At 44.4% G+C, this 131,684-nt stretch overlaps 1 protein-coding gene across 2 annotated transcripts; it reads left to right on the top strand.

Moving 5' to 3' along the window:
- Window positions 1–10,313: 10,313 nt before the first annotated feature.
- Window positions 10,314–111,108, top strand: Cpvl (carboxypeptidase vitellogenic like). Of its 2 annotated transcripts, XM_075955332.1 has the most exons (12): window positions 10,314–10,488; window positions 17,579–17,697; window positions 30,332–30,446; window positions 31,337–31,395; window positions 32,377–32,456; window positions 37,601–37,667; window positions 50,948–51,070; window positions 51,442–51,573; window positions 54,141–54,239; window positions 55,776–55,949; window positions 87,777–87,959; window positions 111,001–111,108. In XM_075955332.1, exons 1-12 carry the CDS (start codon window positions 10,314–10,316, stop codon window positions 111,106–111,108), a joined length of 1,434 nt encoding a protein of 477 aa, XP_075811447.1. The 2 variants fall into 2 exon arrangements, with proteins under 2 accessions (XP_075811447.1, XP_075811448.1); XM_075955333.1 differs by lacking the exon at window positions 51,442–51,573.
- The last annotated feature ends 20,576 nt before the right edge of the window (window positions 111,109–131,684 follow it).

Here is a 131,684-nt window from a genome sequence, read left to right as displayed (position 1 = left end):
CAGAATCAACTAACCTGGGCTCATAGGATCTCACAGAGACTGAACCGACAACCAGGGAGCCTGCATGAGTCTGACCAAGGCTCTTGGCATAGATGTGACAGTTGTGTAGCTTCGTCTCCTTGTGGGATTCCTAACAGTGGAAGCAGGAGCTGTCTCTGATTCTTTTGCTGACTTTTGGGACCCTACGCTCCATACTGGGTTGCCTTGCCCAGCCTTAGAACAAAGCGAGGTACTTAGTCTTACTGCAACTTGATATGCCATGTCTTGTTGATATCCGTAGAAGGTCTGCCATTTCTGAATAGAAACAGAAGAAGAGTGGATAAGGGGTGGAGGAGAGATAGGGAGAGGGACTGGGCAAAGAGGAGGGAGGGAAAACTGTAATCGGGATATAAAATAAATGTATAAATATTTTTTAAAAAGTATTTACTATCTTACTCTAGAGAGGTTCCCGTGGGAGCAGAAATTAGATGGACCCAGTTTACTGTGGTTTATAGGGCCGGCTTCCATCTTGCCAGGTGGAGTTTAACACGGAGGGAATTTAGCAGGGAGTTGGAGAGGTGAGCCAGAAGTGTTGGAGAAGCATGTCAGCAGAATGTGCTAGTTAAAATGATGACTACCCAGGAGAGTGTGGGGGTGGGTGAGATAATCATTCGGCCAAGGGTGGGCTCCTGGGAACCCCAGAGGTGGAGGGAGCTGTGATGGAGCAATCCCTAAAAGCTCAGACTCAAGAAGACAAGGCATGGTAAAGCCATGGAAGGGCATTAGAAATGCTAGAAACATCGGCTATGAAGACTGACATTTTTAAATTTAGAAATGAGTTCATTGGTGATTTTAGCAAGATGGTGTGGACAGAAGTCAGAATGCAGACAGCAAGAGGGAGAACAGTGTCTGCCTTCAGAGACAGAACAATACCAAAGGTGACTCAGGGCCTCAGAACCAGACAAGCCAGTCCGTTGACTTTCTCCCCCGTCTTCACCCTGAATGCCACCCAGACTCTGCAGACCTAAAGCAGTTAGTGAGGTCAACTTCGGCAAGACCTTTTAGTTGGCTTGAATCTAGAGCCGGCTTCCCATGCTCATCATACCTTACATAAGAAATCCCTTTAGCTCCGCCTTCCATATCTTGCTGACCGCTTTGAGTTTTCCTGTATGTACAGGAAACTTATGTAAGGAAACTTTAAAAAAATTGGGGGTTTTGCACTTAATTTTACTTGCCGTGCTTCCAGGAGGGTTTCCCTGCTTGTGCATCAGCTTCCTAAGGCTGGGGTGAGATCACACACTCACACTGGAGAGAGAGGAACTTGCTAGCCAACAGTTCTGGAGTCGGCAGAACCGCCATAGCTCTGGAGACCTCAACTGAAATCTCTGGGAAAGAGTTCTTCCTTGCTTCTTCCAACATTGGCTGCTTTCCAAGCCCCTGGGTGCACTGCTTTGGTGCCCACTCTTATGCGTCTGTATTCTATCTTTCTCATCTTTTCAGGGAGCTCTCCTTCCTGTATTTCCTCCTCATCCTCCTTCTGAAGACATGGATTATGTGTGACAAGCTTTACCCTAATCCTCATCATAACTTAACCGATTATATGGCCTTTTTTTTTCCAAATAAGGTCCTTTGTCAGGTGGTGGGAATTAGGGCTCAGTGTGTGTGTGTGTGTGTGTGTGTGTGGTGTGTGGTGTGTGTGTGTGTGTGTGGTGTGTGGTGTGTGTGTGTGTGTGTGTATGCACATGCATGTGCTACAACCCAGTCTTTTAAAATTGATGCAGTCACTTGGGCTAATGTCCTGCGGCTTGACTGTGTCTTTAGAAGTTCATATGTTGGACACACAATTCTGAAATTCATGTGAATGGTTTTTGGAAGTATGACCTCTGAGAGGAAATTGGCATTAGATGGGGTCATGATAGCAGTAGTGGCTTCACGAGGAGAAGAGAGCCCCTGGCTCGTCGGCTTGCTCTGTCTCACAGTGGGTGGCTTCCACCATGTTCTGATGCAGCCCGCCTGCCTGATGCTGAGCAGACATTACAGCAGAGCCATCAAAACGATGTCTAGTGTTGACAAGCTCCCAAGTCCTGGGTGTTCTGCTGCAGTAACTGAAAATAAACAAAGACAGTTGTTCTCCGTGTTTTTTTTTTTTCTTTTCCCCTAAGTCAACACGCCCTATTAACAGACACAGGTAGCTATGCCTTTAAAACACAGCTGGCCATCCCTGACTACCTCTGCTGTAACTCCCTGACGTGGCCTCTTTCATCACTATGAAACCATTGTATCCTCCTCTAATTAGTATCCTGATTCCGTTCTTATTCTGCTAAAGTCCACCTGATGGGAACAGCTGGAGTGACCATTTCACAATTTGCTTCTCACTATTGCTCCCTGGCTTAAAGCTCCACAGCAGTTTCCCACTGTTAACCAATAGGAGGCCAGAAGACTACAGGTTTAGGCCCCTCCCCTCCCTGCTTCTGTCTGTGCCACTGAGTCTGTTTCCTCTGTCCCCAACAGTTGACAAGTTTGTTTGCACCTCAGAAGAACTTTGTACTTTCCTCAGAGATGGTGACTTCTCATTGTTTGGCCATTTCCACAGAGATCTGCTTCTTGCCTGCAGTTAGTCAAAAGATTTCCTCAGGGTTTGAAGGGCAAGGCCCAGGGAGAATACAGATATTCCTCAGAAAGGTTTGCTGAAGGAATAGAATCACAAGGTAGCCAGGCGGTGGTACCTTTAATCCCAGCACTTGGGAGGGAGAGGGAGAGGCAGGCAGATCTCTGTGAGTTCAAGACCAGCCTGGTCCACAAGAGCTAGTTCCAGGATAGGCTCCAAAGCTACAGAGAAACTCTGTCTTGAAAAGTCAACAAGAAAGAAAAGAGAAGAAAAATCACAAGGTGTGTTCCATAGAGTTATTCATGCTGATTGTACAAGATAAAGAGACTTCCTTGTTCAAATATTAACTATGGAATATTTCTAAGGCTAAAGTTCCATATTTAAGCAGATTTTTTCAGACTGGTCGTTTGATTCTGAGGAATGAATCGTAGTGTTTCTGTACTTATCTGAATGAGGAAGGGACATGCAGGGAAGTGATGGTACAGGGGCTGTGGGGTGGCTTTGTCATCTAATGACTGGCTTTTGAAGGAAAGGAAAATGTCATTCCCTTACCAATCACAAGCTTGACAGCTGGGACTCTGGCAACAAAGAAAAAAAGAACTAACAAAAAAAAAAGCACAACGTGTTTATTTAATGTAAGTTAGAAGTGATCCAGAAGCCTTCAGAAAGCAAAGACACAGGGAAAACTGCATGTTTGGACAGACAAATGGGAGGACTGGACCACGGGGAGTGGGTCTATGGCAGCAAATGGGCCAGCAGGCCCAGGGTCTCACTAGCATACCCCTTCCTTCTGGGAAAGACCAGAGCCCCTCTGGAGAGAGGGTCTTACTGTCACCTTCAGAGAGGGAAAGACAGGCTATGCATTCCCAGCCAGGTCTTTAGAGGGGGAGAGTGAACGAGTTAGCTTGCATTGCATGCCCAGGTGTCATATTTGGGGGGTGTCATGTTCTCAACTCTAATTCCTGAATCCTTTGTACTTTTAAGTATGCTTTGTGTGAATCCAGGAAAGAAATCACTGAGAATCAGTTTGATTACTACGAAACAGGACCATCGATGATACCACCCACCTGATAAAGGTCAGAAAGAAAGACAAGAAAGCAATTAGCGCAGGGCTTTGTATGTAAGGTGTGGTTAGTGTTTGCCAGTCAGCTGCCAGCACCAGTGTCAAGGCATGATGATGTCTTTGATCATGAACACCATCTCTTTCAATACACTTACCAACGCCGGAGGCATGCTTACTTTATTTCCCAGCCTTCCCTGACCTCCCTCCTTTCCCCAAGGGCCATGAGGGCCCAGGATGAACCTCCGTGGTCCAACCTGTGATTGTATTTTCTCCTCTCCTGACCCTGCTCATTCTTTTCCTGCCACACAATTCTAGTTTGTGTCCCACTCTTGCAAGTACAAGGTTTTGGTGGCAGAGATAGTGACAGCTAAATTCATCAGGGAGATGAGAGTCTGGGTCTGATGCCAGAAGTGAAGCCTGGAGGAATGAGATAGGCATGCCAGGGTACTTCAGCCAAAGCCTTCCTTCATCTTAGGGGTGTGTCCTGATTCAAATATCAATTTTAGAAATTGAAATGATATCTTAAAGACATGAACAATGGAGATCTGAAAATAATTTTTGTTTAAACCATTTGCTTGCATGGAAATCCTTTAGCAAAATGGCTACGTTTAGGATTTGGGCTGCTATTTAATTCAAGGTTATACAATAACCCTTTATTATCAAATTCTCATGTTTCGTTTATGCTCACAGAACCCTGCAAGGTACCCGACTCTTTTCTACACAGTAGAACCACTTGCTCTGTCCTTGTACTCCTTTAAATTACAATTTGCATGGAGGTGTCTGTTAATGACTTTTTGTTTTTATTTTTCAAAATATTATCACTTTGGGAATCTAAAATGCAGTTAAATATGTTAAGGAATCCAAAGCCTATTTTTTTTAATCATGGCAATAATGTTTATCACATGAGACATTATTCCTTTGGCTGGAGCAGTCATGGTGTACAATGGAGAAGCAAGAAGGTGTAAAGGCGAGGCAGAGGCGGGCCTGAATGACGTGTGTGTGTGTGTGTGTGTGTGTGTGTGTGTGTGTGTGTGTGTATGTGTGTACGCGCATGCCCACACGCCCGCGCTCATACCTGCCTTTATTCTCATTCTAAGATTTTTGCAACTCTTTCTCACTAGTAAACACTTTCAGGTGGCCTTTTTGGGCTCCTTTTCCTGAAGCTTCTAGACTGAACACACCACTCTGACTCTCAGGCACAGGGGGCAACTGAGCGGGACTTTCCTCGTGTCCCTTCTGCTGGCCTCTTTGGTGGGGATTGGAGTGGGAGCTGATGAGTGGTATCATCCAGCTCACTTCTCGGATAAGGATGTGCAAAAAACTCTAGAGCAACGGAACCTGGAGGAAGAGCGCCCTGGTTTGTGACACTGTCGATTTCTGCAGATGTGGTTGACATCAAAACTCCCCACAGCAATGGAACACAGTCGGCAAAAGATGCGTGGAAGGAGACTGTCCCATAGACTGCCCACCAGACACACATTTAACAGAAAGAAAAAGAAAAAAGAAAAACCATGACTCAAAACTGTAGTACTAAAATAGCCACGAAGTGATAAGTTTGGGGGGTTAATTTTTAACTGGCTTTAAGATATAACTCATTCCATGATAAGCTTTTGTAGTTTGAGTATTAAAAACAGTATCTGTGTTAAAGAACTGTCTCTCGGGGCTCCTGCAGATGTAATTGACAAGTGTCCTGGTTGTAGTCTGCCACCCCGAGGGGGACACAGGGAAGGTGCTGTCTTATCAAAGTCATGAGTTATGGTGGCCGACCTTGCCCAGAACACTGACCCCTTGTCCCATGTATCTTTTGTTTGTTTGTGTCTTGTCAACAATCTATGAGTGGGACAGCAAAAGACTGTTGTCTATTCAGACTAGAGTCAGAATATGCATGGTCCAAGATGGGGCCAGTAGAAAGCAGTCGATTTGAAATCATAAATGAATCCTGGCTTTGAGTCTTGGCCCCGCTACTCAATCATTATGGGATCCTCCTAATGAAGTCCGTTTTTTATGTCAGGTTTGGGTGTTCTGCCTTGTTAGATCATGTGAACATCTAATGTCTTCTGAAGATAGGATATCTTGGGGCCTTTTAGATCCATCAGTCTCACGCACGTTTTTCTAGTGGCTCATGCATACATATTTGTTAAAGACTCTAAGCAGAATCAGACACAACTATAATAATAGTAAATGACATTAGCATCTCACTTTTGCCCAGTTCCTTCTAAGTTACCAAGGCAAACCTCACTTTGAGCCTCTGAAGTTCTGTCACTTTAGATCAGGATGCATCTTATAGAATGTTGGAGAAAAAAGAACAAACAGAACCTTATTCCTAGGAAACGCAAGAGGTCATAACCAGGTAGTAATGAGGAATAAGGAACAAGCCCCCTGTTTTTTGTTCTGTCTATCCATTGCTTAATTTTGTCTGAAGGAAAATCAGACTATCAGAAAAACTTCCCTTTCGTATTTATAATATTGATTATTGTAGAAAACTTAGACATTTATTGGAAGTGTAAAACAAGGAGAAATACCTCTATCTAGTCTAGCGGTCTACTTTTCTTTACCTAATACTTTGTCGCATTTCCTAAGTTTTCTCTGTAGTTATTTCAGTTTTTATTGTATCAACTTTTTGGACTGGTAACTTACTTATCTGGTGTGGAATTGGAGATGTAGTGTGTTGCTTTCTTATCCTAAAGAAATTTGGGGTCAATAGCTTTGTTTATATAAGCAATGAATGACATGTGGACTCTAACAATAACACTTGCTGGCTTTAGCAAACACATTTGCAACTGCCTTGATTTGACTCTACTACCATGGCTGGAATTCACCCAGAGTTTGTTTTTAACCACTAAGAGGCCTGCCTTCCCTGAACCTTTCCCTAAGATGCGTTGAGACTGGAGCTTGCTCTCTCCTTCATATTCATTCAAGTAGGCTTGATGAAACGTGGGTGGCTAGCAGTCTCTTCTTTTTCTTTTCTTAGGTTCTGTGAGCCACAGCTTCTGTCTAGTATAGGTTTATTCATTCAGAGAGTGCTCAGTGGTTAGTAAATGAGAGATTTAGTTCGACACAGGATCAGCAATCGCATCGGAGAAGGTTGGTTTTTTTTTTTTTTGTTCCTCCATTCATGTTAATGCTTTTCATTTCCCTTAGGAGTGATGGCAGCTGAGCAGTTGTGGCATTCTGACTGTTAAGTGAGAACTGTGAAATGAAGGATGTTGTTGCCTTAATTCACGGACGTGGAGAACCACGACTCCAGCAGTCGTTTGATTAAATGTTAATGAGCTCTACTAAATTGACCTAACCCTTACTTTTGTGTACTAAATTTATGTCAATTAAAACAAGCCCCCTTGCACCTTTTTTTTTTTTTACATCGTTGAGTGAAGTTCTGCTTTCTGGGGCGATGCTGTGACTTCAGCGGTTGTTTAAATATTAATGGTGCCATTAAGCGGGCTGGAGGCTTGGTGCTGGAAGACAGGGAAACTAGACAACAGGGTGCTTTTTATTTTTTATTTTTTTGTCTGCCCCAGAAGACCATCTTCCTGGAAGAGCTTTTTCTGTTATTACTATTTTTTTTTCACACACTATGCTTCTGTTTTCCGAATCAATAGAACTGTTGTTCTCAGGCATTCTTTGAAAATAGCTATGTGATTAAAGCCTTGGTGTAGCAAATTTACATAATTAAAAACAATATCTTAACAGCGCCATAGTGGCCATTACCCTTGGGTCTCTTGAGAACTTAATTTCAATTTCTGAATTCATGTGGTTCTTTATTATAGTCAATAATAGGCAAAATCATTTTGAGCTATGTACTGTACTTAGATGGGCTTATTTACATTAGGCATAGAGAATTCTATTAAGTTAACCCTGAGAGATATGACAAGGGTCATATATTCAATCAAATTATGATTATAAACCCTTACCTCAGTGGGGAAATGATGCTGAAAAGCTTGTGAAATTTGTCACAACCCAGTATTTTGTATTATGCTAAATTGGGTTGTGTTAAACATGTGGTAAATAGGTTTGTACACACTTCGTATTTTTAAAGTGTTCTAATGGTTTGACATTTTGAAGCCCTGAAAATCTAAAGCAGATGTGGTATTTGCATAATTGTATATTTCCTTTTATAATCAGACACCTGAGAGAATGGGGGATTTATTCACTGCACAACATTTTGTTTAGAAGTTTGCTGCTGGGGTTAGGATTCAGGGATAGAGTTCTTTTCTAGCATGTGCTAGCATGTGCATGCGTTCCATTAATGAATTTAATTTATGCCCTGCCAAGGCTGAAGCATGCACGGACAACCTGTATTTAGCGGTTCCGTTGAACTTGTCCATATTGGATATCATGGTCTAAGCTGATGAGGATCACTGACCAGGTCTCTTCCTCAAGATCTCATTACAGTTGGTTATGAGCCACCATGTGGTTGCTGGGAATTGAACTCAGGACCTTTGAAAGAGCCGGCAGAGTTCTTAACTACTGAGCCATCTCTCCCTCCCTCTGGGTTCCAGACCCAGCTCTAAAACAAAACCACCCAGATCAGAATTTAGAGCTAAGGCTGTTCATCATGCTTAAGTATCAGTGGGGTGGAGCCAGGTGCCGGCAGGTACGGTGCTGTAATGCACTAGGCAGGGCTGGGGTGAAGGCGTGGCAAAGAGAGGCATCTGCCTCAGGTGGACCATCCAAGGCAGCGACAAAAACTCAGTAATCAAGACAACAGCGTTTTAGTGCAATAAATTGAAAACTCTACATAATGACCAAAAAATATGATAGAAAAAAATCAAGTTTTTTCATTTGTTTGCTTTTTCTAGAAAGGGTTTCTCTGTGTAGCTCTGTTGTCCTGGAACTCACGCTATAGACCAGACTGGTCTCGAGCTCACAGAGATCCGCTGGCCTCTGCCTCCCTGAGTGCTGGGTCTAAAAGCCCGAGCTGCCACTGCCCAGCTAAATCAAGATTTTAAATAAAACCAGCCTCTGACCACACACTGCATGGGAATTTCATGAATTCCCCACATAGCCACGGGGCCCTGAAGTCAGGCCGGCTTCTCTACGTTTCTGTCTTTAACCCGAGTCAACATATCAGGTTCAGTTTTGTTGCCTAACCTTGAGGTGAATCATCCCTACCTTTCTGGTGGAGTTATTAGGAGATTCAGATCAGCTGAAAAACACATTAAAAATATCCAGGAAGACCCACTGGAGACACATTGTAAGTGTTTGTGTAAAGTCTGGATGGGCAGGCAACATGATTTCCAGCCATTGCGATGATGTGCCAGGAGAATCCTGTCTGCAGAAATCACATTCAAAGATTGCTGCGGCTATCCCCCTTCTCACTCTTAAAAAAAATGATTTATTCTTATTTTTAACTTATTTTAACACTGTGTGTACAGTGTCTGAATGTGGGTATGTGCACCTGTATGCAATTGTCAACTGAAGCCAGAAGAGGGCGTCAGTCTCATGGATCTGGAGCTACAAGAGGTTGTGAGTCCCCGATGTGGGGAACCAATCTCTGGTCGTCTATGAGAGTAGCGGGAGCCCTTGACATCTAAAGCATCTCTCGGCCTCCTTTCACCCTCATACTTAGTTTGTTTATTGTGTGAGGCAGACTCTCTCCTGTACCCCGTGTTGGCTGACAATTGCTATATGGTCAGAGATGACCGTGAGCGTCTGGTCCTTTTGACTCCAGCTTCTAAGCGCTAGGATTGTAGGCAGGCATGTGTCCTGTGGGGCCTAGTTTCTTAAGTTTACTTATCAGATGACGATGAGCAGAGGAACCTGGAAATAGTTATAGGATCCTCCATTTCTTCTTTCTGTGTTGTTGTTGGATATAAAACTGTGGTTTGTAAGAGACAGGGAGATGCTAGAAAAACCTACAGCTCATTTCAGATTCCCCCGTGATGCACTGGTAACCCTTGGTCTCCCCTTTGCTTAAGTCATCTCCTGTATGTTCAGTGCTGTGTGTGTGTGTGTGTGTGTGTGTGTGTGTGTGCTTTTCCTGTTGGTACTCAATGCCTGAGTTTGACCCCTTTCATTTCCAGTCACCTGGAAATTTCCAGCCACCTAGGTCATCTCCACCTGAAATGTTCACCAATAACCCTGCTATTCTGCAGTGATGGAGTGGTCTCTATCATGAGAGGTCTTTTCTAGAGCTCTGGTTGCTTACGCGTTTTACTTAATTCTCTACTGGAGATTTATTTATTTATTGTGTATACAGTGTTCAACCTCCTTGTATGCCTGCAGGCCAGAAGAGGGCACCAGATCTCATTACAGATGGTTGTGAGCCACCGTGTGATTGCTGGGAATTGAACTCAGGACCTCCTGAAGATCAGCCAGTGCTCTTAACCTCTGAGCCATCTCTCCAGACCTTCTACCCGATTTCTTATCCAGGCCATGGTTTTAAATGTAGCAGTTGCTTTCCAGATACACTGTAAATCCCTTGTAGAATCTCTCTCTAGGTAGCTGAGGTGGGGATCAACCGGGGTTGGGTGGGCCTTGCTTATCTCCTGGTGAAGTAAGTCCAAGGGGATCAGCAAACTGTTTTGATACAGGAAAGGGTTTTTTGTTTGTTTTGCTTTTCTTTTAGTAAACAAATAGATTTCTTGCATGTAAAGCGGATAGGCAAATACTGGCTTTTGACTGATGTGTGGAATGTTACTGCTTCTCACCCCAGGCCAAGAAATGGTTGATGCCCTGTGGAAGGTGGTTGTTTCATTGATCCTGTTTACGGTCAGCCCTGGGGATGGACTGTTTCGCTCTATATACCGAAGTGCCGATGTTTCCAAGCCATTCCAGGGAAATGCAGGACAGCCTCTATTTCTTAGCCCTTATATCAAAGCTGGGAAGATCAAGGAGGGTAAGTCAGAAAAATGATCGATGGTATTTTAAAAGTAACTATCCCCCAAGATGCAAAACACGTGTCAGTGTTCTTATTAAGTGGCTTTATTTCAAATACTAAAGACTGGATGCCGTGTATCATCTGAGTTTTGAGCTAGAATGAGGGGGTGGGGAAGGAATACGGATGCAGTTGAGCTGCAGCGTTTCTCTTTACAAAACCAGTGGGTGGCTCCCAGGGGCGCGGCACAGACAAAGCCAGTGCAAGCCTTGCAACTTGGATGCGTGAGTGTTGGCATTTGCGCTGGTCAACAAAGCAAGGTGTGTCCACTTAGGAAGATTGAAGGAGGAGCTCCATGGCCCTGCCAGAATTCCCACCGATGCCAGCTGGTCGGTGTGGGCTCCACACTCACAGGGCTTCCCTCCAGCCACTTTGCTGTGCCTCTCAACTGGGCAGGTTACACAGCCCAGGCCTCAGTTTCCTCGTCTGGAAGATGCAGATTTAACTAGCATCTTGCATAACTTTGAAGGATGCCAGGGAAATCTAGTGTGAAAGAAAAAAACTTAGAAAATTGCCTGTACGTATCCTGTAAATTTCTTTCCAAATCTTAACATCTGCAGGGGCGTCATTAAGAGACTATTAGGAGGCTGATCTCTGCCACTGAATAGGAAGAAGTCATATTTGCTGTCGCTAAACTGAAGTGTATGATTGCGTGGGCTCTTATGGCATCTTGGTGCTTAGGTAGAAGTCACCATGGCCACAAAGAACCTCATCTGGGGGAACTCAGTTGACCCTGAAGCTACAAATCGTGTCCAGGCTCTGGCTTTGAGGAATCGTTTGTACAAAGAAGCAGAGGACTGGGCTGGTGGCCAGGAGGAGTTGAGGAAGGGTCACAAGCAAAGAGGAGACCGACAATGAGTGTTTGCTGAAGGAAGGAATGGGTGAGGTGTGATTTGAGGAGCTGCCGGAGGGGACCGGGTGGGAGAGAAAGGAAAAAGGGACTTGCTGGAGGGTTCGATGGGACTGAGGGTGGACGAGAGCAAAAGTTTCAGGTCTCAGCAGGCCAAAAGTAAGTCTAAACACTCTACAAAAAAGTCTAAAATAAAGCAGTTTCCCCATTGGAAGTGTCCTCACAACCAATGGGTTGCTACCATTTTTGTTTCCGTTCTTATCAAGGGGGTTGAATCCCACCTTCATGGCTTCTCCATGAAATCTGAGTTGGCTCTAGGTTTTTCTCTTTGCTACAGGAAGGTGAAAGGGCCTTCACTGTGTAATCAGAACACATGAAAAAGGATTCGGTTTCACTTTCTACAGTCAAATTCACAGAAAGACGGCTGCCTGGCCACATGGGCTGATTCCAAAAGTTGTATCCGAGTAGGAAGCAGGTCAACAGCCCAACGCCACAGTGCAGCACAGCACGAAGCTCAGCTTCCTTAGAACTTCAGACGGATGCGCAGATTTATCTCACTGGCAAGAAGTCAGGGAAAACCATTTGATGCTGAGCTGAAAAGGGGATGAGGTCATTATAACCAACTTCTACCCAGCAGCATGCAAGGAAGGAGATGTGGGCATTTGGATTTGTCAAGGGTAAGCTGGGAAGATGGGGGAGCAGAGAAGCCTGTGGGGCTCAGATCTTCTGGCTTCTGCTCTGTGCTTTGCCTGCAGAAGTTTATTCCCCTTTGTTTGAGAAGCCTGTGGTCCTCTGAAATCAATGCATGGGAACCAGTTAAGGAATGCAGTGAAGTGTTACATCCAAGCCAAGTATGCTCAAAAGTGAGAGAAGGGACGTCATTGATATGATCAAGATAGAAAATAGTAGTAGTAGTAGTAAAAATAATAACAAATTATAAAGTATATATTGTGAAATTAAATGAATAAAAATAAATAATTATTAATAATATCATTATTCCCTAATACCTAGCACAAGACTTTTATGCAGTAGGCACTTAATAAATACTTATGCAATTTACATTTGAGTCTTAACTAGGCCAGAAACCACATTTTCCATATATTAGCTCATAAAGAACAACCCTCATAAAAAAACATAATTATTGTCTCCATTACATAGATGAGAAAACTGATGATCTAGGAAGATAAGTATCTTGCCCAGAGCTATAAAACCAGTAGGTAGCCGATCTGGGATCATAACCTTTGCCTACCAACCACACTACGAACCGCTGTGCCATGAGACCATCTCCTGACTCAAGGCTGTGGGTAAGATATGGGTAACCCAAGAAGGGTCTTTGTGCACAGGAATCAGGAGACAGCTAAGCAAATACACTAGGTGAAGAAGCCATCGCGTGTCTGTATCCTATGTGGCAAAGAACACTGCGGAATTCACCCGAGTAATGGGTTGTCCCCATCCCTGACTTGCAGCATCCCATGGTTATTGGCATACACAGTAAGGGAGAAAGCCTGGTCTTTAGTCCTTTGGTAGCAGGCCCAGCAGATCTCCATCCTATGAATCTGAGACACTTCCGTTATTAGAGTTGTGTTTCACACTCGGAATCGCTGAGTGGAGTTTGAATGGTGGATCCAAAAGCTGGCACATCTGGGGACTCAGATGCTGCCCCACAACATAATTAAGGATAATTTTATTCATCCGCTTTGCTGAAAGTTCAGGGAGCTGTGGACAGATGGTCAGCTCCCTCTTCAAATCCCCGTTGTCAATGGAGTCTGTCAAAGCTGCAGGAATGGGAGTCTTAACATCGCAACAGAACGTTTTTCAGATAAATAGTAGTTCACAAAAAGACAAGGGGAATTTTTGTTTTTTTAATACCTAATTAGCTAGCTTAATTTTATGTAATTGTAATTGCATGTTTGCTTTCTCCGAGGCTAAAATAATTCCTTACATTCTGGAATAAAATGCAGAAGACAAATTTTAACATCTTTACAAACACTATATTTTCACAAATTCAAAAGGATATTTGTTGTTGGGGGTTCTAATTTGTTGTCTGTGGACTGAAAGTGTTTGTATACGCTGGGGATGGCTGGAGTGTTTGTGGATCTAAATTGTACCCCAGTTGGCTGGCTCAACCCTTCTCTGGCCAAACTCCAATAATTCTCAGAGTATTAATGTCACAAACGCTGGGAAGAGCAGCAAACAGCAAAGACGGGAGTGAGATGACTTCAAAGAGAACCTTTTCTTGCTTTAACTGTTTTTTAAACATTTGTATTTGTGCGTCACAGAGTCAGAAAGATAAAAAACTGCAGGTGGGAGCCTGTTTTCCAGACTGCATTAATAGCTGACTCTGAGCTAGGGATGAAACGCACGTCTGAACATATTTAAAAATCACGTTAGTTGAGGGAACTTTTGATTATCTTACTGTGATTTGGCGAATAGAAATTTAAAATATGAAACAAAAACACTCTTTCATAAATAGAAAGGGGTCTTTAAAGAGGAAAGGGGTCTTCAAAATTTGTTAAGATATTGACAAGGTCTGTTTGCCAAAAGGGTTTGGAGAAATATGCTAATCCCAGCACAGTGTCAGTTCTGCCCATTCATTCATTCATTCATTCATTCATTCATTCATTCATCTGCCCTTCATTATCATTCATTCATTCACTAAAAAGTATTTATGGGGTGTCTTAAGTATGTGGACTATCACGCTAAGTCCCAGGGGTTGAGATTAAGTGAGACAGATTTGCTGCCTCCCTACAGCTGCTGTAGGAGGAGAAAGGGGACAGGACAAGCCTAAGTCCATGTCAGTGGAGACGCAGCCTGGGCATTCTCTGGACGGAGGGGCAAGTGAGCAGCCAGATTCATCCAGAGCTAGCCTGCAGACCCTGGGCGCACTGCTCTCGGAGACAGATTGGTGCAATCATCTCTCGCCCATATCCCGTTCCCTTAAGCTCCGTTCTATTATTTATTTTCTCTTTTTCTCATTGTACTTTGACCTCTCTCATTTTTCTCTGTCTACCCTCTGAAATCCCATCCTCCCCATTTCCTCTGTTTGGATTGTCTTCAGCCTTCAGCTTTTACTTCTTGGTCATTCTTTTTGGGGAATGGATGTGCGTCTGTTTGATGGTGAGAAAAATTAATATATTTGCTCAAGGTAAGTGCTTTCCGACCCTGGAGTGTGATTCTCTTTTGGCTGAGAGGAGAAAAAGAGGAAGAAAATGACAATGGGAGGGAAGAGTGGGAGCTGAGGCAAGCCCAGTGTCTTAGTAACCGTTCTATTGTGAAGAGACCTCAGGACCAAGGCAACGCCTACAAGAGGAAACATTTAACAGGAGACTTGTTTACAGTTTAGTTTAGTCCGTTCTCATAGTGGGAAGTATGTCAGAATCTTCCAGACCTGATGATGGAGAAGTAGTTGAGGGTTATAACTTGATCTGTGGGCAGAGAGAGAAGGTGACAAGAGAGATTGGATCTGGCACAGGCTTTTCAATACCTCAAAGCCCACCCCCAGTGACACAATTCCTCCAACAAGGTCACACTTCCCAATCTTTCTCAAATAGTCACTCCCTGGTGACTAAGCTTTCAAATACACGAGCCTATGAGGGCCATTCTTACTCAAACCATCACACACGGTCTCCAGACACTTCTCTTGTCTTTCTTTATCTTGAAAGCCTTTCCCTGCTTCTTTTGGGTCATTTTTGGGGTGCAGCTGTTAGTCCAGTTTATCAACAATGACGGTTTACTTAGTTTGGCATTCTGAAGGCTGCAGAGCCCAAGAGAGCTGGACCTGGTGAGGTCACTTTGGGCAAGGGCACCTCATAGAGCCCCGAAACAGCACAGGCCATCGTGAGAGACTACAGACGCTGGCTTACAATTCTTCTCTTCTTACACAGCCACAGCCTTATCGCATCAGGGCCCCACCCTGGAGGTTGCCTTTCAATTTATCACCCACAAAATCCAGCTCTCAGATACTGAATGTTTGCTCTTCTGGTATTTCAAAGGCACATTCTTAAGCACTTTCTGCTGTTCTTCATGGCAAGTCTGTAGTAGGGCAATCTGTGCCCACATTTGGCACAGAAGGAAAGAGTCTTGGAGACGAATTACTTAATGAAGGATTGAATTGGGGTTATAAACCAGGTCTGTCTGACCAAAAAGCTCAGCTTTCTACCTTGCTAGCCCAGCTGAGCCCTCAGTCCACTCCCTACTGAGACCTGTCCTTTGCTCCACCTCTGTCTCTTCCCCCATCTGTTGCTGGACTCAGTCACCACTGCCACTTTCCAGACAACAGTAGCTATGTGTCGTGCAAGCCAGCTTTTTTCCTATCCCCCTTTTCCTGTGTGTATGTATATATATATATATATATATATATATATATATATATATGTACTCATGCGTGCATATGTGCCTCAGCGTGGAGGTCAGGGGACAGTGTTGGGCGTCATCCTTAATAATGTTATCTACATCCTTTGGGACAGTCCCTCATTAGCCTGGAACACACTAATTTGGCTAGAGCAGCAGGCCAGTGACCCAAGGCTCTTCCTGTCTCAGCTTCCTCAGCACTAAGATTGCAAGTTGACTTTTTTAGTAGGTCCTCAAGTCAAGGTTCAATCCAGACCCTCATGCTCCCAAGGCAAACCATTGGCTGACGGAGTTCACAGGAACCCAGAGTCATGGTATCCAAGCCTATCAAAAGAAGGCAGCTAGGGGGCTTGGGAGGTCACTCCGTCAGCCAATGGTTGAGAATCTACGCACAAGGGAGGCTGGCTGCCGCCACCCAGAGGCACAATGCTGGTTAGGCGGTTGTGTTAGGGAGTATAATAAATGAAGAGGAAAGGGAAGTGTGTTCCAGAAGTGTACCCCTTAGAAAGGCATGCCCACTTCTAAGAAAGGAGCTCATAGTCTCAAAGCTAAGACTTACAAGGCTATGACAAGGGAGAAGCATAGGAGGGGAGGTAGCGTGCCCAATGCCTCCCAGCATTAAAGAGGAACTGAGACACACACACCTCAGTAGCTGCAGCCAGGCAGCAAGACTTCCTGCCTGCTATAGGTAGCTGCACTGAGTCAGGGGTTTGTGGGATAAAGACCCTGGGCTTTACATCACTTCCTTCGGGATTGAATACTCTTTCTTACAATGGTAGGTTTTTTGTTTTGTTTTGTTTTTGTCAGTGATATGATTGCGTGCTGGACTGGGGAGAGATGCCCACCACGGTGGGTATCATCCGTTGATGACACGTTGACTACCTAAGCGTTCTCCAATTTAATATATCTCAGACTGAAATGCCGTCCTGGACTGAGTCTGTACTGAAGGACGTTTCTCTTCCTTTTGCTCCTGTGTACCCCAACACCCACTTTCTGTTCTCTTTCCGCCCTGTTCCTTGTAGCTCCTTCTCTCCCACTTCCTGTCTCCTATGCCCGGGGCTCAGTGCAATCACCTTTAGGAGGCAGGAAGGAGCATTGCAGCCTAGCTGTGGTTTCCAGGGTATATGTGCCTCAGTTTCTCTTTGATGCTGGGAGGCCTTGGGCAAGTTACCTGCCTTTTCTATGCCTCTCTTTTGTCATAGCCTTGCAAGTCTTGGCTTCTATCAGCATCATCTCCTTCTAAGACCCCCAAGGCTGGCTGAGGATGTCCTCTTTCTCCTTCTCTGTCGCTGTGGGCAGCAGAAATCCAGGGTCTCCGCCTTGCACAATTGTCCCTGTCCTCCTTGGCCCCCTGTGTAGCCATGAGGTCACCCCAGGTTCAGCTCCTTTCTGCAGCCACTCTGAGCCCCTCAGGTCTGATCCTTAAGAGACCAGCAGACTTTGTGCCCCTAACAACAGGTAAGTGGGGCCAGAGGTTTAATTTGCTTCCCTGTATCCTTTCTTTTGCCCATTCAATGGGTATAGTGGAAACACCTGAGGGGCTCAAGCAATAGAGATGATGGGTGAGTTCCTTCTCTTAGGAAAAACAAAACAAAGAACAGCTAAAAAGACTTGGCTCCTGGCCCCCTTTAGATCCTGGCCCCCTCTGCAGCTTCTCTTGACCTCACCGTGAATGGGGACTCTAGGGGACCAGTTGGAGGAGGCTGGAATTTGCCATTGAGAGGACTCCTCATGAGGCCTCCTCTCAGCTTTGTATCCTGGTCTGTTGGTCGGCATAGGTCTCCCCCAGTCTGAGCAGGCTCATGGAGTGTGGTCTCTAATCTTTGGGTGTGTTTTCTTTCTCTTCACCAGGGCAAAAGAAGAGCATGGTCAGTCCTTTTTTTGGAATGAGCCTGAAGAGTTACTCCGGCTACATCACGGTGAATAAGACTTACAACAGCAACCTCTTCTTCTGGTTCTTTCCGGCTCAGGTAGGTGGCCAAGCCCTGTAGTGGAGAGCTGAGGGGAGCTCACTCCAGAACAAATGGAAATAGTAGCTTCCAGGGTAGACCCATGGGTTTTCCTGTGTGTGTGTGTGTGTGTACATGTATGTACGTGTGGCGTGTATATACATGGAGGCAGGAGATCAATGTGTCTTCCTGATTTGTTCTTCAGCCTATTGTTTGAGCCAGAGTCTCCCACAGAACCTGAAGCCGGAACACTGATCTGGCTAAACCGGCTGGCCACGAACCCCAGAGATCTGTTTGCCTCTGTCCCTGAAATGCTGCCATTATAAACCTATGCTACCAAACCCATTTTTATATGTGGGTACCAAGGATCGAGACTCAGGTCCTCGTGTCTTCATTGCAAACACTTTGATGACTGGTCCATCTCCCAGCCCAATTCAGCCTTTCTTTAAAATTAGCACACAGTAGGTTGGACAGTAGTTTTAACATAGGAACAGACTATGGAATTTCTGCACCTCATTTGTTGTTGCTGATTCTCTTTCTCCCTTCTCCCCCATTTGCCTCCCCTCCTACTCCTGTTTTATACCCCCTTCTCCTAGTGACCCCTTTACTACTTTTAGACCATGTGACCCATTATCCTTCCCCACTTCCCTTAGACTTTCTAGTTCCTTCAAGGCTGGAGAATCTTTCAAAAATGCTTTAATATGTTTCTAAAAATAAATAAATGTTTGTGGAGGAGATATGGAGAGTCCTCCCACACACACTTTATAGTACCACAGTAACCCTCTTCCTGTCTCAGCCTTCTTTGTATCTTTTAATTGTTCAATTTATTTAATTGTTTAATTTATTCAAGTAATACTTGGAACTCTTTCCGTGAGAGAGATCAAGGAAAGGAAGGAGTGGGAGGCCCAGGGAGGAAGGTGTCGGGAGAAGCTGCTGAGAGGAAGGAGTGGGGGCCCCTGGGAGGTTGGAGTGGGGGCCCCTGAGAGGTTGGAGTGGGGAGTCCCTGAAACCAACAGGTCTCTCAGCTCAGTCACCTGGCTCACCTGTGGTCTTTAGGGGCTGCTCACCTCCCCAGCTCCTTGGAGACACAGGAGGAAATAATTTTGAGCTCACCTGAAAGTTTTGGCTCATTCCCACTCCACACAGTTCTTTGTGAACAAGACCCTTTAAGGTTGAAGGTCCCTTTGGGGCTCTGAGGGGGAGGCACTGAAGTCCATAAACACATTAAAAGCCTACCACTGAGCCCTTTTCTATTTTTCACTTGCCAAATTGGATTTGCTTTAGAAGCTGGAGAAAGCAGAGCCTATCTCCATGGAGGCTGGTGTTCATATTTGCATGTGATTTGCATACAACAGTGTTGCATATATAATAACCTAATAAATTGTTTTAACCAGTGTCAACTGTGAAGTTGAATAGGCTTTTTTCCCATTTCTTTCTTTCTTTTATTCCTGGTACTGTCCTGCTGTGATTTCATGACTTATTTCTCTCTCCTAACCACGTGACTTCTGATGTGCTTCACCTCACAGTAAGCTGTCCTTCAGAGAATGGACTTGGCAGTGGACAGTGGGGAGTTTCAGGTGTGTAAGGTTGGATCTTTGGTGTGTGTGTGTACGTGTATTGCATGGAATCAGGAGATCAATGTGTCTTCTTCATTTGTTCCTGGTAGACTTTCTGGACTCTGGAGGGATTCTTATTTCTTCCTCTGTGTGGCTGTTGGAAGAGTAACTGATGAGCGCAGAGCACAGAATTAGGGGAGAGATGGGAAGATACGGGGAGGTGGCTATGCCCAAGGTCCCTTCTGCGCATGAGCACAGTCTTCTCCCTAGCGCTGGGCACTGGTAGATTCCAGCTGGCAGAGAAACTGAGGTGTGCTCTCTCCAGCCTCCCAGCAGAGCCCAGCAGGGTGAAAGATGCTAACTGACCCTCAGCTGCAAACAGCCTAGAGATTTCAAGGTCACTTGACCTAACTGAGGCCTAAAGGTATTACCTCACTTTACTACATAGAGGCGCTCCTTGTGTTTCTGTATTGCATCTGTTTCAGAGCTTAGCTTGACACGCACACTCTAAGCTGGTCCGAGGTTCTCTGTGAGCTCCTAGTAGGACTTTGTCGTGTTTCTTGCCATCTCGATCCATGCGTGTTTCTCCTCTCCACACCTTGTCCCCTCATGTTTTTTTTTTACTTGTTTCTCAAACCCCCAAGTTCCTCTGAGGTTTCATGCCTGACTTAGGAAATGCATATATACGTATTTAAGCTTTGTTTTCCTTGAGGTAGGGTCTTACTATGTAGTTTAGGTGATCCTTGAACTAATGGTGATCCTCCTGCTTCAGCCTTCCCAGTGCTTGGTTGACCGGAATGTAACAACACACCTGGCTATGTGCAAATTTTAATCTACACATAAAAGTTAAGCATCTTTGTGGACTACCACGTGCTGTTTTGATACATCTATGCACTAAGTGATGTTTAAATGTCAGCATGATTTCAAATGCAGATGTACGTGTTATGTCTTATAAACAATGCTTTCCTTGTGGTGAAACCATTCAAAGAACTTCCTTGCATCTCTTCTGGACTGCACTGTTTATCTACTGATCTGATACTGCTCACACACCGGGAACTCCTACCTCATTGTAAGTTAGTACCTACGGGGCTAAATTTGGGGAGTAAACCATGCCCCATTCTTTGCTTCCCCCTCCTCTTTCCAGGCTACTGCTCTGTTCCACAGTGGTCCCCATCTTCACCAGAAAGAGGTGCTCATAGTAGTCAAACCGTGGTGGGAGGGGGTCGGGGTCGCATGCATCCCTTTGGGGTGCGGTCAGCTTTCCAAATTGTTCTTGGCATTTTCACTAAGATCTTCTGGGGCTCAGCCTCTTGTCATCCCACCCTTCCTTTCCCTTTGATCCCCACCCCTACTCCAGCTGGTGAAGTCTGTTTCTTTCCTTTCTCTTATACATTGTCCAACCTGGTTCTGGATCAAGAAGTTCTTCATTGGCGTCTGTGTGATGAGTTTTTAGTAATTATTCAGATTTGGGAAGACAGCAGTTAGTAATGTGAAGAGATGAGAGAAGAACTAAACAACAGAATGGTTTCCTTTCCTTCTGTTTCTACCTGATGGGCCTGGTCTAGCATGGCTTTGCATGTTGAACTGGAGAGGGGTGCAGTTCCCTAATGTTCCAGGGTTCAAGGTTACCCAGTTGGCTTGTTAGTTTCCCTCTCTTAATTAGCTGAGAACATAGCTATTCACCCATTGACTGGGCTGTGGTCTTTTGGATCCAGTTCTATAGCCATAAAAACATCCTAAGGTGGTCCCAAAAGTCCTGGCATGTGCTGTCTCAGCACAAACGTCTTAGGCTTGGGGTTCTGCAGGAAGTGAGAGGCAAGCTTCCAGAAACAAGCAGAGTTTTGTTTTGAAAAGGCCATAGTGTGGATAGGTAGGGAAAGATGGTGCCACACCTCACTCGGATGCTCACAGGCACAAGCAAGTATCCAAGTTCCAACTAGGAACTAAGGAACAGGGTGGAGCAGGTATAGAACCCAAGGAGAAGCAGCTGTCAGCGACAATGAGGGAAGTCCTTTTCATTTGGCAGAAATATGAGTTCCTTGCCTGTCCCAGGGAAGCAGCTGACATTGTCGTCAGGAGAAAAATGACATCTTTTTAAAAAACGAGGGTAGCAAAAATAGAGATCCAGGAAGGATGCTGCACTCAGAGCATCCTCTGAGTCACTTTCTGGATGCTGCTTCTCGGATTATTTAGCTTTCCTGTTATTTCTGTGAGATTCCCATTATTGTCTACCAGTCAGTGCATAATGAATTCCAGAAGACAACATCAGTGCACAATGGGAATACTGGAGGGGAAATAGCAGGCTTTCTGCCTGGGATGGACAGTGCACCGTAAGCAATAGAAGACAACACCTCTGGTGGCTGCTGTTAGCAGAACTCAAGCCCTGTGCTCACCCCGCTTTGGCTGACCCACAATTTAAAGCTCTTTAACCTAGACTTCCTGTGTTTGACCCTCATGTGTCATTTCCTTAGAAAAGTCACCCCAGAAGGTACTGGGGTACAGAGGTTGAAAGTATGGCCTCTTGCACTAATCAGGCTTGGAGAGCCAGAGCTCATTTCCTAGGGGCAGGGAGCATCTGCTGTCTCAGTTCACAGTGAGAATGCGGAACAGCTGGCTGCCTGACCTGGGTCTCAAGGCAAAAGAAGTAATGGTGCTAACTGATTAGAGAAATGCCTGACTCACAGTAAATCTCGCGTTTATTGTTAGGTCCTATTATTGTTATCACTTTGGTGATACTAGTTGCCACCAATACTGAGCCAAATAAATAACAGTCCATGAGCTGTAAAGGAAATATAGAGGGAAATTGCAAGTCAGAAGGCCCCAATCACCAGGCAAGAATGTAGATTAATTGCTGTTGGATAAGGAAATTACCATGTGAAACTGGACTTTGTCACACTTCAGAAGATAAAGAGACCTTTGAGGCTGTCTTCTTTGGAAAGAGATAGCCAGGTTTTGACCTTATCTTCTAGGAACACAAGTAATTTGAAGTGTTCAGAGTTAGCCCAGCCCCTTTCCTGAGGTCCACCCCTAGCTCTTCCGGCAGAAGACAGGCGTGATTCTGGGTTTATGTGGTGCTTTTAGAGTTGAGATACCGAGAGACCCCTGGGGGCAGCCTATGAAGAAGTTCTCACTCACGAACCTGCAGGTTGGACCCTCCACAGCCAGACACCAGGAAATCAACATGACCCAGAGTTAGGCTATCAATCCCTACACCCAGCCATCACCGAATAGCAAGGGGCTGCTCTGACAATCTCTATCAGTGGAGGCAGATGTTCTGAAGTGTCCCGAGAACCTACTGGACAGCTTGTCTTGGCAGTGAAGGTGGAATCAGGGGCCCCCAAATCTGTCTCCTGTAGCCAGATATACTTCCTCCCCTTGGTGTCAGGACTTCCTCAGTAGCAGAGTGCTTGTGAGAGAGGCGAAGAAGTCCAGACTCCCTCTCAGGTCCCCTACACTTCCAGGATCCCTAGAGTCCATATCAGCACTCCACATCTTTGCTAGTACAACTTGTCAGGGGTCTTGAACTTGGGAAAGATGAATGGGTCAGGGTGTAAGGATTCTGTTCCAGGTCTGCAATTCCTGGTTGTTTAACTCAGTATACGGCATTTTTTTTTTCTCCCTGGGGTTCCGTCTAATCTCATTCAAATAGGGAAGGTCAACAAATTGATACATAGGACTAGGGCTGTGTCTTAGTTCTATAAGCTACCCTGCCAGACATCACCCTGTCCCTGACCCGTGGACAGTATGAGATCATAGAGTCTTAAAAGCTATTAAGGTTTGGAAACAGAGCCCTAGATAGCTAACACCTTTTTTTCCTTTAGGTTGAGCTACAGTATCTTGTGACCGTTGGTACCTACTCACTAAACGGTGAGGCAGTGGGTGGCTACTGCATAGGTTGGGTGCGACAGTGTGCATGCTTGCTTGTTTTGCATCTCAGCTCTAATTTACTAATGACCCAAGATAGCAGCTTTAATCATCTTTGCTATTGGGTGAGTATGTCACTAGAGGGCGCTGGCACCGCAGCACAGAGTTCCCTTCCTTTTCTGTTCCCTGTCTAGCTACATTTCCATATTCTATGTTTTGCATTTTGGTCTTGCTGCTCAGTTGGGTGACACTCTGCCTTAGTGGTTCACTCAGACCATGAGACCCTCTGCCTGGGTGACCATCCAGCTGCGGCCAGCTCATGGCCAGGCAATCCAGGGAATTTAGCTCCAAGGGGTTGTTTCCAGGCCCTCTTCAAGGAGGTCTGGAGCGCCTTGGGGCGTTCCCACGCCCTTCCAATAATATCGATCTGCCCATAAGCTCTCTGCTGTCTAGCCCAGCGTTCTCTTTACATACCTATGGAGAATTTCCCTCTGTGTCTGTGCCTTTTATACTGTCTTTCCTGTTCCTGGGATGACACAGGCAGCTTGTGGTCAGGCTGGTCTTAGCTCAGCAATCTGGACTTCTGCCTGATTCTATCTGCACCCCTTGTGGCTGCAGCACACAGGCATCTTGGAGAGGGATTACAGGCTAATGTTTCTGGCTAAATAGAGCAACTGGTCATTCACACAGGGAAATGACTATGCGGTTCCTGTCTTATGACGGGACTCTGAGTGGTCGGGCCACTCATTCTTTCTCCTGAGGAACCGGGGATGTTGTGAAAAGACCTCAGGGGCTGGATCAGCCAATTTGTCACTCACTCTCACTCCTGGCACATCAGGGGCTGGATCAGCCAGCATGTCACTCACCCTCCTTCTTGACTCATCAATATGCTTTTCATCTTCAGATACTTGGGCAGGTTGGTTACACTGCAGCTTTCAGGCTTACCTTGACTTTGGTTATGGGACCCACAGGGATTCGCTAGTGTGTGTCTAAAGGTACAGTATGATTGGCCAAAGTTCACAGCAGGTGATCTTCTCTTGATCCAATCAGCCAAGGGTCATATGATAGGAACATGGTCAATGGACCTTTTTTTATAAGTGTAGCGGTTGTTCCTATGAAAGGCATTTGGGTCAACAGAGTTCTCAAACTGTGTCTACTGCGGGTGACCCCCGAACCATTGCCAATACAGCAGGTGTTAGAAGTCAAAGACCACTGCCTTCATATTTTTTTTCTGATATTCTTGAGGCATCAAGGATCTGAGATAACAAAGCTATATAAAACAAAATAAAGTAGCTAAAAAGATAGGTTATAGATCCTAAGTATATTTGAACTGTGTAGAAAACTTTTTGTGTCCAGTTGTCTTTTGGGGGAAATGAAAGTTCTATGCAGAGGTGGAAGTTATTAACCTTTCCAGTCATTTTCATCTTAACTTGAAGAAGAAGAAAGACCAGACTCCCACATCCACATCCTCTCATTCCTTCTAAGCTAGCCTTCTTGCCGAGGTCCTAAGAAGTCTTCACAACCTCCTGGGGTGGTTAGGGAAGAGCCAGCCGAGGACCAGTGGGCTTAAAGCTGAGACAAGTCAAAGCTCGGTAAGAACCTGATGGAACTTGGAAACGGTAGAAGGAGACCAGAAACAAATGAGAAAGTTAATTTTCCCTATGAGCGATCATAGCAAAGGAAAGTCTAATGTGTGCCGACATGAAGCAAGATGATCAGCATTCCCTAGCAACACACAGATAGCCTAAGCAAGCTGTTCACATGTGTTGGGACTATGTGCGTAGAATCAAAATGATACTTCATAGCTGTTTAATGATTCTGGTTGCAAAACTAATTGCTTTAAATAAAACCCCTTTCCTTGATTAACACAGCGTGGCAGCTGAAGCATCAGAAGAGCAGATATCTGTGGGGAAGAGCGGGAGTCCATTCAAATCCACTTTGGGAAATTTAAAGACATTTACTTTAGATACTAATGACCGGTTAAGAGCAAACATGTTACAAACCATCAGTCTTTGCACATAGAAGCACAGGGAAGGACTCAGAGAATTACAAAACACACTTCCCATTTTAAGCCTGGTTTAAAGTCTGGCAGTGGTTTAGCTATTGCGTCCTCTTACCCAGTGTGGTGTTTCTTTGTGGCATGGAAGAAAGGGTTGGCCAGAAGCAGGCATGCAGATTGGGTACTACCGAAAATATTGCCCTCTCCTGTGGTAAGCTGCCTAAATTCCCTAGAGCAAGCACAATAGAACCTTCTGTGTAATATATAACTACTGGAATGGTTAGATTTTTGTCAACTTGATACAAAACAGTCACCTTGGAATAGGGAATATCCATTGAAGAATTGCATCCATCAGATTGGACTGTGGAGTATTTTCTTAATGAATGATTGATATGGGCAGGTCCAGCCCGCTTTGGTGGTCCCGTGAAGACGGATGCTAAAAAGAAATTCCATACTAGCTCGGAATTGAATACAATAAAGGCTTATTTATTTAGGGGTAGACTCACAGATCACAGTCTTCTGCTCGAACGGGAAAACAGCAACCGAATCCAGCAGCCGGAAGAGAGGGCGGGCGCGTGCTTTACTTCGGCATTTATACTATAAGAGGCCATGCCCAAGTGGGCAGGTAACTTAAAGGCTACTGACTGAAGGACTTCCTACAGCAGTCCCACCCTGGCCTGTGATCTTGTGAGGCACAAGAAAGCAGGCCGAACAAGCCAGTAAGTGACATTTCTCTTGTGGTCATCGATTCAGTTCAGTTCCTTCCTTGAGTTCTTGTCCTGATTTCCCTTAATGATGGACTGTAAACTGTAAGATGAAATAAACGCTTTCCTACCCAAATTGCTTCAGGTCATGGTGTTTATAACAGCAACAGTTTATAGAGGACCACACTGATTGAAATTGGTACCGTTAGCCCCTGCTCCCAATGTATTGATTCTCCATTTCAGCAATATGTATAAGAGACAATAGAAAGTTATATATACTCTGTCTTATTGTCTGTTCATGGCCGTAAAGCTTGGGGTCTGGTCTGGTTGGAGACATGGTTGGAAGCCTAGGAACATAGCTGATGTGTCTCTTACTAGGACAGTGATGGGCCAGGTAGGACCTGTTTAGAGTGCATGCATTTTGCTTCTTTCAAGCGACAACCCATGAAGGCACAGGATCATTGTCTTTGGCAGTCATTGATAGTAAGCAGTGGAATGTGCTATTGTAGAAAGTCTACTGGACAGAATAGAAATGGTGCTTCCTCTGGGCTGGCTGTTCATTATGCAAGAAATCTTGAGGAAGGAATAGCCAAGATTGGGACTGGCCACCAGGGGTCGCCAGAGGAATTGAAAGGGCAACTGATAAAATGGGCCTTGTTCTTTCCTTTCCTGGCTCTTTTTCTCCCTCTGCATTTTCTTTCCCTTTCCCTCTCCCTTTCTTCCTTCTCTCTCTCTTTCCTCTTTCCCTCCCCCCTCCCATTTTGACAGGGTCTCTCTGCGTGGTCCAGACCAACATTAACTCTTAATCCTCTTGTCTCCAGTTCTCTAGCAGTGGGAAGGCAGGCACGTCTAAACACCGGGCTGCCACAGTTCTTCCCTGTTCACCAGTGAAGGCCTCACCCTCTTGGGCCCCATCTTGCCCCCATGTCGGCCATTGTTCTTGGCTATCTATGTGTCCAGCAGACCCAGGACTCCTCTGGCCTTTCGCATTTCATTGCTCCTCCTCTTCACAGCAGCTCTCGCGATAGTTAGCACTCAGACCCGTGATTCACTCATAGACATTTTCTTTCTTGGTCATCAAATAGATAGCTCTCTGCCAGTGGGACTACTCACCTATGAGGTCCAAGACGTTTGAATGACCTCCCCAAAGTCCTGCCTTTGAGTCCTCAATCTCGTGTTCCCCTGCCCATGTGTTTATATATGTAGCTACACTTAGCTGTCTTCCCACCCATCAGAAACACCAATCAGAACCGACGCTTTACAAAGAGACACCAGCCACCGCCTGACGTGCTCTGTCTGTACCTGCTGCTCACATATGCTTAACCACCCACGATTCCAGGCAGAGGGCACTCAGATGCGGAGATATGATGGAATCTTGCCTGGGACACACAGCTCTAAAGTAGCATAGTTGGAAGTCCAGTCCTGGCAGTGTGGCTCTGGTATCTATACTCTTTACCAGTGTGCATTTCCCCCAGGGGGCCATGAGTCGGAGCTAACTCACAGTTCAAGAGAGCGGCCTGCGAATAGATAGTGTGTGCTAGCAGATGAACTGTGCCGGATGCGGGCAGCATGATTACAGTGAATCCCACAACCTGTGGTCCAGCAACCACAGAAACTGCAAAATCTTAGGGCTTTCCTGTGTCTATGGCGCATGGAGTGTCGTTCAGACGACCATGTGCATGGCATGTGTATAGAGAGAAGTCCGCCGACAACTTTAGGAAATAAGGCTGGGAAAGGCAGAGGGATTTTTGAAAATGACCTTTAAAAGTCCTTAGTTAAGAATATATGCTCTAGTGCTGAGAAGGTTCAGCGTGTAAACACATCCACCATCTCACCTGAGAGTGTGAGTTTGGTCCCCCAGTACCCGCAAGGCAGGAGAGGACCGGCTACCAAGATTTGTCCCTGGACCTCCACAAGTGTGCTGTGCAAATAAATAAATCAGTCAATGTAATAGATTTTCAAAAGCAATACTCTGCATGAAATATAAAAGGCATTGAGGAAAATTAAGGTTTTCAGGGGAGGAATTAAATGTCTTAAATCATAACTTTAACGAGATTAATGTTTTTAAAGTTCTGAATTCCATCCCGCCTGTGACGCATTAGCAGAAGTTTCTTTTCTCCTTGGCCCCCAAGTTTGCAGTGTGGTTTTGTTCAGGATGCCATTGTCCACTTCTCCTCTTTCCTAGGGAAAGGGCTTCACCTCACAGGTGATAGATAAGTCACAGATGATTATCTGTAAGAACTTCATGCCACTAGTGTGGCCATAGTTCAGTGTGGCCATAGTGAGTAATGTCTGTCACGGTCACGGTTCACCATACAGCAGCATGCCGTACGGTGAACGACCATAGCATTAAATAACACCTTCACATCCCAGCATACAATTTAGGCATGGCGCAAACGCACAGGCTGCTCGACTCGTTGAGGTTGAAAGACACATGGTAGGGCTTTCTTTAAGAACAGGTTGCTGCCAGGACTGCTGGGCTCCGAGAGGGGTCAGCTAAGGCTGAAGTCCTGCTGGCTCCTGGTAGTCCAGCATTCCAAGAATGCAGGCTGCCTTGCTTCACAGCCCCAGAAGAACCCTGTTGGGTACATTGCTGTTTGCCTTGTCCTGTAGTGTGGCCTCTCAGGACCAGGCTATTTTTCTGAGAGTCTAGAGATAACCTTAACCCTGCCAGGTCACAGGAAGGTAGGGGAGAAAAAAAAGAGGAGTGGAGACTAGTTGCCAGGAGACTAAGAAAGCAGGATCCCTGTCACCTTGCAGGTCACCAGTAATATAAGAAACTTCTGGAAAAAGCTGAGGGTGCCACCCTGCTCAGCAAAAGAGAGCATGGCAATCGCTGTGGGTTGAGCCAAGGCAGAAATCATTTTTTTTCAAAAGAGATTTCCACATTATTTTAATATAAAAGCAAGCTTGAAGACCACCTGGTATACATGAGCCTAGTGAGGCCCTGAGGGTTGAGTATCCTAAAGTCCATGTACCCTAGCACCTCATACTCCCAGAAAGCTGGGAAGATTGGGGATGACTTCCTTCCTGTTTCCCGGTTTTCCATTGCTGTGTGGAGTTTGCTCCCGCTACTGGGTGAATCAAAGTATAGGAGGGTGGAGGTCCTGGTGAGTGGCAGAGGCTCTGAGAGGAGGTAACTCACATGTCTAACGATGCACATGGTGGATCCAGGAAGCGTGGATCAGGGTGAGTAGCATATAGCAGAGCACCCGGAAAGGCCTGTATTACCACCATGGTGCAGGTGAGGGAGCTGGGGCTGAAAGAAGCAGAGGGCCAGGTCACCACAGCTTCTCTGTTATCAAGTAGAGTCAGGGCCTCCTGGTTCAAGGACTCCCTGACACCAGCTCGGACACACTGTTGCTTTCAGTGTTGGGCTTTCCTATGTGACTCAACAGAGAAGTTCTCCCTGCCCCCACCCCCACTTTTGACGTGATTTTTTTGTGGCATGTCAACATTTGAGGCAGGGAGATAAAGGAGTGAGAAATAGACCTGGGATGCTGGGGGCCAAAGGATCAAGAAAAGCCACCAAGATGAGCACGCTCCTAGTCTTCCATTTGGAGATGCCTTGAGCGTGACTTACCTCTAAATCCTTAGCGTTCATCCTCGGCAGCAGGAATGAGCATTTGCTGGACACAGAGCACAGCCCCTTGCCAGGTTTATGGAAAGTGATTCATCTCCCCAGTCAAGAACACAATGTGGATAACGGCACCAAAGCTCATTTTACAGGTGTGGAAAGTGAAGCCCACACCGCTTAGGCCTCTTCCCTCAGTCGCCCAGCTGGTGACTGAACTCCTGTGTGTGGAGAGTTTAGTGCAGGTATTTGTCGCTTACCCCCAGATTGTGACCTACAGAAGCCCAGCCCGACTGTGGCCTTCAGCACACTCTCCCCTCAGCTATAACAGCCAATCACATCTACTGTGTCTGGATGCTCCAAGGGCATTAGTTACCTCACTTTACGTCTTGACCGTCTTGACCATTGAGAGTGGGTCTGGAGGTAGCCCTGCATGTCAAGGCTATTCTATAGACAATGGCTGTTCCCTAGAGCACTCTCAGAGAAGGCTCAGAACACTCAAGGGAACCTATGTCAGACCTTAGATGACAGGAAGGTTGTGTCCCCATGTATCTTCCTCCAGATTCTTGACTGCAGCTCCTGGTGACACCCTCACAAGTTAGTCTGGCCTCCCACCACAGCCTCCTCACAGTGTCCTGAGGAGGAGTCCAGCCACCCACTCTTTGGCAATGTCTGTACTTGTGTGAGGGACTGAGCCAACTGGGAAGGGGCAGGAGTTATTTGGTTCTATGCTTGGGGAACAGATAGACCTTGAAGACAGCAAGATGCTGTCAACCGCATAGAAAGACACCAGCATTTGGGGACACACGTAAATCCCGAATAGAAAAAAGTGACCAACCTTTATTTATAGTACAGTGGGGCCAGAGGCATTCCATAATATTGTCAGGGATGTGGAAGACTTAGGCTTCATGCACTTGGGTGGTGCGTTTCCGCTCACTGGCTTCTCTGTTCGCTCCAGGTAGATCACAAGAGTGCCCCAGTAGTCCTCTGGCTTCAGGGTGGTCCTGGAGGGTCATCCATGTTCGGACTCTTTGAAGAACACGGACCTTATGTTATCACACGTAACATGACTGGTAAGTGATGCTTCGACTGCTTTTCCCACGGGCCTTCTTCCAGCCAGTATCTACTCTAAAATGAACTCAGAAGAAACACAAGAACCCCTAGGAGTTGCTTAACAGTTCCAGATTGTAGAAACACTACTTTATGGCACTGTCTGTCCTGAAGGGGGAGCCCCCCAGGGTGAGTGTCCTGCCTGGCTTACTTTCTCCTGCAAATGTTGACTGAAAGGGTCTAAGCTGCTTTCTGCAAGCCAGCTGCTGACTCCAGCATTCTTGGCTTGCAAAACCAGTTGGTATTTATTACTATTTGGGTGAGCCCTCTTGCGTGGGCCTAGTGGTGGAATTATATCCCTCATTAGCTGAGGGAATAGGATGCTTTACGAGTCCATCACTTAAGTGAGCCGACGCCTTGAAAGCAAGATGCTGTGGGTGAGGCTGAGGTGGAGAAAGACCCTCTGGCTGCGTCTCAGGGCCGACTCCATCTCTGTCTCTCTGGAGAGAGAGTTTGCTTTCCCTGGGTTGGTGTTCAGAGTGTGAATTGGTTTGTGAGTCACTGTGGAATCTTTGGTGCGAGCTTTGGTGGGGTTGTTCTCTTCAGCACTGGGGAGGAGGAAGAGGATCCAAGAGCCCGGGTGTAGGAGTCCTCAGCAGGGTGGAACAGATGGGCACAGGTCTCATGTCAATTCTCACGAGATTTTGTTGCCACAGCTGCATTCTTAGCTGTAGATACTGCCATGTTGGGCAAAAGTGCAGAAGAGAACGGGTAAAGATGGTGGGCACTGGCGTGTGGCACAGTGGCGGAGGGGAGGCCCGTGATGGTGGGAGGACGGCAGGGTCTGCTGGGATCCTGAGCACCTTGCCTGGTATGTTTGTTACAATCCCAGCCCTTTCTTCTATTTTGACAGTTCTTGCCAGAGACTTCCCTTGGACCACTACTTTTTCCATGCTTTACATTGACAATCCGGTAAGTACCATGGGGCACCAGGGAGCATCAGGCCTGGCATTTTGGTTTTTTGAGACAGGGTTTCTCTGTGGTTCCTGTCCTGGAACTAGCTCTTGTAGACCAGGCTGGTCTCGAACTCACAGAGATCCGCCTGCCTCTGCCTCCCGAGTGCTGGGATTAAAGGCGTGCGCCACCACCGGGCTCCCCTTTCTGTTTATAACACAGTCATGACTACATGGTGGCATTTTGGTCAACAGTAGGCCACATCCACAAAGATGTGTCTGTAAGGCTATCAAGGAGCTGAGATGCTCCCGTCAGTTACATTTTCCTCTTTTCCTCCACCTTTTCAACCATCACCCATGTTTAGATATAGATACCTGGCACGGTGCTGAAGTTTCTTGCTGTGCCCAGCAGAATAACATGTGACTGTATACATGCCTCCCTGGGTTTGTCTGAATCTTCACTATGGTGGACTAACAAGAACAAATGCTTAAGCAATATATTACTGTATATTTTCTAAAATATAGATACACTTTCCCCTTTTAGATTAGAATTTAATTTATAAAATGAGTGACCAGGCATGGTGGAGCATACCTCTAATCCCAGCTATTGGAGGCTGGGGTTGTAGGATAATGAGTTCAAGACCAACCTGAACTACATCATAAGCTCTGGACTAGCCTAGCCTACACTGTGTTACCCTTCCCATCTCAAACAACATTGAATGTCACCAATGGGATAAGGGGCAAGTAGCCTTTCACTGATGGAGCGGGTTCCCTGTCTCACAGGTTGTTGCTTAATAATGGCGTCTCCATCTTTCATGTAGGCATCTAGATACAAAAGCCAGTCCTGTATCCTTCCAGGGGAAGCAGGATGCCTCCAGAGATCTGAAGTCAGAGGTGTGGTTTTCAGGATCAGTAAGGCCGCCTCCCAGCGTGAGGTCTAGTCGAAAGTTCCCAGGGAACACGCACCTTCACGCTTATCCTTCCTCTCTTTCCCCCTCAGGTGGGCACAGGCTTTAGCTTCACCGACAGCCTCCATGGATACGCCGCCAATGAGGAAGATGTCGCCAAGGACTTGTACCGGTATGACACACATCTATGGCGATAAGAAAAGTCTCCCTGTGGTAGTCACTACCAATTGGTCCTTATAGCCCAACTTCTAAAGAGTTGCGGAACACTTCCACACAAGTGTGTGTGCACACACGGTGCCTTCTGCCCGTTCTTTCCTTGCCATTGGCAATTGTTTATCTGATCAGCAAAGTCAGCAGAGCTCAATTACGAATGTAAGTTCGAGAATAATATCCTACAAGACTTAGGAGAGGTCCAGTATACATTTCCAACCAAAGATCCCTTCTCAAGCCATCTACCCAGATGACTTAGGAGTTCCCAGCTGTCTCTGAAATTCGATTTAACTTTGTGCTTGCCTGGAGATAATGTCTTTTCCGGGCATTTGTCTTCTTTCCCACAACTGTGCCTTCTGTGGGTCTCGATGTATAGTTCACTCTGTAGGTTGGTCGTTACTTTTCCAAACTGAAAGTGGTCTTTCCCTTCTCCTTCATCTTACAAAATTTGTCTTTTACTTAAAAAAAAAAGTGGGAGAAGCCATATAAAGTTGTGTTCTTGTTAAAGTATATATACACATAAATTTTCCTTTCATTTTCTTGCATTCCTTACGTCTATTTTTAGTACATTTTAAGAACTAACTTGACCTTTCTAATTTGGTCCAATTTTCCCAGGCTATAAATTGTTAGTAAAGAACAAGTCTGAATTCTTTCAGAGCTCCCGGGCACCCTTCTGTGCTGCATGAGAATCTGCTAGAAGACTCCCATTACCCAGTCTCACCTGCCCACTCTCTCTGCTCGGGGGCAGGGGACACCACACAGGGTGTCTCTTCTTTTCAGGAGCAGATGAAGCCGGAAACTGAGGGACTGGCTTCCTAGTCTTTATTTGCTGCCAAGGACATCTCTTTCTTTCCCTCTGCTCACCCAGAAAAGAATACGGCTGCTCTCCAATTTCCCACATAAAATCCCTCAAGATTTTAACACTTGGGTTCAGTTTTCAGTAGGGATACCTAGGTCCTTACACCATTGAGCCTGCACACAGTGGTTCCTTGGGACATGCTAGCTGATCCTCCCAGAGGGACCTCTTTCTCCCGGTGTAGGCATAACTGCAGTGCCTGTCCTCAGAAGCCCACTCAAGCGCTTCTCAGCATCACTTACTTACACTGTGTGTTCTCCTTCAGGTCAGACCCCCACCCCCACCCCTTACCACGAGGATCTTCAGCTCCATTGTTTAACTAGCAAACGCCCTGGGGGAGGAGGCTCTCTATGAAAGAAACGTGTTCACCCCTTGCTAGCCAGAGCTTCACAGAGCCCCTCACCCCCTGAGCCGGAAGCAAGGATGCTTCCAGCTAGCCCTTGACCCTCCGTGTGGATGTTTACTGCGGACATGTGGTCCGACTCCTCTCGCATGACATGGGAAGAGGCCGTATTTCAAAGCAGCCGTTGTTTATAGCTGTTTCAGTTCCCTTCGCTTCGGGCTCTTAGAACTGGAAAATAGCTAATCAAGAGTAGTGCAGAAAACTGATTTCAGCTGTTTCCTTTACAGTTTACACTATTCGTTTCCTTTGGCGACTGCATTCTTCTCCCCCAGCTTGCCAGATGGGTGTTCGCTTTGGAACTAGTAAATGGACTACACTGTGTGTGTGTGTGTGTGTGTGTGTGTGTGTGTGTGTGAAGAGCAGATCTTTCTTCTCCCTTCCAAAGCTCCCCCGCATCACTCCCCACCCCTGAAGATGGAGTTCTATTTTTCTGTGAACGGTGCCTGGCCTGGAAGGCCTGGTCCTTCTTAGGAGCCACTTAGCATTTGTGTTTCTACTGGCTTTCTTTGTGGTCAGAGAAGAACTTCTTCACTCAAGGTCAGACACACACTACAAAGGATGCTGCTGAGCCGCCATGGCTTGGAAAACTGTGGATGAAGGCAGGAGGCAGTTTCCTGACTTTGATGTAGATTTCTGGCCCGGTGCTGCTGTCTTTTGGTCTCCCTTGATCACTGGATGTATTCCTGGAGTTGGTGACAGAAGAAACTGGCAGCACACAGCCCCTGTCCTCCTGGAGCCCAAGGCCTGGTAGAACTCCTGAAGTTACCTTCTTAGAGGTGAAAAAACGGAGGGGGCCCAAAGCTGTTTGATTGGATGAGGCTTCACTCCAGCCTCTGGCATCCATATATCCAAAGAGTCTGGAATGTTCGGGTCGAGGCCCCAAGGCCCACCCCACCCCCACCCCCAGAGTTGCCTCAGTTCAGACTCCGCCCCCGAGAAAGCCCTCCAAACAATGACCCCTCCTCAGAGATGCTCAAGACCACTCCCACAGGGTATTTAAACTGCACCCCCGCCCCCCCCAGAACAAACGCGTGGCTTTTCGGTCTTCCTTTCCCATCTCCTCTCTGGGGGGCTGGAAAGCCATCCGATAGCGTTTGTATCCACTAAACCTCGGTTTGATTTGGTCTGGTTTGGATTATTGTGTTGGCGGAGAGGCTTATGGGGTGCAGAAACTTTTCTCTCTTCTCCCATCCCCACGGCCTGGAGGTCAGAAATGAGAAAAAAAGAGGACAGAATAAATTATCCCCTGTCAACAAGACGTGTTGGTGACATACATTTTCCCGGAAGTCCCCAACTCCTGAGGTTTCTGTCTCTCAATAGCTGCAAATGTACATGTGGATCCGATTATTCCTAGCCGGAGCCCTTGTGAGGCAGTTACCTCCCCCAAAGTCACACCTGTGCCTCGGGGCTAAGCCCTCAACACTGGAGCCCTGGCCTTCAGATTCAAACCATTTCAATGTGGAGTTCCTGCTCGAGTCTGGAGCCCTGTGAATGTCTCTTGAGTTCATACTGCTTCCGCTCAACCAGAACTGACCAGATTCTTTTCCAGCCACTGGCTGCCGCTCATTGTCATTCCACCACCTTCTCTGCCCTACATACACCGAAGGACCTTTCCAACACATCCTCTGAGGAGCAGTGTTCTTCCAGCATTCCTTCTTTCAAAAATGCAGCATTCTGCAACCAAAGAGCTTTCCATTAAAATTCTGTTTATCAGGGAAGTCCTTGGCACAGTTCCATCAGGGATCTCCAACGGAGTCCCTACCTGATGATAACGAGATTCCTGTGCCAGGTACATTCACACTTAAACAAATCACACACACACACACACACACACACACACACACACACACACACACATTTGTGCTGTATGCACACCAGCATCATGCTGAGCTTTGAAAGGCATGCAGATGTGAGTCCTGATTTTAGTTTAAGCAGAACCTCCTCATGTCATCGGATCAGTGCTTGGCTCAAGTGCAGTTAAATTAGCAAAGAGTGTGTGTGGCTCTGGGTACTGAATTTGCCATTTTCCTAATTTACTGCTGAGGAAGAACCACTTAGCAAAGACTCTGGAAAGACAGGCAGTTCGTGGAAAGACCCGAACTGTGAGAATAAAATGGTAATAGCTTCTTTGAGGAAACTCTGGCTTTCAAAGCCTCAGCTACTATGCTAGTACTTTCCAGATAGAAGTAACGTGGAAGATTATCTCTGTCAATGTAGCTTGCCAGATACAGCACAAAAGACACAGTTGAATTGGAAAGTCGGATAAACAATGAATATTTCTTTATATATAAGTATCTTTCAAAGATGGAGAGTATTAAAAAAGACAGCCAGCACAGACCTCTGTCTCTCTGTCTCTCTCTGTCTCTCTCTGTCTCTCTGTCTCTGTCTCTCTGTCTCTCTGTCTCTCTCTCTCTCTCTCTCTCTCTCTCACACACACACACACACACACACACACACACGAGGTACATCATAGATAAAATTTGGACATCCTTATTCTAAAGCATTATTTATTATTTATCTTAACTTCAATTTTGATTGGACTCCTTGATTTTTTTTTTATTTGCTGAACCTATCAGCCCAAACAATGCCCCATCAAATACCAAGGAAGTAAGCTGTGAGTTAAAGCAGGACACTTGAAATTTACCGCAGTCAATGAGCTGGTGCCTTTCCAACTAGCAGGAAGAGAGGAAGGGAAGTGGTTTTTAGGCTGAAGGTTCCTGAGGGGAGGGTGGAGAAGGAGCTCCTATTTTTACCCTTGTTCTAAAGCCAGTTCACTGCCAGCCCTAACGTGGAAGCTAGCAAGATGCAGCCTCCCAAATTTAGTTCCTTAAAGTCACTATAAATAATCTATAAATAACAAGTAGAGAATGCACCGAAACGCCGCACAGTGGGTTTTTATGGGGCCTTTGAAAGTTCAGTCTAACAGGGATCATGGTGGTCATAATGACTGAGTTTTTCTTTCTGTCACCCTTGAACTCTCTCCCACTCCTGGCTTTTCAGAGACTTCTTGCCTTTCATCTTCTCTGGAAGGTTCATGGCTTTTAGTCCCTCAGCAGGAAGCTGGGACCCGAAACCCTGCCTGGCCTCTTAGGCCTTGCCGCCAGGTCAAGGCATTCCTAGAGTGCCTGAGTTTTGTGGATTTTTTTTTTCTTCTTTTGTCTCTTTTTGGGGAAGACTTTGGTAAAGATGTTTAGAAGTCAGAAGCCAGCTAGTCTTCTCTTCCTTTTGGGGAAACACCCCCATCAGCCTATTTTATTTCAGCATGGCTCACTCAAGTGGCCATGGGATTCTGGTTGTTTTCTTTTCCTCCATTCCTCCTTCTCTCCCTTCTATTTTCCAAGCTTTGGTGTTCTTAGAACACTGGAGTTCTGGGAACTCCTGTAGAAATCGTCTGCATCCCCTGCAACAGTTGGTTGATAAGAAGCAGAACTTTCTATTGCCTTCCCACAAACCTGGCCTAACAGAGTATTGAGGTTTAAATGAAACTTGCCAAACAATATGTAAGAAGCTGGTGTCATGGACATAAGGACCCCCCAGCAGCTAAATGACTCAAAGTGGCAATCACAAGTTTAGAACTTTCTAATGTTGATGTCCAGCGTTCATACTTCTGAGCATAGCAACATCAGCCCACCTATTTGCTTTGCCTAGCCATCCATGGGGAAGGCAATATTACCACCCACTCGGGACTAAAAACCCCCGGAGACCAACGCTAGCGCCTTCCAAACAGGGCTCGTGCACCCAGCGGGCGCATAATGGCAAACAGCACATGCGCCCAGCCTTTGAGGCATGGCAGCCAGTCTGCCCTGACTCATTTCCCCAGTCAACCTGAATGTCCTTTCTTTCACAGTGCACTGGTTCAGTTTTTCCAGTTGTTCCCCGAGTATGCGAAGAATAGCTTTTATGTCACTGGGGAGGTAAGTTGCTGTCTTATTTTCTTGGGTACCTCCAATATTACAAAGACTGGACGATATGATGACAGTTACAGCAAACATATTCATGTGTGTGTGTGTGTGTGTGTGTCAGTCCACTCTTCCAATTTCCCAGTTATGCTCCAAATATACTCTATAACAATGTGTTTCCACCCGGGGGTTCATTGAAGGGTCACCTATTGGGATGGGTGCAGCAGGTTCCTATGTTCCCATCTTCTGCCCATCTTTATTGTCATTCATAACAATGATTTGGAGTGGGGACCAGGTGCCTATAGTACGTCCAATACTGGGAACTTGTCTTACTCTCCCCTCGGTGTTCATATCCAGTGAGGATTCCATTTGACTGAGCCTGTGTGCTTTCCTAGGCGTTCCACCAGGAACAACACCATGGCACTTGGTCCCTATGGTGGGATCGAACCTGATCACTCGGTTAAGGGGGCATCGGCTAGACTTCACCACTTGAACACACCTGCTTCTGTTTGTAATTCACAAGTAACCCGCGAGCCCACGAACCGCTTGTCCCTCAAGCCTGTCTCTCTGCAGTTTTAGATCCATCGATGAACCGTGTCTCTTCTGGCCTGCAGGTTGTGAAATGACAATTTTCTCATCTGCTTTTGTATGGGCATCATCCCACGTTCTTCTACAGAGTTGATCCCTGCTGTCTCCTCTCTAGGTTCTTGTATATCCCCGTGGACCCCAACTTTGGTATTTCTGGTTCATCTACCAAAACCGATTACTTTTGTTTTTATGCTTGTTCTGATTCTGCTCTTGGGAAGGCCCTTCAAGCTGGCTGTTGGGTCATTTTTGAGTATTTCCTGCTCTGTCACAGGTATTTGCCTCTGAAGTGCCCTGTACATCGCCTGCGCTGGTCCTGGATCAGTCATTTTTCTAGGGACTCTGGCTCATTTCAATGGAAACTGGCCCTGAAAAGCTGAGGCTGGAGCCCTGGAGTTCTCCTTGTTGCTAGGACTCTGTGACTCTTCTCCAATCTTCCCTCCACGGATGTCTGTGTGCACCTTCTCCCACACCGAGGAGCAAGGTTCCTAGCAGCATTGTGTTGTCCTATGTGCAATCCCACTTTATGTCACTAAAGGCTTTAAAATGACGCTGTCGTTAGAAAGAAGCTTCCCCATGCTTCTTTCATCAGGACGTAGTTGCTTACTCTTTGCTGCTCTGTCCCTGGAGCTTTGTTCTTATCTCAGCTCATTTTCAAGCAAGTGCTTTCCATACTAAACAGCCCATGTGTCCCACCCTGGTGCATGTCTAATGTCCTGGGCAAGTCTATCCATGCTCCTGAATCTGAGGGTTGCTTTAGGTCCTACCCTATTTGGGAACCAATAACTTGGGCTGGAGGGATGGACTGAAGAGCAGTGACCAAGGTTTATCTTGATGCTCCTGGGGAGGAAGGATCGTGCTGGGAGAGTCAGCCTCTGAGCCCTAAGGCTTAACTCTGGAATGAGTGATGTTCACAGAAAGGTCCAGGGGATGGTGCCAAAGGAAGGGCTGGGAGGATGACAGGCAAGTGGTCCACAGATGTGCATATGAAGGGAGTGAAAGAGAAACACAGGCTAAATTCCTAGGGAACGGCGAGCATGGAACCAGGAATTTGAGCCTGTCTTCTCTTTCTAAGCTGCCAGAGAGAAAGGTTTAGTCATCTCTACTGAGTTTGGTTTTGTTTTTCATACTCGTTCAGTATTCAAGCACATTCTGTTTTCTGCTGCTCCTCACCTTCTGAGCAATTTTAGAGGCAAGTTGGGAAAGGAGCAGAAAGTGACACCCTAGTCATTTCCTAGTTCCCCTGGAAGCCACACATTTCCCCGTTCTAGCAGGAGACTGGTCTGCTCAGGGTGGCATCCCTTGTCCGACAAATAATGTGGTGATGTCGTGCACCACGATGCTCGGCAAAGCTGCCAATCGCTGGCGGACATTTCTGACTTGTCTATTTGATTTGTGCCTTGTGGTTTCACGCATGCCATTTCCAAATGTGTGTGGGAAAAGAAAAAAAATTGTATTCATTGCTGCCAGGATGAATACTCTTAGAGAAACCCGCGCCTTCCATGTGATAAAGGAAGATGAGCAGGAGGGCGAGAAGCAGGGCAGAGAGGCAGCCACCATGTGGCCTCAGCTTCAGAAGAGCACCGTGGATCTGTCCACGTGTGTCCAACCTTCTGACATTGTGATGATGCTATGTCAGCCTCAGAGTTCACAGTTGAGAGCGAAGCAAAACAAAACAAAACAACAAAACAAAAAGACAAACATGAGACCTCATGTGTTAAGTATGTTGATGATTCTGTGTTTGGCTCCACGCAGCCCTACAACTACAAGATGGACATGCCTATTCTAGAAGTTACATGCCTTTGAAGAAAGAAGAGTGCCAAGCAGCAATGCCCCACTTCTCCGGTCTCACATGCTCTGTTTTGTTTGTCTTCTAAGGCCACGAGGGAGAGTAGAATTCTGGGCTGATAATAATAGTTCTGGGCTGGAATAAAGTAGAGGAATTCTGGGTAGCTAATTGGAGAGCTGGGTTTTGGTGGATGTTTCCAGGCAAGGTGTTAACCTCTCTGAGTCTTTGGTTTTTTACCTTGCAATCCCAGGGGTTGCTTAGTTTTGAAATCAATCCCCATGGTTGTTTTGTTTTATTTATTAAAAATTCAGTGGCAGCTGGCGCGGGTAGCGCATACCTTTAATCCCAGCACACGGGGGGTAGGGGTGGGAGGGCAGAAGCAGGTAGATCTCTGTGAGTTCAAGGCCAGTCTGGTCTACAGATAGTTCCAGGACATCTAGGTAGGTTACACAGAGAAACCCTGTTTTAAAAAACAAACAAACAAACAAAAACAAAACAACAGCAGCAAGAACAATAAAACCCAAAAGTTCAGGGGCAGACACCCAGATTCAATCTTCCAGCATCTCTGTGTGCCTTCAGATTGAACATACCACCAACCCTCCCTGCCTCTTTCCAACCCTTCACCAAACTGCTCAGGAAAGCCCTTCCTTTTCCGAATGTTCATTTGTTCTTCTCAGGGAGTTGCAACAAACAACAGCAGCAAATTTGTAGATTCAGTCCTGAAAAATAATGGATAAACTCAGTTTTTCTGCTTTCCATTGTATGTTATGTGGGGTAGAGCACCCTTTACATTTATGGGCCAGGAATGAAAGCAGCCTGCACACAGGGGCCACAGCAGCCATCCAGAGGTCTGGGGCCGCAGCAGCCGTCCAGAGGTCTGGGGCCGCAGCAGCCGTCCAGGGGTTTTAGGCTGCATTGGTCTGAGAGAGTCTGAAAATGATAATAGCACTTACTACATAGTAATGTCTGAATGTTTAATTATATAATCCTCCTTAGATATTTCAAATAGTGGCTGGCTGTAATGAGCACCCAGCACATGATGCCTCCATTAGGGTTCAAAGCACATGGCCCAAGGCAGATAGACCAGGCCAGAAGGTACTCATAGAAGCTCTGCTTGCTCAGTGTATGTCTATAGCATTGCCTGTTCTATTATGTAGAGTTTCTCTCTCTCTCTCTCTCTCTCTCCCTCTCTTTCTCTCTCCCTCTCTTTCTCTCTCTCTCTCTCACACACACTCTGTGTGTGTGTGTGTGTAAATCTAACCCGTGACTTTAAGCATGATAAGCCAGCCCTCTACCGCTGTGCTTCATTCCCAGCCAAATGCATTTTTAAAAAGCATTTGTTTCACCTAAAAGATAAAGGAGCCTTGAAGCTCATATTAGCAGTCCGGCTGATTTGCTTTATATGCATCAGCATGTGTGAGGACCCACCCACATCCCACTGGCAGGGCATAGCAGGGAGAGCAATGTGGGTCCGCTGTGGGTGTGAACGACGAGGGAGAAGTCTCTTCCCCCTTTCTTCTCTTCATCTCCGCCCAGAACGCCAACTGGAGTTAATTTTCTCTAAAGAGAGACAAATGTGTCTGTAAATCACCCTCCTTGAGGCAGGAAAAAAAAACTACTTCAAAAAGAAACAAGCTGTGTTTAATTCCCGTGATTAGCTTTCTTTCAAAGTGTTAGCCTTCCCAAGGCAGTAACTATTAGTGAGAAAGCGCTTGTTCTCGGGGCCCCGATGCACTGGAGTACCCTCTCCAGCTTCCACAGGATGGGCTTGGCACTAAAGGAGACAGCCCTAACTGGAACGCAGGCAGGTGGCAGGAGGAAGAGACACTTTCCAGGGTCAGAGCATGTGGTTGGATGTACCAGTTCAGGCAAAGACCCAAAGCTGTGGTCTGGGTGGTTTTATAAATGGCGATGCTTCCCAAATGGCAGGATGCGTGCTTAAAACTGGGCACCTCTTCCTCATAGCGGAAGAGGTTTGTGGCCATAGCCAAATTGAGGACAAAATACAGGCAGAACTTTGGATCTACTTTTGTGTTAGTTAATAAGTCCAATGGAGGTAGTTGATGTTCACCGGCACGGGAAAAATCCTATCAGGATCATGTTTTGCCTGACAGCCTCATTGAAGTTATTACAGTCCGATGGGCCGAGGGGACAGCCCAGCACATGACAGCCATGTTTGTTTCATATTTTCTTATGCAGTGTTAAGCTCTTGCTAAATGTATGATACAGGGTGGCTTCATGAGAGGCTGCTATTAGACACAAAATTCACCAATAGTATTTCTCCTCAGCTACTTTCTGTCTCCTGGTCATCCCTTCCTCCTGCCCAAATCTCTGGCGACTCTCCCATCTGCCATCCCCTCTCTGCTCATCCCCCCACTTACACCCAGACTTCTCTCCTCGGCAAGCTCAGACTCAGGATGCTTCCTCCCTCTTCTTCCCCCTCCAACCACATTGCTCTTTCTCTTCGTTCCGGCTCCCGGCTCACGGCTCAGTAGAAACAATGGGATCAATTGCACCCAGCGTCTTTCCCTCTTAGCATAGTTATGTTTGAACTAAGAAAAGGGCTGACCCTTGGAAAGATATTAATAAAAGGCAACTCACAAGCGCTGACAGGAAGTGATGGGGTGACAGGTGAGGTGAAGTGGGGGCACCATGCTAGCGGCAGGCCAAGGGTCATCTCTGCCAGCCTTCTGGACCTTATTACTCCAGTCTTGGGGTCACCAAACTGGAGGGCTAGAAGAATGTTTGCTCACAGTGGAACGCACAGCAGCCATGAGTACTTTTAAATGAATTGCTTCACTCAGTCCCAGCAGCCTCCTTATAATTATTCCAGTCTTACAGATGGAGCGACTGAGACTTAGCCTAAGCATGTCTTACCACGGTCACCTAGCTTAGAGAGTGAAAAAGCCAAAATTGGAACCTAGTGATGAGACTCCAGGGCAAAGGATTGGAATGCTGACGTCGACTGTAGGTTATGTAGCCTTGCACGAGGAGGTGCTCTCTGGAAACCAAATTGTCTCCAGGAACTGTCTCCTCCCTCAGCACTGACCCTCTTCTGGAAGGGAGTCCGACACCCCTGTTAGTATTTCCTGCATCTCTCTAGGGTTCTAACTCTACAAGTGGGAAGAGGCTTTCCAGCTCTACGGATGTCTGTCTTTCTGGCCAAGACCTAGTTTTAATCACAAAGACTTGGCTTTGATCATAAAGTTTTATAGAGCAAATGAAAGTTTCAAGTGATAGAAGGACTGGAAGTCCTTGGAATGCAATTATTTCTCGGCCCTGGAACTTGCTGGATTTTATTAGATAGCGTTCAAGCTGGTTTAACTCTTCAGCCCATGACAAACGTCTATTTTCAATTACAGCCATCTGCAGTTGCCAATATTTTCTTTTAGAATTGAGAACGGATTTGTGACTGTTTAATGAGTTTAATATTATAAAAATCAAGGTTTAAGCTGCAAACCCGAAGAACTGAACAAGGGCATATGGAAATGTTTACAAGTTGGGCCTCCGGCTTTCAGAGAATATATCCAAATCAAATCAGTACGTATTTACTGATTCTCAAGTTGCATGGAGAAGAATGTGAGTTACATAGACAGAGTCATAAGCTTTGTCTAAACTGAGCTGTCCTGCTGGATCGCGTAGTCCAGTCTAGGTACAGCACTGGCTCCTGGTTAGAGATGCCCAAGGTGGGGACCGGCAATTCCAAGGTAAATCACTTCAGCAGCTTCAACCTTTTAAATTTTATCTACAGAGCACAAAGGCCTTGGTCTGTGCCCGTGGCCCGGTTTGCTCATACTCACTATTTACAAGTCAAATTAACTGGAGTCTCCCTTTTAAACAAAGGAGTTTATTCATCTGCTTGAGTCAGCTGGCAGCAAGCTGGGCTTTCCCAGTAAGCTTTGAGGTCAGAATAAGAAAGGGAGAGGATGCATCCTGTGTCCCTATACCTGTCGCTGGTGGGTGATTTTAAAGACACACCCTTAGTATTAAAACTAAATTACCTCTCATTTGGAAGTCAACATGTACCTTTGTGTGGGTCGGTGTGACGAGAAGTTGGCGACAGATCAAAATGTTCTTGCTCCCTACAGTTCTATGCCCGTAGATGTTGCAGCTTCCTCTTTAAGTGCATAGTCAAGAGAAAGAGATGGCTGATAACATCATCCTCTTGTTAAAAGCTCCCCTTTTAATTGCAGCAGTGTGCTCTCAAAGTTAGATGACGCATGGTCTAGAAATGTCTAGGAAGCTGTGGAGATTACCACCACGCTGAAGGGCTGGCATCACTTGCTTATTTTACAAACTGTCCGTTTGAAGTTACAACTTCTCTCTGCGGAGAAAATAATGGTGCTGAGTGTCTTAGTTATGGTTTCTATTGTTGTGAAGAGGCACCATTTACCTGTGGTGGCTCACTTACAGTTCAGAGGTTTAGTCCATTATCATCATGGGGGAAGCAAGGCATCCTACGGACAGACCTGGAGGGGGAGAAGGAGCTGAGAGTTCTTTCATCTTGACCAGCAGGAAGAAGGAGTGGTCTGAGACACTGTATGTGGCTTGAGCATATATAAGACCTCAAAGCCCGCTTCCACAGTGACACACTTCTTTCTGAAAGACCACACCCACTCCAACAAAACTCCACCTAATAATGCTACTCCCTTTGGGGGCCTTTTTTTTTTTTCAAACCACCACATTGCGCTGAAGTGAGATCCTACCTACCCCAAGGCTAGACGAAATCAGGTTTGCATTGGCCTCATCTTGATTGGGCTATTCCATTAGACTTAGGTATTGACTATTTATTTACTTGCCCCTTTGGGGGCTCTCTTTGTGTTTTCGGAATGTGTGTAGAATTCTGTTCACGGCATTGAAGCTTTCCTGTTCTTTCCGTCTAAGCCCTTAAGTGAATGTGGCTGCTCCAGAGCCCGTGCACAGGAAGAACTTTGTCCCAGGGCATTGTACAACTCTTTCTAGACAGGCAGATAACATGCCCTCTTCTGGAGACACAGAGTTCCCTCAGCGCGGTCATGAATTCTTCTCAGAGGTGTCTTGGCCAGCTGAGTGACTGGAGAAATGGGAGCAGAGCAGGACAGGGTGCTCAGGGGGACCTCGGGGTGTTCAGTTCACTTCCACTGAGGTTGCAAACCCTATGGTCTTTTCTACCAGGTAGAAATGAGAACTATGCCCAACTCTGAATGAAGGAACTATGTCCAGGGCAGCTGTCTCTCTTTGAAAAGCCATTGCTTATCACGGCTGGTAAGGCATTGGCTTTATCCCAATGTTGATGCCTAGAAGCAAGGCCGTGAGTAAATATAACTGCACTGGTCTTTTAAAAAGCTAAACTTTGACAGATGTGGGTGAAGGCGGCTTAAGCACCAGAATCCTTGGATCCATTTATGTAAAGGGGTGTCGTTTCCAGTGTAACGTTATTGTCTACCCCACCCCCACTTGGAAGGAGCTAATCAAAGCTTGGATTTAGCTATGAAATAGTTCCCCTTCTCTTAAAAGTACCTGGGCGGCAGAGATACGGTAAGCCAGCTGTGGATGCTGCTGAAACCTGCAAGAAGGGAGAGGTTCAGAAGGAATACACAACTAAGTTGAATCTCATTGTCTGTTTACACATCTGGAGAATTAAGAGAGCACGACATCCTCTGCGGACTGTTTTTACAAGTACAGTGAGCTCTTCGCGTGATTTCCACGAAGCTGTTCCCAACACTGTACAAGTATTCCCAGGGATGGCAGACCAAGGGTCAGAACTCCATTCAGCTGTGATGTTAAGACCCTCCTCTCATTGGCAAAATAAAAGTCTGAGAGCCGAACTTGGCCACGCTTCTGATATAGGAGCAGCATTAGAGCTTTATTGCTTCTTTGAGCTCCAGCAAATAAAGCAAATACCAACAAACACAGCCTGCTGTCCCCGGTCCTTCTTGCCAGAGGTGAGTGTGATTACAGTCACCATGGGGGACGTGAGCTAAGCACAAGCATCGCTAGAATTGGCAGCTCGCAGCGCCCTTAAATATCAGAGAGGCATACCGAGGCGAGGCTGGGATCCAGATGTGCTGATTACTAACTTTGCTTGAGTTGTGGTGTGAGGCATATATGCTTATCTGGCCAAGTTCTTTGTTTGAAGGTGAAAGGTCACTGACAAAAGCTAACACAGTGTGTCTGTTCCCAGCAGCAGCTTTCTCCCCTTTCCATTTTAGAATGACTTTGATGTTGCTCTGAGTTTTTATAAGACCAGTCTTGGATATGGGGGTGGAAGGATAGTATTAATTTGCAGACTTCATAGGCTTTATTGGCCTGCTTCTGGCCACACTGAGAAGCGCCATTGGGAGGTCAGGGAAGACTCAGAACTGGAGTTCTGGCTGAGGCCACTACTGTCATCATTAAGGGAATAACTCAGAAACAAAGGAGCAAGCATTCTTATGTTCAGGTCTAAAGTAATAACACAGGCAACCACAGTCTGATTTTGACCCAAAGGCAGATGCTCTCCCCAGACATGAAGTTTACTATTTATAAGATATATACAGAAGTTGTGGGTGGTAAAACAAAATATACTTGATTTGTTAACCCGTTGTTTCCCAAGTGCTTGTGATAGTGAGATGCTAAGCTGAGAAATAAATGATTTCGGAACAAGAAGTTTGTTTTCGCAAACACGAAGAAATATATCTTAACAAGGAAGGTAAAAATAATGGAAGTCTGACTGTAATGCGTTGATTCCCTGTAAAATAATCCTGCAATTGTCGACTGGGTGACAGTCTGAGTCACTCAGCCTATGGGACAGGACAATGAAGGAGTCGTCACACCAACAGAGAGCAAGGAAGAGTGTGGCAGGCATCAAAAACAGAGACAGAGGTAAGTATCATCACTAGGAGATCGGATGTGGGATGAATCCTGAAGAAGGTGGTGGTTTGAGAAGTGATTACAGAATTATCCGTCTCATCATCCCCTTTGTCATGAGTGGTCTGTTTAGTGAGTGTGGAGAAGATAAAAAACAGGTCCCAGCATGGGATCTGAGAGCCGCAGGACATTCCATGACCACTGACTGAAATGTGATTTGCTAGGAGAAATGAGAGCCTGGGAGCGGCTATGCCTGGGGAGACCTCCAGCTATGTATGCCATTGACAGGCACAGACCTCATTTCATTGTTTCAAATAGAAGAAAATGAGGTTTGTTATGCGTGTACTCATACTAGGGTGAGTGAAAACGTTTGGTTCATGGATGAAGCTCAAAATCGAGACTGGGTCCTAAAATATAGGCTGCTTTTTAATTTCTTACCTAGTTATGTCCCACCTTCAGTGACTGTTAGGAATGTTTCATACACTGAAGAAGGATGCTTAAAAGAAATCCCACACTAGCTCAGAATTGAGAATAATAGATGGTTATTTATTTAGGGGTAGATTCACAAATCAATATCCTCTGATGGAATGGAGAACAGCAACCAAATCCCACAGCGGGGGGGGGGGGGGGGGAGAAGAGGCCAGACACATGCTTTTCATCTGCATAAATTGTAGAAGAGGCCACGCCCCAGTGGGCAGTTAACTTAAAGGCTACTGGCTGTAGGATTTACTACAGCAATGCACTGGGGGATTTAAGCTAAATTACCACCAGTGAGTACATAGCTATGTAAAGAACATGGCCTTCTATCTCAGAGTATGTTTCATTTACTAAATGTAACATGAAGACAACCCAGGAGATACTATTACTCATTATATACCTTTTTAGTATTTGTATCAATTTCTATGGAGAAAAATAATTACAGATAATGTGAGATCATCAGTCATGTATCAAATGAGCTTGTGTGGGCCTGTTTTGCCCTGGTCATTGTGCACATCATGGGAGTATAATTCATGAATCATATATTTGCTTTGGTGGGTGGGAGACATGGTTTCTATAATATTCTTTAGAAGTAACTGTGACATTTCTAAGGGCATGCTTGTGCTTTGTTCATTTTTGTGTCTCCTCCAAGTATCTAGCTTCATGGTCTTGACAGATGGCTTGTCCCAGAAGCCTTTATTGACTGAAGGCTGGGTGACACATTTATCAGCAAAGTGATTACCCAGGAAAATGTGTTCTCTTATAGACATTTGTTTGATAACTCTTCCCTTATTTGATGTGGGATTTCGCTCTGTGTGCTGTGATTGCCATTAATAAATAAAGAAACTGCTTTGGACCTATAGCAGGACAGAACTTAGCTAGGCAGGGAAAGTAGAGGGGAACTAAACTGAATGCTGGGAAAGAAGGCAGAGTCGGAGAGAAGCCATGTAGCCTGCAGGAGACTGATGCTGGGAACTTTACTGGTAAGCCACAGCCACGTGGCGATTCACAAATTAATGGAGATGAGTTAAATTAATATGTAAGAGTTAGCCAGTAAGAAGCTATAGCTAATGGGCAAGGCAGTGATTTAATTAATATAGTTTCTGTGTGATTATTTAGGGGCTAAGTGGCCGGGAACCAACAAGCGGCCTCCTCCTACACTTATTTCCACTAACAAGATCATATTGCCTAGTTAGGCAGCAAACCAAACTTCAGACATAAAAGCCCATCTTTTTATTGCCATAATGAAACGAAAACAGATTCCTAAGAATGAATTCTGGAAGTGTTTTGATTCCCGACTTTACCTTAGTAACTGCTGTTACACAAGAGGGCTGTGCAAACAAGATCTCGAATAAGTTATGTGAATTACCTACCTTTATCAGCCTGAAGGGAGGTTCAACTTTTGGAGTGGGTCAGCCCATGAGTGATTCTGACTCTTACCACGTAATCTCTCCAAGTCCTGGGTCCTTGCTTGAAATGAGAACAGTGGTGTTTCCCTCCTGTGATTATGACTGTAATGGAGATCAATTTAGAGCAGCCAGATGTTCCAAGCCTGGGAAGAGCATGGGGATGCCATAGAAGGTCTGTGAATTCACAGATACCCGCATAAGGCCACTTGTCTACCATGAATGCCTGCGCATTGCTCTTTTCCAAATGCACACGGACTCATTAATTTTGCAACTATTTATTGAACGCTAACAGCATCAGGCAGTAAGAAAAAGAATATGCACAGCAGATGCTTATGTCAATGTTCCTGCAGTTTCAAGGGTGGGAGCAGGCACAATGGTGTAAGGTGATGAGTAGATAAGTTTGTTGAGGAAGAATAAGGATTAAGAGGGAAAGAAAGGATCCCAAAGAAGAAAACAGGACTAATAAAAATTTTAGTTAGTGGCCAGAAAAGACATTGCTTCGGTGGCCTCACTTAAAGAAATGAGGCTCAAGCCAAAGCATTCAGGGTGGAGAGAGATGTGAGCGCAAAGGCCCTGGGGCATACAGGGAGCAGTCTGGTCCCCAGTAGGCCTGGGAAGGATCGAGTAAGAAGGTAACCTTGCGGGTGAGACTGGTGGAAGAAGTGGATCGCATTAGCTTTTATACCAGTGCAGTCACAGAAGGAGTTAAGCAGAGGAAGAGCATGGCCTGGCTTGCATTTTAGAGGTACTACTGTCCAGAGAATGAAGTGGCTGGGCCTGAAGGGCCAAAGGTCAGTATGGAGGCTGCAACAGTAACCCAGGCTGCAGATAGTATGACCTGGAATAGGGCAGGGACACGGACATGGAAGGAGACACTGTCTTCCAGCTGCATTTGATGGGCTAGCTAGGATTGCTAAGTCTAGTTGATGGACTGTAAGGAGAGCAAGGGAAAGAAATACAAAGACTGTCACTGAGATGTTTGACCTGCACATCTAGAACAATGTTAAACACGAATTGAAAGGGAGGTTGCAGAAAGGCTCAGGGTTGGGGGCTTCATTCTGAACATATGGAGTTTACAGGTGGATAAACAACCGGAGAAGCCATGGAGGCAACTTTGGGTGGAATCAATCAAAGCTGTGCTTTCAAATATTGCTTAGCAGGCCAGTGAGAGGGCTCAGCGGGGAAAAAAGTGCTTCCAACCAAGCCTGATGACTAAGTTTCATCTCTAGGACCCATGGGGCGAAAGGAGAGACTTGACTCTTGCAAATTGTCCTCTGACTCATCTCCACCCACAAATAAATTATATGTAATAAAATGTTTAAGACTGTATAACTGAAGCAACACTAGCACTTCCTGAGATAGCTCAAAAGTTGAAGTACTGCGTTTGTTAGAAGAAAAATGGTCCATACAATAATCTGCCTTGAAAAAGGATCCTGTGGGGGCTGGAGAGATGGCTCAGTGGTTAAGAGCATTGCCTGCTCTTCCAAAGGTCCTGAGTTCAATTCCCGGCAACCACATGGTGGCTCACAACCATCTGTAATGATGTCTGGTGCCCTCTTCTGGCCTGCAGACATACAGACAGAATATTGTATACATAGTAAATAAATAAATATTTAAAAATAAATAAATAAAATGCCATGTAATAAAAGCATGTGTTAAGCAGAAAAATACAATAGTGCAAAGCAGTAACTGTTGGTTTAAAAAAAGAAAAAAAAAAGAAAAGAAAAAGGATCCTGTGCTATAAAAGGCTGGCTATAAAAGTAATATGTGACCAATATTACTTTGTTTGCCTCTTCTCCTGTTCCTTAAATACATGCTTATTGCAAATTTGGCTTTTTTATGCAGATTTTTAAGTCTTAGTTAGGTTTAGACTTGATATTTTTTTCCCCCTTTCATTTAGTCAACGTTGGACTAGAAGGCCCTGGGAAGAGACACCCAGTGGGTGGTAGGATTGTATCCAGTGCTCTAGGGCTTTTTGTTTTGGAAGGACATTAGACTGTCCCATGATAACGTGGTATTTATGGGTTTTTCAAGTCACTTGGGGCCACACGGTGTGAGAACAGTCGTAAGAGTAGAGGCCTCTGTTACTGTAGAGCCTTCAAAGTGAGTGGAAGAAATGGATGGGAATGATTGTCAATTAGCTTCAGCCCAGGCCGACGTGTGTGGATCAATTGTTGACTGTCATTGTTGACACCTGTGCTTCTCAGTCTTACGCAGGGAAATATGTGCCGGCCATAGCGCACTATATCCACACCCTCAACCCCTCGAAGGTCTTCAAGATCCAACTGGAAGGAATCGCCATTGGAGACGCATACTCTGATCCCGAATCGGTTGGTGGCTTCTCTGTCTCAATCTGCCCCTTGCAGAGACTAACTCCTGTGAATTGAATAATGTCTGAGGTCTGACTTTTAACATTATTAAACGACAATGTTAACGTAGCTCAAATCTAATGCTTAACTAGACTTTTCAGTATGCCCTCTTACCATTTCAGCCTCCTATGCACAATACCAGATCATATGTATATGAATATTGTGCTGTATGTGTGGCTTTTCTGTTGTATATGTCCGTGTGCATGGTTGTCTGGTTTGACCCATTCCAGCCAAAATTAAATAGATCATTGCAAAAATGTTTCTTCTTCTTGAAGCAAGGGGTGTCCCAACCTTCTGTCTCTGGTGGTCATGTGTGTCACTTCTGTCCCCAGATTATAGGAGGGTATGCAACATTCCTATTCCAAATCGGCCTGCTGGACGAGGAGCAGCAAAAGTACTTCCATAAGCAGTGCAGCAAGTGCATACAGCACATCAAACAGCAGGAGTGGCTGAAGGCCTTTGAAGTGAGTTCTGGGGCCCCCAGGCTGCCCTTGAGCAATTAAAACCATCTGAGGAGAGGAGGGGTCAGGAGGCACACCATGCTGTTCCAGCTTTCGGGATAGTATCTACCCCCTCCTCTGCTGAGGGGTCAGGAGGGTTATGGGTGAGCATGAAGAAAAGCCCGCCCTGCCTTCCTCTGAATTTGCTTTGGCTGTGTTTTTAACCCGAGACCATCCATCCTGGCCTGCCTCTTTGTGCCTTTCATTGGCTGTTCTGACTTCCTTAAATGCTGCATGGGACCTGAAGGCCTTCTGTAGCATATGGAAATCAGAACCTAGGTGACCTAGGGAAGTGGATGCCCAAGCTTCAGCAGATGCTTGGAAACATTCAGGAGGGTTATGTCCACAAGCAGGGCCTCCGCTGGAGAAGTGACCCTGTGTATAACCCAAGTCACATGACAGCAAGAGCCGGATCAAAGACTACAAAATGTAGTGTAAGGGGAGACATCTTGCAACAGAAATTGTGTGTGTGTGTGTGTGTGTGTGTGTGTGTGTGTGTGAATATTGCCACACAGTTAACCTAATGGTGGAACATGAGACTGATGATATGATTCGAGCCTTTACCCTCTTGTTTTTCTTTGGATTTTGGTTATTTAAGGTGTAAGGTTACACTTAATTCTGAGATACAGGAACTTGCATCTTTTAGTCAATTCAAAGGCAAAGTCAACAATCTTCCTCTGGCGCTTTCGCCACACCTCTCTAGGGACCATCCTGTCAGACACGCTGGGAAGTAGATTTCAAAAGCCCGGACTAAACTAGCTGCGTTACTTGTTTGATGGCAAGTGATTTTGTTTCTTGGTGACGATAAAGCTATTGTTTTACTTTTTAATTTAAAAATTAGTGTGTGCATGCACATGTTCATATTTATGTGTCTGTGTTTGCACATGTGCCCGTTTGTGTGTGTTTATGTGTGTTTGTGTGTGTTTGTGTATGCTCACGTGGAGACCAGAAGCTGATGACAGATGTGTTCATTCTCCACTTGGCGTTTTGAGGTAGGGTTTTTCACTTGCCGGGGAACCCAGGAATCTCCCTGTTTCCATCACCCAAACCCTGACATTATTAGTGAACACCGTTACTCCAGGGTGCATACATGGGAACTGAAGATTGAACCTGGGTCCTCATGCTTGGGGGCAAGCCCCTTACCAACTAACCTACCAGCCTAGTCCCAGCAAACTGACTCTACTTATTCCTACTACAAAACAACACACACAAAAAAAAACAGAAAAACAACCAAGTAAATAAACAACCAAAGGACCGTCAGAGCCATCACCCACAGTCTGAAGCTGAAATACCTTTATTCAGTTGCCCCATCCTAGCTCTCCAGCCCACTTATGTTAATGAGCTGGCTGTAGCAATTGTCCAGTTCCAGTCCCTTTCAGCCCATTTAGCCACCACCTCTTTGTGAGCCCTAAACCCTAAGTCTTCATTTTTCTGACTACCCAACCTAAACCCAGGCCTATCCACACATTCCAGCCACCAACCTCCACTAATGCTTCCTTCAACTTCTTTGGCTAAGCCACAACCCTGGTTCTATTCCTTCTTTGCCACCTCTATGCTGGCTCTTGTTCAGCAGCCAATGGCTGGAGAAAAACCAACAGCTACGGTGACCACCCTTCCCAGTTGGTGATGGAAATTGGAGTCTATGGGTGCCCTCTGCCAGCTCCAAGACCCTGAGTCTCAGCCCACATTTCATGCCACCTCTGTTCATACTATGGGCGAGTGTTCCAGGGACCATGTGGAGGCAACTCCTTTCACTAGGCAAACTCCCAAGCTGAAGCATCTGGTTTTATTGTCTTCTGCCTAGAATATTCTTTCCCTGGTTGTCTATATTCCTGGCTTTCTCCGAGCCAATGGGTCATAATTGGAGTGTCATCTTCCAAGTGAAACTTTGTTTTTCATTGTTCCCTACATGTAGGCACACACACCCATAATCCCTCCCATTCTTCTTCTTCTTACCATTCCCCAATGCATGTATGACTCTAACACAGGATACATTTTGCCTTGGCATGCATATTTGCTTCTCTGGAATATAAATTCTATGGGGGATGACATTTGACTGTTACAACTGTTCAGGAAGTGAAATGAGAAAAGTTTTTAAATATAGGGGTGGAGAGGTAGCTAAGTTGGCCGTGTTTGCCATGCAATCCCAAAGATGCAGAATCTGAGCCCCATAACCCATGTATAAACAAGAGTTTGGGCATGGTGGCATAGACTTGGGCTGAGGAGGCCAATCTACCCTACTTGATGAGTCTTAGGTGGGTAAGAGGCCCTGTCTCAAATAAAACAATGGACAGTTTCTGAGGAGTGATACCCAAGGCTATCCTTGGGCCTCCATATGTGTGTGCATGCATGTCTACATGCACACATATGTGCATATGCAAATTATATATATGTAAACACATAAGCACACACATATAGATACACACATCCTCAAAGATAAAATGAAAAATGTCCTGACTGCATGGCACATCAAGGGTCGTGCTTGCTAACCCTCCCTGACACTGTGCTTCCCTTCTCTGTCTCTGACCTAGATCCTGGATAAGCTGCTGGATGGTGATTTAACAAACGATCTATCCTACTTCCAGAATGTGACAGGATGCACCAATTACTACAACTTCTTAGAGTGCACGGTAATGACCACAAGTTAAAAAACAGTAATGCCTGCTTAACCCTTGGGGCAAAACCAAACTGCCTCGGATTGGAAAATCGAGCTCAGTTTAAACTAGATGGCTATGTCCAACATGTATTGCGTCATTTTAGCCCTGAAGCCTTGGGGCTTGTTTCCCATTGGGCTTGTTAACTCACCATCCATAATGTGTGAAACTCTAGAGAGCTCGGAAGGGTGTCTCTTTAACTCAGTGTCCCTGCTAGACCTTGGCCCTGGGAGGAGGAGTTCTGGGAAAGATGCAGGCTGGGACTGAAGCCCTGGGTGCTGGGTCTAGGCTTCAGTCTATGAGTCTCTTGAAAACATCCAAGTTCTTTGTTCTGCACTTAAGATGGCTTAGGTAATCAACACTGCCAAGCCTCTCTGAAAATATTTGCCTTGCCTTACTTTTAACTTGAGGTGTTTAGAGCATCTAGGACAGCCCTCACTTCAAGGCCTCTGGAATATTTTTTTAAAGTATTCAAGTCGTTTCTTTCATAAAAGCAGGCCAGAGTTGACATCTTTTGTGTAGCGTTAAATGAGTAAGAGAAGGAGAGCCCGCTTGGCAGTTTGGATGTGTGGTCTCTGTCTATTGCACAGGACAACACATTTGGTTTTTCAATTGCCTTATTTATGAGCCATTTGTAAGTAAAATTTGAAGTCCCTTTTGGTGGGATTCCCAGCCCTGTGGTTTTGGACAATAACGAAACATGGCAGGAAGCAGAGAAACAAACTTGTGATTACAATGTTTTTTTCTGCAGAAAGTCATATATTCACAGCCAAAACAAAACAAAACCAAACCAAAAAAATGCTGGCAAAGCACAGAATTGTTGAACATAAATCCAAAACAGTATTTTTGTAACCTGGAGGATTTTTAAAATAATGAATAATATTTGCTCCTTTTTCTTTAAACTTTAATAATTATTACAGAGACTTTAAGGGGGCTTTATTTTGTTTGCTTTTGCTTTTTAACAAGGGCTGTGGATAACTTGTTTTATGTCTTTATTAAGTATCAGTAGTTTTTGCATATGATATAATTCCCCCATAAATTATGAACAGTTGATTGTGGGGGAAAGAGGGATGAGACAGAGAGATCTTAATGAACAGCAGACAATGGCAAGTAAGCTGTGGCTTTAACCCATCTTGCTGCATCTGCTCAGTTAAAAGGTCAGGGAACGATTGCCTTATGTAGTCTTTCCTTCCTCCGCCATTCTTGCCAATGCGCTGACTAATTGGATGGCAAGGTTGCAAAGATTAATGGGAGAAAGAAAATCCATTCCCCAGGCAAATTGGATATTGACTGCAAATGCAGGAGATTCTGTGTTTGGCCTCAGTGAAGGGATTCCTCTTACCCGACTAGGTGCCCCATTAAAATGTCAAGCATGAGGATGTGCTAACAGTTCAGTCGTGTCCTGTTTACTTCCTGTTTACTGTGCTGTGTGCTGTGAGATAGTCTCAGCTTTTCCTGTAGCCCTGCCTGGCATCCTCCCTCCAGGACACCTTCTGATGTTTCTTCTGCCAGGATCCCGAGGAACAAAGTTACTATGGGAAATTCTTGTCACTCCCACAAGTGAGAGAAGCCATCCATGTGGGAAACCAGACTTTCAGTGACGGTGCTGATGTCGAGAAGTACTTGCGAGAGGACACACTGCAGTCGGTGAAGCCCTGGCTAGCTGAGATCATGGATCACTACAAGGTAAGCAGGGAACCTGGGCGCAGAGAGGGGGTCTAGCTAAGAACTCCTGGGCCACTGTGAGCCAAGGGAACTTCCTTTTAGTTCCTATTTTACTTCTTCCATTCAAAAACACATCATGTATTCTAGTTATAAAATAGAAATATCCTTCTTTATTTTACTTCTCTGAGTTGTCCTTTTCATTGTTTTTTAAAACGAAATTCCCAGTGGCATGCACCAGCCCTTATACTTTGCCAGTTAAGGGAAATAAAGCCAAGAAGATGCCAAGCCTTGTCTGACGATCAGTTGTCCTTGTTTGCTCTATGATGTGAATGACAACTTCGTCATGGTTAATCCACAGCTGCGTCTTAAGAATTGCTCTCAGTGGCTTTGATCAGTGAATATTGTTCCTGTATCTGCCACAAGCGCAGTCCTGCTGGGCTGTTGTATTGGAGCGAGCAAAAACTCTGTTCTAAACAGAGCAAGGCAGGGATTGACTGCGTTTAGGGCCGACATATTCCAATTCGTTGGCCACAGGAAACCCCAGTGGAAGTCACAGAGAACCGCCTCTTGGTCCCCCACTAGGAGGAAGGATGCTAAGAGCAAGTGACCTAGCAAGAAGTCCCTTGTGTTTTGTTCCTTTTCTAGTACCACTCTCTCACCACTGTCCCTGCATCCTAGGGATGGTCTATAGGGTAACCCTGAAGGATGAGTGCAGAGATGAGGATGGATTGTATTCACTGAAGCTTCCTCCTTTTATCTGGAAGAGGCAAGAGAGAGACCCAAAATGAACCAAAGCCAAGCAGCCAGTGGTCCGTAAGGCACCTTGTGCGAATTAGACAAATAGGTTCTGTCTTCAAAGTATTTAATCTTCATTTTTCATAAATTGTCCACATTCTGCTTCAGGAGACTCACAGCCTTTACTGCTCCTTTCCAGCATGGGGAACATTCACTTCTATGATGTCTGTGAGGGAATGGTCCTTGGGATTCTCGGTGTACTGTGTGCACTCTGGTGCAGGAAGCTTCTAAATGCGTGCATACTTACCAGCTTGTGTTTCAGAATATTCCTGCCTGGAAGGTTCACCTTTTCTGGTCCTTCCCCTAGCACATGGGGTTTAACATTTGTGTAATGTCTACTAGCCATCAGAACATAATGAAACCCTACCCTCTAGGGATGAAGGGACCACACTGGATCAGGCCTGCATTTCAACCATCCTTGCTTTCGGCTCTGCTGAGAAAATATGATACTCGTCTCTTCTTGGTCTATTCTCTCCAAGTGATTTCCCATTGGGTGAGCTTTCTAACATGCTGCTGCAATCCTGGGTCTTGTCCTGACACCTATGCAGCTGCAGACCTGAAGTACATGTCCATGACTAAGGAATGAATAAAAGAAATCTTAGTAGCCGGGTGGTGGTGGCGCACGCCTTTAATCCCAGCACTTGGGAGGCAGAGGCAGGCGGATCTCTGTGAGTTTGAGGCCAGCGTGGTCTACAAGATCTAGTTCCAGGACAGACTGCAAAGCTACAGAGAAACCCTGTCTCAAAAAACCAAAAAAAAAGAGAAACCTTAGCTATGTCAAAAATATACCCAGAAAGCCTGTCACAACTAACTAGTTACTTATTGTCTTTGAATTTATTAAACCAAAAAGCACTTAACACTTGTCTTTGAAGACATAAAAAGTTAGAGATACCATAAAAATATCCAAAGTGGTTCTGTTGAAAAGAACTACCAATGTTGTTCTTTATTATTTGGGTCCTGGGATGGATGGAGATACATCTACACACACACACACACACACACACACACACACACACCTGGATTTGGGTCCTTTCTCAAGCACATGAGGTTAGGATGGAGCCTACAGAATTCCTGGGGGGTATAATGCTCCAAACGTTGCCCAGTCATCTCAAGCTGATCCCTGGATGATAAAGGGACTAAGTACCCTGACTAGAGCACATTTGGATATTTTAGCATCTCCCCTTCTTACCCCTATAACCCAAATCGCCTGTCTCGAATCTCATTGGCTGCCATGACAAAACACTTGACTGGAGAATTTCCATTCTACAAAAGCTGACTGCTCACAGTGCCAGACACTGCTGTCTGCTGGGAGTGCTGGGGTTCTAGTGTGAGTCAGCCTCCTGCCGCCTTCTTGCTGGGTCCTCCCTGGCTGGAATTCCTTTATAGGGTTTAATCCCATCCTCAAGAGCTCCACTGTCATGATTCAGTTCCTTTCCTAGTCCCCACGTTGGAGATTAGCTATCAGCATATGAATTTGGAGGGAAAGACAGAAATATTCAGACCCAACCACCTACAAGTGTGAACGTCAATGAAATACGAATGTTCTCTGTATGTTTCAAGCATTAGTTTCCAGCAAAAGAAAATAGCTTAGCGGGGCAGATAATGCGTGATGCCATGAAGAAAGAATGAACTGTGCAGTCAGTCTGAGCTTCAGCTAAACAGGGCGGCCGTGGAACAGACCATGCATTCATGAGACAGCTGGCAGCACCCTCCTGGCAGCGATTGCTGTTGGCTCGTCCGCGATTGATGGCGAACCTCAATGTGTATATAACAGAACCAGAACAACATAGATTGGCTTAAGACATTAGTGTCCTTAAAGTTATATTTACTTAAGACTCAGCTCTAATTTGTCATAGAAGGCAGCGAGCCCGTTTCCACTCATATGAACACGGGAGACTTTCCCCAGTACTGTCTTCACTTCCGTCAGTGTCTGGCTGAATGAGGAAGACCTTCAGGAGTGTCTGTGCTGGGGTTTTTCTTGTTTGTGTCTCTATGTGAACCTCAGCTTCCACGCAAACCAATGAGAGCACAGCCATGTTCTTGGAATGACCAGTAGGAGATGCAGATGCCACGACTTTGGCTGGCGGAATGGTAAACAGAGATACAGACAGCTAGAATAATCTGTGGGATGATCTAAATCTCCTTCTGATTAAATCAGGTCAGAATGTCATGAGGATGTTTAGGGATCGTGTAGTAAAAGAGCGTAGTGGTCTAGATAGAGCACACACTGCAGGGTCAGCTAGGACAGAGTGAAGTCCCCTTGGAGTGGCTGTTTAACTCGGCGACTCAGTTTCCTTGTTAGAAAATGGGCGGGGAAAAAGTGTGAGCTTTCCTTGTGCTTATATTTACAACAGTCCCTGGTGGGCAAAGGTGTTGAAAACCATAGTCGCTTACCAAGAACTTTTAGCCAAATTATCTAAGAGCCCACTGTACCTTGAGAGTGAAGAAGTGATATAAGTGGGTAACACCCCATCACGCAGGTGTAGGTGTGAGAAGCTGAGAACGCATCTTCAGAACCCACTTCTGTGTAGTCCCTGTTTTCCGTAGCAAGATGGGATTTGGGGGGTAGAAGGATTCCCAGAATCTGGTGTATCGGCTAGGCTGGAGTCTGCAGCAGCAAGCCAGAGACCCAGCCTCAAAACAGATGGAGGTCAAGGGTTAACCCTGAGGCTATTGTTTCACCTCCACATGCACACACACACGCATGCACACACACACGCATGCACACACGCATGCATGCACACACACACGCATGCACACACGCATGCATGCACACACACACGCATGCACACACACATGCTTGCACACACATGTACATACACATGCACAAACACATACACATACACACGCATGCACACACACATACACACACATGCTTGCGCACACACATGTACATACACACGCACGCGCACACACACATACACATGCACACACACACATGCATGCATACACACATGCCTGCACACATGCACACAGACTTACACAAGAACCCCCCCAATACAAAAGCAGAAAAGGTCTCACAGGGACCCACTTTCTTGTTAGAACTTGAGGAGTTTAGAGATCACCATGCCATCCCTACAGGGTAAACGCTCTTCTCAAAACTGTGAAGAAAATGAGGTGACAGAGAAATCCATTGTACTCCAAATTGAAGGCAAATAAAGAGAGTCATCCCTCCCTGTCTGGAACACAACCCCAGGAAGAGGAATCTCTGTAGAAGGAGGGCCTTAGTAGGAAATGGAACCTTGATCGGCACATGGCTGGAGGCCAGTGCAAGGAGTATAGAAGTCAAAACACTGGGGACCCAGCTAAGCCAGGCTGGGCTGGGCATGTTTGTAAATTTTACTTTCAGGACTTCATCCAAGCTCCCCAGCGACTATTGGGGGCAGGAGAGATCCTTGGCATTTATGATGTCAGAGGAGGGGTTGGGGAAACATTGCCCAAGTGCTGTGCTCTTAACAAGATCTACTCAGGAAAGCAACTATTTTCCCAGCACCAAACCTATTGGAGTTCAATTGTAGCCTACGAGTGCTTCTCCTTGACTTAAAATGAGATGGTATTCCCTGTCCCCTGCAAAAAACAAGGCAGGTTAAGCATAGTTATTTTTTTTAAAAAAATATTTATTTATTTATTATGTATACAATATTCTGTCTGTATGTCTGCAGGCCGGAAGAGGGCACCAGACCCCATTACAGATGGTTGTGAGCCACCATGTGGTTGCCAGGAATTGAACTCAGGACCTTTGGAAGAGCAGGCAGTGCTCTTAACCACTGAGCCATCTCTCCAGCCCCTAAGCATAGTTCTTGTTGAAAATGCATTTTATACAACCTGTGCTCAGTCCAGCCTACCTTCAACTTTCTCAATCCACTCATGCTGGAAAAGTCATCTAACACGACACCACTCTAACTAAAGATCCGCTGATTCATGCCTCTTATTGTTTAGTGGATATGAAATCACAAAATGCAATAACCAAAGCCATGGTCCTGTGGTGCACTGCTGGGTAACTGTCGCCTCAGGAGCTGCATGGTTGGTTGGAAGTTGTAGCTTGCTGTCACTCGGGCACTGCAAGAGTACTGTAGTCCTTGGCAATGACCTGGGAAAAGACCACAATGCCAACATGGAAGAAAAGTTTCTGCAAATGAGTATCACTTCCCTATCAGCAGAAAGTTGGAAAGGGCTAAATCGATCCATCCTAGGTCTGGAAGCATCTATGCCCACCTGCAGCCCCCTCTAGCCATATTGCTCCACCAGGGAGTGGCAGGGGCAACCAGAACTATAAAGTTCACAGTCCATAAGCACAGGTTCCTAAGAGGTAGAGACTGTGATGCACTTCCTGTTCCCAGGGTCTTTTTCCCAAGGACAGAGTGCCAACCCTTCAACAAAAACTTACAAGCAAAACAAAAGGCAGCATATGTAGTTTGAGGACACTAAATACTCATGAGAACCAGAATGAGACGTGGCAAGAACGGCAACATTCCAAACTAGAAATTTCAAAACATAACGGAACACACGTGATTAGGACTTTTATAGACAATGCCAAAAACGTATGAACAGGTGGGTAGTGGATATGGAGATGTGGAAAATCTGAGAATAAAAACAGAAACATCAGTGATAGGACAGAAATTAAGGCAGTTTTGGTAGGTTTATCAGCGGCCTGGGTATCACTGAAGAAAAGAATCACTAAGTTTAAGAATAGAAACTTCAAAAACCAAGATATGAAACAGAACAAAGCAGCCCTCACCCCACAGAACAGTGTCTGGTTTCCATGTGACAAGAGAAAGAAAAAGGTAGCTTTTATGCAATGACAGTGTCAAGGGGAGAATCTTTAGAAAGAAACAGAAGCAACACTGTAAGCAGTTAAAGACAGAACATTTATGCAAATTAATGTTGTATGTAAACCACTCAGAGTACACCAGGCAGGATAAATGCAAAACAAATAAACAAAATAGATATCTAATATGCAAGGTATTAGACAAACAAAAAAAAGAAAGGAATTCTCTGTCAGTAGATCCTCTTTGCAAGAAGGTTTTCAAAGAGAAAGAAAAAACATTCTATGGAAAATTCAGCTGTATGAAATGAAAGGGACCAAGGCATAGTGGACAACACCTTGAGTCCCAGTCCTTGAGAGACAGAAGCAAGTTTCTTTCAGTGAGTTTGAGGCCAGTCTGGTCTACAGAGCAAGTTCCAGGCCAGCCAGGGCTACATAGCAAGACCTTGTCTCCAAACACAGAAAACAAACAAACAAACAAAACTAAAAATAGGAGAAAATAAATAAAAAGGGGAGTAAAATAATGAACATGATGGGCTGTGTAGCAAATCCAAAGGAATCAGCATAGAACTATCTCCTTTGACTAAGCATGACAGAGTTGTAGGATATGAGATAAATACACAAGAGTTGACCACTTCTCAGTTATCAGCAAAAATTAAACAAAATTTGAAATTGAAATCAAAACAGTACTATTTGTGCCAACACACACACACACACACACTCACACACACACACACACACTTAAGTGCAGATGTAGTGAAACGTGAAATAACAAAACTGATGAAAGATAAAAAACACAAAGTAGAAAAATTTGCCTGTGCATGGAGTTACTATTACCAGAATGTCAACTCTTCTCACCTAGATCCGTAGCTTCAATTTAATACCGATCAAAATCTGTCAGCAACTTATTTTGTACATGTGGACACGTTGAATCCAAAAGTTTATATGAAAAGTCAAAATATTCATAATAACCAATACAACATAAAAGATGCATTGTTGGAGGATTTACGAAGACTTCCTACAGAGGAGGCAGTGGAATAGACAAATAGATTTGTAGAACAGAAAAGAACTCAGAAGTGGAGCCATTTAAATACAATCGGCTCCTCATTTGCAAGTTGTAAATGGCAGCACAAAGGAGCAGATATAATCTTAATAAATGATTAAGTACAGCAAAATACACCTACAAAATAAGTACAGCTAACTCCAGGGTGCATTGCAAGTACAACCATAATGCATGTAGATCTACAGCAAGAACAACACCAGAAAACTAAAAATCTGAATCTTGTGAACTCAGGGCCTGTATCCCGCACTCTGCAGCTGGGGACTGTGTTGTGGGCCCATACAAAGTGTGGTTACTAAAATCCAGCTCCAGGTCTGGGATAGGTGAAGTGCCCCCACTGTCCCCATGTTGGTAGCCACCACTCAACCAGCATAAACAAACAAAAACCCAGAGGGACATTAGTCTATGGGAATTTTCATGACAAAATTTAATGAAAGTGTTCGTTTGTGTCTTTATGTGTTCTCTGTAGTCAAAGACCTGACAAAAGATAACTCCCTAGAAGGAGGATGTCTTCAGGCTCATAGTTTGAGAGGACAGTATCCACCATGTCAAGAAAAGCATGGTGTCAGGAGTTGCTCACCACCAGAGTAGTGAGCCCTGGCTCCTATCTGTGTGCATCAGAAAACAGAGGAGAATGCTGGTGCACATCTGGCTGCTGGTGCACATCTGGTGCTCTCCTTTTTTGTTTTTATTCAGTCCTGGATCCCAGCCTACAAGTTGGTGGCACCCAAGTTCAGCATGGATCTCCCTTTCTCAGTTAACCCTCTTTCTCAAAGATACATGCAGGGATCAGTCTTCTTGGGTGATTCTAAACTGCCAATGAATAGTAAGCATCATAGTCCATAATTTTTTTAAAAAAATCACTTAGCACACAAACAGGCTGCCATACAGAATCAACAGATGTGGAGAGTCAAGATGCTTGATATGCAGGAAACATGAAGTACAGAATATAAATATACTACATATAGTATATTTAAATATGTAAAATTGGCTTGCAAAATAAGAAATAAAGAACTATCAAATATTTTGACACTGGGCCAGTAAGAAGGCTCAGCGGGTAAAAACGCTTGTCCAACTAAGCCTGACTATCTGACAAAAGAGAACCAACTTCTGCTAGTTATTCTCTCCTCTGACCCTATACAAGCACACATACACACCATGACAGATGCACACTGCCCCCAATAAGTAAGAAACTACGCAAGTAAGTAAATAAATAAATACATAAGTAAATGTAAAAGTATCTTTATAATATGATGAGTCCAATTTAAAGGTTAACCAATTGGTATCAAATGAAACAATTGTTGAGTAAAACATAAAGGAGAAATGACTTTTACTGTGTGTCTCAGCAAAATCATTGAAGGTGGACTAGAAGGGATGAAAAAAAAACATTGGGGGTTGTTTTTGCACTTGCTTCAGGACTGCTGGCTCTGGGCGCCTTTCTTTTCTTTCCTCTGCTGGCTTTTGTGTCTTTGGAGAACTTTTTATGTACATTCTCTGTCCACTTATTGATTGGTTTGTCTCTCAACTGTGTAGCTGCAAGCATTCCTTCCACAGTTCACACAAGTGCCTTACCAACTTGCAGGATTATTTTCTTCCATGGTGTTCATCAAGGCCCACAGTTCTTGGTTTTGGTGGATTCTCTTGGATCTCTGCCCTCTGTGATTGTGGGTGCTTTGTTATTGTACCCAAGAAGCCAGTGCCTAACCCAAACGAGCAGAGGTATAGTCCTCTGGTTTATTTTTCTAAGTTTTTTATATCACACACACACACACACAAATTAGACAATAAGTTCCACAAATGGGAAAGACCATTCTGTGTTTATCTTTCTGAACCTGTGTTACCTCACTTAATATAAAAATTCAGTTTATCCATTTTCCTACACGTTTTATAACCTACTTTTCTTGGTAGCTGAATGAAATTTCATTGTGTATAATCATCCACTCATCTGTTGATAAAGCTCCAAGTTGATTTCATTTCTTTGCTATTATTAAGAGAGCAGCAGTAAACACTGATGAGTAGGTATCCCTGTTGTAAGACACAGTAACCTTGGGCTAGTCCAGGAGTAGTAGAAATGGGTCCTGGGAAGATGTTGGACTTTGTTTAAGGCCTTTCCTGTGTCTATCAACATGACTGTTTCCTGTCTGTCTTCCAGCCCATTTGGTGATGATGTTTAGACATTGAGCCATCAGGAATCTCAAGACTAAAGAGTCCTTGATTATAGAGCCATCTTCTCAATGTTTTCTTGAAAGTGGTTTGCAAGTATTTTGTTGATTTTTTTCCAGATATGTTTACTGGGGAGCTAATCTTCAGGTTTCTTTCTTTCTTTTTTCTTTTTTCTTTTTTTTTGCCATCTCTGCAGTTTTGGTGTCAGGATAATGCTGGCTTTGTCAGAAGGGTTTGCTAGTCTCCCTTTTTTTCCTACTTCACGGGATGCTTTCAGAAGCAACAATAGTAGTTTTTTTTTTTTTTTTGAGGGTTCAGCCATGAATTCATCCAGGTCTGGACTTAACTTTTAGCTGGAAAAATTGTTTTTTAAAACATTGCTCTCCCTGCTTGTTTCAGATTCATTAAAATCATCTTATCTTGATTTGATTTGGAGACATTATTTCATCTAAAAATTCATCCACTTGTTTCAGATTTTCCAAATTATGGAATATATGCTTTCAAGGTATGCCCTAGTGAGTTCTGAACTTCATTAGTATCTTTTGCAATGGCTTTCTTTTCATCTCTGATTTTGTTAATTTAAGGCTTCTCTCTCTTTTGCTTAGTTTGGCTAAGGGTTTTCAGTCATTTATTTCTTCAAAGAACTGCCTCTTTGTTTCGTTGATTGTGGTTCACTTTCATGTTGCTAAGGTCTGTCCTGATCTTATTATTACTTTCCATCGACTGATTTGGGCCTTGGATTTCTCTTGCTTTTCCAATGCCCTAGGATATATAAATAATAAAAATTTATTTGCAATTTCTTTGATTTCATAACATGGAATCAAACTTACAGTGATAAGCTCCCTTCTTTAGACTGCTTTCATGATAATCTGTGCTTTTTATTTTCAGTTTCCAGGGTCTTATTGACTTTCTTCTTGATTTCTTCAAGCACCCACCCACCATTCAACAGTGTCATTTAATCTGCATGATTTTGCGTAATGCTCCGTCATTTCTCCTACTGTTGATTTAGAGACCTACTGCATTCAAAGCAGAATACAAGCCGTTATTTCAGGTTTCTTGTATTTGCGAAGACTTGCTTTGTATTTTAGTGTATGATCTAATTAGAGAATGGCCCACAGGCTGCTGAGAAGGACTTGTGCTCTACAGCATTTGTGTGGAACATTCTGCAGCAGTCTGTCAAGACTGTTCCATGTTGCCATTTCATTCAGCTGTTTCTTTTTTAATATTAATGTATTAATTTGTTTTATTTAGCTGTTTGCTTTTATAAGGCAGGCTCCCACTAAGCTACCGTAACTTGCCTGATCTTGCTAATTTGATGAGACTGATGGTGAGCGCACAGAGATCTGCTTGCTTCTCTCTCCCTAATGGTGGGATGACAGCACCCACCATGCCTGGCTTTCTGTTTATTGTATGACAGGCCAGCCTCCTGTCTATGGTTGAGAGCGGGGCATCAAAAGTACCATGATTACTGCGCCGAGGTTGATCAGTGAAGTTAGCAGCATTGGCTTTATGCAATTAGGTGCACCTGTGCTCAGTGTATGTTTGGAATTGTAGTGTCCTCTTGCTGGCGTCCCCTACAGCTGTATAGAGGACCCTCATTTATCGCTTCTGTCCAGTTTTGGTTTCCAGTTCTGTTTTGTCACATGTCAGAATAGCAACATCTGCTTGTTTCCTGGGTCCATTTGCTTGGGATGGATAGCTTTTGGCAGCAGCCTCTTTCACCCTAAGAAAGCATCTGTCCTTTCAATGAGAAGCATTGCTTGGCCACAACCAATAGATGAATCTATTTTTTTTAGTTAATTAATTTATTTTGCTGGGTGGGGGCACTGAGCTCATGTGGACAAGTCTGAGAGCAACTTGTGGGAGACAGTTCTTCCTTTCCATCACATGGGTTCCAAGAACTGAACGCAGATTGTCCAAGTGGCAGTGAGTGCCTTTATTACTTAGATATCCTGCTGTAGGGCTGTTAGCCTTGTTATCCAATCTGCTACCTTGCTAATCTCTGTTTCTGACTGGGGAATTGAGGCTATTAATATTCACAGTTTGAAAGCTATGTACTATTTCTTGTCATTTGGAGGTGAGAGTGGGAGGTAGGATTCTTGCTTAGCTGTTATACAAGTAGTTTATTCTTCCTTGTATACCCATGTATGTATTGCTATGTATGCATAACCCCATGTTTTCTGCAGTCCGCAGAATTCCTTCAAATGTCTTCCATAGGCTTATGGTTGTGATCTTCTTCCTCTTCCTCTTCTTCTTCTTCTTCCTCTTCCTCTTCCTCTTCCTCTTCCTCTTCCTCTTCCTCTTCCTCTTCCTCTTCCTCTTCTTCTTCTTCTTCTTCTTCTTCTTCTTCTCCTTCTCCTTCTCCTTCTCCTTCTCCTTCTCCTTCTCCTTCTCCTTCTTCTCCTCCTCCTCCTCCTTCTTCTTCTGCTTTCTTTTAGATTTATTTATTTATTATGTATACAACATTCTGCCTCCATGTATGCCCGCGCACCAGAAGAGGGCACCAGATCTCATTACAGATGGTTGTGAGCCACCATGTGGTTGCTGGTAATTGAACTCGGGACCTCTGGAAGAGCAGCCAGTGCTCTTAACCTCTGAGCTATCTCTCCAGTCCCTGGTCGTGAATTTCTTAAACTTGTTTTTATCCTGGGAAGTTTCTTTTTCAATTTTGACAGGGATATTTAACAGGTATTTTGTTCTGAGGTAGATCTAGCTGTTGTCTTTCAAAACTTGAAAACATCATTCCAAGCCTTCTTGATTGTTAAAGTGTCAGCTTACAGATCGCCTATTGTTCTGGTAAGTCTACCTTTACCTGTGAGCTGGTGTTTCTCTCTTGCCACTTTCAATAGTCTTTGGTTGTTTTAAATTTGCCATCATTACCTGGGCATCCCCTGGCAAGACAGCCATGCCTATGGGTCAGTAAGGGACATGGAGATAAACCACTCTGAAGGTTTCAAAGAGCAGAGTCTGCTTTATTGCTTGTGAGCAACCCTTTTTGTAGCAGAAGCCTATGGACTGTGATGGATTAGCACATTGTCTTGGCTTGTACGGTGAGCGCTCAGACCACCGGGGCGTCTAAGTGGAAGAAGTACATTAAAGGAGATGTGAAGACTGCAGACTCATGAGCAGACCAGCTACCAGTTACTCATGCTACTTCATAATTCAGTGTTCTGACTTCAGGAGCATGCTGTGTGCCATGCTTCTTGTTAGAAGTGCAGTGTGCCCAGTAGATTGGCCGCCAGGTCACGCCCGCATTTTCTCCTGCATAAATTAGTAGCTTAATTCTCAGGCAATGAGGGGAATCTTTTTCTGCTCTTGTCTGTCAGGTATCTTGAATGCCTTCTGTATCCTGACAGGCATTTTCCCCTCTGGTTTGAGTGTATTTTTGCAATTGTCTCATTGAAACGTTTTCCTTGCCTTTGGAATGGAATTCTTTACTTTTTTCTGCCCACGATTCTTAGATTTGGTCTTTTCATAGTTTCCCCAATACCTTGACAGTCTAGCTAGTGCTCTCTTACTAATCTGACTTCCTTCTGTGGGAATGGCCCAACCCCACCGCCTTGTCTTCAACCTTGTGTATTTTGACTATCTCCTCCCACAGAGTTTTTATTTGACTTCTTGCATTTTTCATTTATTTCAGTTTTGGTTTTCTTTAATATTTCTACACCTTGTTATTATCTGACTCTCCTGTGGAGCCTCCCCTATACCCTGATCCCACCCAGGTGACTCCTAGGGTTAGATTTTTATGGATGCATAGTCTTCATCAGGGTGGTGGGTGGGATTGAAGCCATATGGACCTATAATCCTCTTTGGGGTGACAGACGGGACTTGAAAGCTGGAAGTGATATCTCACGGGCATGCTGACCTCGTTAGGGCAACAAGAGGAGCTGAAGTGCCCTGTGCATACTGGCTACTCTAGTTTGAGGGACAGACCTATATTCTTACGGTCATACACCTTTCACCAGGATGATGGGTTGAGCTATTGACTCCCAGGTGCACTGGTACTGTGTTCCCTGGAGGTAATGACAAGACTGAAGCCTCACTGGTGGAGAGTTCTTCCTAGGGTAACAGGTAAAGCTGAACCCTCATTGGGCAAGCTGGAGGTCAGTGGGTGGGGCTGACGCTTCCATGGTGAAAAACCCCACCCTCCTGACAAGCAGGGCTAAAACACCAGAGATTTTTTTTCTTTTTTTACTGTGCTGGGATATAGGCAAGACTAGCGCCTTCTGTGTGTAGCCCTTGCCAGAACTATGCTCTTCATGAGTTCAGAATGCAGGGCTGCAGCTTCCTGGGCACATAGCTCAATATAGGAAGGTGGATGGTACATGTGTGATTACATTTCTTATTATGTTTCTAAACGTTTAGGTAAGCTATGTTACTATGTAGTCTTCGATGTGTATCATGTGTGTGTGTGTGATTTTAATGAAGGCACATGTGATTTCTTATATGCAGAGATTTAATTAGCTGTAATATAAACATTTAGACTGCTTTGTGGGAACCTGTTGCAAAGCGTTGTGAGGCGGTACAGTAGAGAGAAGACCCAGGGCCCGTGTGGGGCCACTCGCTAGCATATGTGACTGACTCCTCTGGCTTCTGCAGGCTCCTATACTCAAGTGCGCTTCCCCTCATAGAGAATTCTAACAACTTTACTCAATGATGGAAAGTGATCCCATAATCCAAAATAGCAGGTAACTACAAGAATAATCTTCTGTGCCTGGCTCTGCATGCTAGTGCTAGGCATCAGATTAGCCCTGTAAATTATATGCTATTACATGCTTTTGGCAGTGGCGTGGAAGGTCATTCAGGGTCAAAAGTCAAAGTTCGTGGAATTTGAATTCTCCCTTCCCTTTTATTTCAAACCTGTGAAGTTGTATCTTATCTCATAAAAAGTACACATTCTCAGGGCAGCCGGGAACCTTCTTGCTCACCCTTGTTCTATAGTTTGGTCTAGGGCCAGGCGCATGGCAGACTACTCGATAACCCTTAATAAATGGAAAAAGAATTGTCACGGGAACAAAGGAAACGATAAAAGTCTTGATGGATCGCAGATGTCACTAATACGCTTTGCTTCCTTTAATCTTCCCTTTCCTGCTCTCCCTAAGCTCTGCTTCCAAAGGCAGCTGTGATTCTCATGACTCCCTTTCCATCAGATGCACCAGGAGAGCTTAAAAACCACCCAGCCATGGCCTTCCCCATTCAAGGTGCGGATGTAGCTGCCCACCCTAGCAATAAGCATGTAGTGGCTTGCAGAAAGTTCAGAAAGAATGAAGGAAGGGTGGAGTGACAGAAAAAAGAGCGGTGGCCCATCCATGTATACAGTAAATGATCTTACAATTACAAGGGCAAATAATTTGCCACCTAAATTACCATGGACTATATTGTGTGTGCGATCCTCCTTCCTCAAGTTAGCAGTATTTCCAAACTAGTCAGTTATAAATAGTCCCTCATATATAGACTGGGGGTTGTATCCTGACTTTAAAATAGCAGAGTTGGTGGCCGGCGGACTGCACGCCCCTACAATCTCAGAAATATAGCCCGTGTTCATCCCACAGAGCTGCTGAAACTTTTGAAACTTCAGCTCTTTGGAGAGGTCCCCTGGTCCCTTGCTTCTCTGTGGAAAGGACATGTCATTGTACTAATTTTCCAGAAAAGTTAGGAAGCTGTTTTCAGTGTACTTTTACTTGCTTGTCATTCTCTTCTTTCTGGAAAGTGCACGGGCTGCACCCCCAAAGACAGTTACGACGGGACTAACGTTTCTGTGTAGAATCAGCATTTCCACAAACAGGAGTTTCAGCTTGCTGCGAAGAAGCCTGTGGGGCCCAACCCTTCACACTGCCCTTGAATTAGAACCGGCTCTCTTGCAAGTGAGCCGGCAGCACACCGCAGGTTGAACGGTATCTTCCCTAAATGGCCTTTCTTGCCAGCACATGCTTGGGCTTTTCAAAGCCAAGGGGCCCCAGGATGGGGTTTACTGTGCTGTGTTTAAAAGTTCATCTAGTCAGGAAATCGTAAATATAAAGTTACATTTCCCTGTCACTTATCATTCTACAGCTCATTAAATGCCCCCTAATTGCGTCTTCAGAATTCAGGGTCTTCATGTTTCTTAGCTTTGCTACCAGACTGAAACCTTAACACCGGGTCACTGTTGTTTCATTGGCTTCTCGAGGATTCAGGGCTGACGAGTCCCTGATTAGTGAATGTGACTTCGAAGCTGAAAGGCCAAATCTTTCTAGTTTAGCTTGTTTTCCCATACATCTCAATTGTTTGTATCTCCCTAAGAACATCATCTAGTGACACATGGTAATGACACTGGGGGCCAGGAGTCTAGGTCTGGTGAAGGATTAGCATGCCAAGAAAAGCACTTGCATTTAAATGAGCCCAATCCTTCAGTTGTTGGTTGGACCCAAGCATCCCTTGAACCACAGAGGGAAAACAGACTTCGCTGACCTTAAACTTATGGGACGCCGTTCTTCTATGCTCTTAGAAGACAGGGAGGAGAGGATGACTGTCCGTGAACAGTAATAAAAGAAAAGGATGCTCAGCCTGAGATGTTCATTTTCCTGCCATTGTAGCCTAGTCTGCTACAGACCATCAGCTGTCCCTTAGAGTCACATAGAAACAGTGTGGACACAGGGGCCATGCTAATAATCTCTGTATTGTTCCAATTTTACTATATGTGCTGTCCAAGGAAGAAGCCACAAGAGCAGCCTGAAGGGCCCTTCCTGTGAAGGTTTTATTGTGGGATTTGCCCAACCAATACTGTGGGAGTTTTCAACCTCACCCTTGCTGTGGGCCAATCTGGTATTAAATATGGTTGCTATTGTTATTACACACAAGTCTTGTCATAGGAGGACAGTCAAGGCAACCGAGGGCAGGCTTCCTATGGGACATGTGACTGAGCGAAAGCTGAGCCCTGGAGAGGTGCCCCTGACCTTCCTGCCCTGATTTTTTTTTTTTGCTCCATTCCCCAAGGGGACTCTTATCACTCCGCTGCTCAATTTGTCTCTCCAGCCTCCGGTCAGTATTTGTTACAGTGGTTTGTGTCATCTTTTTAGCCTGGTTGACATTTTCTAGAAAGAATGGGGAAAGGGCGGCTTTATTCTCCAAACGAGGGAGTTGCGCTTCTAGAAGAAAGCGAGCCACCCCAAACCTAATTGCAAGCTAATGGGGTAACTTTGATGAATAGAGCCATTGAGAGTGAGGGGGAGAGACTTGTACCTAACTCCTAACTGATAACCGGCTTTTCCGGTGGAGATAAAAGCGGTCTCCTTGATAAGGAAAAGTCAGCTACTTGCTTTTTTTTTGTGAAGTTAGTTAGCATGGTTTCTTACCTTCGCTGCCCTCCTGGGTGGGCTCTAGGGACTGATCGTTACAGATGGGAATTGGACTCCTGGCAGCGGCTCCCTTGGCTCTTCGGAGGAATGCCTGCTTGATCTCATACCTAGCCCCCTTGTAGGAGAAGGACAAAGTAATCTCCATTCATGGAGAACAAACTCCTCTCAAACTGAAAGGCAAGTGTGTTATGGGAGAAGAGAATGCCAGTGGGCCAGCCGGAGTCCATGGTGGTCTGGACCCCATGACCGCTCTGCTCACTAAACACTGCGTGCCCCTTCTCACTCTCCCTAGCTCTTCTAAGGGCTTCAGTGCTTCTAGTAACACCTTTTGCAGGCTGCTTAGGATTTCTCCCCCAGCAGAGCCATGCCGCTCTCCTCTGGTACCTGGGGCAACTCTAGCTGGGAAAGGGGCCTTCCTTCCCAAAGCTGCACTATGGCCCTGCTCATGGCTTTGCTTCTCTTGCCATCCTGGGGAAGCCTCTCTGTGTCTAGCAATACTGTTGCTTGACTCTGAGAATAGAGGTAGTGATAGAGAATAAAAGGAGTCCGAAGTGTGTGTACAGTGTGGGTGTGCGCACGCATGCATTCATACACATTCTGTCTTGGCAGAAAAGGTTGGGAGTATCTGCTTGCCCCTAAAGTGTCATATCTCCCGTTGCTTTAATCTAGATTGATGAACACTGCAGATTGCAGCCAGGATTGACTGAACTGGAAAGCTACTTCCGTCATTTGGCAGCTATAGCTGAGGAATCAGTTCTTTACAGCATTAATTGACACAAAGCATACTGGAGCCTTATACCTGAAACATAGTGCAATATTTACGTTTCCACTTAAAAATGAATAGAAGTGACATCAACTTTTATAATATACTGACCCTAATTAGCTGTATAAAGATAAAATGTTACTTATAAATACATATGTATTTATATATGTTATTATATCAGTTGCAGTAAATACTAAGAAACCATTGGGGTATTTTACATTGGTTACATTGTATGAAACGTTCAAAGTTCTGTGTGTATGTTGAATTTAAAGAGTGTCTCAGTTTGGACTCGCCATACGTTTAGCACTTGCTAACTAATCTATTAACAGTGCAGATTGGTACTACAAACTTAACTGTTGAGAAATGTGAGCATTTTTTTTCTTTGCAGGGTTGCAGGTTTGTGTGCAAAAGTAGACATGTTAGTTAAATGCATTTAATGATGTGGAAAGGAATTGGCTCCTTGCCTTCCTCCCCTTTCAGAAGGTTAATAATATCCACAGACATATTGTAGCCTTTGGAGCTGTCCCTTGAACATGACCTTGAAGCTGCACTTTGGTAACCAGGAAGACACTCCTCTTCTGGGAGGATTTGTGAGGGCAAGTGGGGAGGCTTGTTCCTAGGGGTGTGGCCAGCTCATTCAAGTGCATTTATTGAAAATGGTTAATGGCATTCTTGAGAGGTAGGTGATCAAGGAGAGAACCCAATCCCTAGAGAGGACCGCCAGGACTTGCGTATTCAAACTTAGCGGAGCAACACCACGCTGGATCATTAGAGAACATCTTTTGCATTGTGCTGTTCCAAGGTAGTTGGAGTTTCCTTTAAGATCCCTGTGTGGGAACACTGGTTCTCTGGATGCTCTTCAAGTTGGCTCTGCTTCTCAGTCCCGTATCCAAGCAGCTCAGTTATTTAACTTGAAGCTGCGAGCAGCGGCGATTGGGTTTTGGCTGGAAGGCCTTGTTTGTGCATCACTGGACGTTCACTCAAGCCTGTTGCTCTACTTTCACTTTCCTTCATTCTTCTTGGCAAAACCAGCCAGTGGTGGACTGGCAGGCACACGGGGTAGTCATTCCTAGCTCGCTTCCCTGCCTCCTTTGCCTACACTTGGAAGCAAAGTCTCTCGTTTTAAGAATGACCTACTTGCAGGTTTGACTACTGTTTCATTCACCAGCTGCATTATTTTTCCTGCCTCAGTCCTTCCCAAGTAATCCTGGGGACTCAAACTTTCTGTGTAACACATCCCGGAGTCCCTGCAAATCTGGGAAAGGAGAAGGGCAAAGATTGTGACCCATGTAGCTTCTTCTCCAGGCAGAACAGTTCTTTAATGTTCTACTCCTTAGTTGAATTCAAGTTTTTTTTTTCTAAGTGCTTGAGAAGCCTTTGGGAATTATCCTTTGATGAACTGGATATTAGTACAATTCATTCTCTCTGTTCAGAGGCAAGGCACCAGTGGGCCAGGCTAATTGCTTCAAGCAGAAAGAACTCCCAGAACCTTGGGACTGCAATAGAAGAATGATAAGGAAAGTAGCCAAAAAAGGAAGCGTGGAAGGGCTTCCTTGTAGGGGTTTTGATGATTTAGCATCTGTAGGGAAAGTTCCTTAAAAAAAATTTTTTTTTGATTGTTGAACAGGAGAACATTCAAAAGTAAGACAGATAGAGGCCCGCTGGGAACGCTGTGCAGCCTGGAATAGCTTAGGCTTCTGTTCAATCATTTCCCCAAACAGGAAACCACAAAATGTTAGAGATTAAGGTCACTAGATCATTGGGAAAAGAGCATAAGTTTGTCTGCAAAGCATTATGATGTATTGTGAACGGGCCAAAAGGCAAGCATAAATCTTTCATTGAAAAATGTAACAACAAAAGTCTACCCTTCACAAAAAAGCTCAGTTTGCTTTTCCATTGTACCAAGAGGCCCAAGCTGCTTCGAGCGGCATTTCTGTAATTTTCCTAGTGAGGGGATGGGCAATGGGAACACAAGGAGACAAGCCTTGAGCTGTCTGTGGGTGAGGCGTGTGTTTTGCTTTGCCTTTGCACACTTACAAATCTGGTAAAGTTTAGGTTGCATGTGGGCGCATGTCATTTGCTTTCTATCAGACCTTGTTATATTGGTGGCAATGAAAATCTACCAGCATGAACCTTTGTCTGCAGTTCTGCCTCAAGCCCCTTCTAAGTTATAGGGGCTATGTCCAAAGAGCCCACACCTCCCTTTCCACCTCAGTTGTCTCATGGCACCCCTAATTTAGGTAAGGCGAAGCCTAGGTGGAGTATGGAGACTCTCTGGATGGATCTGAGATCTGTGGGGTGCTCTTCTGGGGGTATCTGGTTATGACCTCGAGACTTAGATCATCTTACACCTTTTTTTTTAATTGATTTTTATTGAGCTCTACTTTTTTTTCTGCTCCTGTTCTTGCCTCTCCCCTCCCCTTCAACCCTCTCCCAAGGTCCTGATGCTCCCAATTTACTCAGGATATCTTGTCTTTTTCTACTTCCCATATAGATTAGGTCTTCATATGTCTCTCTTAGAGTCTTTATTGTTGTCTAGGTTCTCTGGGATTGCGATTGGTAGGTTGGTTTTCTTTGCTTTATGTTTAAAAACCACTTATGAGTGAGTACATATGATAATTGTCTTCCTGGGTCTGGGTTACCTCACTCAATATGATGTTTTCTAGTTCCATCCATTTGCCTACAAATTTCAAGGTATCGTTATTTTTTTCTGCTGTGGAATACTCCATTGTGTAAATTTACCACATTTTCCTTATCCATTTTTTGGTCAAGAAGCATTTAAGTTGTTTCCAGGTTCTGGCTATAACAAACAATGCTGCTATGAACATAGTTGAGCACATGTCCTTGCTCAAGGGCTTCATTGTAGGGGTATGTATATATATATATATATATATATATATATATATATATATATATATATATATATATATACCCAAAAGTGGTCTTGAAGAAGGTTGTTTCTTAATTTTCTGAGAAATCACCACACTGAAATCCAAAGCAACTGTACCAGCTTGCATTCCCACCAGCAATGCAGAAGTGTTCCCTTTACCCCACATCCTCTCCAGCATAAGCTGTCATCAGTGTTTTGTATCTTGGCCATTCTTACAGGTGTAAGATGGAATCTCAGAGTTGTTTTGATTTGCATTTCTCTGATGACTAAGGATGTTGAGCATTTTCTTAAGTGTCTTTCAGCCATTTTAGATTCCTCTGATGAGAGTTCTCTGTTTAGGTCTGTACTCCATTTTTTTTTGTTGGTTTATTTGTTCTTTTGATGACTAATTTCTTGAGTTTTTTGTATATTCTGTAGATCAGATCTCTGTCTGATGTGGGTTTGGTGAACATCTTTTCCCATTCTGTATACTGCTGCTTTATCTTGTTGACTGTGTCCTTTGCTTTACAGAAGCTTTTCAGTTTCAGGTAGTCCCATTTATTAATTGTTTCTCTCAGAGTCTATGCTGCTAGGGTTATATTTAGGAATGGGTCTCCTGTGTCAATGAGTTCAAGTATACTTCCCACTTTCTCTTCTATGAGGTTCAGTGTGGCTGGTTTTATGTTGAGGTCTTTGATCCATTTGGACTTGAGTTTTGTGCATGGTGATAGACACGAATCTATTTTCATTCTTCTACATGTTGATATCCAGTTATGCCAGCACCATTTGTTAAATATGTTTTTTTTCCATTTGATATTTTTCTGCTTCTTTGTCAAAAATCAGGTGTTTGGAAGTGTGTGGATTAATATCTGGGTCTTCAATTTGGTTCCATTGGTTCTCCTGTCTGTTTTTATGCCAATACCAGACTGTTTTTATTTATTTATTGATTGATTGATTGATTTTTTTTTGAGACAGGGTTTCTCTGTAGCTTTTGGTTCCTGTCCTGGAACTAGCTCTTGTAGACCAGGCTGGCCTCGAACTCACAGAGATCCGCCTGCGTCTGCCTCCTGAGTGCTGGGATTAAAGGCGTGCGCCACCACCGCCCGGCTCCAGACTGTTTTTAATACTGCAGCTCTGTAGTAGAGTTTGAAGTCAGGGACTGTGATGCCTCCAGAAATTCTTTTATTGTACAACATTGTTTTGGCTCTCCTGGGCTTTGTGCTTTTCCATATGAATTGAGTACCATTCTTTCGAGGTCTGTGAAGAATTTTGCTGGGATTTTAATGGGTATTGCATTCAATCTGTAGATTGCTTTTGGGAAGATTGCCATTTTTACTATGTTAATTCTACCTACCCAAGAGCATGGGAGATCTTTCCACTTTCTGGTGTCTTTTTTCAATTTCTTTCTTTAAAGATTTAAAGTTCTTGTAATACAAGTCTTTCACTTGTTTGGTTTGAGTTACTCTGAGATATTTTATGCTATTTGTGGCTATTGTGAAGGGTGATGTTTCTCTGATTCCTTTCTCAGTCTGTTTATCATCTGTGTACAGGAGGGCTACTGATTTATTTAGTTGATCTTGTATCCTGCTATATTACTGAAAGTGTTTATGAGTTGTATAAGTTCCTTGGTAGAATTTTGAGGGTTGCTTATGTAAACTATCATATCATCAGCAAATAGTGAGAGTTTGACTTCTTCTTTTCCAATTTGTCTCCCCTTGATCTCCTTTTGTTGTCTTATTGCTCTAGCTAGGACCTCAAGAACTATATTGAATAGATATGGAGAGAGTGGACAACCTTGTCTTGTTCCTGATTTCAGTGGGATTGCTGTGAGTTTCTCTCCATTAAGTTTGATGTTGGATGTTGACTTGTTGTATATTGCCTTTATTATATTTAGATACCTAAATATAGTAATTACTTGTATCCCTGCTTTCTCAAGACCTTTATCATGAAGGAATGTTGTATTTTGTTGAAAGCTTTTTCAGCATCTAATGAGATGATCATGTAGTTTTTATTTTGCAGTTGTTTATATGGTGAATTACGTTGACAGATTTTCATATGTTGAACCATCCCTGCCTCTCTGGAATGAAGCCAACTTACTTGATCATGGTGGGTGATGGTTCTGATGTGTTCTTGGATTCATTTTTCCAGTATTTTAGTTAGTATTTTTGCATTGATGTTCATTAGTGAGATTGGTCTGTAATTCTCTTTCTTAGTAATGCCTTTATGTGGCTTGGGTATCAGGGTAATTGTAGCCTCATAAAAAGAGTTTGACAATGTTCCTTCTGTTTCTATTGTGTGGGACAATTTGAAGAGTATTGGTATTAGTTCTTCTTTGAAAATCTTGTAGAATTCTGAGCTGAAACCATCTGGTCCTGGGATTTTTTTGGTTGAGAGACTTTTGATTATTGTTTCTATTTCTTTAGCAGTTATAGGTATAGTTAATTTGCTTATCTGGTCTTGGTTTCATTTTGGTAAGTGATATTTATCCAGAAAACCTTCCTTTTCCTTTAAGTTTTCCAGTTTTGTGGAGTATAGGTTTTAGAAATATGACCTGAGGATTCTCTGTATTTCCTCCGTGTCTGTAGTTATGTCCCCCTTTTCATTTCTGATTTTGTTAATTTGGATATTCTCTCTCTGCCTTTTGGTTAGTTTGGATAAAGGTTTTTCTATTTTGTTGATTTTTTCAAAGAACCAACTCTTTGTCTCATTGATTCTTTGTATTGCTTTTTTTTGTTTTGTTTTTATTTTGTTGGTTTCAGTTCTCAGTTTGATTATTTCCTGCTGTCTAGTTCTCTTGGGTGAGTTTGCTTCTTTTTGTTTTAAAGTTTTCAGATGTTCTGTTAATTCACTAGTGTGGGATTTTTCCAGCTTCTTTATGTAGGCATTTAGTGTTATGAACTTGCCTCTTAACACTGTTTTCATTGTATCCCATAAATTTGGGTATGTTGTGTGGTCATTTTCATTGAATTTTAGGAAGCCTTTAATTTTTTTCTTTATTTCTTCCTTGACCCATTGGTGATTCACATCTTACACCTTCATATACCATCATCTGACTCTGCTCCTTAGAGAAGCAGGCATTCTTGCGGAGACAGTTAATCCCTGGGTGAACTGCCGATTTGTGTACGTTGAGAATCTGCAATGTTTATGCTTTGAGTTGTTAACATGGCTAGGGTTTCAGAAAGGCTGGAGTGAAGCTGACTGCTGTTGGCCCGTCTTCTGAGGAAACCGTCAAGGATAAAAGAGCAAGCGTGCCTCTCCTCTCCTGATTGTTCACTGGTTTGTCAAGTTTAGGAAAGTCAGCTGCGTCAGGACAAGGGTCAGCCCTTTTCAGATCTGGTCCCAGGTGCTTGGCCCCTCAGCTACTCATGTAAATATTGGTCTGTTGGACTCACATGCGATGACTGGGCAATCAAACAAATCAACATCACATCGGCTATCTAAGTGAAACCGCTGTCAGCTGCCTCTCCCACAAAAGGCCGCTTCCCTTCCATCCAGACGGAAGTGACACTCAGCAGCCCGCCGGTCCAGAAGCGGGAGGAAATACATGAGCAAAGTTGGCTGAGACTTACTGTTTTTTTCCCCAGACAGAGACATAGGTACAAGAAAACACTTTTTTTTTTTCTGTTCTTAAAAATAAGATGAGACTAAGAGCATTGATCTTGGCTATGAGGCATCTGCCCTAACTTCCATGTGTGAGGACACTAGGGAAGGATAGAGCCACATGGGGGGGGGGAGGCCACAGCACAGTGCCAGTGTGCCATGGCTAAGGGGAAGTAAGAGTGCAGCTTGGCAGAGTTCCACTGTTGGAGTTCGGATTCCTATTACATCTTTGATAGATTGGGAGATTTGAAAACAATTGGACTTTGTTTTGCTGTCTGGGAGGCTGCAAGTCTGCAGTCATGCGGCAGCGTTGTTGACTGCAGCCTGGGTCCTCTTAGAAGGCAATCTGATGATTTCTGGTATTGTCACATTAAAAGAAAAGAATCATTTAAAAAAAAAAAACCTCTCCAGGTATCCTTCTATTGCTAGGGGGCCCACCTTCATGACCCATCAGATCCAAAGGCTCCTTCTTCTGACTGTGTGGCATTGGGGACTAGAGTTTGGCATGGTGGGTTATGACTTGAATCTGAAATGTCCCTTACACATTCAGGCTTCTCACGCCATAGCTGATGGCACTAATTTTGGAGGTTGTGGAGCCTTTAGGAAGTGGGTCTGGCTGGCAGAAGTAAGTCACTAGGATGGGTCTTTAAAGGTGTATGTATACAGTGTTCTGCCTGAATGTATGCCTGCAGGCCATAAGAGGGCACAAGATCTCATTACAGATGGTTGTGGGCCACCCCGTGGTTGCTGGGAATTGAACTCAGGTCCTCTGGAAGAGCAGCCAGTGCTCTTAACTGCTGAGCCATCTCTCCAGCCCCTCATGTGGCCTTCACCAGCCCCTGCTGTTGGCTATCACACTGTGGTCAGCACAACTGTGTTGGATTCTAATTCTTATGACCTTAGTCACATATTTCATTTGAAAAGTACTGAGTTGTTGTGTATTTTACCTCAAAGGTGGCTGGGATGAGATTATTACCAAAAATGTTCATTGTTTTCTACACATGGGATGCTGTGAGCACTGTACGCACAGGTCACATGGTTCTCCCAATTCTTATATGCTTTTGGTCCCCATTGTATGGGTGAGGAAATGTCAGTGGATGGACCTAGTAGCTTAGTTGAGGCAAATCTGCTGTTCTGTTCAGAGTTCAGGTGTAAACCTCGGCAGAGCCTGTGGTGTTAACTACAAACTGAGATTCTTCAGTTCAAAGGTTTATGTTTACTTTGACTTTGACTTGGTCCCTGCAAGCAGTGACCTTTGGCAGTGACACACTGCGGAAGCGGGTGATTAGAAGCATGGTGTGAGCTTAGGCATAGCCTTGCTTTGTTTTCTGCACCCCACATAACCATGGGTCTGCGAGTGGGCCTCTCTGAATCTCTGCCACCTTGCACTGAAAATGGGACCCTTAGCAGCTGCCTTCTGTGAGATGCTTAGCCTGCTTCCCACGGCAGAACAACAGTAGGCTCCAGTATTATTCAAGACCTCTTTTCTTTTAAAGCAGTGCGATTTACCACACTTGCGTAGCATTTAAGGTGGGGGAAATTCCTTGCGATCTTGAATTCCAGGCTTTTAAGTGCTTTTAGAGCAATAATGTAATAATTTACAGTTCTACCTTTCAAGAAAAGCCGAGGTGTTATGACCGATGTGCATAAAATAAGCGCTGGCGGGCTGCCTCTGAAGAGCCGGGGTGTGTTTGCCTGTCCTGGCTGCATGTCCTCCTGCTGCAGATTCGTGTCTGGATCTCCATGAAAGTCTGTCAGATGATCGCCGTGATTCACTTTACAAGTGCTTCATGGATCCTTTGAAGCCACTGTGAGCTAGTCAGCACACCAAATAAGAGGAAGACTACGCTCTCTGAACCGCTGCGAAGTAGCTTCCGTGCTGGGAGCTGGGAGCACATGTTCCCATTGCCTCTCACTTCTGTTGTGTGGTGTCACCATGTCTGTGCCCAGAAAAGCAAATGGAACCTCTGTGAGGTTAACGTTCACGTCTTGGTGCTCTTGGTCTCAGAGTGCAGACATGAGCATCACCGGTCCAGCGCTTTATGGATCTAGGTTTTCTAGCCGTTAGCAGTGGAAATACAAGAGCATTGGTTAAAAGATACCAACGAATCACAAAATTCCCAGAACTCGTGCAGGACTGAGATGAGAAAAGAAAGGAACCCAAGAGGCTTGGACGTTTACATAGGAGAGGGAGTTTGTGCACTGCTCAGGTCCCCTGGGTCCCTTTGCCCACCAGCCAGTCTGCAGCTGAGGAGCTTTGAGTCCCTGGGCTGATCCACATTCCCGTCCCTCCTGCAGAAGAAGGAAACTGAGTGGCATTCTCTGAGGGGCCGTGCCCAGTGAGTGCCCGGTAGCAGGAGTAGTAATCAAGAGAAGACAGAGCGGACCTGACGAGACAGAGCAACATGTGATTCCACACAGAGTGACATAAAACCTGCGAAGAGTGGAAGCCCCGCCCTCCAAGCATCAGTAGGTTCCAGGGGAGAACGAAGTGGAGCAGGTACAGCAAGCACATAGACGGCCCCTTCCTCAGGCAGCGAAGGCATTCCACAGCAGCTCCAGGAAGGCTGAAGACACCTTCAGAATGTAGGCATAAGCGAGGACTTTCAAAAACAGAGTCCAGCAGCCCAGGAGATAATGACAAGAATTGACCAAGGGGACATATGAAATTGAAAAGCCTCTTCGCACCAAAGGAAATCATTACAGTTAAGAGACAACCTACAAATGAAAGGCAGTCATTGCCAGCCACACATCTGACAGGGGAATCATATCGACATTACATAAAGAACTCCAAAATGAAACAACAGAAATTAATCCAATCCATGTAATCAAAAGAATAGAACAGACAATGCCCAACAGCATTCGAATGTCCAATAAGTCTATGAAGAAATGTTCAGCATCTGTAGTCCCCAGGGCAACATAAATCAAAACGATATGGAAAGATAGACATTTGCAATCCTAGCCCTGGGGACATGGAGACAGGAAGATTCCTCGGATTTGCCGGTCAGCTAGCTTTGCTGCTTGGCTAGTGAGAGGCTTGTCTTAGCAAACCAACAGAAAACAAAAAAGAGACAGTGGCTGAAGAACGACACTCAGGGCTGTCTTCTGTCTGTCTTCACATGCATGTGTGTGTCTATACACAGACACTCACAAACACACACACACAGACATACACACACCAAAACAAAATAAACTATGTGGAGAGTCCATCTTTCTCCAGTCAGAATGGCGATCATAAAACAAAACTGGGAACAAATGCTGGCGAGCGAGGTTGGGTAGTGTTAGTAATGGAACTTTATGTTGTTCTTGGGCTCATCAGCGGGCACATCCATTATGGAAGCCATTATGGAGGTTCCCAAGGAAACTAATAATAGAGCTATCATGGGGCCCAGCTGTGCCACACCTGGGTTCATAGCCAGAGGAATCCAAAGTGAGCACGCCACAGAGGTGCTTGGACACCCATGTTTACTGCAGCACTATTCACCACAGTGATGTCATGGGCTCTGCCGAGATGCGCATCAACAAATGTGCGGGTAAAGCCAGTGCAGACTAGACTACATACATACACAATGGAGTTTTAGTAAGTCGTAAAGGAGAACAAAATGCTGGCCTTTGCAGGGAGATGGATTGAATGCGAGATCGCGTTATGAGAAACTATGCTCAGAAAAATGAGTATCGGATGTTTTCTTTCATATGCAGATTGTAAGTTTATACACGCACACATGCACATACGCGCCCCCTCCCTGACGGCATCAAAGTGAAATAGGGAGAAAAAGTAGGAAAGGGGGTGATGGACGAGAGAGTGATGTCAGGGTAAATATGAACGGAGCTCACTATGTACTTGTACAGAAATGTCATACTGAAACCTAGAATTTCTATAATGAATATATACTAAAGACAAAATTATAGTAAAAAAAAAACCAAAGAAGGCCAGCCCTATTAGACTCTGTCACCCTCTGTGAATAATTCCTCCTCCCCTGCATTCTTGCCCACACAAAGAGAGAAATGATTGAGAGAGATATCTCAGCAGAGATGGACAAACTGCCCGACGTTGTTCTGGAAACACGAACTGGGTTCCACACTCACTCACCTACAGTTTCCAGGGGCTTTGGAGATACTGATCTCTTAGTCGTGGGAACAAGTGCTTTCTGTTTTGGAGTGTCTAAGTTGCTTTCTGAAGGAGATATAGGTAGGACTTGGAAAGTCTGGAATCCAGAAGTCACTCAGGACCTCATACACTCATGACTTCCTTAACAACACAGTGGCCATTTACCTAGCCCTGCCTCGGGACGGTGGGTAAGAATAAAGCCGTGTGGAGAGGAACGCACTTCGGGGTACAGAGGAAAACACTTTTCCTGTGTGTTGTTTTTCCATTTACGTATGTGTTCATGGATGTATCCATCTGTTATGCATGGATGATTGTGCCACAGGACACATGTGGATAGAATAAGAGAGCATTAAAATGAAGGCAGTTCTCTCCACATGTGGGTTCCAAGGGTTAAATTCAGATCTGGTGACAAGACAGTATACCAGCTGAGTCACCTCCGCTGCCCACCCTCTGCTTTTTATCAACGATGAAAAGATGATTGTTCTCCTGATCTCCTGATGCCTTGCTCATAAATGCTTCAGTTTTGGAATGAGGTTTAAGATGATCTAAGAACCAAAAGCTGTTCTATCTGGTTGCTGTGAGAGACGGGACTGGTAGCATTTGGAGGTTTGCAGGCTCTTTACCCAGTTACAGCCTTTGTCAAACCAAGGCACCCGGTTTGCTCTTAGTGTCCCTGCCTGTAACACAGTTTTCCATTATGGCAGCGCTGTAACCACGTGACCTAAAATCTCCACCCCAATCAGACTATGAAACAAGTCAAGCATCCTATGGCTGCCTTGAAACTGTGGCACTTCCTCATTCTTTACACAAGTTGAAAGCTTGCGCACAGTTTAAAAATATGGCAGTTATAGAAGATAAACAAGTGGAGTGCAATTTTTGATTTTTTTTTTTTTATTCAACAAGCATTTTCTGCTGGGTGGTGCTGGTACACGCCTTTAATCCCAGCACTCAGAAGGAAGAGGCAGGCGGATCTTTGTGAGTTCAAGGCCAGCCTGGCCTACAAGAGCTAGTTCCAGGACAGGCTCCATAGCTACAGAGAAATCAAGTCTTGAAAAAACAAACAAACAAACAAACAAAAAACCAACCAACCAAACAATCAAACAAAACCAAGCACTTTTCCATCTTGTAGCATAACAATCAGTTTTACTGAGCTAACCAGCCAGTCCTCCAGAGAGGGAAGGAAAATGTCACAAGAATGCTTGTGCTTCTTGTTGGCTTCATAGACTTTGGGGAACCGGAGTTGGGGTGCTCCGGGCACTGCCTGGTTCATTTCTGGAAAACAGCTCCAACTGTCTTCCCTTGCTTCTTGTTTAATTTGATGCACTGTTGACCCGGAAATGTAGCTATATGCCACTTCTCTCTCTTCTCTTTGACTCTAGACTTTGTGGCTTTAATTACCATCACACAGGTGGGAAAGCTCGCGTGACTCTCCTGCTCTTAGCTCTGAAAATCGTGGTCCTGGGAAACTCCTCGGTCTAGGACAGATGGATGACCTGTCTGGGAAAAGCCAGGCCCTGTGTACGTGTGCACATCTTTCATTGTCTGCAGGAGTGTGGGGTCAGGCCGGGCCCTGAGATCTCTGTGTCTCTCTGGATGCGAGAAAATGGCACAGATGCATGATTTCCAGACTCCATGCACCTGGGTCCTCAGCTCACAGGTGCTGCACCCTGGGCTCTTTTACCCACTCATTGGTCTTGAGGTCGCCTGATAAAGACCAAGAAGCCACCCCTGCTAACTCCAGGCAGTGACTGGTGTGCATTGCAAACCTGGAGAAGTGGCAGTAACATACAGCATCTGCTGAAGAAGACGGAGCGTGCAGCTTACAGGCTTCCGCCATTGCTGACTCTTTGTTCCATCTGGACACCCAACCTGTTGGAGGGTACCATTCCCATTCAGGGCAGGTGTCTCCTGACTCACTCCGCTCACTCACCTAGATTCCAGTTGTCTCTAGACCCATCCTCATAGGAACATGCAGAAGTCTGCTTTAGCAAAGAGCCAAGTTGGCAACCACGAGGGTCATAACCATTTATTTAATTTCTCTTTTGCTGTTATTTTGTGATTTGATTCGTGGGCCTTTTAGAAATTAAAAGTGTGTGCCTTGCTTTGAAAAGAAAAGCTATTCATTGACCCCCAAAGTGGGTCTTCTACATCAAGATTGGGCATCTTGGCCCTTGCTACCTTGTTCCAGAGTGTTGGTGTTTTTGTTCATGAAGAATGGACTGATGAGGGAAGCAGCTCAGAGGTGGGCTTTGTCTCAGTTCGGATCAGCACGTGCATGCTGCAATACTGTGCAGACTAGCCTGTAAGCTATGACTTTTGTCGTGGTCCCTTAAGAATGAAAAAAAAAAAACCAAGTAAACAACCTTATGCTGGTTTCTAAGGTATGGTGAAGCTAAAAAGGTAGCTTCCAGGGACACATCTGGGATAAGATAATTCATAGCATGGGCATGAACAGCCCAGAAGAACAGACAGCCTGGGGAACTGCTAATTAATCTGTATCTTTCCACTGAACTATGGAAGGAGAATTACTTTGTACGTGATTATCTCTGTTAATCAGCCATAATGAGGCCGCCGTATAACGGCGCAGCGTTTGAGCCTTGTTCACTGGTACCCACCACGTGTAATTGTTTCCATACATTTGGCTCAAACAGCTGCATGAGGCATTGCACAGAGCGTAAGGACTAGAAGCCTTTGGGGCTGTGTTTTGTATAAACAATGCAAATATTTTATTGCTCAGTTGAGTCAAATCTTGAAAAATGGCCTTAAATCTGCCAAGGTCTTTTTCATTTGGGTTCCTGTGTAGGAGGGGGTGGCGACAGGGGCTGAGGGACATGGAAGGCTGAGTGTCCCTGTGGTGGAGGCCCAGGACTCTTTCATCTTAGCCTGATTCCCATCCCACCTCTGTTCGAGGATTGGGAGTGGGTCAAAGTCCTGGCTTTTTAATGCTATTTAAGCCTTTTAGGAAGCCACGCAGAGCTGGAAACAGATGCAGCAAACACTTGCTATCTAATATGAAGACTGAACCAAAGGTTTCCTCCGCTCAGGCCAAAGCAGAGCCTCGGAAGTAAACCAAAGTTTGTGAAGAGTCTAGAAAGCCTCTTGATTGGGGAGAGTAGCAATGCTTTGTGAGAATTAGGATCATGTTAGCCCCGTGTAAACCATCTCAGAAGGACAGAAAACAAAGGAGGAAGTGGCTCAGGTCTCTCTCTACCTTGTAAATTAATGAGCCATGTTATTTTCCAAACTTTTCATTTCATATATGTGTGTTTGTAGATATATTGAGTAAGATAATTGTAATACGGCTTATATTTGACTTTCAGCCTTCATATTTCAATTTTAAGATAAGCACATCCCATTTCACTTCATTATTGGACCAAATACTTAAGTGATTTTGCACCATCCCATAAAATTCCCATATCATGGTACCGTTAACTATACACCAGCTACAAGATGTTGGATTTTGAGTTCTTGGTTATAATGAGACTCAACAAGTATAGTTAAATGCATTTTTTTTTCTTTCTTTTCCTAGAGTTCATTTGACAAATAGGGTTACTGGGAACAGAAAGTACCTATATTTCTAAACCCTTGACATGTGAATTGTGAGCTGTGTGGGGAGAAGGGAAGCCAGCCCAGCATTCTCTGTGGTATCCATTTATGTAGGAGGGAACAGTGTTCTGGAATGGGAGGATGCTCTTCTCTGTGAACGAGTGGCCATCACAGTAAAGCCAAGAAGCCTTGAGAGTGGCACAGGCTCAACAGATGTTTATCTTTCTGTTTGAAGATGCTGTGGTTGCTACAAATGACACAGGAGGACCAAGCAGAGCAAAATGCAAAGTGTAGTATTCCTTGGTTCGATTAAAAGATATTCTCTTGCTAGTCAGCCAAGTGAGTTGTTCATGCCTACATGATGAACACACACACACACACACACACACACACACACACACACTGGGCTTTTAGATTTGCTTAAACCTTTTAAGAAGGTAGCATCATCAAGGTAGAAATAGCAATAGCATACACCGTGAAATCCAATTTATGGATTCAACCAAAGGTATCCATTCAGGTCAAATTGAAGACTGAAGAGACCAACGTTGTACAGAGTCCGGGAAAGCCTCTTTGTTTATATTTTGGGACTCAGATATCTGTTGACTATGATGAACTAAGCTTGAAAGAATGCATTGGCTGAGACAGGAGCAGAGTTTCTTTCAGGTTGTTGGTGTGTGTGGTGACCTGGTAGGCAGTGAGCCTCAGATCTGCTAGCCTAGCCTCTTGGGACAATGGCTGCAAATCTCAGGTTCCCCTGTCTGATGCAGGTTCACCCTCTGTCCCTGAGTTTGCTCCTTGTTTTTCCTTCTGAATTCCTACTTGCTTAGGACTGAACTTCATTTCAGGTTCTGCTCTACAATGGCCAACTGGACATCATCGTGGCAGCCGCCTTGACAGAGCGCTCCTTGATGGCCATGGACTGGAAGGGATCAAAGGAATACAAAAAGGCACAAAGAAAGGTTTGGAAGATCTTCAAATCTGATAATGATGTGGCTGGTTATGTGCGACAAGTGGATAAATTCTACCAGGTATGCAAACAGCTGGGGCACATAGGTCGTGGGACTGGATTGGTAGGATTAAAGACAAAGCACAAAAACCACTAAGGAAAACAGCCAAGATGTGTTTCCTCCAGCCTCCTCTTAAACAGAGAAGAGAAGGCCCCATTATCAAGGTAGAGATCACTGATGTCAAGGCAGACAGAAGTCTAAGCATTGCTGAAGACATAATGAGACTCTGGAAAAGTTCAGAGTGGCAAATCATTAATGAGAAAATCCCAGTCTGTTTGGAAGTCAAAGGGAATTTGGGCAATTATTGGAGGATGACCCAATGCAGATGCCCACTGTCTCTGAACCTGTCTTTATAAGGGATGTAGAGAGCTAGCTAGAACAAGCTTTCTCCCTAGCTGACCCTGTGGAGTGAGCTCTACTCAGGGCTTAAGTGTTACTCTTGGAATTTCCTTTTGCCCTCATTTTCTTTTCTCTTTGAGTTTTGAAACAGTCCTTTGTGGACTTCATAACACTTAAGCATCTTCTCTTTCTCCTGTGGTCAGTAATACCTTTCAGTGTTAGGGACTTTGCATGACCGAGGCCATCTTGCCTGAAGGTTTCCTTAAGAGAAGGCTTCAAATCGCAGATTGCATTTCTGTAAGGGGAGGTTAATCAACTTTTTCTGTTTCTAAGAAAACATTATTATAGGCTTTAGCTTTTCCACAAGCTCATCAGTTTCATCTAACATTTAGAATTTATAGGCTCCTGTAACCTTCATTTAATTCCTCTTAAGAGGTTGGTGTTCTTAAAATATTAGTAACTTATTTTTCTCTTGCCTGAGCCACAATTAAGTTATTACTGATTTCAAGTACCAAACACTTTTGCCATTGTTGATTTCTCCATGTGTTTTTGTTATTTTTTATTTTATTATTTGCACTTTTATCATGTTATCGTTATTGTGAGTTATTTACTGCCTTTTTTAAATCTTTAAGACAGAGGTTTAGAAGACAAAGCTTTTGTTTTCACTTTATGTGTGCACTCAATGTATGTTACATGTATGTTAATCTTGGTTTTAAAGGTACACAAAATTCATTATATTGAACTAAAGCATTCATAATTTCCATCGTATTTTATCCCCTTTGGCCAGTGTGTTATTTTAAAGTGTAATGTTTAATTTTAAATAATTTTGATTCTTCCATTCTTGCATTTATTATAAACTGAAGGGAATATATACTCTATTGTAGCTTTGTGGTTTAAAAGCCCACATATCCCTTATAATTTCAACCATTTGAAATTTACTTTCTGGCCCTTGAAGTGGTTATTTTTGGCAAACATTCCCTGTATACTTTTAAAGCAATTACACTCTTCAATTGTTAGTTGTAATGCTTTTTATGTCAATCAAGCTCTTTTAAAAAACCATTTTTACGCTTATTACTTTGAGAATTTACATCACTTCACCCTTCCCACACAACTCCTGCATCCCTCAACTCCCTCTCAAATTTATGTCCTCTTTTTCTTCAATTATTGTTGAAATAGGTGCGGCAGGGCTGCGTCCCCAGCACCCCACCGCCCGCACGGCTAGCTTTACCCAAAATAATTACATGGAAACTGTATTCTTTTAAACACCGCTTAGCCCATTTCTATCTAGCCTCTTCTAGGCTAGCTCTCGCATCTGGACTAGCCCATTTCTAATAATCTGCTGTGGCCCACGAGCTGGCTTACCAGGAATGATCTTAACCTGCATCTGCCTGGAGTGGGAGAACCATGGCAACTCTCTGACTCAGCTTCTTTCTCCCAGCCTTTCGTTCTGTTTACTCCACCCACCTAAGGGTGGGCCTATCAAATGGGCCTAGCAGTTTCTTTATTGCTTAACCAATGAAATCAACAGATTGATATATGACACTCCCACATCAAATTATTATTGGTATACATGCACACATATGTATATATAATTATAGCTGAGTCCACTTAGTATTGCTTATCTCTCTATCTCTCTATCTATCTCTCTATCTATCTATCTATCTATCTATCTATCTATCTATCTATCTATTTATCTATCTATCTATATATTTAAGGCTGACCCCATGAGACTGGATAACCTAACGGAGGGCTCATTTCTGGAGAAGACTCATTTACCCTCTCTCATCAGCCATGAATTGTGTAGCCTTTCATCAGGATTGGAGCCTTGTGAGATTTCCTCTATCTCTGTTGGAATGTCAACTAGTATTATCATTGTGTGAGTCTTGTTTAGGTGACCATATTGTTAATTTTATGGGTGTAACTCTCTGTCTTATATAGAAGACACTGTCTGGAAGCAGATGCTCTGGTCCTCTGGTGCCTACAATCTTTCCATGCCCTCTTCTACAGTGTTCCCTGAACTTTAGGTGTAGGGGTTGTGTCATCCATGGGCACTCCAGAGGCAGTTGTTCTCTGTATTTGATCAGGTATGGATTTCTGTGATTTCTCTGTCTGCTACACAAAGAAGCTTCTTTGATGAGGGGTCGATAATACACTTCTCTGTGGATATAAGGAAAGATATTTAGAACATAGTTGGTAACTATGATACCTTAGAGAACTGGCAGTTGCAGGTTCTTCTCTATGGTCTATGACCTCACCATCTTGGGTACTTGGCTAAGTTTATAAAATTAGGCACAAATCTTCTCTTGTTGAGTGGGCTTTAAGTCCAGTTAGATGGCTGCTGGTTAACCCAAGAGAAACCCACTCTCACATCCTTGGGGTATCTTACCCTCAAGGTCATTGTGCTTCATGGGCTATATAGCTCGGTAAAACAGCTTTCTCTCTCTCTCTCTCTCTCTCTCTCTCTCTCTCTCTCTCTCTCTCTCTCTCTCTTTCTCTCTCTCCCTCTGTCTCTATTTCTCTATCTCTCCTTTCTCTGTCTCTGCCTATCTCTGCTCTCTCTCCTCTCTGTCTCAGTCTCTCATTTCTATCTGCCTCTCTGTCTTCCCCCCTACCCCTTCTTACCACATAGCTGACAATAGAGATCTGTTAAAATCTCCCACTATGATTGAAGATTGTTCTATTTTTCTGTTTACTTAGTGCTGTTCACTGCATATAGCCATAGAATCCTTGTTATGTATTCCTGGCACTAAATTTTTCTTTCTTATGAACTATACTCCTGTAGTGATGCATCTCATCTTAAAGTCAACCTTGATTGATAGTAGTGTAACTGTACCAAGTTTCTTTTGAAAGTATTCATGGGGGATGCCTTTTTTTTCTCAGCATTCCCCGGTCTGTCATTTTATAATGTCATATTTAATATATGTTTCTTTTGCACAGTATAATGGCTTTTATTTTTTGTGTGTGCTTTCTGACATATTCTAGATTTGGAGTCATACATTTGCATTTAATGTAATTACTGATTTCTGTTTTTAGGTCCTACTGTCTCATTACATGTTTTCTATTTATTCCGTTGGGTCTATATTTTTAATCCGTTGTAGTTTTAACTCCTTAGAGTTTTATGTCATTTTATTATCTCCACTAATTAATCTGTGAACTATCATTCTTTTGAGATTGTCTTATAATAGTACTAGTTAATATGAATGCTAGACTTACTTAATGCTAATATACATAAGAATTTTACTGTTTTCCAGACAAATGTGAGAACCTCAGATTATTTTAGCCTTTACCTACTCTGCTGTTTTTTGCTATTAATCAAACAATCCTGTATCTGGTTTAAACAGGCATTATTTACACCTTTGAACCAGCACTCACTGAGAATTCACTACATGTTTAACCTACCAGCCGCCATCAAGTTTAGTGCATTTCTTGTCCCCCCCGGGGGGGGAGGGGATCTCTTTAGCATTTATTTTAGAAGTGCATGCTGACAACATGGTCTCTATTTTTGTCTTTTAAGTGCTGTTATCTTACCTTTGATTAGCAAGGCCATGTCTAGTGCAATGGGAGGCTGCCTTTGATTGGGGTGGTTGTGTGACATGCAATGGGAGGCCGCTGTTGATTGGGTGGTTGTGTGGCATGCAATGGGAGGCCGCTGTTGATTGGGTGGTTGTGTGGCATGCAATGGGAAGCTGCTGTTGATTGGGTGGTTGTGTGGCATGCAATGGGAGGCTGCTGTTGATTGGGTGGTTGTGTGGCATGCAATGGGAGGCCGCTGTTGATTGGGTGGTTGTGTGGCATGCAATGGGAGGCTATTGTTGATTGGGTGGTTGTGTGACATGCAATGGGAGGCCGCTGTTGATTGGGTGGTTGTGTGGCATGCAATAGGAGGCCGCTGTTGATTGGGTGGTTATGTGGCATGCAATAGGAGGCCGCTGTTGATTGGGTGGTTATGTGGCATGCAATGGGAGGCTGCTGTTGATTGGGTGGTTATGTGGCATGCAATGGGAGGCTGCTGTTGATTGGGTGGTTGTGTGACATGCAATGGGAGGCCGCTGTTGATTGGGTGGTTGTGTGGCATGCAATGGGAGGCCGCTGTTGATTGGGTGGTTGTGTGACATGCAATGGGAGGCTGCTGTTGATTGGGTGGTTGTGTGGCATGCAATAGGAGGCCGCTGTTGATTGGGTGGTTGTGTGGCATGCAATGGGAGGCTGCTGTTGATTGGGTAAAGTTGTGTGACATGCAATGGGAGGCCGCTGTTGATTGGGTGGTTGTGTGGCATGCAATGGGAGGCTGGTTTTGACTGTAAACATTGTGAAATCCATGTCTCATGCGATGAGATAATTAATTGTTTTCCCTGAGCTCCTGAGGCTGTGATGTTTGTCCTCTCCTGCATCCTGGTGATGAGGAGTCACACATTAGCTCTTTTGCTGCTGCTTTGAGGTGGTTTGTGTTTTGTTCTGTTTAACGCCTTTCAAGTTGTCCTCTGTGCTGTTTTCCAGCAGGTTCTACTGTTTGAACCACAAGGTATTAATCTAGGCATCTTTGTTGTTGCTGTCACTGAGTGGTGTTTTAGATAGGGTTTTCATTGCTCTGAAGAAACACCATGATCATAGCAACTCTTATAGATGAAAATGTTTAATTGGGGTGGCTTGCTTGCAGTTTCAGAGGTTCAGTCCATTATCATCTTGGAACATGGTAATGTGCAGGCAGATGTAGTGTTGGAGCTGAGAGCCCTACATTAATGTGGGAGACCCCTTTATATGTTGTGAATATGTTTTATTACCACTGGTTAATAAGAAGCCTGCTTTGGCCTATGGCAGTATAGAATACAGATAGATGGGAAATCCAAGCAGAAATACAGAGAGAAAGAAGGCAGGGTTAGGAGAGAAAGAAGCAGCTGCTGGAGAAGCAAGATGTAAGGTAACAAGCCACAAGCCTTGTGGTAAGATATAGAATAATAGAAATGGGTTAGTTTAAGTTGTAAGAGCTAGTTAATAATAAGCCTGGGCTAATAGGCCAAACAGCTTGTAATTAATATGTTTCTATGTGATTACTTGGGACTGGGAGGCTGAGAATGAAAGCACAAACTCCAGTTACATCTTGACTCAGAGGCAACAGGAAATCAACGGACTGTCACACTGAGTGAAACTTTAAATAAAGACCTCAAAGCCCACCCCCACAGTGATACAGTTCCTCCAGCAAGACCATACCTACTCCAATAAGGCCAAGCCTCCTAATAGTGGCACTTCTTTTGGGGACCATTTTCTTTCAAACTACCACAAGTTGTTGTGTTTTTTTTTTTCTGACTTGATATAATCCAAAGTCATCTGGGAAGAGGGAATGACAGTTGAGAAAATGCAGCTATCAGAATGACCTATAAGCAAGATGTTGTTCACTGTGTATTCTTGTCACCTTAGAAGGTCATGAGGTTTAGAAGCATGCTAATGTGCCTGTCCTCTCAGCTGTCATAAGAATCTCCAGCCCCTGTAGCACAACACCGGCCAAGCTTATGCCTGACCCTGGGGGACATTTGCCCCACTGAGCCCTCAGACATGTGGTCTGCCACAGTCTCAGGGGCTTCTCCAGCATGTCCTGCCCTTTGACAGGAAGGGAAGGAGCACAGGGGCTCAGAGCTTGACTCTCTGGAGTGGGCCTGTTGGAGGTCCTGTGGTTAGTGAGTACAAGGCAGCCTGGAATTAGAAAAACCCGGTTTGAAATCAGTTTGGCCATTTACTACCTGTTCTGCAAACTCAGAGTAAGAACAGTTGTTCTGTTGGGATGTGGCAAGGATCAAGGGAGATGCCAAGGATGGTTAACAATGCTCCTGCACTAGCGAGCCCTTGGGCTGTGGCCTGCCATGTACACCTTTATCCTTGATTCTGTGAAGTCCTTATTGCTACTCTGTAATCTGTGGTAATATATTTCTTCATTTGTAAATGAGGAACTACAAGCATCACCTGAGAAGCTTGTTCAAAGCTCAGAAGACTCTACATAGTAGGTAATGTTAGGCGCCACATCTGATCTTCCCACTTCACCACAGTGAGCTTAAATGCTTTAGGGATGGTGAGGCAGAGTGGGCTGGAACACTCTGGTCAGCAGGCTCGAGGCTCCATGCCTGCCCATGGGGTGCCTATGCAGTGATGGCATCCATAGCACTTGGCAGTACATCTAGACCACAGAGATGACTTCGTTCCCTAAAGGCAAGGGCACTTCTTAGGAGGAGGGAGGGGGCAGAACCTAGAGACAGAAAGTAATAGCTACAGAAAACTCCAGCTGCACTGTTGGAAAACTAACTTTAACTTTACTTTGTTTTTTGTGACCACACATATTTCAGAAAAGTAGGAGAGGATGGCCACCAAATGGTCTTTACTTTTTTTCTTTTCTTTTTTTATCTTTGGTTTTTTGAGACAGGGTTTCTCTGTGGCTTTGGAGCCTGTCTTGGAACTCACTTTGTAGACCAGGCTGGCCTTGAAACTCACAGAGATCCACCTGCCTCTGCCTCCCGAGTGCTGGGATTAAAGGCATGCGCCACCATCGCCTGGCCTTTAAATGGAGAGAAAAGTCAACTGAGGATTTGAATGCCCCAAGGAGAGTTCATCCAGGGAATAACAAAGCCCCATGCCTGTATTTACCTGGTGACAATTTATTGATTTTTTTGTTTTGTTTTATAATTTTAAACAGTGTGAGAAATTGTTATGGACAACTGACCCCAGAAAGGTCTACAGCAAGCAGTCGGTTGTGCTGACATAATAAAAGTAGGCAAAGAGCAATATAGGCCACCTGAACATTTGATTAGTTGAGAGAAGATGAGACAATCTTCAAAAAACATTGAACAAAGGCAAACATTTAGACCAAATATACCTTTATCTACATCACCAAATAGAGATTAGTGCCCAGAAATGTATCTTGGCTTTGTTATAGTCTTTGTTTAAGAAATAACTTTGTTCCCACCTCTCCCCCAGCTCTATTGCCTTCTGTAGAGAGGTGTGCCCTTACTCTATGGGTCTATGTCTCTGTTCCCCAGATCCAGGACAATTCGTTGATTTGTTGATACAATTGTGGGTGCAAAACAAGAATACAGCAGTCTGCTGTTGTCTGAGGTTTCTGTCCTCCCTGGTTCCTGCAGTTGTTAAGTCCCAAGGAAATCACACATTAATTATGCTCTGATTGGCCTAGTAGCTCAGGCTTCTTATTAACTCTTATAACTTGTTATTTGCCCATAATTCTTGTCTGTGTTAGCCACATGGCTCGGTACCTTTTTCGGCAAGGCAGTCACTTGCTTGCTCTGTGTCTGGCTTTCTCTGTGTCTGGGTGATGACTAGCAGACTGAAACTTCCCTTTTCCCACAATTCTCATTGCTCTGCTTCTACTTCCTGCCTGGTTGTCCCACCTATACTTCCTGCCTGGCTGCTGGCCAATCAATGTTCATTTAAAATACTAGTGACAGGGTACAGCCCATTGTCCCACAGCAGTCTGCTACACTTACCTCCTCCCAAAACAACACAGAAGCTGCAGGTAGGGTTTCCAAAAGCAGGTGTTAAGGACCTTAGGGATTATGGACTAGGAATCAATGGTAGTAGAAGTAAGAAGGTAGGACAAAATAAAAAATAAGATGCAGGCCAGACAAACCAGAAGGGAGCTCTGGAGAGAGGATTTTCATCAGGATGTTCCTCACAGGTCAAAATATTCCAGCCACTCAGTCATCAGATGGGGCCAGGTCATAGCGAGTGTCCTCTTGAGAAAGGCTCAGGCTGTGGGGGACAGCCAGATGAGGACCTCCACTGGCTGTATCTTTTGATAGAAGTGTCACCGTAATTAGCTTGGCTGCTAATTATGACAATGCCCATGGCTGTTCTCAGGTTTGTAAGACAAGACAGTGGGATCTGGTAGTTTGTATAAGACCACATAGGAAGCTGTCTTCCTTGGTTTGTGTGAAATGCAATCTGTCTTAGCTCTAGTACACATTTTGTCTTAAATATGCTTTAGAAAGATGATTTAGTGCCGGGGTGGGGAGGATCCCCATGAGCAAGGTACAATACGATGTATATGTGAAGGTCGTCATAATGAGCCCTTTTCTGAATGCCAATAAAAGGTAACTTAACACACAAAGAAAGATGCATTGGACCTTGGCGTTCACTTCTTAGATTGTAAGTTAGGAACCCTGATCTCTCAGGACGAAAAACTAGCTAAGATGCTTCAGAAAATATTTTCTTTTCTGTTATTTACTGTGTAATGACAAGTGCCTCTAAAACTCCGGGCTGCAAGGCCACAGTTTGTTATTTATCACAAGGATGTGGACAGACTGGACTGGACTGGGGGTTCCGATTCAGGCCGGATAGGCTGAGGTCACACACACAGCTGTATCCAGCTGGAGCTTGGCTAAAGTTGGACTCGCAGCATGGTCCCCTCTTTGGGGCTCCCCCCCCGTGTGTCTGGGGCCGTCTAGGTGGTATCCTAGCTAGACCTCATTACAGCATGGTAGCCGGTCAGTCAGATTGAGGCTGTCACGTTTTCTTTTAAGGTCTCCACTTAAAAGCCACAAGGCTGTTTTCTGCTGTGCTGTCTTCATCAAGAAAACCCCAGAGAAAGGCCAGATTCTTCTTGGGGCAAAGGACAGCCAATAATCTGAACGTAGACACTATACTGTCTTTTGTTCCTGCTGGCATTGCCCTGGGATTCCTCTTGCAGGAGCCTCCTGTGGCTCATGCCTGTGCAAACGTCCTCTGATTCACAAGGGCATTGTGAAATTCTAACTGATTTTTCTGACCAGGTTTCCAGTCAGAAATCAGAGAGCATAGCTCTACCCCTAAAAAACCAGCCATTGATCAGAGCATCTGGTTTGGAGATGGCTCTCCCCTCAGTAGAGTCTGCTGCTACAGCCTGGATTCGCCAAAATCTTCAGCCAAAAGCTTAAGTTAAATTTTCAACTCCTGTTCTTGCTGTTCATTGTCGGTTTACAAGCAGGCCTTGTTCCCTCAAGTCACTGGGAGACTGCTGGCAACTTAGAGTTGTAGAAAACCTTTTATTTATTCAAAGCGTCGGCTTCGTTTCTCAAAAGCTAGCCGTTTCGTTCTGGGCTGCGGCTATGTGGCTTGGCTGTGCATGATCGGAGATAGTGATGCATCTGTCCTTCTCTGACAGAGAAAGGATTATTTTGGGGCAGTGTCTGCTTTAAATACCATCCAGAGTGTGGGTTCTCAACAAAAGCACTGGCCACTGGGCACAGAGAATTCGTTTCTATCCATTGTCGATCAAATACTACACGGGACTGATAGAATTCTACGCCCAAGGCGCGGTAGAGTCTATTGTTTTAGTCTGTGTAGTCTTTCAATGAGTAAACTTAATGTTTCAGTTAACTCAGTCATTCAATAAAGTCTCATAGCTTAGGACGAATATGATTAGGATTCAAGAGGTCACTGAACTTATTTTTCTTTTTTTTAAAAAAAAAAAACCAGCTTTATTTTTACTAACCTTTTGCTGCGATAGTATTTCCTTCCATTATGAATTATGGAATTCGGCATTTCCTTTTGTTTTGAATGTAGGCAAAAAGTTACAGCAGCACTGGCAAAGCTTTTGCTACCTCGCTAGAAGGAAGAGCCGTTTTTATATCAGATGCACTGTCACAGACACTGCAGCTGATATCTGGAAGTGGCTTTGTGCTCATTGTTAGAGTTACAGCCTTGCTAGGCCCAGTGGTTTCAGATTAAACTAATAATATATATATATATATATATATATATATATACACATTATATTGCAAATTTATGTTTTACCACGTTGATCATTTCATTGTAATAGCTTCATTTGTGATCTATAAATGTGTGTGTGTGTGTGTGTGTGTGTGTGCATGCACGTGTGTGTACAGTTGGGTTTCTGTGTCCATGGGTTCCACATCTGTGAATTCAACATACATCAAAATGTGGTTATGATGGCTGCATCTGCATAGAAGATGGAGACAATTTTTCTTATTCTTATTCAATATAATTAGTATAACTATGTATATATTATTTACTTTCTATTGGTTTCAATAGTTTGACTTTGAAGTGGCCCCCTTAGATTTATGTTTTGAATATGTTGACTTTTCCTGGGAAGATGCTACACACACACACACACACACACACACACACACACACACACTTACCCCAGAGGGAAACTTACTATAGACCAATGTGATTATTAAGCCAATGACCAATTTGGTGAAACAAGAAGCTTTGTCCTACTGGAGTTGCTAACAGCAATGTGGGCGACGCATGATTTCTAGGAGCAGGGATGACTCCAAAGGAGCTGCATGGCCAGAAATCCCACACCAGCATTGGCACTAGCTCCCAAAGTGCACCCCTGATGCTCTCTGAGCATCCTGCAGGTTACTCCTCAATCTGGGAGTCTGGCTTTTATTCTTTTTTATACTTCTGGGGAAGGGTACTCAATCTTTGAGGCCTGGTTTCCACCTCGGTTTCTGCCCTTTCCTCCTTCAGGAGGGAGGGTTATGTTTCTGGGGGAACATGCTCTACAATCCAGGGCACTGGTTGATGGGATGGAGGTGCTGTTTTAGAAGGTTGCTAGGTGGCCTTGAGGGCTTATAGTCCAGATCCAGCCCCCTGCTTTCTGCTCTGAGGAGATGTCATTATGACAAGCTAAGTCTGCCAGGGGAAGGAGCAAGTCCTATTGCCATGATTTAACCATCCACAAACTTGTGAGCCGAGATAAATCTTTCTTAAGTTTCTTCTTGTCAGGTATTTGGTCACAGAAATGAAAAAAAAAAGAGAGAGAATGGCAGTATTTTGACTATTTTGAAAGTGATTTAGCATGTTCAGACATGTGTACATAGATGATATTGGCCATAACCACAGTTTCATATCAAGAGAGTTGAGCATTCATAGATTTTGTTATCCCTAGGGGATTCTGAAATCAATTCCCTGCAGACACTAAAGCCCACCCCTCCCCATTTTAAAACATTATGCCTGTATCAGATAGACAGAGGGGCTTGTGACACCCACACACAAAAGATTAGGGACCCATGTGTTAGATTGTTTTGAATTATTGAAATAATATATAGAGTCTCCCAAACTTAAATCACAGCCTAGCTTTCGTGACCCAAGGCTGAAAAGTTGTGAGCTAAGCTAGTAAATAAATTATTACCCTGGTGCCCCTACCTACTTCTCCTAATACCTGCATATTCTGCTAACACCGTAGGGGAGGGGCTAAAAGGAGAAACACAATGTGTTCATGTACCTCATAACAAATATCTGAGAGAAACTATTTGAGGAGCAACGTTTTGTTTCTCTGCTTCTGAGATTTTGGGCCACACCACTTGGCCCTGTCATTGTGGACCTGTGGTTAGGTAGAACATGTAAGAGGGGGCATACACTGGAGAGTGTTGGGAAGACTAGACTCAGAGCATGGGACAGTGGCGGAGACGCCTCCTTCAATGGCATGCTCCCAGTAACCTGCTTCCTCTCCCTGGCCATCCACTCAATGGTACCATCAGATTCCCTGCTCCTCAGTAGGTTAATCTTTTCTTTAGATCTAAACCCCAATGATCCATCACTGGTCTGATGATTGGATCCATCAACCAGGGACAAAGCCTTCAACACGTGGATGTTTTGAGGGATACTTCTTATCCAAACCATTCTATGCCTGGTTGGGTCCCTGCTCTTCTCCTTGGCAGTGTGACTTAAGGCAAGTTATTCAGCCTGTCCAGGGGGTTCCTGACCTGTGACACATTAGATTGCTTAAACTTGCTGGGGAGGATAATCTGTTTTCCCTCACACAAGTGTTATTACTACTGACTCTACATTCACGATTTAGTTTTTAAAAGAAAAGGAAAGATTCACAGACATTTAGGTTCTATGATGATGCAGCTAAGGCTTACTGATTACTGAACACCTGGTGACCATGTGGCATCTGCTCCTTGTCTTTGTAGCAGCCTCTCCTGCATTAATCTGTTTTCACAGGGCAGGAAGCTCTCCCCGTGTTCATGGGGTCACGCACTGATATCGTGTTAAAAGTTCAAATGATTAAATTACTTCCGTAATGTTTATCAGCTTGACCCAGAGCTGTGTCTGGTTATTGCTTCCCTGTGGCAGGAAAGCCATCTAGATTCGCATTAGAAGTAGGAACAGTTGAGGTGATGTTTGCCATTGATTTTGTCTAAGTTGAGCAATACGTTATTGCTTCTCCCTTCTGTTTTAGTTGTTTATCTGGAGATAGGGGCTCACTCTGCAGCCCACACTGGCCCCCAGCTTCCTTTCCTCTGGCCTCACCACTGCTGCCTTTACAGATGTGCACCACCAGGCCTGTCGCCAAAGCCCTGAGTCCCTCCTGGTCCAGCTGTGTATGATCCGAAACATCCCTGTTGACAATACATAAAGAGCACCCAGCCTTTAATTTTCTTTTCATTTGTACCAAACTCCTAACAGATGGAAACAAAGAAGGGGAATGGAGGAGTTTCGCTGTAGCAAGCAGCAAGCAAGCTTCACAACAAGAGAGCACACTTCCTGGGCCTGGCCTCTCCAGCGCAGAGATCTCACTATTTATTTTTGTTCCTAATATTTATTTTTTTACACAGCGGCCAGAGTCCCGAGGTTTAGGTTCTGGCGGTTCTGCCTTCCTGGAGCTGCTGTGCTGCAAGGGGACTTCCAGCTCCAGCCTTTGTTTCAATTCTAGTCCTTTTCTGTGTCCTTGCCACCTACTGTGTCGAGGGGGGAGGGGCTGACCTCTTCCTCCCTGTGCTGGGGGAAGAAAAAAGTTCTTCAGATTGCAGATTAAATCTCCTATGGATTCCTTGCTGTGTACCTGGCTGCATCAATAGGCAGTTTTTCTTTTTCTCTCTAAAACTAAATATTAAATGCATACTCAGTGGTACCGTTTGCGGAAGGGTGAGACAGATGAGAGGTGAAAGCCATTATCCTTGCCAGCATTAAGAAATCCAGCATTCCTGTATCTTGGCCTTCCCTGTTCCAGCCCCAACCTACTACCCCTAGAAGGAAATGTCTTGGGTTCTGAGTTCATCATTCTCTTCCTTTGCTCATTTATATTAATAATCCTTTATATATATATGTATATAATATATACAATATGTTCTCTAGAAATATACATTCTGCTCCTTTTGTGCTTAATTTCACATAAAGGAACTACTCAGTGTGCGTTTTGAGATGGCATAGCTTGGTGCCAGCCTGTACAGGCGGGTGTTGATGTGCCCCTTGCTACTCTTCTTTTGCACTACACGATGTGATTGCATTATTAACCCATCCACTGCTGGTAGGCCCTGGCGTGGCTCCTGAGACTCTGCACTTACAGTTGGTCTCACTGTGAACATTCTTGCCCACAACCCTTTGTGCCTGTGTTAACAGGACTAAATAACATGTGTCTTCCACCTGGATTGTGTCCTTGATGCCTAAGAGGTCGGGTTATTGAACATGGTGTTCTTTTCCTTGATATCTTTCTCTTCTTACCTGGACTGGGTAGTTGAGGGAGGTCTTCGCGTCTTTCCTGTGTCTTATGTTCGCGGTTAGTTTTTTCTCACTCTTCCCTCCTGCTGTCTGCTTTTCTGGTCCCCACCCCCTGCACTGACTGTGGCATGCCCATGTCTCCAGGATGCCTCAGTTGTGAGTTTATTTATACATAATACCCTGCTGAAGTTGACTTCAAGGGAAGAAGGTCAGAAATACATTCCTTCAGCACTTCTCAACTCAACTCCACCAGCCAGTGCCTCTTTACTAAGAGACAACTAGTCAAACTGCCAGGTTTCCGCTGTGCCTTGCAGCTACCACCCAGCCTTAGGCAACAGCAGAGAGAACCAGACTCTTTCTCTCTCTCTGAATCTTTCTCACTTTCATCACCTGTCTGTCAGACAGGAAGAAGACAGGATTCAGCCGGTTTGCTCTGCCATGATTCTGCCTTGCCCCAAGTCTTACCAGGAACTTAAGGGGAGCCGTCATCGTCAGCTCCCCCCACACCCGCTCCTCAGCTGGCAGCTCTCACATCTGCTCCGTAGTCTCCTGCCCATTGGCCTGATTCGATTCATTCCCCATTGCTCGTCATAGAAACCCCAGAGAACTACTTAAAAAGCACAACACTGCATTCATACAAAGCAATAAAAATAGTGCAGTGTTTAGGGGAGCATCAGAAAGCCATGTGGGCTTTCCCACACTGAAAATTCCCAAGTGAAACCCGCGTCTGCCTTGTGGCGGTGTTCTAAACGGTGCCACTTAAGAGCGTTCTGGATTTGTGTCTGAAACTCCTATTGTTCACGTCTTTCCTTTCCCAGCAGCTCCTTAGCTGCTGCTAACACATCAGTTGACCCTTGCCTCAGCACTTTTCTAAATTGCAAGTCTGGTCGTGTCTTTTCCTTGTTTAAAGCCTCTTACCCTCTTGCCGATTCCCTTGGCTTAATAGGATGCCTGCTCAGGCCTCAATTCCCCCCCTGCCCCACCTCCACCAAGGCACAGTTAGAACCCTGTGATGCAAAGTAACACACCATGACACCATGACACCATGTCACTCCCCACATGAGCCCCACAGTGTTCCCACACCTTCTTGAAAAGGAACTTGCTTTGGCTGCTAAAATACTCTCCCCAGCCTTGGCTCATTAAAACTCAGTTCCCAGGAAACCTTCCTTGATTCTGCCCCTCTGCATAGCTCTTTCTCTGCGACTCTGATTGGGTACACCCCCTATTGCATGTACTACATTGGGCACCATGACGGTCAGCTTCCGATGGACTCCAAGCCCCTTGAGACTGAAATAATACGGCGTGGCTCCATTTGCACACCCTTTACCATAGTCCCTGGGACTGAGCGAATATTCAATGGATTCCAATCAAACTGGCTTCATTTTCATCCTTAGACCTATCTCCTCTCCCTCTCCCTTCTCCCTCTCTCACCCCTCCTCTCCTCCACATGCGTGCATTTAATTACGTTTCCCAATGAAGAGGATGGTTTCTCAGCACTTAGATAGGGCAGGGCATCTTCTAGAAAATAGACTAGACATGCAGAGATAATGAAGACATCACAACAGTTCTCTCCCCACCAAGGGCTGTATTATTTCAGCCATAGACTATTTCCCTTCTGTGTTCCCTAAGAGGAAAAAAACAAAAACAAAAACAAAAAACAAAACCAGCCCCAAAGACTATTCTTGAACACAAAGTTAAGAAAGAACTTGCTTGATTATCCTGCGGCTGAGGACATCATCCTCTCCTTTCAAAGTCTGGATTCTTGATTTTTGTTTGGTTTCCTTAACTTAGAAAAATCCACACGGCTTGCTTCCTGAAAACAAAGGAAACAATAAACAATAGCTACTCCCAATTTGACTCTAAGAGTTTTCCAGCAGCCTTCTTAACTCACATGGCTCTATTTCATCAGCGAGGACCGCTTAGCTTAAAAAGAATGCTTCCAGATTAAGCTGTCCAAATTGCACTGAGTTAATACTCTGGGAACTAATTTAGTGTATGATTAAAATATACATTGGCTAACAGATCTATTTATTGATGTATTACAGCTAGGCAACAATGTATAATTTTCTCTTATCTGTTGAGTGGTTTTTAATAATCTATTGAAATTTGAAAGAGAACCATTTCATTAAATGGGAAGTGAATAAATACTAAGAAATCTAACATTTAAGGAATTATCTCCACATGGAGAATGGGTTTTAAAAATTAATGATATTTCAGTAACAAGGAAGAATGGGGTTTGATTTTTAAATAGTAACTTTTTTGTTGTTTGGATTCAAAGCATAGCCAGCAGTCACAGAAATCACTATGGGGATGCTAAACAGAGTCAGAAAACAAACAAGGGAGAAATGGGAGGGAGAGGAAGGCAGGCTTGGTCCCTGGCCCAGTTGTGTTAGAGGTGACTGCCATGTGGGCTGCTGGACCAAGGAACTGCATTTTCTTACAGTTTTGGATTCAGAGATCAAATGTTTTATTTCAGGAAATGTCATGAGGAACGTTTTGACGGTTGGCATGCTCTCTACCCTAAACCCCTGGGACTCAGGAACAGTTGTGAGTTCTGGGATCCCTGTTGACTGTGGGTCAATTATACAGTTAAATTGAAATACCCTGTCTGGTCTGAAGTTTCCCTAACAGTCAGATTTGGAGCACACTGATTCCTCTGATATAGAAGCAAGCAGCTGGGACATGGTGGGTAGGCTTGAAGTTTCTTATTGCCTGTTCCCCCAGAAAGCCTGGGGCAGGTGTGGGCAGGCAGGCAGTAGGCCTTCTCATTTTTCTGCAAGTATTTGAAATCCAGCCCATCTGATTTCTAGAAGCAAGGTTTCATTAAGGTTTGGAGCCTTATAATTTATGTCTCAATGAATGTTTCTTGGTATAGCGGGAGCCTTCTGTCACCGTGACAGGATCGCCATGGGTGAACTGACGTAAAGGGACAAAGGTCATATTTTTAAGATTTATTTATTCTTATGTGCGTTGGTGTTTCACTTGCATGTACGTCTGTGTGAGTGTGTCTGGTCCCCTGGAACTGGAGTTGCAGACAGTTGTAAGCTGCCATGTGGGTGCTGGGAATTGAACCCAGATCCTCTGGAAAAGCAGCCAGTGCTCTTAACTGCTGAGCCAGGTCACACTGCCCATGGTCGCTGAACAGAGTCAGCTGCTTCGCCATCTTCAGGCCTGTGGCCAAGTTGCACATCATGACAAGAGTGTGTGGTGAGGCAAAGCTGCTTACCTCATGGTGACCTGGAAGCAACAAGACAGAAAGAAGCCAGACTCCAATATCCCTTCAAAGGCAACAGCTCCAGTGACCTTACCTTCCGCTGAGATCTCATAAAGGCTTTACTGTCTTCCAGTAGTGCTGAGGGCCAGGGACCTAACCTTCAACAGCACCAGTGTTTGGAGACTACTTCGTATGCAAACCATGACCCTTGAGGTTACCTTGAAAAAGAGGAAGCATGCTAGCTTGTTCCTTGTTTGTCTGGGGAAGAGAAAAATGTAAGAGAACCATTGTCTGAGCACCTGTCAAAGGCTTTCCTTTGTACTGTTTGCGAGGGTCTGCGGTGTCACTGTCAACTCAGCTGATTTCATGCTACTGACTTATGATGTCATGGAGTCTGGAGCTTACTGACAAAGCATTTAGTTGGCTTTTCTGATTCAGTAGGAAGGGCCCAGCACACCCCTGCGAGAACCATCCCCTCTATCTTTCTGCAGGAAGTAGAATCTGAGTGGGTTGGCCAGCTCATGTTGCACGATATCCAGGATGCTGAGCCATCCCCACTGCTAGAGGGCACTGACTGCTTAGCCTCTGCCCTCGGTCTACCCAACCCCCACACAAAAGAAGCAACAAATGGAGATCCCGAAATAAGATACCCGGTAATGGTAAATAAAGAGCTGAAAGGAGCTTTCTACCCTCCTGCGGATATCAGATTCAAACACTGGATTCAGAAAGGCCAAATGAGGAGGGGGAGTTTCAATTACTTTTTAATTGCCTCAAACATCTTGTTGTAAAGTGAGTTCCCAAAAGGGGAAAAGCCAGAAGAGTTTCTTGCCATTCCACTAAGGCGAGTAAGGTCTTGCCTGCTTGTCATTTGTGTGTAGAGCAACGAAGGGGTTTGGCACTACCTGTGGGGAGAAGAGAGAGGGGCACAGAGAAAGAATGGGATGGATGATGGCTTGGGCAAGTGGAAGGGGTAAAGTCACCGAGGTGATTAAGCTGAGTGTGCTGATGGAGGTCTGAGCCCACGATCAAGCTATTTTCTTTTAATCAGATGCTCCCATGAACAAGAAGGATCCCTAATATGGGACTCAAAAAAAATTTTTTTTTAAATAAGTGGTCGTGAAGTTTGTTTTTCGTCTCACATGTGATGTCTCCTCCACATTCTTTTGGCTTCCTTTTATCGCTTCTATTATTTCAGCTCCATCACCTTCCCCATTATAATTTGCTGATATGTGCTCTTATTATCTACCCATTTAATATTTACCTAAGAATTATGCACAGGTATCCTAATTTAAGAAATATACGTGATCTGGTACGCTCACAGCTCTCCAAGTGCCCAGGATACCTTTAACTATTTCGCTCAATTTATACCACCTTTGTGCAAGTGGCGTTTTTTTTGCCAATGTTATGACAAGAAAAATCATTATTTTTGCCCATTATTTTGGGGATAATTTTCCTTCTGTCTGATGAATAGCCTTTAGACTTTCTGTTGGCCAAAGTATTTTTCGGACTCTCATTTCCTTAGAAATGCGTCGGTGAGGTCTCCGCGCCTACCGAGGTGCTAGCCTGGCAATCCTTTCAGATCTTTGAAGACACTTCCTCATCATCTTCCAGTTCTCATCATTAATGTCCTCCTTCTTTTCCCATGAAAGCTTTGAAAAGTATGTCTTTTATACGTGTGTGCATGCCTGAGTGGATGTATATGTACCATGTGTGTGCCTGAGGATGTCAGCAAAGGGAATGAGCTTCCCCTGGGACTGGAGCTGTAACTGTTGCTTCTGGAAACCAGACCTTGGTCCTCTGCAGGGGCAGTCAGCATTGGAGCTTCCCAAAACTGAGAAGAGGTAACTTTTATCAAGCCTGGACAACTATCAATCAGTATCTCTAAATCTTTCTATTTCCTTTGCCCTATCCCTTGGATTTTATTCTAGAAGACCAGCCTAGAATAATCTGATGCTTTGGAGACTCCTGGCCTTTCTGTTGTAACGCTGCTATTTATGCTTCAGCCTGGATGTTGTTGACTAACCAAAAACATAAACTTCTGTTTCTAATAGATTTTCCTTCTCCTATGTATAAACTACTGCAATACCATTTGTTACGTTTGCAATTTCATTTAGGAATGGGTGGAAATCTTTTTATTAATATTTGTATTTATTATGTATGTATGTATATATGTATGTATGCATGCGTTAGCCTTGTGTGAGCCTATGTGAACCTTGTGTGAGCATGCTGGGAGAGGGTGTCACAGCCTCCATCAGTTCAGTGGTGAGAGGATTTCAGTGAAGCTGGTTGCTGGGGTTGCTGAGGCTGTCGTGTCTCTGGCTCTTTCCCTCTGCAGACACTGTGGGTCTAGTGGAAATTCTGATGTTTTCCAGTGCCAAGCCTCCATTTCTTGCCTTTGGAGGTTGTCACTGGGTTTTGTTTTTCTTCACACCTCTGAGACCATGAGGTCAGCTTTCTCTTAGACCCGCAGCAGACGACACCCACACCAAAAAGCCCCAGCTGGATTTCTCCAGGAACACACGATACTGTGACAGCTACGTGTGGATCCACTAAGGCACGGGAAGCCCCTTTTCGCCTCCTGTCCAGTAGTCATTGCTAGTCTGACGGTTGACGATGGGAAACCCTGAGGGTGACTCCTCCTGTGCATTGCCAAAGCATCCCTGCCTTGACCTTTGCTCTGGTTTTCCTGAGCAGCTCCTGTCTCATTCATAGTCAGAGGTGTCTGTTGGGACAACGAAAATAGGTTCAAAACTACCTAGCGATGACAGAGGAAACACTAAATGTGGCTAGGTTGCACACGTTAAAATGACTGAAGATATAATTTTAGGTTAAGTGGATTTTCCTATAAGTAAAAATAAACCCCAAATCAACTCTGCTCACCCCAGCACATCCCAGCAGCACGTAGTCTGTGCTTGCCGGTCTACTACTCAGTGAGCATAAAGAAGCTGTGCCTGCTTACCTGTTGTCTCCTGCACATACAGGAGCAGATCCCTCCCTGGCTGTGTATTCCTGCACCCCTGGACCCCTGCCCACCCACCACTGAGGAGTCTGCCCTGTCCTGTCTGCATCATAAGGCCATTGTGAATTTCTCTGTGTTCTGGCAGCCAAAGAAAAGCCCCGACTGGGAAACCTCTCCTGTTAGATCCGCACCTCTAGATCCAGGGAGAATTGAATCATTTACTCAGAACTAAATTGGAATGAAACTTTAAGTGTTTGCATAACTCTCTTGAAATTCATGGCACACTTATGACCCCTGGAACATCTGGAGCACATGAGCTTTGAGAACTCCCAAAATACATCATTTCTCGGGATGAGGCTATTTCCATCTGGGAAGCCCTGAGATTAATCTTGTCACATTTACATATGTAATCACAGCTCTGCCACATTTGGTCGCACACCTCTGAATGTTGCTGAGTGGCTTGCATCCTTGATTTGTGAGTCGTGAGACTTAGCTAAAAAAAAAAAAAAGAAAGAAAAAGAAACCTGAATGTGTTATTTTTTTTCAGCACTCATAAATTTACTTTTGCGGTCGATGTTGGTAAAACTCTGTATATGGATCACCTTGGGAACTTGGCACCATCTGAAGCAGCCTTGTGCCTACAGAGGCTTTACCTTCCAGTGTTAGGGACACTGGGCCCTATGTCATTGGCTCGTTACGTATGGTAGCTCACAAGTGGACCAAGGTGAGACACATCCCTGCGGAAGATGATCATGTCCAGCTCCCTTGTGCTCCACACCACTGAATGACTGAGGATGTGGAAGGTGTCCAGGCTCAAGGACATGTGTGTGGAGAGGAGGAAGGATGCCCAGGGAGAACAGGAATCGTGCGGTACTTGTATTGTGTCAGCGGGGATAGAAAATCTCCTGCCTTGCTGTAGAGCAGAGAAAGTACTGAACAGCGGACCCCAACAGACAGTCCTTAGATGGACAATGCCAGCCCCGCTTTAGAATTGCTATTGTTGCAGGTGCGCAAGGCCCTCTGTGGACCCTCAGAATGGGAAAATCCAAATATTTTTATACACGTCCAAGTGAGGAAACCTCTCCTTAAACAACTCTTTGAAACCAAGATTCTTGATATGACCGTCAGCAGACTGGGTGTTCCAGGGTAGCCAAATTAAAGCTGATAGTTTAACTCTAGGAACCTCTTAAAATTAATTTACTTATTTCTTTGCGTGTGTGTGTGCATGTGCGTGTGTGTGTGCATTTGCGTGTGTGTGTTCAGGAACACAGGAAGTGGTGAGAAGAAGGGACTGCGTGGCCTGGCATGTTACATTTGTGCTCAAATCTCCACTGCATCCTCCATAATTGCACAGCCCGCCCACATTAACTACTGAGCCATCTCGCCATTACAAACGCTCGGGGTTTAATATAGATCATTATGGATGGATATTATTAACGGCAAACAAATGTTTATTTATTTTGTGACACTTGAGAGCTAACCCAGGACCTCTACATGACTACCATTCCTCGTATATTCAGGTACTGTGCTAAGCACTCCATACACAGTATCCCAGCACGTCTTCACAGGGAATCGAAAGGGAAGTATTTCTCTCCAGGTTGGACAGTCAGTGGTGCGCATGCTGCTGGAAAGCAAGGGAAGCAACCCGCCCTGCTGCCATGGGCCGCAGACAACTGAACCCCATACGAAACATTGTGGAACCTAACACTGCTTAAATGATTGGACGTCTAGCTGCAGGGCTGAACAGGGTTTGACTCCAATATTAAGGGCGGACATGCTATGAGATCATAGATGCCAACTTTCTTTTCTATTTGAGTTATCCAACAGGTGACTCGGGCACCAGCAAAAAGTCAAGTGTTTCAGCAAAAGCAGAAAGATATTTCAGAAAAACATCTTCCGCCGTGGTCCCAGCCCATGTCCATGATCATGTTGGCAGACTTGTGGGAACTAAGAATGTAACGCTGCACAGAATCCAAAATGAGTCGTTTTTTTTTAGTTAGTAGTGCAGATGAAGTGAGAGGAGTTTTGACGTGTCCTTGGATACCAGTCCTCCTCATCTTCATTTATGGGGCCCTCTGAAGCCCCAACAGTTTCTTTTCCCAGCTAAGAGTCGGGGCAGAAGAAAGCACACAACCTGCTTTTAGTGGACAGCCTGGAGTCAGCGTGTTTAAACACACACTCGTAAGCTCGTGCTGAGGAGTTTGGGATCTGCCTTTTTACTCCCTGCATTCGGTTCAGTTTTCTACCTAGCTCTATTCCGCCCTGCCATAGGCCAAAGCAGCATCTTTATTAACCAATGGTAATAAAACATATTCACAGCATACAGAGGGGAATCCCGCATCACCAATGTCACCATTTATTTTGAAATATGTCAAAAGATCCGCTGAACTCCCAGATGGAGTCAGGCATGAGAAGGAGCAAAGAAGGCAGATGTTAGTGCGGGATAGTTTGGGGGTGGGATGTGAGCACAGGAGTCTTTGGGAAAATAGTCTGTGTATTTGAACTTTTTATAACATGATATCATAAAATTTTAGAATATTCTAATTCTGTAAGTGCTTAAAAATAATCTTTTATTTCAGGCATCAAGGATTTCTGTTTGTTATTTTAATTGATTAATTAAAAATATCCCCTTTATTACTGTTAAAAACTTAGTGGGGAGAGCCTCCCAGTGTAAGGGCTGGTTGGGCTGACTAATTAAAAGGCAGAAGTTGCAGCCTGATGTGGCCTTGGGTTAAACCTTTCTGCCTCCAAGTCCTAATTAGAGAAAACACTAGGGCATTCACTCCCAGCTAGGGATTCAGGACAGAAAGTCACTCCAAAGGGGAAAGAGAAGTCCTGTTCAAGATGATGCTAACTGTGTAAAATCTAAGAACTGGAGCTAAAATGCTCTCTGAACTCTAAGGTAAGTGTGAGGACCACTGTGGAAGGAAGGCTTCTGTATCTGCTTCTGTTTGCTTGCTCTCTGGGGACAGATCTCAGAGATGGGCTCTACCGTTGAACTACATCACACACCGTTCTGAATTAGTGTTTAACCTGAGTTTCTATTTTCCACGCAATGGTAATATGTATTTCTCTGTGCTCTTTTGTTTTTGTCCACTAAGGTAATTGTCCGAGGTGGAGGACACATTTTGCCCCGTGACCAGCCGCTGAGATCTTTTGATATGATCAATCGATTCATCTTTGACAGCGGATGGGAACCTTATAATTAATAAACTACTTTCCTTAACTAGCTTTGAGTTTTAATCACAAAATATTAAAAACTAAAGATGTCATAGAAATAAGAAATATATCCCTTTATATTTGCAAGCTATTTCTTACCAATAAAAGTCACCCTGAAAATGCATGATTTTTTTTGATTGGAGTTTATCGTTTGTTATCACACCGAAATTTAGGAGATGGGAAGAATGGGTTCTGATAGAATATCTAGTCCTTCCCAGGATAGAAAGTTCAACAAATTAATAGACTTGTGATAACATCTGGTTCAGTAAATAATGCAGTGTGTCTCATAACACATCAGTGTTAATGGCTTTCCTGTGCTTTGATCAAGATACCTGGCATCCAGAAACAGCTAAGGGAAGGAAGGTTCGCTTTGGCTGGTGGCTTCAGTCCTTCATGCAGGAAAGGTACTGCAGGGGCTCTCAGACCATGGTAGCAGGCGTGTGGAGAGAGCCTGTTCACACACTGGTGGGTCAGGAAGCAGAGAGAGAGGCTAGTTGCTGGCCTGAGTTGTACCTTCGGAGTTTACCCCTTGGTGCTCCCATCAGGGCCTCACATCCTCAAAGTAACAGGCTCCTGAATCAGTGCCACCACGTGAGAAATATTGGTCCACAACATAGCCTAGATTCAAACTATAATAGCTTCTTATGGGGCTGATGACTTTACTGGAGAAACAACTGAGCAGTCCATCCTAGGGGAGAACTGTTACCTAAAGGTGTAACAGTCTCAGGAAGGGACTTTGAACACACAAAGACTCAGCATAGAAGGTATCTTGTAATTCTCCATAACAGAAACTGTCCTTGCAGACAAATGATACGTCACCAACTCCCGGGTAAACAGGGGGTGTGACGCAGAGAGCAAATTCAATCTGTCTTTTCTTTTGTGGGTTCAATGGAGTTGTACACACTCAGTAAACAACTTGCAGGCTATATTAGATGAGTCATTTTAAATCTGAGTTTTTAATTTTCTGTTTTCTGTAATCAAACAAACAAATCAAAATTTAAAAAAAAAAATCAAACAAAGAGCAGCCTAGTCTTTTGTCATAGTTGGAATTGAAACTGAGTTTACCTGGCTCCAGAATATAAGTATGTTGGGATATACGTTCAGTAGTATTCCTCTGACTAAACCGTCACATCTGGGCAGGTTTTCCTTTTGACACACTTATCTCTGAAATTCTAGAGTACATTTAGGTTTTCAGCAGGTTTTTACCTAGGTATGATTTGTCTCACTGAAAAATTAAATTTCATTTTATCCTTTTATTAAAAATAGACTTTTTCCCTCCTTCTATTCCTTCCAGTTCCTCCCCACCTCCCCTCCCATCCAGATTCACCTATTTCTGTCTCTTATTAGAAATAAAACAGGCTTCTAAGGGATGCTAATAAAATTGTATAAATACAATAAAATAAATATTAGCACATTGCAATAGAATAAAACAAATGAACTAAGGGAAAATACACCCCCCCCAAATGGTGTAAGAAACCGATACAGATGCAGAGACTCACTCTTTTACACATTCAGAAATCCCATAAAAACACTAAACCAGAAGCCATAATGTATACTCAAAGGATCTGTATGGTAGAGAGAGAGAGAGAGAGAGAGAGAGAGAGAGAAAATACAGAGAGATGAAGTAAAAATAAAAATTATAAAATGTTTTGTTGTTTTTGTTTGTTTGTTTTTGATTTTTCAAGACAGGATTTATCTATGTAGCCCTAACTGTCCTGAAACTTGCTCTGTAGACCAGGCTGGCCCTTAAACTCACAGAGATCTGCCTGCCTCTGCCTCCCAAGTGCTGGGATTATAGGCGTGTGCCACCACCGCCTGGCTAGGAAAAAATGATTTTAGAAAAGGAAAAATCCTGACACAACAGAAGGAGAAAAGGAACCTCCACAGATGCCACCGAGTTTGTCTTCTGTTGGCATCTACTGCTGGGGCTGCAACTTCAATGAGACTCCCTTGGAGAAAATTAAATTTCCAATTAGAGAGGACTTCTGGATTAGGGATGTGAGCATGTGTCCATGTCTCCTTTCAGCTCTAGGACTCCATTTGGTGCAGACCTGAGCAGGTCCTATGTGAGTTCATATATGTGATTATCATGTTGACTTAGAGGGACTCGTTTATTTTGTTTTGCTTTGGTTTTGGTGTTTTCTATTCCCTCTGGCTCTTACACTTTCTACCTCCTCTTCTGCAGGTTTCCCTGAGCTCTAAGGGGAGGGCGTTGATGGAGAGATCCCATTTAAGGCTCAGTATTACGAGGTCTCTCACTCTTTGTCCGTTGTCTGGCTGTGAGTATCTGTATTTGTTCCCATTTGCTGTAGGAGGAAGCTTCTCTGATGATGGCTGAGCAAGGCACTCATCTATGAGTGTAGCAGATTGTCTAGGAATCACTTTATTGCTATGTTGGTTATTTTTGTTGTTTTTTTGTTTTGCTTTGTTTTTAGAAAAGTAGTATTTGGTTTTATCCTAGTTCCCTGTCTAGTCTCAGGGTTTTGCTTATCCAAGTGGTGTCTAGTATGGGTTCCATCTCGTGGAATGGGTCTTAAGTCAAATCAGATATTGGTTGGTTACCCCTATAACTTTGTACCACCATTGCATTAGCCTATCTTGCAGGCAGGACACCACTGTAGATCAAAGGGTTTGTGGCTGTGTTGGTGCTTATGTTTCTCCTTTTATAGAATGCAGAGTTACCTTCCTGAACCAAAGACACTAGAATGTTGAGGTGAAGGCTCCATGGAAGCCCAGCTCAGCTTCTCCATATTCAGTGAGTTGTGTAGTGTTGTCTTCAGCAATGGGACCTTGCTGTTAGTTTGTCAAGAGCAACCTCTAGTTGCTGGGTTGTTTGGGAATTCTCATAGGACCTCTTTGACCAACAACTCAATTAAATGTAACCCAATCCCAGTAGTGGAGGCTCCATTTGGTAACAGTAGTTGGCCAGTTGGGGCTCTGTCTCCCCCATTATTTGGTGATTTCATTTAGAGCTCCTTCATATACATATATATTTCAGAAAGCTTCTACTGTTTAGGTTTCCATACACCCCCCCCCAAATTCCCCTTAATTTTTGTTATCTCTCCCCAGATTCCCTCTTTCATGCCCCTCTGTTTGATTCTCCCATTCTAGTAGCCCCCACTAGAAAGGATACACGTAGCCAGAAACCAAGGACCCGAGTCTTGAGTCACAAGTCATGTGACTAAAACCCTTGAGGAAGGGAAAGTGTGGTGTCCCTTCCCCAACCCTGCTGCTGCTTAGGTCTTGCTGTGCCGATCTAATGTGGCTTAAGAACCTCTCTGTTCTTCATGCAGGACCCTAAAGGGGTGATGGCTGACTGGGAGCTCTCCAGTCCCACTGTTACAAAGTGAGCCTGTCTCTTGGGGTGTCACACAGCTACCTACACAAATGTGTTGGCTTTGTCTCACCTAGTACAGTTATTGCTATTAAAATGCGGGAGATTTAAAAAGCTTTCAGGGAGGGACCTGAAAGTGATTAATTTTGTTGCCCCAAGATACCGAGTCTAGGAATTAAACACAGACTGTTGTGATTTATATCTACTGGAGACCAAGCAAAGACATCTGGTCAATCATTTTAGCAGGATTTCTGGCAACCTGGTTTGTGTGGCGAAGGGCTGAGTACGTTTCCCAAGGCTCCGGGTGTTGGAGGAAGCCAGGATCGTAGCTGCTGCCTAAATGGATTTCACAGGAAATGCTGTTGCATCCGTCCAAATCATTGGGGGCAAATATTAATCTTTTCCTTAAATGCTAAATTGTCAAATCGCCAAAGTAAGAAAGGCTCATTGCAAAATAAATAATAAATAAATAAATAAATAATCCCATAGCACACACAAGTGACTGACAACTACTAACTTGTACCCATGCTTCGAAGGCTGGCATCTGTGGAAGATACAGGGACCACTACCAAAATATTACATCAAACATAGAGAAAGAGCCTCCACCCCAAGGTGTTGTGACTTGAGGAAGGAGGCACAAATGAATTGATGTCAACAGCCAAAATCTGTTCACCACACTGGTGACAAATCTCAGCAGGAGGACGAAGGCCGGAGTCTGCCTATTGACCTGCACTGGAAATACTCGGGAATTCCCCAGTGGCTGTTTACAAACAGAACTCAGGTGCATATCTAGTAATTTCTAAAATGCTCTGAAGTTCTCACACGTGGGAAAAAAGGAGACCAGAAGAAGAAATACCTCAGGACTGAGGGGAAGAGCAAGTGACATACACATTAGGACCCAGAGGCATGTGGCCGTGAGCCCTGGGCACAGAGGTTCCCGGGTGACAGCCAGGACCTCCGGTCACTGCACATTGCCATGAGTCACACGAAGCTGAGAGACAGAACTTGTTCTGAGTCACAGGGACCCAAGGACAAATCCGATCTGGTGCCCTGCCCTTGAAGCCTGTAACGGGAGGAGCCGACTTCATGAATATTAACTCCAGAGTGTGTACTCTAGCAGAGGAAGCTCCAGCATAGCTAGAGAGAAAAGGAGTGGCTAGTTGCTCTCCGTTGAAGAAAAGTGGGTGCTACCGAAGGCTGAGCCATTACGCTTGCATGCAGGGACACTGAGGCTCTGAGCATGCCCCCATCTGTCTCTTATTCTTCTTCTATTTCTGATCGTTTTCTTTTTCCTTGAAAATTTGAATTCAAACGTAACTTCCCTAAACTCCTGTAATTGATAGAGAAGCCGCGGGTCCACGACAAGCTGACAGAACTACTGTGAGCTACTGGGGCTGACTTTTCCCCCCTCCTTGTGTCTACCCAGCCTGGGATAGATCTAGCAGTCCACCTGCCAAATGGTCTTGAGAGAGCCTGAAGTGAAGCTTCTGTATTCAAATCCACACACGGGGGTGGGTAGGTGGGGCGGCAGCAGCCGCAGCTAGGACAAGTTGTGCTTTGCCAACTCCAGTCTCCCCAGGGAAGAGAACTATTCTTTAAGGAGGACATTTTGAAACAGTCCTATCCTGTGATTCACTGGAGGGAAGTAGCTGAGGCTTGGGGGCCAAAAAAAAAAAAAAAGTTCAAAAAACATGCACGGCTTTTTTGACAAAAGCTTGAAGCTGAATTGGAAAACCGAAGTTGACCTTGGACAGGGTGGAGAGGCCTTGGGCAGGGACTTTGTTACTCAGACAGCAGCACCTTCCTAGGGGTATTTTATTAGCTGGAGTGTGCTGCAGAAGAAATGAGGTTTCTAATCCGTCACTGCTCTCTCAAATGAGATTCGCTGTCCCCCCCCCCCCCCAAAAAAGAAGCCTTCCTGTTTGTTAGACTGGAGTCGTCACAGAACAGCTCCCCAGAGGTCTACTTGCTTAACTAACGAGATACATAGGGCTGTATCAGGGAGACAGGAGAAAGGATCAGTCCAGGGAATGCCCAAAGTTTCTCTTACTCTAACTTGTCAGAGAATCCCTCTCATCCACTCTCCCTCTCCCCCGCCCCCTTCATAAAAAGAGTACCATTGTCACAAATTCAAGCCAGAAGCATTATAAGAGCTAGTAAAGTGTTTCAGAATGGACTGCACATGGCTACTTATGCCTTATTAAAAATAAGACATAGCACAGAAAGTATAAGTATGTGGGACATGAAAATTTACTCATGAGCCCATGACATAGATAGAACCACTTTTAAATGCTCAATACTCTTCTTTTAGTCTTAATTCGTAAAGCTTAATTTTTCTACATTGAAGAAATTATGTCCTATGTTTTCTCATTTTGTCATGAACAATTAAAAAAATTATGAAAAGTTGGGTTTTTTTTCATCATACTGCTGCCAGCACCATACAGATCTGGGTGGTCGGTTGGTCTGTGCTTCCACCTGAGGCTATGGTGATGTCTCAGCTATAGCCGCAGCAGGGGGCCATTACCTGGTCCAGGCCCTGCTGCAGTAAGCCAGAATCTGTGTTGACCTCCATGGCTCCTGTTAACACTGAAGATGTTGTGGATGCCCAGGGTCTGGGCCACCATCTGTGTTCAAGTCCAACAATTTGTTTGGGGTGATGCTCTAAGGGTGAGGGGCAGATATGGAGAGACTGGAACATGAGTGGGATTGGGTGCATGAGGTGAAACTCCCAAAGAATCAATAAAAAACTATGTTAGAAAAGATTTTTCATACATTCTATCTCGGTCAAGTTCTTGCCTGTTGTCCAACTTCTCTCAGATCCTCCCCACTCCCCACCCTCCCAACTTCATGTTCTCTCTCAAAAAGAGAAAGAAGAAAATAACAAAAAGTGAACAATAATAGATACACACACAGAGGGGGAGGGAGAGAGAGAGAGAGAGAGAGAGAGAGAGAGAGAGAGAGAGAGAGAGGAGAGAGAGAGAGAGAGAGAGAATCAGTAAGATTAAAAATACCCAAACAAAACAGGGCAAAAATCACACATGCAAAAAACCATGGAATCAGTTGTTCATTTTATGACACCGTTTAGTTCACAGATAGTCTGGCTTCTGTCATTTGGGCCAAGTTCTGACACTGTCAGTTCTCTCTCTTCGGCCACAGGACACTCAGTCACCACTGAGTGTTATGAGGAGGGTCCTCTCTGGGCCACTAAATCTTGTAGACCAAGACAGACTGACAGTGTGCTGACCCAGAGAGCCTCTTTTTGTCTTCTGCTGTGGGAAGGCAGAGTCTGGCCATAGCTTAGGAAACTGTTTGCTTCAGAGTGCACAGGGTTTGTCACCATTAGAGAGACCAAGTCTGTGAGAGTGCCCTTCTGGGTTTGGGTTGGACCCTGGAATCCGTCCTAGAGAGGCATTCTGTTCCTCAAGGCTTTGCATTCATGGCTTGTGTCTGCCCCCAGCTGCTCCTCATTCTCTGGAGGAATGACTCAGCTTGCTTCAGTATCTGAAACATGTGGCTTCTTAAAGGAGCCAGAAAATATTATTTTTTTAACAAAAATAAAACAGATCATCCTCAACTTAAACCACCTATGGGTTCCATCATAAAAACAAAAACATAAAATCTATTTATTTTCAGTGTGTAGGTAAGAACTCTCTGACTTCACAAATCAACGCATGCCTTTCACATAAACCAGGCAGCTAATGGAAGCCTCCTGTCCGTCAGTGTGCTTTGGGGACAGCCTTCTGGAAACTGTGGGGTCTGTGGCGAGGAGTCCTCAGCCCTAGGAGAATTAGAAGGCATGTTCAGGGATAAAGAGGAGGCACTGTTAAATGTTTGGGTTTTTGTTTGTTTGTTTGTTTTGTTTTGGATCAAATACAAACTCTACTGGTGAACCAACGTTTTCATGGTCTGAAGGTGTATTTTGGCTGTGCTGCAAGAGCTTATGCCCCTGAGTAACAGGCGAGTTTACTCAAAACTTGCTTTACTTAAAGGAAAACAAAGCAAAGGCATTGCGAAATTAATGGGAAATTGAAAGAGAACTCCCTCCCCTACCACTGACAAAAGTCAAGATGATTAGAACCAGGTGGAAAATGGGTCCCAGGTGCCCAGGTGGGCGGGATGTCCAAGGATAGAGTGCTTCTTTTGGCTGGCACAGTTCCAAAATGCTACATCACTGGCAAAGCAGAGAGAAGTCCTTCTGTCTCTCCTTCCTCTCTCCCTTCCTCCCTGATCCTCTCCCCTCCCTTATCTCCTCCTTCCTTCCTTCCTTCCTTCCTTCCTTCCTTCCTTCCTTCCTTCCCATTTCCCTCTTCCTTCTCCCTCTTCACTGCCTTCCTCTTTCCCTAGAGCAACGAAGTTGCTTGCTTGAGGGTTTTTTTTTTTTTTTAAGAGAAGGCAATGTCTGGGGGCGGAGAGACAGGTGTGACTGCAAAATTGCCATCCCTTAGAATCGAGAAATAGTCTTGTCACTCTCGTGCAGCATGGGTTTTGAAATAACGATTCCATCCCTGAGATAATAAAAGACCTCTATAGCCATCTCTCAGTCACTGCAGTGGGATATTGGATGCTCTGAGCTTAACCAGACCTGCAGAGAGGCCCCATTTAATTCCATCATGTTGCTTCTAATGTCATCACACAGAGCAGCTGGCAAGAACCCATTTTCCAATTGCTAATATCCTTTCCCTCCCTTGCTCATCCTGCCAGAATTACTCCCAGCTCTGTGCCTGAATCTCCCCAGAAAAGATCATTTCTTTTCTTTGGCAAAATGGCTTCCAGAGGGCAGCAATTTCCACGAGGGGAATGAATTTAAAGCTAGCTCATTGTAGTCAGCACAATGGTAAAACCATTCAAGGCACTCATGCTAAGGGAGAGTTGCTGGGATTACTTGCATGGGATATTTTTTATTATTATTATTTTGCTTTTTAACACATTGGAGGCCGCGCCCATTTAGGGAAGGACAGTTTGTTAATGTTCTAATTCAATCCAGAGGCCATTCAGAAAAGCAACATGAGAACTAGGAAGACCCAGCTTTCTCCTTACATTTAGTCCTGGGTTCACAGCTGCTCGCAGAGAGCCTGGTCCTTGGCATGTATTCGTTCGTATTTGTTATTGAATGAACAGAGGCATTTTCTATTGGGAAACTGTGTTTGACCGTCTTCTGGATTTTGTAGTGTTTCATGCCAAAACAGCTGGTTATCTACCTTGAATTAAGAAAAATCTGAGCTAGTTCCACTTTTAGAAAAACCACAAGATTCTTAAAACAGAATGTTTAAAATCTAGCTTTCTCTGAATTTATAAATTTCATCTCCTCGTTAGGAAATCAACCCTTCCATGCAATGAAAATTCTATCTAGTGCTAGAGCAGAACTGAAGGATTGTTTAGCAATCGTAAGCTAAGTCTTGCTGGCCATGCCATGGTAATGGCCTGCCATTGTCTCCTCCCCTTCTCTCCATGCCTGCAGAGACAATTCTGGATTTGGGTAGAAGAGTATAATTCAAATTAGATATGCTAAGAGGGTATTTGCTCATTTCCCCTCTCTCTGGACAGGTAGAAAACACCTAGTTCTACAATCTACTCCCCATTGCTTTGTTCTTCATCGCCGGCTGCCTGAGCCAGTGGTTGAAGAGCTGAGCAAATGTAGTTTAGGCCCCTGATTTCACTTCCTAAGGACAGCTGATACCAGAGTTGGGACTCCAAGAGCTACAGGCCCCAGGTCAGATGAAGCTGGGAGACCCTTCTTGAGTGACTTTTAAAAAGTCTGTCTCGCTTATAATGAAAGGATAAAATACAGATTCTGAATGAATTTCTCCCGGAGACTTGAGTCAATTCCAACTGTGCTTCCAGATGAACAAAGAGTCCCTGGGACCCAAAAGGTAAACCAGGAGAAGGGTGGCAGAGACAGCCCTCTGAACAAAACTCGGATGGAGACCTAGGAGTTTCCAGGGGTGTCCTAGTAGTGACTGTGTATCATAAGGGGCAAAACGAATACATGATCCTGTCAACCCGGGGGGTTTCTGAATGTGTCTCTTGCCTGTTACGACTTGTGTGTGGACTTGGAGCTGGGCGATCTCCACGGTGCTACTGTGGGTCAGGGATGAGCTTCTCAGCGTCTGTCTGTTCTGACAGTTTCAAAACCCATTCCTAGTAGGCTTGGTCATGTGGTCCAGGCCTATAATTCCTGCTGCTAAGTAGATTATGGCAAAAACTTCACATGTTCAAGGCTATCAAGGCCAACTTAGCATGATCCTGTCTCAAAATAAAATATTAAAAACAGGCTTAAGGACATAGTTTAGTGGTTCAGCACTGGCCTGGTTGATGTGAAGTCCCGGGTTCAATCCCCTGATGTGAGAGTCTTCTGTTTTGAGTTGATTTCATTGGTTAATAAAGAAACTGCCTTGGCCCTTGATAGGACAGAAAATTAGGTAGGCGGAGTAAACAGAACAGAATGCTGGGAGGAAGTGAGGCAATCGCCATGCCTCTCCTCTCTGAGCCAGATGCGATGAAGCTCCAGCCTAAGATGGAGGTACACTAGAATCTTCCTGGTAAGACACCACTTCGTGGTGCTACACAGATTATTAGATATGGGTTAAATCAAGATATGAGAGTTAGCCGGTAAGAGACTAGAGCTAATGGGCCAAGCAGTGTTTAAATGAATATATTTTGTGTGTTGTTATTTCGGGGCGTAAGCTAGCCAGGTGGCCAGGAGCTGGGTGGCAGGCAGCGGCCCGCTGCTCCTTTCTACAATCCCCAGTACTGAAAGAGTGTTAAATATGTCGATGATCCAGTTATAAACTCATGTGTAGATGTAGCTGCCTAGAAAATTAGCCAAGTAGGGTCACTATTTATCTTAGGTAACCTACATAGTGTATTAAATGCTCATCCTTCACCCTTCTAAACAGAGTGTTAGAAATGGGTGCAAATGATAGGTGCTCCTAGAGAGGAAATCCTAAAAGAAAACAAGTGTTCCTTTCATGCCTCTTGACATTTTAGCTGAGCATTTAGAAATATAACCCATGCGAATCTTCTAGAATTAAAAAAAAAAAGCAAAGTGATTCAGCCATGTTTAAGCTTCTGGGGGCATAAGTGGATTTGGATATTTGTGTGTCTTATCAGGATTAGCTGATTATTAGTAGGGGATTTTGTTAACGCAGCTAATAGTGAAGTTGACGGTATAGCAGCGTTCCTGCCCAAAGCAGCTTTGGTTTTCGCCTTTCAATAGAATTTCCCTACCATGGCCACTCGGATTTGCCAAGGGCAAGGATTTGTGCCCTATAGGATTGTGCTAAGGATGATAGAAGTTGCATCCCTGTGGTGCATGGAGGAGACTGGAGGCTCATCTCAGGATACGATGTTGTACACCTATTGGCCACAATATTTTGGGATGTTTGAGTCCTGTCACACATGAAGTTGCTATGACACTGTGGACCAGCTGAAGAGAAGGCCATTGAAAGTCAGTCTGGCAACTGCAAATGCCTTCCCCACTTTAGGACATAGGACAGGAGAGTCATTTGAACACCCGGAAGTTGAGAAAGCCAGAGCGGGGAGACAATAACCTCAACAAGCAGAGGTGTGGGCACTGCCAGCACAGAGCTGACCTTTGTAACTGAGGCCTTCCTCCTCCGGCAAGTGGAGGCAGACTACTGCTCTTTGGAGAAGACTGGGGCCACTTCCAAGGCGGGAGGGCAATGGGACAGTTTGGGTAGTCCTCCAATAGGCATGTAACTACCTACAAATCATTTAAAATACTGTAGCCAAGCCTCCCATGAAAGGGATGCCGAGCAAGCTCAATAATAAAACCAACTCAACTAACTTGACCTGACTACCACCCTCTGTAGAACTGTTAGCTACCTGACTAATTCCTCTATAGGCTGCAGTCACGTGATGGTGTGGAGGCGATGGGGCTCTTTCTACACTGCCAGGTGGATGATGCCTTCAGCTGATGTTACCCACAGAGGAGGAAGCTGTTGCCTCCTCTTCTTACATTATCTCATCGGCTGGGGAAAGAAGCAAGCATCAAAGTGCTTAATCCATCTGAAAGAGATAAAGCCAGGGCGTACATGGACAGTACCCCAAAACACCTTTTAAGCAATGACTAACAAGCTGCAGATGGATACAGTCTGGATTCCAGGGTTTAGTTTAATCCTATTTCCTAATTCAGCCGTTTGGCTTCCTGCGTGAGAGTGTTACCATGTGTGACTCCACATGGGACGGCACAGTAAACATGGTCGTGTGAACGCCTGGCCACCCTTCCCTGAAAAGGAAACACCCTATTGCTCTTACCGATCAAAAGACAGATACCAGCTAACTACTCACTGGGGAGGGGGGATCCCACGAAAATATGGCTTATTCTTTAAAAAAATAAACAATCAAGCAGAACAAAGCAAAGAACCTAGAATGAGGACCCTTGCAATGTACTGACACAAAGAGGTCTCTGTCAGTGTAAAAATTCTGTAAGGCAGAAACCACGCTGTAGAGTGTATGAGGCAGAGAATGTGGTGTAGCGCATCAGTCAGAAAACTGCTGGAGGGGCTAAGAAACACCAGAAAAACAGGGACATCTTGCCAGAGACTGGGAAGCTGCCTCTGTTCTTTGGAGGATTCAAGCGGACTCTCGGTGCTATCTTTCTTCTTACACCACACCCAGGCTGCCGCAGCCTGGAGCACATACAATCCAGCCCTGTGAAATGTCCTCTGCTCCCATTGTCAAGGGAGGAAAACAGCTGGCCTCCTCCCTCACACTCGAGCCTACCTTAAGTGCTTCACGAGATACTCTAACACTACGGTTCTTGGGCTTCCTAATGCTGTGACCCTTTAACATAGCTCCTCATGTTGTGGTGACCCTCAACCATAGAGTTATTTTCCTTGCTACTTTATAACATAATTTTGTTACTATTATGAATCCTGATCTGGTATTCTGATAGTCTTAGGTGACCCCTGCGAAAGGGTTGTTTGATCTCCAGGTTGAGAACCACTGATCTAACATGAAATTGGCTGGATGAAAAAGGGAACAGAAAAGATCTGAAAGAAAAGATGTGGAGTTAAGAAGAAATCCAATTCATAGCTACTGGAAACCCTGTCTCCAAAAGAAAAAAAAGAAAGGAAGGAAGGAAGGAAGGAAGGAAGGAAGGAAGGAAGAAAGAAAGAAAGAAAGAAAGAAAGAAAGAAAGAAACAGTCCAGTACCTGTGTTCTTGGCTATTAAGCACCTACCTATCCCATTGTGTCCATTGTGTCTGCCCAAAAACAGCTGCACCATATATTTCTATCTGTGCTTTTCATATTGATGGAATTAGGTCCACTATCTATTCAGAAGGGGAAAATCCTAAACCCAGCATCAGCCACTTCTTTCCCTCAAGGTTCTGCCCGGTCTTCCTTTCTGTCCTTTATGGCAGCTTGGACATTCTTTAAGCTAAGGGCTGAATAGGACCATTAACTGCCGATGTATTCAGTGCAGTCAGAGGGTGTTCTGGTTTTTGTTGGTTTTTTTTCTTTTTGTCAGCTTGACACAAGCTAGAGTAAAATTATATGGGAATTAATTGGGAACTCCTGTTGAGAAAATGCCTCCGTCAGACTGGCCTAATGATTAACGTGGAGGGCAGAACATACTGTGGGACGTGCCGTGCCCAGGCGAGTGGTCCTGGCTTGTATGGGAAAGCAGGTTGAGCAAGCCATGAGGGGCAGGCCAGTGAGCTGCTCTCTTCCACAGTCTTGTCATCAGTTTCCCTCCTTGAGTTCCTGCCCTGACTTTCCTGCATGATGGACCACAACTGTAAGCTAGAAAGCCCTGTCCTCCATAGGTGTTTTCTTTTCTTTTCTTTTTGGTCATGGTGTTTATTGAAGCACTAGAAAGCAAACTGAAACAGAGGCAAAGAAGAAAACACGAGCTGCTACAGTTCTTGTTCTGATAACTGCTAATAACACTGCTGAGGGTGATGCTCTTGGAAGTGGTAATGAGCCACCTCCACGTGTGCTCCATAATCTCTTTGCTTCAAGCTGTTCATTAGTCATCTGTGGCACCTTACTCTGGCGATTTTAACCTGTATCTCTGAGACAGCTGCAGCTTGATTCAGATGGCACTCGTAGTCTCGTGACTTTCCCTATGGAACACAATTTCAGGAGTGCTTAGAAGATAATATATCCCTGGTTGGTTTTGAATATGCCCTCAAGGTACAGATAGGTGCCGTGAGCAGGTGAGTTGATTCACCTAGTTCTGTCCATATTGCTTTCTTCCTCAGTTCATGTCTAAAAGCTCTTGGTATTAACAAAAGAAGAAGACATTTGATTTGGACCTGGTTTACAAATCGATCCTTATCATTTGGAGGTACCTGGTAGATGTAGGGTGCCCCAATATACCTCAGATCATGAATGAGGTGCAGAAGTTCTTTCAGGGACTCACACCGAGCAGAGATGCACTAGGAGCAGGTGCATACATCTAGCAAGGATGTACCCCAGTAGGGATGCACACTGAGCAGGGCTGTACACTGGGCCGGGATGCACATCAGGCATACTGTTTGGATGGAGATGTGTGGATATTTACTGGTCGTTATTTACTGAGTTCTGAATACAGATCTGATGGAGGAGGGTCATTTGTCTATGTGTTACTTTCATTGGTTAATAAAGAAACTGCCTTGGCCTTTGACAGGACAGAAAATTAGTTAGGCAGAGTAGACAGAACAGAATGCTAAGAAAAAGAAGCCAAGTCAGGCAGTCGCCGTGATTCTCCCACCAGAGACAGATGCAGGCTAAGATCTTTCCTGGTAAGCCATCACCTCATGGTGCTACACAGATTATTAGAAATGGGTTAATCAAGATGTGAGAATTAGCCAATAAGAGGCTAGAACTAAGGGGCCAGACAGTGTTTAAAAGAATACAGTTTCCATGTAATTATTTCGGGGCATAAGCTAGCCAGGCAACTGGGAGCCGGGCGGCAGGAACGCAGCCCGCTGCTCCCACTACACAGATCTCTGGGCCATCATTTACTACCCAGTTACTTCTTGGAGATTCTGTTGAGACATCCCAGTTAGTAATTCTTTCCTTTACTGTTGGCTCAGTATAAAGAAGGCAAATATCCTTCGACTTTCAGGATGTGATGGATAGGGGGTACTTCTGTTCTTGTTCCTTTGTCCCATGTCTGAGTATTCTCACTTGGAAAGACTTGTTTGTTAGTGAGTAAAAGCAACTCCACTTTCTAACAGAAAGCCATGAGATTTCTGGTGCTATATTTGAAACTTCAATTATTTTTTTCCTATATTCTATGACAATGACTGCTTGGGCAAATGGGGTAAGTAGCTTGTGCCTTAAAGACATACCCTAAACCCTTGGTATGTATTATTTAAATTAGATGATGGATTTCTGTTATGTATGCCTCCATATGGTGTGGTGGGCACCAGTTATGTGGGAATGCTGGGTAAAGTGATTGTATGAGCTTCTTATTTTGTCATGTGACCAAATACCTGAGAAGAACAACTTAAGGGTTTATATTGACTAGCTCCCAATATGGCAGCAGGAGCATGAAGCAACTGGTAGCATTGCATTATCACTCAATGGAGAGATATAAATATATATATATATATATATATATATATATAGTCATCTTTCTCTGTTTGTTGAATATATATACACTCTTTCTAGAGTATATATTATTATGTGCATATATATATGTATGTATGCATGCGCGCACATACACACACACACACACATAGAGAGAGAGAAAGAGAGAGGGCGGGGAGAGAGAAGGGATTTAGGTTGGTTGTTGTCTAGCTAGTCTAAGAACAGCATCTACCAATGAATGTCCATGAATCCAACAGTTGCTCAGTCCTTGAGGCTGGATGTCTCAGCTGATCTTCAGTGTATGCCAGAATCCTGAAGACGCTGGAATGCCAGTGAAAGAGCAGGTTTGTTCTTGAGAGCAGGAAGCAGGCAGAGTGAGAAAGGGCAAGCTTTCTTCTTCCATGTCCTTTACACGGGCTGCCAGCACAGTTGTGGCCCAAATTAAAGGTAGATCTTCCCACTGCAAAAGATCTGGATTAAAGGTGGATCCTTCTACCTCAAAGATCCACATTAAAAGGGTATCTTTCAACTTTATATCATTTAATTCAGAAAAAAACCCTCACCAGTGTACACAGCCATTTGAGTTTTAGCTCATTCCAGACATTAACAACCAAGAACAGCTCTCACACCAGTCTACAGATTCCAACAGCTCCAAGGACATCATTGACCTTTCTCCTCTGTTCCTGCAGCAGGGGAAGCCTCCTGAGTCACTCAGGACTTGTCCCTGAATAATATACTCTAAAGGAGGACATGTTATCTCAAACATCAAAAGAGATACAAAGTACACAGTTCTGTGTTGTTCAGGGACAGTCCAAAGCACAGTAACTCTTGGCTTTGTAAGGAACTGCCATATTCCCCAGGCCACTAGACCCTACAAATGACTCCAACCAAAGCCTTTGATTTTTCATAAGCATTATCTCCCACCTCTGGCTTACATATGTCACATCAGGGATCTGAGGTGTTGTCTACTTGCTGCTTTTTGTATCGGTAAGGCACACTGTCACATAGTGCCTTGAAAAGCCCCACAGAGAGAGCAGAGGTGACACAGCCTACATTGTCAATCCTTCTGATGTGGGAGTGTCATATATCAATCTGTTGATTTCATTGGCTAAGCAATAAAGAAACTGCTAGGCCCATTGGATAGGCCCACCCTTAGGTGGGTGGAGTAAACAGAACAGAACGCTGGGAGGAAGAGGAAGTGAGCTCAGACTCCGCAGCTCTCCTCTCCGGAGCAGACGCAGGAGAGACGCCATGCTACCTGCTCCAGAGAAGACGCACGCTATGAAGCTCCGACCCAGGATGGACTCTGAACTAGAATCTTCCCGGTAAGACCGGTGCCATACAGATGATAAGAAATGGGCTAGTCCAGGTGCGAGAGTTAGCCTAGAAGAGGCTAGATAGAGCTAAGGGCCAAGCAGTGTTTAAATGAATACAGTGTCTGTGTAATTATTTCGGGGCATAAGCTAGCCGAGCCGGGCAGGCGGCTGGGGTTTTGGGGACGCAGCCCAGCCGCCGTCCTTATTACTACATCCTTCTGTTGATGAAGAGCAAACTCTTTCTGGCGACTTCTGCCAATTTACTATTACGGGGAAGAGGCACGCAGAAGACCAATGGCTATGCCCAGAGCGCCTAGAGCCCCTTGGCAGCAGTCAGGAAGGGCAGCTATGTATGGCCGTGAGCTGGTTGGCTGCTATCTCGGTGGGGGTGAGGTTTGAAGAGGCTCTGAGAAGTCAGCATGTAAACAAATTCCCAGGCACTGCCCTTGCTGGCACTTCTGGGTCATGGTTTGAGAGCCCATAACTTGGATTTCTGTCTCTGAACTGAGTCTGCCGTGGGACTCGGGTGAGAATCTACCTCTTTTTAATGGTAGGTATGTGTTCCCTAGGCCTTCAGATTGCTCCAATTCCATAAATTAATCATCGTGTGGTGGTTAGAATGAGAATGGTCCCCATAGGCTCATGCATTTGCGTTCTTAGTCCCCAGTTCAACTGTTTGGAAGTTAGGAGGTGTGGCCTCGTTGGAGGAGGTCCCTCACAGGGGTGGGCTTTGAGGTTTCAAAAACCCAAGCCAAGCCCAGCCCAGTGTCTCTTTGCCTACTTCCTATCTATGAATCGGGTTGTAGATCTTCAATGATTTCTCCAGCACTGTGCCTGCCTGCATACCACCATGCTCCCTGCCATGGTGATAATGGAATAACCCACCAAAACTGTAAGCAAGCACCCAGTTAGAGGCTTTCCTTTATGAGAATTGCCTGGGTCATGGTGTCTCTTCACAACAATAGAACACTGACTTAAGACAAATTCCTAATAGACCACCTAACTATATTGCCTCTAGAGTCCCAAACAACCCGTCTGTAATGAAGACCCTGTGTTCTATGAGAATTTGCTTGTGCTGCCAGCCTCTCTGCCCAGGAAAATAACTGTGCCCACTGTGTTTCCAGATGTTAAGTCTGTCACTTGGCTCTGTCCTCTATGAGCCCAAATAAGGAGATCTATTTTAATGAAGGTGTCTCCTCCTGGGGTTTCATAAGAACCCCCAAACCAGACAGCTGGATTGAGACATCTAGGAAGTAAGCAGAAACCTGATCCCAACAACTAATTTTGTTCTCCCTACATCCTGAAGGGATCAGAAACTGTCCTCAGCTCCACCCACTCGATGAAATGAAAATCTCTCTTGGAATAGAGTTGAGGAGATCCTGGGAGATACAAATATGGTTGCTTTAGAATTGGGCCCTCTCAAACCTGCTTGTTCAATATCCCGAGTCCAATGGCAGTTGGCTTGGAAGTGCACAGATGGTTAGGTCCCCATTAAGATGGCAGAATCCAGAACAGTGAACCGCCGGTTGTGGCCACAGTTTCCCAGCCTGTCAGGCCCCTATGGCAGGTATGGACAGATGGCAGGGTCATTGTCAGTGATGGTTCTTTTATTCCCTTCTGCCTTCCTTCATGCCTGACTGTTAGCAAACACTGTCAACATGTCTGCCTCCACATGGTGTGGGAGACTAGCTCAGTGCAATGCCACGGCTTAGACAGGAGATTTCCAAGGTGAAAGGAAGTACCAGGAAAGTTCTGACAAAATATTGAGAAATATTTGTATAACTTAGATAATTTCTTTTCTTTTTGTAAATAATAGCTATTTAGACAAAGCCTTTAAATTTAAAAAAATCATTTAACTCTGTTTTGAATTTTGTTCTGTACCTCAGGACTGTCTGCCTGTGGAGCATAGGCAGGCTGCAGAAAACTTCAAGGACATGGTGGGGTTGGGGGTGGAATAGATGAGCTCAGAGTGCTCTCTCTTTCTCTCTCTTTCTGTCTCTTCTCTCTGTCTCTGTCTCCTCTCTCTGTCTCTTTCTCTCTCTCTGTCTCCTCTCTCTATCTCCCCCCTCTCTTCCCCCCCCTCTATCCTCCCCTCTCATGTTATACATGTATCTGGCTCAGGGCTTATATATAGCTTATAAAGTCTGGTGAGAGAAGAGCCCCTGCAAGGTTTGACCAAATGGATAATGGGATTTCTTAGATATGGGTCTGTGGTTCTATGGACAGTGAAGAAGTAGATTATTAAACCAATGCAAGTTATAACCATTTTTATTAGATTATTTGTTCTTTTGATGTCAAGTTTCTTGAGTTTCTTGTATATTTTGGAGATCAGCCCTGTATCTGATGTGGGGTTGGTAAAGATCTTTTCTCAGACTGTAGACTGCCATTTTGTCTTGTTGACCATATCAGTAGGTCCCATTATTAATTTTTACTCTCAGTGTCTGTGCTACCAGGGTTTTATTTAGGAAGTGGTCTCCTATGCCAATGCATCAAGTATACTTCCCACTTTCTCCTCTATGAAGTGCAGTGTAGTTGGTTTTATGCTGAGGTCTTTGATTCATTTGGATTTGAGTTTTGTGCATGTCAATAGATGTGGATCTATTTGCATTCTTCTACATGTTGATATCCAGTTACGCTAGCACCATTTTTTGAATATGCTTTCTTTTCTCCACTTTATATTTTTAGCTTCTTTATCAAAAATCAGATGTTCATAAGTGTATAAATTGATTTCTAGGTCTTTGATCAGATTCCATTGGTCCTCATGTCTATTTTTATGCCAATCCCAGACTGTTTTCATTACTGTAGCTCTGTAGTAGAGTTTAGAGTCAGGGATTGTGATGCCTTCAGAAGTTCCTTTGCTGTACATGATGACTTTGGCTATCCTGGGTTTTTTGGAGAACCCTCAACAGCCAAATCTCAAATGGCTGAAAGACACTTAAAGAAATGCTCAACATCCTTAGCCATCAGAGAAATTCAACTTCAAAACAACTCTGAGATTCCATCTTACATCTGTAAAAATGACCAAGATCAAAAACACTGATGACAGCTTATACTGGAGGGGACGTAGGATAAGGGAAATTCTCCTCCATTGCTGGTGGGAGGAGCCACAGTCACTCCTGGTAAAGTATAGCTGTTTGAAAATCAGTATGGTGATTTCTCAGAAAATTAGGAAACAATCTACCTCAAGACCCAGCAATACCACTGTTGGGTATATACACAAAGGATGCTCAATCATACCATAAGGACATGTGTTTAACTATGTTCATAGCAGCATTATTTGCAATAGCCAGAACCTGCACGCAACCTATATGCCCCTCAAATGAAGAATGGATAAAGAAAATGCGGTACATTTATACAATGGAATACTACACAGTGGTAAAATAAAATGACATCTTGAAATTTGCAGACAAATGGATGGATCTAGAAAAAAAACCATATTGAGTGAGGAAACCTAGACTCAGAAAGACAAATTAAAATGTACTCACTCATAAGTGGCTTCTAGACATAAAGCAAAGAAAAACCATCCTACAGTCCACAATCCCAGAGAACCTGAATAACAAAGAAGACTGTAAAAGAAACATAAATGGATCAACATAGGAAGGAGAAAAAGACAAGATCTTCTGAGTAAATTGGGAGAGTAGGGGTTCATGGGAGAAGGTAGAAGGGGACAGGGATGGAAAGGAGTGGAGAAAAAATGTATAGCTCAATAAAAACAATTTAAAAATTCGAAAAAGCAAATAGAAAACAAAAACAAACAAACAAAAAACAATACAAGTGAGGTGATGACTTTACAGGATGGGTGTTAGAGGTAGAAGTGGTAAGAAGTGGTCATATTTTGAATATATTCTAATGACAGAACCCATGAGGCTTCCTAATGGACTGGATATAAGATATTGAAGGCGAAGGTGTAAGTCACAACAATCCCACACCAGTTTGGAATTATGATTAATAGAATGGTTATTTATTTAAAGGGGAAAAAACTTACAGATCACCGTCCCAGACAACAACCCTCTGCGCAATCAGGAAGGGAGTCTAGTCGCCGGAAGTGGAGCAGGAAGTAAGAGAGAGAGAGAGGAGAGAGAAGTGGCTGCTTTTTTTAAAGGGAGAGAGACCACGCCCCAATGGGCTGGTATCTCAGCGGCTATGAACACAAGAACGCAGCTAAGAGCGACTGTTTTACAGAGTGCTGGGTTCATAGGCTGTCATCTGAAATGAGGGGAAATCAGGAGTGGGAGATATGGAGAAAAGACCAAGGTGGAAATGATTCATTCAGCTCTCCATGGTCTTTGAGCAGAGATGCCAAGCAAATGTGACATAAAAGACTTGTGTTTAAAAAAGCAATCAAGGCCAGGAACAACTCAGGAACCTTAGA

This window comes from Microtus pennsylvanicus, chromosome 21 (genome assembly GCF_037038515.1).
Source record: "Microtus pennsylvanicus isolate mMicPen1 chromosome 21, mMicPen1.hap1, whole genome shotgun sequence".
NCBI lineage: Eukaryota > Metazoa > Chordata > Mammalia > Rodentia > Cricetidae > Microtus > Microtus pennsylvanicus.
This window is presented reverse-complemented; position numbering and strand designations above follow the sequence as displayed.

Coding starts and splice junctions, on each gene's coding strand:
- Cpvl (XM_075955332.1), top strand. CDS start 10,314: ATGGTTGATGCCCTGTGGAAGGTGGTTGTTTCATTGATCCTGTTTACG. Junction 17,698..30,331: donor TCTGGTTCTTTCCGGCTCAG/GTAGGTGGCCAA, acceptor TGTTCGCTCCAG/GTAGATCACAAGAGTGCCCC. Junction 87,960..111,000: donor AAGTGGATAAATTCTACCAG/GTATGCAAACAG, acceptor TTGTCCACTAAG/GTAATTGTCCGAGGTGGAGG.